At 38.6% G+C, this 144,179-nt stretch overlaps 5 protein-coding genes and 1 long non-coding RNA gene across 8 annotated transcripts; 3 read left to right on the top strand and 3 right to left on the bottom strand.

Moving 5' to 3' along the window:
* Positions 1-3,285: 3,285 nt before the first annotated feature.
* Positions 3,286-21,770, bottom strand: LOC110676249 (proton-coupled amino acid transporter 1-like). 3 transcript variants are annotated; one of them, XM_021843400.1, is made up of 6 exons: positions 21,641-21,770; positions 21,559-21,603; positions 5,024-5,409; positions 4,342-4,554; positions 3,655-4,282; positions 3,286-3,592 (listed from the first exon to the last, which is right to left on the bottom strand). In XM_021843400.1, the coding sequence occupies exons 3-6, from the start codon at positions 5,399-5,401 to the stop codon at positions 3,318-3,320; spliced, it is 1,494 nt and encodes a 497-aa protein (XP_021699092.1). In that variant the 5' UTR covers positions 5,402-5,409; positions 21,559-21,603; positions 21,641-21,770; the 3' UTR covers positions 3,286-3,317. The 3 variants fall into 3 exon arrangements, with proteins under 3 accessions (XP_021699092.1, XP_021699084.1, XP_021699087.1); XM_021843392.1 differs by having other exon boundaries at positions 21,378-21,770; XM_021843395.1 differs by having other exon boundaries at positions 21,559-21,770.
* Positions 21,771-37,290: 15,520 nt separating this feature from the next.
* Positions 37,291-37,978, top strand: LOC110674457. The gene is made up of 3 exons (XR_002498883.1): positions 37,291-37,628; positions 37,696-37,762; positions 37,830-37,978. It is a non-coding gene; the product is annotated as an uncharacterized LOC110674457 (long non-coding RNA).
* A 7,121-nt stretch (positions 37,979-45,099) lies between these two features.
* Positions 45,100-48,913, top strand: LOC23687535. Its single transcript, XM_011494664.2, has 3 exons — positions 45,100-47,953; positions 48,014-48,167; positions 48,233-48,913. The coding sequence occupies exons 1-3, from the start codon at positions 45,133-45,135 to the stop codon at positions 48,795-48,797; spliced, it is 3,540 nt and encodes a 1,179-aa protein (XP_011492966.2). The 5' UTR covers positions 45,100-45,132; the 3' UTR covers positions 48,798-48,913.
* Positions 48,837-61,023, bottom strand: LOC110676248. Its single transcript, XM_021843382.1, has 3 exons — positions 59,655-61,023; positions 49,174-49,403; positions 48,837-49,119 (listed from the first exon to the last, which is right to left on the bottom strand). The coding sequence occupies exons 1-3, from the start codon at positions 60,716-60,718 to the stop codon at positions 48,857-48,859; spliced, it is 1,557 nt and encodes a 518-aa protein (XP_021699074.1). The 5' UTR covers positions 60,719-61,023; the 3' UTR covers positions 48,837-48,856.
* On the bottom strand, positions 60,720-106,118 carry LOC5571994. Its single transcript, XM_001660047.2, has 3 exons — positions 105,857-106,118; positions 105,531-105,795; positions 60,720-61,047 (listed from the first exon to the last, which is right to left on the bottom strand). The coding sequence occupies exons 1-3, from the start codon at positions 106,116-106,118 to the stop codon at positions 60,720-60,722; spliced, it is 855 nt and encodes a 284-aa protein (XP_001660097.2).
* A 310-nt stretch (positions 106,119-106,428) lies between these two features.
* LOC5571992 lies at positions 106,429-140,150 on the top strand. The gene is made up of 7 exons (XM_021843367.1): positions 106,429-106,526; positions 106,585-106,764; positions 106,824-107,072; positions 116,065-116,176; positions 130,903-131,036; positions 131,618-131,986; positions 139,501-140,150. Exons 1-7 carry the CDS (start codon positions 106,503-106,505, stop codon positions 139,888-139,890), a joined length of 1,458 nt encoding a protein of 485 aa, XP_021699059.1. The 5' UTR covers positions 106,429-106,502; the 3' UTR covers positions 139,891-140,150.
* Positions 140,151-144,179: the final 4,029 nt, after the last annotated feature.

The following is a 144,179-nucleotide window of genomic DNA, read 5'->3' as shown; positions in this document are numbered from 1 at the left end:
ATTAAGCGAATGGCTAGAGATGCTAGTATTAGAAAATCAGCGGAAATTAATAACACCAAACAAATTTTTGACTGGGCTGTGTCGCAAAAGGTGAAAGACCAATTTAAAAAAGATTGGGAATTCATCTATGCACTATTCAGAGGCTGAAAAATTACTTCAGGAGAGATTTTCTAACCTTGTTCCAATTCCTGGAACAAAAAATATCATTCATTTATTCCAAAAGACGAACGAAGCATTTTTGCTAGTGAATTCTCAGATGCACATGAAAACCAAGAAAATACAGCATGCTTTGTTATTAATACTACAAAGAAACGAAAATCATCTGGTGGTAGCAACCAAAGGCAATCTTCCCGGTTGAAAAAATAGATAGTTTTAAGATAAAATGTAAGTTATGTACTGAATAATTGAATAAATAAAATTAAAGAAAAATATAAAAAGAATCTTATTTGTTCCATAGAAAAGAAAGAATCCCTTGGAATGGAAAAGAAACAGTTTTTTCAGCTTTGCTTAACGGTGTAATGTTTCATGAAAAATATAATCCAATCCGACTTATACTTCATTAAAACCAATCCCATACCGTTTCTTTCAGATCTTTTAGAAAATTTGCAATTTCTTTGATAAAAAACCTTGTTTTTCTGATGCTGCGATTGAAATATGGGTTTTCAAAGAAAAGGCTAATATGGTCATTTTTCACTAAATTGACCATAACTCAGGAACAAAAAAAAAGTACATCCTAAAAGTTACTAGAATTGAAGTTTATAAAGTTTCCTTCTCAGAAATATTTTAATAAAAATTTTCCGCGAGTTCGGGCATAGATTTTCCAGCTTTTCTTTATGAATTTCCCTAACGGTGGAAAATTTTGTGGAAAACTTTTTCCAGTTCATATTTTTTTTGGATTTCTGAGAAAATTTGCTTAAATTTTCTTATAAAAACTTTGTTTCTACAATGTTTCGTTCTTGAGTTATGATTTTTCAAAGAAAAGTCTTATATGGCACATCTGGACATTTTTCACAAAATTGGCCATAACTCAAAAACGAAAAAAAGTGCATTCCAAAAATTTCAGTGATTCAAGCTTATAAAATTACCTTCTCGAAAATATTTTTTTGAAAATTTTCCACGAGTTCGGGCATAGTTTTTCCGGCTTTTCTTTACGAATTTTCCCAACGGTGAAAAATTTTGTGGATAACTTTTTCCAGTTTATATTTTTTTTGGATTTCTGAGAAAATTTGCTTAAATTTTCATATAAAAACTTTGTTTCTACGATGCTTCGTTCTTGAGTTATGATTTTTCAAAGAAAGTAGTGTCAAGGGAAAACAAAAAAATTCCACCTGAGTTTTCCGGAAAAATAGGCGACCCTGAATTTTTCTCTTTTTTTTTATTCATATATCCATGAGCCCTGCCTGTGGAAAAAGTTTCATGAAAATCTGAGACCCTTCGGCCCAATTTGTACGATAATAAAAAAAAATCCCATGCGACCGGGTGACGATGGTACAGCTTCTTTGCACGCCCGCTCTCCTAATAACTCCTTCGAGAGCAATGTTGAACAAAAGGTTCGAAAGCGCATAATTCAATTCATCTAAGGTTACGAAGGAGGTCGGAAACTTATCCGCAACCTGCACACTTGATTTCGATCCACCCGCCGTTGCACGAATCAGTCTAATCAATTTAGTCGGAAAACCGTGTTCTATATATGCCATAACTCATTGTCTCTTAACTGAATCGTACGTCGCTTTGAAATCAGTGAACAGATGGTGAGTCTGCAAGTCGTATTCCCGGAACTTATCAAGGATATGTCGCAAGGTAAGCACTTTAAGGTGTTTAACTCATGAAGTTTGAATTCTGTGGAAATTTATTAACTTAAATTGTCATGCAAGCTGGTGAACTTGCATGCAAGTTGGCTGAAATCGTAAAATTTTGCATTTCCAACAGGCATTATCTCATAAACTAGACGTGCTATGATATTTATGAAAACGGTAATATGTAGATTCAGCAATCCTAAATTGAGTGAATAGCGGTATTTTTATGCGTGAGACAAAACGTGTTTCACTGTGTTATCCAAGATTTCTTGGAATCATTCATGTAGACATATTTTGGAGGAATTCTTCAAATTATGCTGTTAGGAATGACTATTTTGAAATAATTTTACCATTTTGGTAGAGTTTCTGAAGAAATACGTGGAGGCATTTATATGAATCTTGGATTTTTGTGATCTGAAAGAAATCCTTAGATTCTTGAAGTAGTTGTTTGTGTTAGTTTTGAAATAATCCTAGAATGTATGCCAGGATTTTTTTTTTCGGAGGAAATATTAGAGATAAATTTCACAGGAAAGATATTGATATCTGCGTCGCAGAAAAATAACAAGGAGTGATGTCTAAGGATATTTCAAGAAATATGTTCAATACAATTTGGAAGAAGGTTTCTTCTTTCTTCAAAATCTAATAACAGAATTCATGAAACAGTCCATAGAGGATTTCCAAGTGTAATTCCAGAAGGAAATATTCGAATTTCTTTACATAAATCTCGGATATTACATGTCCATTAGTTGAGCTCTTTAACACAAATTCAGAAAAATACTTGGGAAAACATTGGAGTAGTTTACGGAGGAATCTTTGCAACAAAATTAAGTACAAAACAAATTAATTAAAGCCCTGTGTTTAAAGAGCAATTCATTCGATAGAATACATCAATAAGTTTCTGGAAAAATGTAGACTCTGAAGAAAAACTAAAAAAACCAGGAGAAATCTCTCCAGAAATTCTCAAGCAAATGGATCATTAAAATAACCAAAACGGCCGCTATGGAAAGCATAGATAGCGCCACCGTAGCCTTGTGTGTTTGACAGAACAGCGATGCTGTCACAACGTTAAATCCCATATACAGTGGCGCCTTTGTTTTGATGCGGTGAGCACTGACAAAATCTACCTTCAATGATCCACTCCCAGAGAATTTTCACCAGTTTCCTTACCGGATTATTTCAAAAAGCTATTAGAATGATGCCTGAATCAATTAGAGTTTTTTTCCTTGAAGAATTACTGATGGTTTTTATCCTAAAAAATCTTGTAATCCCAACCAAGAGAACTTACAAACTTTTTCCAATCCAATTCAGGATTCTTCAAACCGCATGGATTCGCTACTTAGCAAACAAATTGAACAATTTTGCTAATTTTTAAAGAAAAAAGAAAGGTGGGTGTCCTCTTAGATAATGAATAAATATAAAAAGAAACATAAAGTTTTGAGATTGAAAGGTGTCCCTGTAGGAGTTTCTTTCCCGAAAGAACACATTTGAACATTCTTAAAAAAGTATATATGTATCACAAACCTACTGAAGGTGTCTTATCGCACCCAAACTTTCGATGGTTCCGGTAACGAAAATGAACGACGCTAGCAACAATATTAAAATATTCTTAGTCCACACAAAAACGCTTATACTGCTGCTCGGTCCTGCTCCCGGCGCTTCCACAGGACACTCCTTTTCGGCAAGCCCCAAAATCAGCTCCAGTATCGGTGGAAACACCAAGGCCAATGATGTCGAGCATAATGCCCCGATCAGTGAGATTAACGCTCCAACGTTGAGAATACTTTCTGCGATGGCAACTGGAACGAGAAGAGGGAAGTTGATGAACAGTGTTGCCAGTAGTAACATAACGGACACTCACAGGTTACCAAAACCATAAACGTCCTGAAAGCCAAATCAACCAACACTGGATGATTTTTACCGAAGTTGATTTTTTTCACCACCGAGGGCAGCATGATCTGGATGGCGATGAAGAACTGTAGAGCGTACCCAAGCAGGATCCCGAATGAGACCATAACTTTTACACTCTGTGCCAGGATTTCATCGTGCGGGATGTTCAGTGTCAGACTGCTTTTGACGTCATCACCCCATTTGAGATACCCCACAAAGCCCAACCCGGTGAAAATGAATGTGACAATGGCCATTCCTACGTTGAGCACTCCGAGCGGCCGTCCAAAGTCTTCCGGGGTTTTCATGGCATTCTGAAGCGGCAGGACTAGAGCGATGCCTTCGAAGGCGAAAATGGCCGTTCCGAAGTAGAGCGGTAGCTGATGCCAACTAGAGAAGTAGTTGCGTTCACTGATCGCGGGGAGATCCTGCACGGCGTAATAGGCTGTTATGCAAATACCGAGGATCATGCACGCGTTGGCCAGAGTCATACACCAGGCCAAGTATTTGAAGTTTCGGATTAGAGAGGGAAGTAGGATCGGCACCAGAATGATGAGCATGTGCAACCGAATGTCCAGGTGAATCCCGTAGAAGTCGTAGATCTGAAATGATCTAGATCAATTAGTTCTAAGGGTAAATTTCATCGCTTTGGAAGTCCCACTTGTTTCAAGTTGTTACTTATGAATCCGAAGTACACAGTACAAAACCCTAGCTGGGTGACGCAGATGAAAATGTTCACGGCCAATCGCATCGCGCGGCTCCACCGTTGAAATCGTACCGGCCCATACTCGAAGCAGAGCTCAACCGTTTCCGCAAAATCTGGATACTTGTTCGATGCGGGTAATTTCGATTTGATTTTCTTCGACGCGATCAACTGAAATAGAAGAACAATGTTGCTGTTTAACTGGTGATCGATTTCGATCTAATGATGTGAACGATTCCGGTCTTGCATGAATGGAATGCCGGGAATACCATAGCCACAGACAAGCAGACGTAACAATTTTAACTGATTGCGAAAAAACTCATAAACATATCATGCAGTTTGAATGCGCGCATGATTTTAAGTTACTCAAGCTTTCGAAAGCATTCTCAATCAAGCGAATGTTTTTGAAAATTCCTGAGGGACTGATTTGGAAGAAGTGAGAACCCGCTATTAAACAAAATAAAAAAAATATGAAAGCCCCTGGCGATGATGGAATTTTTTTACATCCTCATCAAGAAACTTCCAGAGAGTACCTTATTTGTCTTTGTTATCACTCTTAGTTTATATATTTAACAAATGTTTTCAGTTGTTAATAGTTACGTCTGTTTGTCTGCTTCTCAACCTTACTTTGTTCACCTACCAACAGATGCTGACTGTGAATACACGTGACCCCGAGCAGGACGGTCAATATGGGGGACACGAGTATGCCGCCGTTGTAGAACGCTTGGCCCATGGCGTACAAACCCGGGCCGACGTTGCCTTTGAAGATGTGCATGATGGTTTCCAAATAGTTTGTCGGGTGGTCGGAATCGATGCCATGTCCACCACCTCCTCCTCCTCCTCCACTGTCTGAGGGAATGCCATTTTGTGTTTTGCCACCCTCCGATGGTGAACCATTTTTGGCGCCTTCGACGTCGTTTAGTTCGAACGCTTGATTCACTTGCCCCGCGTTGACTTGGCTCTTTTGAATCGCTGCCAATCTGTCGATGGCCTGTTGTGGTTCGGAAGTGGCGGTCATTCTTAATGCTGTCAAAGAATTATCACATTAGTTATGAGTACACAAAGGGAAATGTCATCAGTTTTTGTTCATCATTGGCGTAATCTACGCTCAATAGATTAAACAGTTCACAAATATTTTTTCTCAATTTCCTCAACACTTATCAAATAAAAGCTTTAAACTTTGCTCTTCCATTTGGTGTATATCCGTAAGAGTTACATCTGGGGCGTTAGAATTTAAGATTGATTCATAATTCAAAATCTATAGGAACAGAATTGGAATTGGAAGAAGACGAAGAAGAAGAAGAAGATGATGCTCAGTCAGGTCCAAAGAAATGATAAAGTTTGTGCATTGAATACAACAATAGTTTTAAATCATGCGAGAATTTCAGAAAATATGCATCTTTAGATCTAACAGTATAACCTTTTTGAAAGCAGTACATGACACATGAATTTAAGATGTAAAGATACATGAGTTCGAAGGGCATTGTAGTGGAAGACCGCTTTGAAGAACTCTATGAAGTTATCTCTGGAAATTTCTTTTGAGAGCTATGTGCAGGATTCCACGTCTCGGTTTTAAATCATCACCACCTAGAAAGCTGAAAATTTTACAGAACACTTCTTTTATGACATGCAGTGTTGATAGACTCACACTCAAATCTCAATCAATACACTCTCCCGTGAGAGCAAAAACATTAGAGATCTGCTTCGCAAATCTCACGCTTGAGAATTTGAGGTAAAATCTCTCAATCAACTCAAACCGTAAAAAGTGATTCAGTCGCAAAACCCGAATGTTGTTGTTTACGTTAGAAAGGATTACTATAATTTTACCAGACTAACAAGAAATTATTGCCGTGTGTGAGTAAAGGCTCCCCCAGATCTGAGCGACTTTTTACGGCGACAGCGACAAACAATCGCCACGATTTCGCTTATTTTTCGCTGCATGCACTGTTTGATGAGCGCGTCTAAGCCTTAGCGACGCGATTTTGCAGCGATTCGCGTCGTGTCAGTCAAGATGGTTCCATAGAATAGTGCTTGCAGCGACACAACAACGAAATCGCGACGATTTTTTGTCGCTGTCGCCGTAAAAAGTCGCGTAGATTTGGGGGAGCCTTAAATTGTGGAAATACGAGACAATGAGTCAAACAGGTGAGCCAACTCATCCATGATGTTTTGACTGCTGAGTTGCGTGATTCACAACTCATGCAACTCATGTGGGCTTCGTGGCCGTGCGGTTAGTGTTACCAAGCATTTAGCCGCATCGCGTCAAGGAGTGTGGGTTCGATTCCCGCTTCAGTCCGGAAAACTTTTCGTCAGGAATGTATTTGGACTGTGCCACTGGGCGTTGCATGCTAGTCCGTTGTCTAGTGTGATGCTTTCTTCAAAGGACAAATCGTCCACTGGAAGCACTAACGTGTCGGTGTCTTTTTAAAAATCTTAAGCGTGAGTTATGAGAAATTGAGTTTTTCACAACACTGATGGTAAGGATAGTAAGGAAGATATAGGAGATTAGATCTTCAACCCCTTCTAAATTTTGCCCCCTGTTCATTGTATTCTATTCCACAACCGAAACTTAACTAAGTGAACACATTTTCATCGAATATTTTTTAGTTGTGAACAAAAAAAACTACTTCTGACGATGATTACAATGACGGATTCTTGAACATTAGGAGGAAAATAACCATAATCGTTTTGCAAATGTTCAAAACTACAGTGACTCAATCTCATTTTCGTACGGGGCACTGTTTTCATATCAAGTTGGTATAAATCTTTTAAATGGTGCATGGACTTCGATATACTTTATCAATAATGAAGGTTATAGGTGTCATCTATTGTTTGACAATGACAAACTGTGTTCATTTGCTTAACCCATAAACGCCCGAATTATTTCACATTTGTAGTAATCACTTGATACTTTCTGGAGTATCGCAATATGATAAGAGAATGCTAAAACCGTCATTTAAATGGAAATCTACGGTCACATTTTGTTACAGTACACAGTGGGTCTTATGTACGCAAAATATAAAAAAAAAATCTTTGATTATTTTCGCAAATGTTTGAAGGTGGTATGGTGCATTCAAAAGTGACAAGATATTATGACAAACATAATGTAAACGGTAATAACATGTTACCATAAATACAAATAACAAAAATAGATTTAGTTGAAAACTACACCACAAAATGATGCTGAATGTGACATGTGTACAAAGCACACACAAGAACATACACATTCATGCACAACACATACTCGTTTTGCACATACAAACATACATACATTCATCCACATATAACCGCAGTATTCGCATTCTCCACCTTTATTTCACGCCAGCCTCGTTAGTATCAAATGGTTACGGGGTACATACTTATAAAACTTTCCACGAATATGATAATTTTTGTCGTAATAAAAACCACTAAGGATTTAGTAGTATTCCAAGATATTGACATATTGTTTCTACAAGGTTCTTGAAGGTTTCTCAAAGGATTCCCTCAGTATTCTCAAAGAATATCACAGAATCCTAATTGGAATTTTTCCAGGATGCTCATGAAAAAAAATACACACGGAATTCCCATAAGGTTCACAATTCCCGCAGTATTTCTACACAATTGCCAAAGAATTCTTACAGGTTTCACACAAAATTCACATAGAATTCTCACATGAGTCTTTCTAATAAGACCAATCCAAATTCCCCAACTATTTCTACGAGATTCTCTCAGGTATACTAACAGTTTGCGATATAACTATAAGATAAGATTTCCACAGGACCTTCACAAGAATCCCAGCATTCGCGTAAGATTCCCAATGTATTTTAAAACTTTTTGCTCACTATTTCCGTAGAATTTTTAAAACATTAGCACTGTCTTTCAGCATAACTCCAACAGGATTCCCACAATATATCATTGGGTTGCCATCTAACAATTCCCACTGGAATGCCAGAATCCTTACTGGAATACAAGCATCTACACTAGAATCTCAAAATCGGCACTGAAAATCCATGATCTATGCTTGAATCCAGGATCCACACTGGAATTGAAGGATCCACACTGGAAACTCAAACACTCCACTGGTATCCCCATATCGCACTGAATATTCCAGGATCCTCAGTGAATTCCCAGAATCCTCACGGGATTCCCAGAATCCTCACGGGATTCTGCACTGGAAATCCTCGATCCTCATTGGCATCCCAAAACATATTCTTAAATCTCAGAATTCACTCTGAAATTCCAGGAATCCACACTGACTTCCGGCACAGGATCCATTCTATAATTGTTCAGGAATCTCTAATTTGCAAACCACGCTTCTTACAGTATACGACGAGCGCGGTGATGCCGATAAGAGCTCTTAACAAAACAGATATGTTTTATGCTGACAGCGCAACCTAGTAGAAAAAATCTGAATTAGAAAACTTGTCATTGGACTGCCCTTAAGGTCTTTCACAACTTTGCCAAAGATACCAACCATCCATTTTGTCTAAAAAATTTACTGTATTCAAAAATGTTACTGATCTCAAAATAGATCACTGGGCGTTCGAGGCATCTGATCTCAAAATAGATCACTGGGCGTTAAAGGGTTAAATCTTTGGAATAATGGAAAAGTATTGAGATTGTGTCTATAATTGACCCAATTCCATATTCGTACACCTAACAAAAAAGAAATATACAGCATTCAAAACTAATTTTTAATGGACTAGATGATTACCTAAGCTCTTCGTTGTGTTGTTCAGATGCAGTAGAATACATTTGGAAAATTTAAAAGCGGACATATTTGAAACTAAAATAAATTTAAGAAAAATACCAGTTTTCCAATGTTTTTTGCTAAAATATTCGGTAAGTCGAACAATAAATTGCATTTTTTTCAACATCACTTCCTTAAGAATGATAACTGCGAATATTGCACAAGTTTCAAAAAATTATAATCAGTTTTAGAGTAGCTAGGAGTGGATATCGACAACTTATACTTTTGAATCTTAGGTAGTATAACATTTATAACAAATCCAAAACCAAAAATTTTAGTCAATTTCTTTATGTTTGGCTCCTAAATGTATATACATAATCCATAGTTAATGTTCCTATCAAAACATTGCGTAATTATCATTTTTAATTTACATTTTACTACCAAACATGATTATAGAGATTTAAAGAATAAATATTATTGCCATAACCGCAACACAAACGTTTTTTAAAATGATGAAAACAACAGGATATATTCTATTAAATAGTATATCAATGCTCTCTGCTCATTCAAGTTATTTTGTATTTTTCTTATAAAATCAATAAATTGGGTGCTATTTTGAATATTATTTCAAAGAATATTACGATATTACGATGACATCAATTATGTGGAGGTATGTACAGCGTAGTTTAGGGTACTTTATTGTAAAACGAAGTTCGTAGTTCAAATTATTTTTAAAGACAAATTCAAAATTAACATTTACCTTTTGTTTAGAATGAAAATTTGATATACATTGATTAAACATATCATTTTATAAGAGTTTTGAACTTATGGCATTACAGTTTTCTGAACTCAAAAGAGATAAAAACTGTTTATGATTTCTGTAAACTATATATATTTCAACTAAATTTCTATCAGAGCTTACGAGTATAATCTATAGATTGGATCAAATGACAAAAATAAACGTTATTGTTCGAATTATAGGATTTAATAGCAAAAATCATTGGAAAACTGGCATTTCTCATAACTTTACCTAAATTTCATATATGTCCACTAATAAATTGTCCAAATGTATTTCACTACATCTGAACATCATAATAAAGCATTTCAGCAACCAAATAGAGCTTCTTAATTTAGTTTTGAACGTTGTGCGTATGAATTTTGGTAGGTGTATGAATATGGAATTGGGTGAATTTTAGACATCAATTCAATACTTTTCTATTAATCCGAAGATGAATGTGAATGGAAACATTTTGTGATTGGCAAACAATAGATAACACCTGTTACCTTCAATGTGGATAAAGTATTTGTAGCTCAATACTTCATTTAATGGTTTTTTACTAACTTGATGTGGAAACAGTATCCTGTACGAATATGAAATTGGGCCACTGTAGTTGTTTCGCTCAATACCGAAGCAATAATCATGGAAATTTATCATTGCACTTGCTAAATGGAATGCAGTGAAATAATTTTCATTATACCAGATAGCATTTTCCAAAATTGGAACAAAACAACGGGTTTTTAATTTTTGATTATGGTTGATGATTCCTAATCTAGTAGATCCGAAATAGTAGTTTACAAAACAAACTGCAAAAAAGATGATTTGTACAGCACCAGTAGTACAATTATCTAACGAGGCTTGTCGAGTTGGATAGTTACGACGAGTGTTGTAAAAACCGAGTTCTGCAACAAGTTGCGTGCAATATTTTTTTTTTTGCAATTTCGTAGAAGACCACTTGAGGGTATCAAAAATCATATCAGGATGCATTCACCATTATTTTTCAACTACTAAAAATATTTGTGTAATGATTCATTACATAACTCAAAATAGTTGCGTAATGAAAAAGCGTTACGTAATATTCATTACTCAACTGCTTTCAGCGCAATTTACTATATACTATCTAAACATCTGTGCGAAGCTTGTGGTAACGCTTTTTTTGTGAACTATTTTATTTGATCTCTATATTCAAGAATTGAAACCGTTTAGTATCCATCAAAACTGTAGCCGGTTCTTCAGGAAATTACGTGGTCATATCCGGTAATTTCTTAACGGTCCTCTTCATATATAAGGTTGAATATCAGATCTTAATAATTTATGCAGATTAATATGATTGTCATTGCAAATAAATAAAAATAACTTAGCATGTCCCAAAATACAACCCTTTTTTACGCGACCTGACCCAGTGACCTACTGGAACTACTCAACTGCTAGCTTCAATAAACTAGATATGTGTACGAGTATACTGACAAAAAAAAAATGAATCCGTTGAGTATTCGCCGAGCGATGAGGGTTTAAGTTTTTTTTACTTTCACTCAGGCCTATTAGTACGAGTTAAAACATATATTGTTCTCTCGTATATCGATGAAACAATAGTAACATTCGAGTTCTTCATTTTTGGGCTAGAGGTAAAGGGGCTCGTGGCATTCGGGTTAGTGTCATTTGGGATAATGTTATAATCCAAAAAAGATTGACCCTGATTCTTGATTCAATCAAGCGTTCTCGACGAAAAACTTCACGACGAGCTTCAAAGTTTGTCAAAAAGTTCGAGATTTGCAAAAGTGCAAATCGTGAATTTTGAAATATCTCCGGCTGCAGATGACCAATGATCAAATTCGACACAGATTCTAAAAGTGGAAGAGTTTTTTAGGACTTGTGAAAAAATGATGCTGCTAGTAGAGAGTAAACAGAGTGTAATCCTTTTGCTTAAATTCCTAACGATGTTTAACGTGACTTTTCCAACTGTTGAGAAAACTTTCTCAACAAAGTTTAAGACTAGAATCGAATGCAGTTTATAGATCAGCAGATTATGTAATATAATTTAGGACAGATTTCTTCACCTTCGCTTAAGCTATCAACCAGGTTTACCCATATGGTTAAACTAGGTTTAAGGCCTAAGAGGTGGTGAAGAATCCGCTTATTAATTATTTAATATTAAATTTTAAAATGACTAACGATCACACTGCAAGGCTAGTAATGTTTAAGTGTCTTGAATATAGGAACTTTTGATACATTTAGCTTGGAGAAAGAGATCAGACAGGAAACAGAAAGAGGCCGAAAATAGACCAAACAGGAAACAAAAACGTAATGTAATAAGAACCAGAAGATCTTTTTTGTAATTCATCATGTCTTTCCGACAGTATATTTGTTTGTATTTTTTGATTCTTTTTTGTAGGAATTTCGTCAGAACTCAGGTATTTTCCAAAACATTCAGAGCTTATTCCGAAGATAAGCTTATTTCGAAGAAGTTCATTAAGTGATTATTTTTCGAGGAGAATTTTCATAAGGAAATCCTCCAAGTATTTTGTTTCTGTATCTCAAAAATATAACCTGTAGTTTTACAAGTATAACCATAACAATTACCGTAGAGATTCAATTTCTTTAAAGATTCGTTTAGATATTTTAAGGAAGTTTGAAGTCCCCAAGGAGTTTATGGTGATTTCTCCATCGATTTCCTTAGTATGTCCTCCAGGATTTACGTTAAGAACATCTTCAAAACATATTTGTAAGATCTCCTAGAATACAACTGGAGAATTCGGTTGAAGGATTAGTGGAAAAATATTTAGGGGAACTGGAGAAAATCATCAAATCATCTTCTAAAAAATCGCTAGAGGAATTTATGGGAGAATTGGAAGAGAAATCTCTATGAGGATTTCTAGAGGGATCCCTGTTTAAGTCCCTTAAAGTGTTCCAGACAAATCACTAGAAGATTTCTCGATGTTTTCCCTCGAGACATGTTAGATGAAAGACTTGAAGAACCCATTGAATAGCCGCGTTCAAGTCATTGATTTTTTCTTTGGAATCTGTAGAATTGCATCAGAATTCACTGCAATGCAAATAAGACTAAAAGAGACTTTAGATACACATTTTGATTGAACTAGAGACCTTAGAGACCTTCCTTGAAAAATAAAGGCCAAGTTTCTAGATAAAAACATGCTACCAGCCATACACTAATATCTTCAACTCAAATATGTTAAATGAATATGTATGTTTAACAACTTGTACATAAAAACAGAAAAAGAATAACAATAGAATGCTGAAGAAACAAATGTAGCATCATCCTTCATTGAGCGTTGAAGAATGAGTTTTTACTATGGGATTGTATTTCAAATAATCCATCTGACATAATGTAGTCCTTATGAATAAAATAACATGAACTAATTATAAATAACACAAACATGAACAGTCAGTTTCTACCAAAGTACTGCACGAAACGATTCCGAAGTGTTGTAATCGAAACGTTGAAATCAAACAGATGGAAGACTTCGTTGAACTTAGCAGTCATGAATCTTACAGGATCATGCTGTCCATAAAGAGTACTCCGACTTCCTAGACTAATGAAGTGACGCCTACGCAATGTTCGTACTGGTGCATATACATTTACATCAGCCAATAGGGAAGGAGAGTCGATTTCACCTTTCAACAGTTTGGAAACAAATGAGGTTTGAGCAACATGTCGCCTGTTCTCCAAGGTCTCGATTCCAATTAGGCGGCAACGGTCGTGGTACGGTGGCAAGTTTCTTGGATCGCGCCATGGTAGGTTTCTGAGAGCTCGGCGTACAAATTTCCTTTGGACAGATTCGATTCGCGTGATCCAGCTAGTGTGAAAAGGACACCACACAACTGCAGCAAATTCCAAAATAGGACGTACTAGAGCACAGTACAACGACTTTAGGCAGAGCGGGTCCTTGAACCCATCAGACACCTTCAACACAAAACCAAGTTGTCTATTTGCTCTGGAGATGACATAATAAGTTTGTACTTACATTACAGTACTAGCGTGCTTGGGACATATCTCAGAATTTCTCCTTAGTAATTTCCATATAAACCTACATTGTCTTTGGGCCACATCTTAATCACTACCAAGAAAGATGAAAATTTCACAGAACACTATTTTTATGGTAAGGATGGTAAGGAGCATATGGGAGATTGGATTTTCAAACATTTTTAAATTTTGAACCACCCTATTACTATAGCTATAAGTGTTCCTATTGTGACACAAGCGATATTAAATACATAGTTGTGTTTTTCATAGTTTCCATATTTAAAAACCAAGATAAAAAGTTCCAGATGCTCTGGCTTTATTTTTCGATTTCATACGAATATTTGTTCTTAGCTGTGCGGCCGTTGGTACTCCTACCCTATCTCCATTCGGATATTCCGACGGTTTTAGAATCAGAAGCTAGTTGACTAGATCATCAAATTATGTGTCTCTAGTAGATTTGGGATTGCTGAATCTTATGCCGATTTCAGAAATATTCCAGCACGTCACATTTTCGAGCTACAGATCGACAAAGTTGTATAAAACACTAGTTTTATCAGTGTTTACATGAAACTTAAAGTATGATTTATCAAACATTTAAAAACCTGATTCATCAAGCATGCAAAATAGGACGTCAACCTTCATGTATGATGTATTTTGGTTTAAGTTTCAAGATTGAATTTAGAATCAATCGATTTTTTCAATATGCTTGAAGTCTCCCTACAAATTTCTTCATTTCTCTTATATGGCAACAAAACATACTTTTCGAAACAGTCAAAAAACAACTTTTGAGCATTGAAAATATTATGAACTTTATTGATAAGTATTGTTTGACATTCTTCTTGGAATTACGTCCTCACTGGGACAGAGCCTGCTTCTCAGCTTGCACAGTAGGCCGTCCCTTATTTTTCGAAAATGTGAAATGTTATGAGTTCGTCATTGTAGAGTGCTCGTTTTGGTAAGAAAAAAATCAGGTAAAAATTTGAAGTCTGTTCGTGGTCCCCTAACGGCTCTGAAGGTAGATTACATCGCTAAATTGAGCTCGTGGCTCTAGTTCTCGCAACATGAGTATGAAAATTCATTAGTGACAAATTCTCCTGCACGCGTTGATAGTCAGCACAGAAGTTTATTTTCTTCACTAGAGCAGCGAGCTCGATTTTTCGATGTCATCTACCTTCAGGGCCGTTTGGGGACCACTTAGCGTCCACTCACGGACTTCAAATTTTTACCTGATTTTTTCTTAACAAATCGAAAACTTTACAATGACGAACTTAGAACATTTCACATTTTTGAAAAAATAAGGCACGGTCTATCCCACAGATATTAACTGAGAGCTTTCATTAGGGGCCGTCCATAAATGACGTAGCATTTTTTCACTGATTTTTTACACCCCCTCCCCCCTCGTAGCATTTCGTCACAAACGCTGGTACCCCCCTTTGGAAAATACGTAGCATATCAAGAACCCCCCCCCCTCTATATTTTTTTCTACTCGATTTCCTTAGTGACTGGGTTGAAACAAAAAATTGGAATGCAGAAGTTCAATACAATGTTTGATATTTTTTACTATCTGAAATGTAATGATAATCTAATCTTACAGTTCGATAAACAGAAGCGCTCAAAAGTAATTTGGAAATCAGTTTTGAATAAACATTTTCCTGTTTAAGTTACATCATTTTGGTTTCCAGTTTCATATAAGCTACTAAATTATGTTACTTTTTCTGTTGACAAGTTTACTATAGAAAATGTGAAAAAAAAGTTTGATTAGATTGATATAGCTGGATACTGTCGAGTTACGGTGCAATATATTGAACATAAATTTCGTTATATTAGATGATTGTTTTTAATTATTCTTTGTTATGAAAATGATTTCAATGAAAATGATCAACAAAATATATTAATTTAAAATGAATCATCGTCATATCCAAGTTCAAATCCATTTGCTAGATAAATAAAAGATTACACTTGAAATTTTTAAAATGTTTAGAAAATTTTAGAAATTATTATACAAATTATTCATCTCTATTAATATTTCAGTCAACTTCTTTATCGTTTCCATACTGAAGTAATCTTACACAACCTAAATTAAAACAGTTAAATAATAAAAATTCATCAAATTACCGAGTTATTAGGAAAATTGAATGATAGGGCAATTTCGATAACACTCGAATCTGTTGTCCTCGTTAATGCTCTGGCTATTTCATCAAGAGCATTGATAAATCAAAACAAATCGATGAGAGATCTCCTGCAACATTAAATGCATAAATTCACGGAATAAATATCTTGTTTTAATGTAATATTTTCCTAAAAGAGCATATTTTATTTCCTTGAAGCTTTATTTCTTTCCAACAGAAAATATGAATAAAAATAAAACGGCTGGCTCTATGTCTTGTTAACAAATAGGAAAACAATGTACTCCAAGTAGTTAAAGCATTGATTTTTAATTAATTTATTGAACTTTTATTTTGTTTATTTATAAATTTATTGATTCAGACATGAATATAATATAATATCCACATAATCATTTAAAGCTTCAAAACATCTGTTTGATTGCATTTATCAAGAAAATCTAAAATTTCATAGATATTTTTTCAATCTTGTCATATGAATGTTTGTAGCTGAATCATCATTTTATAACCCAAGTTTAGAAGTCAAAAAAAAAGTTTAATAAAATATAATTGTATGTCATTTTTTTCAGCCCCTCTCTTTTTACCGACATGAATTAAAATGCTACGTCCACTAGCTAGGACCCCTCCCTCCCTCTCGTCACACTTCGTCACAAATTCATGAAGACCCCCCTCCCCCCTAAAAAGCTACGTCATTTATGGACGACCCCTTACCAAAGTTGCCATTTTCGCATTCGTATATCGTGTGGCATATACGATTATACTCTATGCCCAGGGAAGTCAAGGAAATTTCCATTACGATAAGATCCTGGACTGACCGGGAATCGAACCCAGACACCTTCAGCATGGCTTTGCTTTGTAGCCGCGGACTCTAACCACTCAGCTATGGAAGGCCCCTTACGCACCAAATGTACCATGTACAAAACGCTCATAAGACCGGTAATCCTCTACGGGCATGAAACGTGGACGATGCTCGAGGAGGACCTGTAAGCACTTGGAGTCTTCAAACGCCGGGTGCTTAGGACGATCTTTGGACGGTATGCAGGAAAACGTTGTGTGGAGGCGAAGTACTAAACAACGAGCTCGCCCAACTGTATGCGGAAGGAAGCCAAAGATGGAAGGATACATTAGGCATGGCATGTTGCAAGATTGCTGGACAACAACCCTGCAAAGATGGTGCTCGCTTCAAATCTGGTTGGTAGAAAAAGGTGTGGAATGCAGCGAGCTAGGTGGGCGGATCAAGTGCATAATGATTTGACGAGCGTAAGGCAGAACCGAGGAGGGAGAAATGCGGCCACGAACCAAGCATTGCAGCGTGAAGTTTGTGATTAACTTGATGATACTAGAAACAGAGTTCATGTAAAATACATGAATATGAATGTTATATCCTTGATAAATTTTTAGCTCCAGTGTTAGGCGACAAGGCAGCGATCCATGAAGTCTTCAATGATTAAACATTAAACACATCGTCCATTATCCCATTCGCATTCACGAAAGAGTTCAGTTATTGATCTTACATTGAAAAGCTCCAAATAAGTATAGATACAATTATTCGAGCTCCTGCCTTGCATTGCCTGAAAAAAAAACGCTTCGAAGAGAGCCTTTCTTCGAATTCGTGCACGATGTGTTAGAAACAGTTTTGGGGCCTTCCTTAACCGAGTGGTTAGAGTCCGCGTCTACAAAGCAAATCCATGCTGAAAGTGTCTGGGTTCGAATCCCAGTCGGTCCAAGATCTTTCCGTAATGTAAATTTCCTTGACTTCCCTGGGCATAGAGTATCATCGTACCTGCCACACGATATACAAATGCGAAAATGGCAACTTTGGCAAAGAAAGCTCTCAGTTGATAACTGTGGAAGTTGCCATAAGAACACTACGCTGAGGAGCAGGCTCTGTCCCAGTGAGGACGTAATGTCAAGAAGAAGAAGAAGAAAAAGAAGTGTTAAAAAAGTAATCAGAAAATTACTTCAGAAAATCTTATCATAAGAGCAATTCTCGCTGAAACTAGGCCGTCATCGGCACCCATCGTGAGAATTCCAATTTTATGTCACTGATCGCTAGTTTTCGATAAAACTTAAGGGTGGTCCTTTCTGTTTTCTCAAATTGGTGGACCCCTCGTACGCCAGCTAGCTGAACAGTTTGCGAAAAAGCCCATTTTTGATAAATCTTGGGTATTTCGTCACGTGATATGTCTCACATTTCGCTTGGAACACATAGCAAACTGAGTGGCATCGTATAGAGAAAGGATATAGCTTTCATTTGAAATCGAAAAAAATTTTGGCGGCCATTTTGAATTTGGCCGCCATCTTGAATTTTGATAGAAAAATCGTTTTTTCACCATTAGCGCACCGCTAGTTTTGAATTCTGAGATCACCATCAGAAAGCTGAGGAAAAATTGCGTAAGATAGGCTACAAAAACTAGGTGAGCAATGGTATTTACCCTATCAAATGAACGATTTTCTAAATCATGTTCTACGATTTTGACGCATATGGCGAATGCAATCAATACAAAAATCTTTTTTTTGTACTACAAAGAAACAAGTTTTCAATCTTTGGTGTTTTATCGAGTCGAGTAAAGAATATGAATATTATTTTAAGTTAAAAAATCGGGCGGCCATCTTGGATTTTGACGCCATCTTGGTTTTAAGTAGTAGAATGATTTTTCACCTTGTTAGCACTCAACAACTTTCTTTGTAGTACAAAAAAGGTTTTTGTATTGATTGCACTCGTCATATGCGTCAAATTCGTAGAACATGATTTAGAAAATCGTTCATTTGATAGGGTAAATACCATTGCTCACCTAGTTTCTGTAGCCTATCTTACGCAATTTTTCCTCAGCTTTCTGATGGTGATCTCAGAATTCAAAACTAGCGGTGCGCTAATGGTAAAAAAACGATTTTTCTATCAAAATTCAAGATGGCGGCCAAATTTAAAATGGCCGCCAAAATTTTTTCGATTTCAAATGAAAGTTATATCCTTTCTCTATACGATGCCACTCAGTTTGCTATGTGTTCCAAGCGAAATATGAGACATATCACGTGACGAAATACCCAAGATTTATCAAAAAAATGGGCTTTTTCGCAAACTGTTCAGCTAGCTGGCGTACGAGGAGTCCACCAATTTGAGAAAACAGAAAGGACCACCCTTAAGTTTTATCGAAAACTAGCGATCAGTGACATAAAACTGGAATTCTAACGATGGGTGCCGATGGCGGCCTGGTTTCAGCGAGAATTGCTCATAAAGTAAACAATTTGATCATGTGATAATTTTCGTGTAATTTTGCTTGAAAATCAGAATAACATACGTCTCCCATAAACGGCTACCAAATTTCATTGACCCGTCTGAATGTGCCGAAAACTAACTGAATTATTGACTTAAATTGTTTCAATAAGAATGATCTTCCTGCACTCAAGTGCAACCGTAAATTGTCAATTCACTGCCGGAACGGAGCTCTGCACAAACGACGACATTCTACATATAAATAGAAAGGTTGAAGAAAGTCGGCTGTGAGGATTCTGCTAACCGACCCGGAGCCCACTAATTCTAATGTGCCGGTAATGCCAATTTAAAACTTTGTTGTACGACGCGAATGAATCAAACAAAACAAACGTCTCGATACCTAAATGGGTTTTGCTGAGCGAGAGCGTTGAGTTTGACGATTACGCAAACGTGCTCGCCGCCACTCGATCCGGTTGGTTTGTCTGCGTCAGCACTTCCCAAACTGTGCATAAGTATCATGTATCAGGATTGAATTTTGACAAAATAATGCACCAAGACAAAACTTAATGTAGTAGAAAAACTGAATTTCAAATCATCTTGAAGTCTTCAGCGAGTTTGTTCATTGAGTAAAAAGGCTGAAGACCCCAACATTTTGCATGGTACATCAAACTGAGTGGTAAACACATACTTTTACAGGATGACTTAAATATCTATTTTAATGATTTTGTAAAGTTTTGAGATATTTTTCCGTCAACATTTTGCTAGTGCTTTTCAATGATTATTAGATTACGATTGATGCCATTTCAAAATGTAGTAAACAAAATCCAAAAAAATGTTTTTATTTTTTTTTATAAAAAATGCTACAAGATAAAATTAACTCATTGCCTTTCAAATAAGAATTTCAATTAGATTTGAAATCCCAGAGAAATGGTATAAACCTGGGAGGGAGGCACTAATACTACACACGAAATTTGACAATTTTTTTTTTCCAAACTGCAAGATAACTCCAGTTTGCCAACGACAATCAAAACAGGCTTGGTAAAAATGGCTAGTTTTCATTTGTTGTGTACCTTCGATCTTTCTGGACAAACATTGAAAAAGGCCCACAGTTTTCTATGCGTCTATTATCAGTTTTTATTGAAAACAGTAAAAAGATCCTCATTTCAATACGTTATATTCAATTAGAATAAACGGTGTTCTCGTGACGTTACTTTTGAATGAGCATGAATTGATTCTAACTCGATTTTTGCTACTTTTGATTAAATGTAAAAATATGCTTTGGCTAATTACGCGCTTTTATCATAATTGTCCATTGTTTAGGATCCGGGCTCACAGTGACAGTTCGTGACAGCAAAATCTCGGCTCACTGTGACATAGAGAAATTTTGCATTGGTTTCTCCCCAAAGGTATGAACAAAACACTTTTGTATGTTTCTAGGGGGAAAACCCAAACTTTTCACGGAAGTGTAGGTTCACACACTCGCACACAATTGGTAAGGACCAGAGTTGGGAAAAGTTCTGAGATTCACACTACAGTAGGCAAGCGTAGCGAATCACAGCCACCGGAGCCAGTGAAACTCATGCGTATCGCTGCTGTAGGCAAAATGCCTTGAAAATAGCAAAACACCCGTTGCTAAGGGCAACCCAAACTACTGTAGAAAAATGTTCTATTTCCCGTTGCATTTCCCGTATTTGCAGCCTTCAATTGGGCTCCGCGCAAAAATCTTCCTGCCTCTTTCACTCTACCTTGAAATTTGTAAACAACAAGGCCAGTAAATGTCAAAATCCCATACGAAATCAAAACAGTTCAGAGGCCTATGACACTCCTGATTTAGAAAATTCATGTACCCAACATAGGCTACTTGATGAGTTTCACAATTTTGAACTACTGTATTAGGAGAGCCACGTGATTTTCGCAAAAACTCAAGCCTACTACTATTACCATTCCCAGCACTGGTAAGGACACCACGATCTCAAAAAGTTTGCGAACCTCTGTTCTGCGTCAGATAAAATCTGCATTGAAGAATAACCGGTTTATTGGAAGCAGTCAGTGCCCAGTCAATTTTCAAGTGGACAACGTGTGGCACGTGTTTGGGGCTAAGATTAAAAACTTATCGATTTCAATCGACTGTTGGGTGCTCGTTGAAAACAGTAGGCGTGTGTTTGAGATTGAAAGCTATCACGATTGTCAGCCGAACGTGTCTTCTTCTATTTTCACACCTCGTTTACCTTTATCTTTACCGCCTATTATCGGTGTCAAGAACTTATCTTCCTGAGACGTTTGATTGTGGCTTACAGATTTATCTCCAGTTGACTTGAGACAAACACATCTTGAACCTTGTAGACACGAATTAGAGCTAGATTGAACGCTAAACCGTTGGGCAAATATTGACAGCGGCAAACCTCTCACCGTGAACAGCTTGCTGCACTTCGCGCAGCCTCTACAAGTAGAAATTATGCACTTTACCGAGCAACTTTACGACTTTTCGCGTGGAAAATTTCTACAAACGACGCTTTCGACGGCCGCCCTCACAAACAAAAACCCGACCCAATCGAAACCACGATTGCTACGCGACTGAGATATGGGGACGAAATTGAGTCGAAGCAACTCGCTCATCTGTCTGTTGAACAGGTTGAACAAGACACGCTGCTGCCACCGGTTGTTCATTGCAAGCAAAGCGCGCGCGGAATGCAGCGTTAGTGGGTGGGTTCATTCATAGCCGGCACCTCTTTCGATGCCGTCGCCGCCGCCGCCTGCTCTAATGGTAGTTCATTCATCAAGTAAATGGACCGTTCAGGCAGCAGCCGCGGCCGACAACAGTTCACAGTGCTTTTATTTGCTCTACGAAGCGGTCATGAATTGTATTTTACATGAAAATTATCATCAGAAATAACTGAAAGTCAATATTTATACATACCTATTTTATGCAATTTGATTGAATTCCATGTTGCTACGATAATGGGGGTTCCAAAAAAATTGATCAGATAAAGTTAAGTACCTAGCGCTCATGCTAAATAAAAAGTTATCTTTCAAAAATTACATTGAGGGCATTCAAACCAAATGTAACATATATGTAAAATGTCTTTATACACTTTTTAACAAAAAATCAAAACTTGGTTCTAAGAACAAGCTTTTGATCTTCAAACAAATTGTTGTAATACCAGAAAGATAGCTCTGAATCCTCTCAAAATAAAATTTTGGAAATGTTTCTGAAGCTTCTTTCCTGGTATAGTACTAATGAGTTACATAGAATATTCAATGTTGAACAAATGTCGAATAAAATTTTAATTATTTTAGACAAAAACGTTGCAATCTTCTATTGCTACGATTAACGCGTTATATATCAAGGTTGAGTAAATTGAAAGCTTTTTTTTCTCTTACAAGCAGGTGAATTTAATTCACCAGTAAAAATTATATAGCAGTTCATACACACTCAAACAGAGTGTGAGCGTTCGGTAAATAAATTTACCGAAACAGATCTGCAAATCACAGAAATACCGAGTTTTCGGTAATCGATTGTTTTTTGACAGCTCACCAGAGATGAAATAACCTATCTCCGGTGAGCTGGCGCTGAACTGTCAAAAAAAATTACAGAATCGTCTGTGAAGCGACAGTATTACCGAGAACGGTAAAATGTTTAACTGAAGTTTCGGTAATCCATGCGTTAGATTACCGAAATCAGTAATTCGGCTGAATGACAGCGTCAAGTTGTGTTTTTTTGTCGTTGCAATCAAATTGCTGGTGAACTGTATGTTGTCTCGATCTGTGCCGCAAGTTATCTCGATAGGAAATATGTTCTGGAGATTTTCTTAACTTGGGAATATATTAGAGGTGAGTAAAAATAGTATACAAACAATTTATTTACGAACTGACATAATTAATTACGACATGTCGCTGCTGACCGCTGCTCTACCGCATTTCTCCGCCTGCCCTGCACGAGTTCCAGCTGCATTGAATAGCTAATGTATTATGGATTGATTTCTACTGCTAGATCCTTCATGCCTGATTCTTGTGTTCCGATGCTACACGGAGAAATCAGACTACCCAAAAAATAAGTTCTTTTTACTCAAATTTGGGTAAACTGCATTTAGTTTTTACCCACGGTTGGGTTGTTTTGCCTCTCTCGCAACAGCAATGTTGTCAAAAACAGAGAGAGATGCACCGACCCATCGTCGAAGTTCAATGGAATAAGCCAAATTTGGGTGCTTTCGAGTCTACCCAACGTTAAGTTGTTTTTGCCCCTCACGGAGACTTCGAAACCTAACGCTGGGTAGTTTTTTTTGCACTGAGTTGTTTGTTTTGCCGTTGTCAAATGAAAACAACCTAATGATAGGTATATGTCAGTTTACCCAAATTTGGGTTATCCCACGGAAGTGCCGAATTGCGTCAAAAGAAGTCAAAGTTGGGTTGATTTGTGGCTCCGTGTACTTTTTTCATTAGTATAGTATTATAAGATGAAATAAAAGTGAACATTGATGAAAAACGTTGTCTTTTTTTCAAACAAGAAAGTGGTATTTCGTGGGGTTGAAAACTAGCACCCTAACTACAGATCTTCGGTGAAGGTTTACCGAAGAGTCGGTAGTTTTGACAGATGAGTTTTATATGCAAATTACCGAAAGGTCGGTAATCGGCTCGTTTACCGAAACGATTACCGATCGTTCAGCTGTTGAGATTTCGGTAATTAGATTACCGAGTTCGGTGATTTAATATAAGTGTGTAATTTCCAAAAAAAAAACCTTAAAAAATTGATTTTTTTATATTTTTTATGTAATTTTTTTTCAGTGTTTTATATTTTTTTGAAAAGGTGAAATCTAAAGCTTTCATTCCATAAAAAAGATTGAAAATCGGTTAAGCTGTTCAAAAGTTATGATTTTTTTTTAAATCTAATGCGCTGAGACCTACACTGCCCATAACTGCAAAACAGTCACAATCAACTTTTTAGACAAAATGGAGTTAATACCATGTAGAGTCATCAAATGATAAATACTTTCGATCAACTTACTGAAATCTGTGAGATTGTTGTAGAAAATTAGAAAAAATGCCAAGTTGTTTTGTCACATTGGTAATTATAACCGCATAACAGTCACATTGAGATTATAAATGAGCCTCGTAATGTGAAAACAATGAAATTTCTATCAGCATTATTTTCTGGCAATGCACCTAGTATGCGATATGAGTTGTACAAAATATCAGCCCTAAATAAGCACATTTGAGTTAATGGTAATTTTTAGAAATTTTAGTTTCCTTCCATACTGCCATAAAATGCACGCTCGGTACTCCATTTACTCAATGCCTATCTTTGTCGAATGTTACAAATATGCAGTTATGGGCAGTACAGTGTGTGCCGATAAAAAATGACTGATTTTTTATTTTCAAAAAATATATCTCGAAAACAAATAAAAACATACATCGCTGAAAATTTGACAGTAAACATAAAATTTTCTGAACCTTCAAGAAAAATGAGAACAGCAATAGTCTCGTTTGTCCCGAAGCCTTCAAAATATGAAAAAGGAAATTTTTGATTTTTTTTAATGTAGAAAAACATTTTCTATATTTTTGAAAAATCAAAATCTTTAGCTTTCATTGAGTCCAAGAAAATTGAAAATCGGTCAAGCGGTTTAAAAGTTATAATTTTTTGAAAATTAAAAATTTTGCAAAATCGCGATTTTTCTGGTCATTATATTTTTTAAATGGTCACCCCAATCAAAAAATCCAAAAAACGCGTGCATCTTTATTTCGAATAAGGAACAAAATAGCAAATTTTCACGGAATTTGGTGACCTACTAGATCGGTTTTTCATGAAATGGCTGTATTAGAAACGAATGTAATGTTTAGAATGATAGTACCTTATAAAAATTAATAAGGTAACACGGGAGACCGTGTTATTTTCTCTACCTTTTGTCTCACTCTAAGAATGATCACCACAACTTTGAAGAAGGAAATCTCGAGAAGCTGAAAATTAAATGGATTGTGCACTACATATATAAAGTCATATGATAAATTTTTCACATCAATATATGGATTGGTACTTGAGATTTGCTTCCTCAAATAAATAAGGTGATTATAATGACGTCCCGTGCGGCCTTAAATGACCAAAATGAAAAAAGTGAAATTTTTCAAAAAATTACACGTCTTCTCGGCGAGAATCGACCTTGCGACTGCCATTAAAGCAACAATTCGATTTCTTCTTAATCACTTGTGTTTTTTTTCTCAAAACTCACTTTTTTCGGGTAGATGTCAATCCAAGTAGAACGCTTTCTTTATAACATTATAAAGATATCAAACCGATTTCCGATAACGCTGCGGAACACATTTTTGTCTAAAGCACCAAACTATCGCTATTTACTAAATTTAGAGTTGCTGAAACCATTGTCGTCTTCAAAAATATAATAGCACGTATAGTTTTTGAGAAAACGTTGTACCGTTGAAAATACAGATTTTGGATAATCTCAAACAACTTGCATGCAAGTTTACCAGCTTGTATGGCGATTTATTTGCATGATTTGTCACATAATTCAAATTTCATGGGTTCAATGCTTATGAACAAAGTTCATAATACTTATAATATTCAAAAATTATATTTTGATGATTTGCAAAGACCATCATATTTACATACAACATTGATCAAGTAAGCGTTAAAGGGCAGTTTTTTACTAACTCAATTTATATTCTAATTCTAATAATCTAAAGCTTATATGTTACGAGACAGATATGCCTAAACGGCAGTGAAGTTGTATCAAATTTTGCCTCATAATTGGACAACATAATAAATTACATTATTTTTAATGATGTGAGTCATTTTCCGATATTCTTGATTAATAAAAATAAACTGAATAGACAAAATTTACTCAGCAATTAGGCTTCAATGAATTTTGAGATGATTGTGGTTTATTCTTGTATAATTTTGATTGATATTTTATTTAAACTATGAACCATATTTGTAGAGTCTCTAAACTAAACTAAGTTTTGTTTGAAAATGATTGAAATTTAATTTAGGACAAGAAACTTTTTTGTTAGAAAACTTTTTTTACCTTCAGATATTTTGTTAGTATTTTTATTCAAACATTTAGACATTTATCTACAATCTATACAACACTCTTTTGTAGGAGTGGCCATTTTTCTATTTTATTTTCTGAAAAAAAAGAATGAAGGGGTTTGGCCCCTTTCAAATGGTAGTCCAGATAAATTTCGGAAAAACTAAATATGCAAAGTGGCTTATTTTGTCATGAGCATGGCTTTTGTTTATGTTAATTACTAGTTTGAAGCCTACCGAAACAAACAAAATAAACAGTTTTTAGGGACTGTTTATTTCATAAAGTGGACACCTTGTGCATGCTGTATCTTTTTATTTTTTCAATGAAATTGCAATCGGTTTTCTGTACATCGTTCGACTAGTGTTGTACAATGTTGTAATCCCCCAAAATAATTAAATTTCACACGGATAAGGAACAACGCTTAGAACGGTCCATTTTTTGAGGTTATCAAAATAAATGATATTTTGATATTGGCTGAAAAATTTGACAATCTATATTTTTTATCAAAAAAAAGGCTTGCTCTTCGAATGAATCAATCAGAAGCCTGCTGAAAAATATAAAGTTATTTTTGGAGCACCAATTTTACAGATATTCTTCTTCTTTCTGGCGTTACGTCACCACTGGGACAGAGCCTGCTTCTCAGCTTAGTGTTCTTATAAGCACTTCCACAGTTATTAACTGAAGGCTTACTATGCCAATTACCATTTTGGCATGCGTATATCGTGTGGCAGGTACGATGCTACTTTATGCCCTGGGAAGTCTAGAAAATTTCCAACCCGAAAAGATCCTCGACCGGTGGAATTCAAACCCACGACCCTCAGCTTAGTCTTGCTGAATAGCTGCGCGTTTACCGCTACGGCTATCAGATATCATCAAATCATTTTTCACCGAATTTTTAGAGAGAAAAATATTTAAAATTTAAATGGTACTGATATGAGTAAAATTTTTCGGTTTTAAATCCGTCCTGACGGAACTGCTAATATAATATTAATATGGAAAATAACTTACGCCTTCATAGAGTTGCTTATTTAGTCTCCACGTCACATTTAAAGCACAAAAAGAAAAACAAATGATCTATTTTTAGAAGACCTCTCAAAGCGCAATGACAATAATTAAAATTGGCAACACTGTTGTAATTAAATCGATTCTATTTTCCACATATTATTTCCATAATATATTATTCTGAGATTACCAATTGAAATATTTGAAGAAAAACATTTACAATTTGCTGTAGATCGATAAATAAGCGTACATGATTTTAAAAGTATGAGACTTTATAGTAAACGACCATAAAGAGTAAAATCTATACTCAGGATTGCAGTTAAATCTCACGGTTTAGCTCTCGTTTATACTAATGTAGTTTTTCTAGTAATCTAAACTAGTTTTGAACACGCTTGATACCTTTCTTTTTTGCTGGGAGTGAAAGGATGGTGTATCAGCAAATTAAGCCATAAATGAATAAATCGCTAAAGTTAATTATTGACAGAGAATGGTGGAGTATTCCTAATTTTTTTTAAAGCTATACCACAGACAAACAGACGTAACACTTAGAACAAATCTCGATCAAAATCATAGTCACGAGGACATGTATGCCCAATGCTAAAATCAGCGTGTTTGGCCGACGGGCCAACAGATGGCGGTAGTGTGTAAACGTCAAACACGAACAAAAACGGAGCGAGCGCTGCGGGTGGCGGATTGGCCACCTAACATATTTTTGAATCGACCGTTAAAAAGGTGATCGATGGACAATGATGAGAGTGTGACGTCTGTTTGTCTGTGGCTATACCTTACGAGTTTTTGTAAAAACTATTTAGTTCTCCATTCAATAGCATTTTTCAACATCTTTTATTTTTTCAACATTGTAGAATACTAATTGAATGATGCACAGAAAACCGATTACGATTTCACCAATAAATAAAAATATATAGCATAAACAAAGTGTCCACTTTATAAAATGGACAGTCCTTAGTATTAAATTGACTCGAAGCCTCTACACATTGAAAACTAATTAAAAAACGTTGTCTTTGTACCAGTTTTGGCAATAGTGTGATCAAGGTCTACATATCCTGAAAATTTGATTGAAATCTAGGGGGGTGCTGCCAGTTCGGAAAACGATTTGGCGCGAAATGGGCTATTGATGTTAAAATATTAATTACACAGTGGAGCAAAAATAACCTTTTCGTATTCTGGTGCTGTAAATCACAATAATTAAGAATGATAAAAACCTTTTCACGTGTTTCAAAAATCAAATTATGTGTCTCCTTCAAATTCGGGATTCTGAATCTGATGTCGTTCGTAGAAATATTCCAGCACGGCACAATTTTGACCTACACAGGTCGCCAAAGTTGTATCAAACACTGGTTTTATGTTTATAGAAATTTAAACTATGATTTATGACATTTTGTTAAATCAATCCATGCTGCCTCTATACAAAACTTAACTTTTCTCTTATATGGCCAACTACAAAACTTTTCCAAGTGATCAAAAAGTGCCGTTTTAGTAACGAAAATATTTACTTCGTTGATTCATATTCCTAAATACTGATTTCTGTAGTAGATGATGCACAAAAATCAGCATACAAGTTGTTGAACTTGCATGCAAATTGATAAATAATGCACTTTCAACCAAAAAACCAGACGTGCTATGACATTTTCGACAACGGCAATAGATTCATCAACCCCAAAGTAAATAGCCGTATTTTGGAGCTTGAGTAAAAACTTATTTCACAGTGTTCTGCTTCTTCTTTCTTCTTTCTGGCATTACGTCCTCACTGGGACAGAGCCTGCTTCTCAGCTTAGTGTTCTTATGAGCACTTCCACAGTTATTAACTGAGAGCTTACTATGCCAATGACCATTTTTGCATGTGTCTATCGTGTGGCAGGTACGAAGATACTCTATGCCCTGGGAAGTCGAGAAAATTTCCATCCCGAAAAGATCCTCGACCGGTGGGATTCGATCCCACGACCCCAAGCTGAGGGTCTTGCTGAATAGCTGCGCGTTTACCGCTACGGCTATCTGGGCCCCTTTCACAGTGTTAATGATTGTTATAAAAATAATATCAAACTGTGCAAATTGAGCATGAAATAAATCGAAGGCTTTTGTAATTTCAAAATATATGTGTATGCATCAAGTTTAGTAGTATAATTCAATTATTGAACAAAACGATGAAACGCCTTTTTTTCTTGTTGAGGAATTAACAAATCTTGCAACACTGTCATCTCATTTATGGTTACTGGTATATTTCGATAATTTTGAAGATGGTGTGTATATTTGGAAGTTTTCATGTATTTTTGTAAGATAGTTCGAATTTTGTTCTGATATAAAAAACGGTTTCCAAGTATTTATGCAAAATCAATGCACCTGAAAGATTTATACAACAGGCCAAGCTACTTCCTTACACAAAAATGCAACAAGCTTTTATTTTTATTGTGCTCAAGGAGATAGAAGTTGAATAAAAAATTACAATTTTCACGAACAAAACTCTTATTTTTCAAAATATTATATATTTTTTGAATTGACAATCTCTTACTTGAAAAACATTTGAACCACCATTGCATTTATAAAATTTGCTAGAAATCTTGAAATGAAACTTTTGCCCACTCGATATTTTGCCCACCTTACTCTAGTTAAAGTGAAGATGCATCGAAGCCAAATCTCGAATTTTAAATTGTGCTCTTCAAAATTCGAGGTTTGGCTTCGATGCTTCTTAACTTTAAGAGAAAAAAACAGAATATATACCATTATTCACTGAACTACTATAAAAGTATCCGACAGTGACGTGTTAACAAATTATGTTTCTACAATCTTGAAATCATAATTGTCCCACGAAGAAGCAAGGGAGTGGAAAACAAGGTAACTTATTTTTTGATTTTTGACCAATGATCGCTACCATTGTGCAGTCTCGAGAATGTTGAAAACGGGAGACACCAACGGCATCGACGACGACGGTTGACCTTCAGCGGGAAAGCACAAGCGGTAGGCAATTGGTAATGCAAGTGCAATATAGGCGACAATAGTCCATTTTTAGGTACTTGTAGATGCAATGTTAGTCGTATCAATCAAACGGGATTTGGGATTATCTCTTGGCGTTAGTCTCAAAAAGCAGTTGACTAGGGGAAGTGGGTGCAAAACGACTAATCCTTAATTTCACTCCATAAGAATAGTTGAGATGTTCTTGCTGAAATCAGGCCGCCATCGGCACATACCGATAGAATTCAATTTTTTGTTGTTGTTCGCTAGAATATGTTGAAACTAGAGGAAAAGCGTTTTGGTTAACTCTTGAAAGCTCAAGACGAACCTTGCATTTTTAAATGGCTACAATTCGGAGACCAGTAGATCAATTAGTTTGAAATCAATTTTGAACTAAATGCGGTCACCTGGTCTTGTGTGAGACACCCCCCTGACCCCTCCCCCTTTCATAGGTAACGGAAAAAGCGTGGACACGAGGGGTCAAAAATTGGTCTCAAACGGATATCTCAACATCCAAATGAGCTAGACGATTGGTGTCTTCGGAAAAGTTATTCAGCAGCGCTAAGTGGCGCTAGTGACAAATTTTCCAGCTAGAAGGTTGGTGTCTTCGGCAAAGCTGCTCAGCAGATTGAGGGCTATCTGGATTAAGAGTCTGATTGAAAATTCATCCGCTAGGTGACGCTAGTGAATATAAATCTTCAATCTTCTCTACCTCAAGATCTTGTCAGCTAGATGGTTGTTGTCTTCGGCAAAGATATTGAGCAGATTGAGAAAAGGGAGCTATAAAATCATATTGAGAACTTATCTGCCATGTGGCGCCAGTAACATTTTTAAAAAATTGTCTGTATCTCAAGTTACTTTTTATTAAGAAACTTGGTGTCTTTGGCACAGCTGTTCAGCAGAATAAAGGCTATTTGACGGTGAAGGGTCTGAATGAAAATTTATGCGCTAGGTGGCGCTAGTAAGTAATAAATTGTCTGCTTCGGAGGATCCTTATTGAATGGTACCTTCGGCAAAGCTGTTCAACACCTTTATATTCTATGATGGGGTGAACAGTATGATGGGGCATTCATCCGCTGGGTGGCCCTAGTAAAAATAAATCTTTTATCTTTTCTTACTCAAGATCTTTATTAGCTAGAAGGTGTGGTTCTTCGGCAAAGATCTAGGCCTATCTGAAAATGAAAAATATTGACAAATGTATGGCCGACCAAACCAAAAATTATTACCAATGTGTTACTCAAACAGTTAGGAGTGTGCAAAATCAATGCGACTGCCCTTCAAAAACCTAGTTTAGTGTTTAAATCAATATGAAGATTATGAATATGAAGTTATGGGAAGATGACTGTAGCGCCATTTATCGGATTATTCTTTAATTATGTTCCACCGTTAAACACTTACTTTTTTTCCAGTGTATCGAGATACAGGAGATTGAAAAAAAAATTGTTACTAGCGGATGAATTCTCAATGGGACTTTTCATGGCCAGTAAGCCTATTATCAGCTGATGAACAAGGATCTTGATTTACAAGAGATTGAAGAAAATTTGTGACTAAACAGATTTTCCACCACAAGATAGCCCTTAATCTGTTGAACGGCTTGGCTGAAAACACCAACCTCCTAGCTGATAAGGATCTTGAGAGTGAAGATTTCTGTTAACCAGCGCCACCTAGATGATGAATTCCTTATCAGACTCTTCACCGCCAGAAAACTGAATATATTTACCGAAGACTCCGACCTTCTTGCTGATAAGGATCTTGAGCTGCTGATTTGCGACGTTCATGTGTCCAATCAAGTGTTGGACACTACACTTTTTATATTAAACTAGTGGTCCCGGCAAACTTCGTCTTGCCATCAAGTAGGCTGTTGAAAAACGCTATGCAAGTCCCGTGTAGAAAATGTTAGATTAGTTTTCTCCCGTTTTCCCCACTATTTCTAAGACTTTCTTAAATTTTTTCTCCGCACAAACACGTCGGAGCTCTGGACGAATTCAACAGTGAAAGAATCATGTAAGTCCAATCACCCGTTCTCCAGCTATTTCGTGACATATAAACATCATTCCATTTTTATTTATATAGATTTAGGGGAGGGATTATTAGAGTACGTTTAAAACTACAAATTGAACTTTAACACTTCACTTTTGCAAAAAAAAATAAAATACTAAAATCACTAAGTCGAGCACTCAACACTGAAGAAGTCTGAAGTTTAAAAAAAAAAGTCGCAGACAAAATAGGCCTATCTGTCAAGATAAGCAACACATATTAGAGTTTGAAGGTATTTGCTCGCTTTACTAGTGATTTTAGTATTTTATTTTTTTTGCAAAAGTGAAGTGTTAAAGTTCAATTTGTAGTTTTTAGTGTTGGACAGCCATTTCAAATTTTATCAGCGTTTCTAGGTGATCAGCTTTAGACTATGGCACACTTCATTAATGGTTGAATAACGCATCGGCAATAATTTCTGATCGGCCATACATTAACGACATTATTTTTCACCTGCAGATAGTCCTCAATGAGGTGAATATTTTCGCCGAAGACACCTTAAGTTTGAGAAGATTTAAAATTTGTTTTTACAAATGCGACCTTGCGAATAAATTCCCAATCAGACTCTTCACTACCTGGTAGCCCTTCGTCTGCTGAACAGCTTAGCCGAAGACACCAACCTACTAGCTGATAAGGGTCTTGAGATATAGACAATTGAAGAAAATTTTTGATCAGTGCCACCTAGCGAATAAATTCTCAATTAGATTTTCACCTTCAGATAGCCCTCAATCTGCTGAATATCTTTGCCGAAAATACCAAACTCCTAGTTGATTAGGATCTTGAGATAGAGAAATTTGAAGATTTCTTTTTACTAGTGCCACCTAGCGGATGAATTACCAATCAGACTCTTTACCGCCAGATAGCCCTTGATTTGATGAACAGTTTGTCCGAAGGCATAAACTTTCTAGCTTGAGATACAGATGATTGAAGAAAATTTGACACTATTTAGCCCAACTAAGCGGATGGATTCTTAACTAGATTTGTCAACGCTAGACAAGTAGTTTTTGATCTGCTAAATAACTTTGCCGAAGACATTATTCTTCTTGTTCAACTAGATGTTGAAATATCCGTTTGAGGCCAACTTTCGACCCCTCGTGTCCACGCCTTTTCCGTCACCTAGAAAAGGGGACGGTTCAGGGGAGATGTCTCACACAAGGATTGTAAGACCAACTAATCGTTTGTTTTATTTGTTGTGGCCATTTCAAATTTCAAGGTTCGTCTCTGGTCTTTTGAGGGTCAATGCAAATAAGGCCTTATGAAGAATCAATATCGTTTTCAAGGCATTGGTACAAATTTTCAAAACTGCCGAGGCTTCGAGGAGCATCAATTGCTCCGCGAAGAATGATATGAAAATCGCTGTCATGGAAGATGTTGTCTTCATCCATGTCGATGGCTTGGTTATTAATCAAGCTAATGAGTGTCCAAAAGAAAGGTCAAAAGTTCAACTAACACACCTTGGGTTAACCTCGAAGAAAATGGCGGTTGTAGTGTTCAGATCCACAGCGTAAAAAAAATAACTTGTTTGCATGTTTCAAGTAAATTTTTGGTTGCTGAATCTGATGCCGTCCTTAGGAATGTTCTCTCACATCACAATTTTCAGCTTCAAGTCGTCAAAATATGTATAAAACACTGTTTTAATGTCTACATGGAGTTTGACGTATGATTTATTAAACTTTTTTAATGATTCAATCCATCAATCATGGAGAATATTAATTCAACTAACATGTAAGATAAAATTTGGTTTAAATTGCAAGATTAAATCAATTTTATCAACATGTTTGCCGTCTCCAAATAAAATTCTTCGTTTCTCTTATAGGGCATAAAATACTTTTCTGAATCAACAAAAGCAATATTTGAGCATCGAAAGCATTATGAAATTTGTTGTTAGGTATTGTTCAACACATGAAGTTTTAGTTATGTAACAAATTGAACAAACAATTGGTAAACTTGCATGAAATCGTCAAATGCTGCTTTTTTAACAACCAATATTAAAATAAAATGAAAACTGTGAAGAGGCACTGTTGCACTGATTAAGACGCCTTTTCACGTTTCAAATCTGCTGATTTTGGAGCATTTTGTCAGTTCTACAATAGAGATGACAGTCACGTGTTTACACCGGTCCTTCATCGATATAAACATAGACGGACCTGTTGCATAAAAAGGCCTAGCTCAATAGGAGTTCAAGGTAACCTACTACCATGATAAGACATCTTAACTAAGTAATGCGGTGAAAGGAGCCCTTGGACGAAATTATGATCGTTGACCGTGAAAGTCATCTGAAACAAAACAAAACTAGTCCATCGTAGTAAATGCAGGCAGACTGCAATGCGATTGTAGAAATTGTCAGATTATGCTAATGCTGGTATATACTTCCTAATCGTTTACAGCGTGGGATAATTTCACTTCACTGGTGACCATGTCACTTTCTTCTAAAGAGCAATTACTAGAATTCAATTAAGTTTTTTTCACTGTGATATGTTGCTATCGATTAAAGCAATTCAAAAGTAATTCGCAGATCTGGTAGTGGAATTTGTAAGAATGTAATCTTATTTCATAGCTAGATTCACTATGCAAAAGAGATAGAGAAGCATCCTTCAATGATGTTGCATTTTGGTGTAAAGAGAAAAGTCTCTGATTCTGTAAGCAACAAAGTTTTAGATGTGTGTAATGAAGTTGTAATGCGAGCCAGGGATGGTGAAATTTATTGAAAACTACTACATGATTTATGGTTGCTCCCTGCGCGTGTCGTCGATTGCTTGACATTGCCCTCGTGTTGGCTCTGAGTAGCTAGCTAGGTAGTAGCATACTATAGGACTACGAGTCGCACGGGATACGGACAATTAATTTTTGATTATGTTTATCGTTTCTTATGCAAATTAAATTCAAGCTGACGGAACGGGAATTATAATTTTTCTTAGTCTATTTATAAATCTTATCATATATCTAGGGGATTTTACGTATTCTCAGTAGGTAGTCTTATGTCGTTTTTAGAAACTAGGTCGGTGATCAACACATAAACAAACCAACGTCTAGCAAACTGTAGTTCAGTCGAACCTGAATCGGGTTGGGTTTCAAAATTGTGATTCAGAATGGGTTTCGCCAGTTCCAACCTAGGTTTAAAAACGAATTCGACACAAGGGATGGTACACAAATTATGTCACACTAAATTTCAGCTCCCCCTCCCCTTTGCACGTTTTTTTTATGAGTCCTTCGATAATTTTGTAAGGCTTGTCACGCTTGGTTTGACCCCCTCCCCCACTAGGAACGTGACGTAATTTCTGCATGACTTCTTAGTAAATGCTTGGGTTCTCTTGAAACACGAAGCCAAATTTTGTGTTCGCTTGTTTGTTTATATTTGTGCGCTAGGATTAGCCTCTTTCTATTCACATCGACAAAATTCAAGCGTGTGCTAGAATAAGGGCGTAAGTCGCATGATCGATTTCTCTTCATCGATCCTCTCTTCTGTTAATAAAGGTGACAAGATGCGGGTTTGTTAGCATTTTTTCACATCAGGACGAAAGATTGGGTCGTTGGCTGGCGTCCTGATGTGAAAAAATGCTAACAAACCCGCATCTTGTCACTTTTATTAACCCGTATAGGCCTGAGCGAAAGAAAAATTACTAAAACTCTCACCGCTCAACGAATACTTAACGGATTTCAATTATTTTTTGTCAGTATACTCGTACACATATCTAGTTTCTAAAAGTGGTCAAAGAAACTCGGGAATGTTCCTGTGGTCGGAGTTATTGCGGTGGATCACTGGGTCAGGTCGGGTGACAAGGGTTTTGTGCTTCTGTGCCCCTGGAGGAAGGCAAATTTCAAGTCACAGATAATTTCGAGAATAGGATATAATGTGGCCACTATATCAAGGAGTTTTAAGAAAAACGCATCAGCGTAAGCCTTCTGAAAATCGATTAAATTGAATAATTATGTCAACTGCATTTGATTGATCCTACAAATGTCCATTTTCGGGTCCTCGGGATGCCTCAAATTTATGATAAAGTGCACAATTTGTATCTTAACATCTGTGTCAAGATTATGTGAACGCATTTTAGTGAACTATTATGTTCGATCTATACTTTTAGAGATTTGAAACGGTTCTATACTTAACAAATTTAGAACCGGTTCTTCAGGACATTAATCCCGAATGGCCTCATCTGGTACACTCTAAACGGTGCAAAACTATTCATTTGTAATGTTGAATATCAGATCTTAATGAATAATGCAAAAATAAAATGAATGCCATTCGAAATAAATAAAGATAACTTGGCATGTCCCAAAAATCGCGTTTTTCTACCCGACTTGACCCAGTGACCCACCGCAATAACTCCGGCTACAAATGTACTCCCGAGTTTCTCCGGCCATTTCTAGAAACTAGATATGTGGGCCAGTATACTGACAAAAAAATATTTTAATCCGTTAAGTATTCGCTGAGTGATAAATGTTTTAGTATTTTTGCCTTCAAAAAATTATTTGAATCCGTTAAGTATTCGCTGAGTGGTAAGGGTTTTAGTATTTTTGCTTTCACTCAGGCCTATACGGGTTAACAGAAGAGAGGATCGATGAAGAGAAATCGATCATGCGACTTACGCCCTTATTCTAGCACACGCTTGAATTGTGGGAACTAAGTTTGAAATTGTATTGTCGACAGTCTTCTTCGGTAACATTCTCATACGAACTGCGGATTAATCTATTGTTCTATTATAGGTAACTCGAATTCAGTCGCATTTTGAGCCGTATTTGTTTCAAGTAATCAAGTAATTTCGCTAGCGTTAGCAAAATTCCTTGTTTAGCCTTCCGTCGGGTAACCGTTTTAATGAAAATCACCAAGGACATTCCTATGCCAATATTGTCGCAGGTAATTTCAGCCCCTCCTCTCCAAAAGTTCTACCTACGAATTGTTTCAAATCAAATGGAAATACACATGCTTATGCCGCTACAGGTAACTTCTATCTCGTCTCTTCATCAACTCACGGAGAAAAAGCGCCCTAGTTTGAAACAACCAAAATGTTTGTTGAATTTCAAACTGCAAATTTTGTTATTTTCAATCCAAAATTTGTTGTTCCAAATTCATTGTTTTGTTTAAAACTAATTTGTTTATTAGGTTGTTTCAATATGAAATCTTATGTTGTTATAATGTGAATAATTGTTATTTCAAACTAAGCTTTTAGGTTGTTTCTACAAACGGCTGGTTTGATTTTACTAAAAATTAGGTTATTTGTTTCTCTAGATGTCAAAATAGAATAATGGGTTGGTTCGACCTAAATTGTACGTTGAATCAAACTAAGATTTTATTTGGATTAGAAACAACCAAAATTTCAGTTTGAAACTAACCAACTTCATGTGTTGTTTCTGCGAAAGGAAAACTGGTCAACTCAAATATTTTAAGTAACTGCAATTTGTTCCCAGTGATAAGCATTTCAACTGGAGTTGCTTGTGAAGGTAATTTGAGTGATTATTCTATTATTCTATACTTTGTTCATTCAATACCTTTGTTGTTTTTTTCCAGATCCTATAACGAACGAGAAATGCTGCGGCTAACCCTTCATTTTTCTGTTGAATTCCGAAGCAGAATGGTAAGACAGATTTTGCTGATAAAAACATTATGTGCAGATAAAAACATTTTGTTAAATATCATTTCAGATTGGAGAAAGTATGCGTCATGGTAGAAAATTTCCAGAAGATAAGGGCGTGCAGTTTTCGAAAGCAAGAGCCTGGTGTTTCAGGAATTATGATATGTAATAATTATCTTTGAAGACATCTATTTTACGAAACCTAAATAAATAATATAATATACCTCATAAAATAGGGGTCATGCACAAATTACGTCACGCTCCAAGGGGGGGGGGTCGAGCCAAGCGTGACAAGCCTTACAACATTTTCGGAGGACCAATACAAAAAGTGTGACAAAGGGGGGGGGGGGGGGTGGTCGAACAAGTTGAAATTTAGCGTGACATAATTTGTGTACCATCCCATATGTTTGTTTTCATCAATATTAATAATGACAACATAAAACACAGATCAGCACCTCATCAAAACCAAAAAATAGGTTAAATCAACCAGCATATTTGTTTATTTTAAATTGATTCTTGTTTAAATCAAACCACTATTCTTAGTTTGAAACAACCTACAATATTGGTTGTTTCAAGAGCTGTCAACATTTTTTGGTTGTTGCAAACTAAGATTTTGTTAAAATTATCTAGAATGTATTGGTACGAACAATATAAAACCTTAGTTTGTTTCAAACGGTGCATTTAGTTGATTCAATCATAATTTTGTTTGTGCATATTTTAAACTAAAGTTTTGTTTGAAATAAACTGATAATTGGTTGTAATTATTAATATTTTTTCTCCGTGCTGGAAATTCTAATCGAAATACAACCAAAGAATGGACCTACTTCTAATTACATGTCTCCCTCTGATTTTAATTTCTAATCGAACAGTTGAATCACATGGTTGGTGCAATGCATGAGCGTAGCCAGGAGGGGGCAAGCGATCATAAAAGTTCGCTCATGAATTTTACGCAAATTGATCATTATACACAATATCTGCACAGTTTTTGTATGAAACGTTGAACCAGTATTGACAGAATCACCTCAAATGCTCTCTCAATGAGCTCTTCTGCGAGAGCAAACTCGTTAGAGATCTGCTCCGAAAATTACAAGCTTGAGTTTTTCGTGCAAAATCACACTCAAGCCTTCAAAAATGATTAAGTCATTAAGCTTGCCAAAAGGTCGTAGAAAACCTAATGTTATTGTTTACGTTATATAGGATTACTATAAATCTACCAGACTAACACGAAAGTATTACTTTGTAAGAGGAAACTGTTGAAATACGAGACAATGAGTCAAACAGATGAGCCAATTCATACATGGTTTTTTGACTACTTTGTTGGGTGATTGACAACTCACACATGAACAATTACAATCATGAGTCATGAGAATTTGAGTTTCTAACAACACTGCGTTAAACTATGAAGGATATCAATCCTTCCTTTTAATTCACAGTAAGCAAAGTGAAGTTCAAAAACCTTCTCGCTTCATTTCTGAGTGATTGACATAGGATATAACACGTTCTGAGATAACTTTCAAGCATTCTTAACTAAAATTTCTTCCAGAATTAACTCACACATTTTCGCAGGCATCCATAAAACAGTTATTCAAAGTATTCCTTTTTTTCCAAGAAAATGTCTCGGGACTCCTGTAGATTTTTTCAGGATTTGATTTTGATAATCCGCCGATTATTTATTCTATAAAATGCAAATATACGGAACACAAGGCACAAATTTATGAATTTTATCGTAAAATTTATTGCATTTTTATTGCCCGTAAACTACTACTACTACAAAGATTTCCCTAGTTTTTTTTCTGGATTACTCCAAGTACTTTTCCTCCAATTAAACATTCAATTTCTCAACAGATTATTTAGATTACTTCCTCTTTAATTCCTTTAGGAACTACGCACTTCTTCTTCTTCTTTCTGGCGTTGCGTTCCCACTGGGACAGAGCCTGCCTCTCAGCCTGCCTCCACAGTTATTAACTGAGAGCTTACTTTGCCAATGACCATTTTTGCATGCGTATATCGTGTGGCAGGTACGAAGACACTCTATGCCCTGGGAAGTCGAGAAAATTTCCAACCCGAAAAGATCCTCGACCGGTGGCATTCGATCCCACGACCCTCAGCTTGGTCTTGCTGAATAGCTGCGCGTTTACCGCTACGGCTATCTGGGCCCCATCGGAACTACACACATTTCAGGAATACTGCCAATGTTTATTTCAGGGATCAATTTAAAATTATTTCAAGATATTCTTCGAAATTACATTTACATTTGATTTTCGCGATATTTCTTTAGATGTTCATCCTAGTATTTTTTTCCGGAAATCTGCCGTAAATGTTTCAGAATTCTACCAAGGATTCTTTTATCGATATCTTTGGAAGAATTTGATTAAAAAAAATCATGAAACTCGTCTAATGATTTCTCCACAATTTATTTCAAAGACGTCTTTGAGAAAAAAAAAATAGTAGATATTTTTTAATATACTTTCAGAAATTTCTCCAAGCGTTTCTGTCATTTCAGAATTAATTTTAACAACTATTTCAAGAATCAAGAATCACACTTGGCTCACAAAAACTCTTACAGAGATTCGCATAAGAGCTTCTCTGCAGATTTTGCTAGAAATTCCTAACAGTTCCTTTCTCGGAAGCACCTCTTAGCATTTATTTGAACAAGCTGAAGAAAATTCACCCAAAGTTTTATGCATACATTTTTCTAAGAATTTTTGAAAAATCCATCCATAAATTACTTCTAAAATTCTCAAGGAATTCTTTCAGGATACCCTCCAAGGGTTTATCCAGGAAGTTATCCAAGAATATCACTTACAGAAATTCATAGCATCCAAAAAGTGATATCTTGAGAAATTTCCTTTGGATTTTGCAGATTTTGGCAGAGTTTTTAAAGATATTCATAGATAAATTATAACACTTTATTATAATACCTGGAGAAAATCAAAACATAAAATTATAGGAACCTCTGGTTAAATTCTTGGAACCTGAAACTTTTATGAATTTCTATATTTCGGAAATCTCTGTATGAATTTTTAATGAACTGTCTTGAAAAATACCTAGAATAACTAAGGAATATAATTAGATTAAATTTTTGGGAAAATGCCTTATGGAATCCTAGAGAAATTTTTTCTGGAACAATTATATCTTTTTTTATTTAACGATACCTGGGGTAATTCCTAGAATAATCCGAGCAGGAATGCTTGGGGAAATATATAGCAAAAACCTTAAAGATTTTGCAACACTTGAAAAAGCCCGTTCAGCATTTTTGTAGAAATTGCTAGGATAATATTTTGAAACTCTCCAAGGCAAGTTAGAGGAAAAATCCTTGGCGAAAGTTTTTGGGCAATATCTGTCTAATACAATTGCTTGGAGATGTTTTCAAAAAAAAACCCTGGTTCGGTGTAAATTCTGTATTATTTTCAGAAGCGAGATGGCATTTCTGGAAGAAATTCAAAAGGAATGCTTCGAGGAGTTCTCATAGAAAGATTTTTAGAACAAACACAAAAAAAAATCTTACAAGATTTTTACAATTTATTTCCAAAGCGTTTCATTTGAGTTTCACATCAGGTTTTTAATAAATTTCTTGCAAGATCCACAGCGGAATGTTGATAAAACTTACCATTATTTACCTTTATGAAAATCAGTAATTATTGATTTTTTTTTTCGTCGGTTAGGGGGGCAATGACTCTCCCTGCCCCCCTCTGTCTACGCCAATGGTGCAATGTTCAAAACCACCACTATGGCTGAAGCAGTTCAAGTTGATGAAAAATTGACTAATAAAAATGTTATTGGATTGCGTTTCTCTAATGGATCGGAATATTTTCAAACATTTTGAATTGGAATGCCCATTCTTTGAATGGTAAAGAGAACGAGCAGTTTAATTTTCCAACAGCTAATAACATACATATAGCCGAGTGTAGAGTAAGACTATTCATCTTAGTGAAAAAATCTGGCGGCCATCTTGAATTTTTCTGCCATGAGTTTTTCGCCTGTTGTTTAACCTTCCAGTCGTCGCGCGATTTGCCACTGTCAGAACCACCGCGCTGCTGTTGTGAACGAAAAGCGAGGGTTCTTCAACGGTGTTGTACAAAATACAACAGCGCGACGACTGAAGTGTTAAGGTTACCATAACGCTTGTTGAATTTTAAGGCTGTCGTAATGGTTATCCTCATAAAAGAAAATTCCTTTTTAATAAACTGCTTTTTAACTAATTAAACTGAAAAGTAGGCTCGTTTCCAGTAGGGGCGTAACGCCAGGAACAAAGAAGAACGAGAAGAAGAAGGATAAGCGTTACGATAGCCTTAATACTCAACATAAAAAACACATTCTTTTATTAAAAATCAAGATGGCGTCAAATCCCAAGATGGCTGCCAGATTTTCTTCACTTAAATTAATACTTTTGATCTTCACTCGACTTCATGAAAACACCAACGATTGAAAACTTTTTTTTATTGTACAAAACATGATGTTTGCATTATTTGCACACGCCATATATGTTAAAATCATGAAACATGATTTAGAAAATCGTTCATTTGAAAGGGTAAATACCATTGCTCACCTAGTTTCTGTAGCCTATCTTACTCAGTTTTTCCTCAGCCTTCTGATGGTGATTTTGGAATTCAAAACTAGCGGTGCGGCAATGGTGAAAAAAAAACGGGTTTTCTGATGAAATTCAAGATGGCGGCCAAATTAAAAATGATCACCAAAAATTGTTTAGCTTCGAACGAAAGCTATAACCTTCCTCTACACGATACCACTATGTTTTCAATGTGTTTCTAGGGAAATATGAGTCAACCAAAACTCAAAAGGGATCCAACCATTTATCGTAATGATCGACTTGATGGGGCATATGCTATTATCATTCATCAACTTTTTTTTGTCATTTTAAACCAAAGTTTTTGAAACTTTAGATGTTTCTGTTGAAACACAGCTTGGTAAATATATTTTCATATCTGCCAATTTGCCTTTTCAGCGCTCTGGGCAGCGAAATAATTTGCTCCAAATTGACTTGTGAAAATTGACTCGCAATGAGTCATTTTTTTGTCATTGGTGACTTTAATGCCAAACATCGCTTATGGAATAATTCGTAAAGTGATTCCAACGGCAGAATTTTATTTGATGAGTGCTCTTCGGGATATTTCTCAATTCAATTCCCATGTTTTTCCTCTTCTAGAAACCCATCTACGATTGATTTGGTCTTAATCAACTCTAGTCACCTTTGTAGCCAGCTGGTTACTCATGCTGATTTTGATTCTAATCATGTCCCTGTTACGTACGTTTCAACTATCCCATGAAGCGATTCTCAATCCTATCAGCTCCACTTCCAATTATTTACGAGCCGACTGGAATATATATGAAACATATATTGACTCTAATCTTAATGTTAACATTTCTTTACAAACAAAACTTGATATTGACAATGCTCTTGAAACTTTAACAAATTCCATTGTTGAAGCCAGGAGCATTGCAATTCCAAAATGTGAAGTAAAATTTGAATCCGTGATTATAGACGATGATCCTTAACTCTTGATCCGCCTTAAAATCGTGGGGAGAAGGCAATTTCAAAGCACCCGCGATCCTGCTATGAAAATTATATGGCAGGATTTGCAGAAAGAAATCAAGAAACGTTTTGCACAATTAGGAAACAAAAATATTGAAAATAAAATTTCTCAATTGGACCCTGGCTCTAAGCCCTTTTGGAAATTATCTAAAATTTTGAAAAAAAAAAACTCAGAAGCCAATACCAGCATTGAAAGAAGAAAACAAATTATTACTAACTAGTTGCGGAAAAGCACAAAAACTTGCTATGCAGTTTGAAAGCGCGCACAATTTTAATTTAGGACTTACTAGTCCAATTGAAAATCAAGTTACTCAGGACTTCGAAAATATTCTCAATCAAGAGAACGTTTTCGATAATTCCAGGGAGACTGATTTGGAAGAAGTGAGAACTATTATTAAAAAAAAATAAAAAATATGAAAGCTCTTGGCGATGATGGAATTTTCTACATCCCCATCAAGAAACTTCCAGAAAGTAGCTTATCATGCTTAGTTGATATATTTAACAAATGTTTTCAGTTGGCATATTTTCCAGATAAATGGAAAAATACTAAGGTTGTTCCAATTTTAAAACCAGACGAAAATCCTGCAGAAGCTTCTAGCTATCGTCCAATCAGTAAACATTTTAAAAAGGTAATTTTGAACAGAATGATGGCCCACATCAACGAAAATTCAATTTTTGCCAATGAACAGTTCGGATTCCGCACTACACTTTTTTTTTACTCTTCTGAGCAAAGAAAAATCATTCGACAGTGTTTGGCATGAAAGCTTGATTGTAATATTGAAAAACTTTATCTGTCCAACTTTCATTATTAGAATAATCCAAAGTTATCTGTCAAATCGTAAACTTCAGGTTAATTATCAGAACTTCAAGTCTGAAAGACTTCCTGTAAGAGCTGGTGTTCTATAAGGCAGCATTTTTTGACCACCTCAGGGATGGTTGCGGATGATACAGGCGTCTCCGCCGAAATCTGCGTGTCATTGCAAAAAAGTTATTATTTTTGGATATTTTTGCTTCATACTTTTAAAAATGGAGATAATGCTTCTTATGTAATTAATTAAACATTTAGCTAGAAACAAGCCTCGAATATTGCATGTAAATCACATACGCTTGGATAAATATGATAAGTTTAAACAATTCCAAATCTAAACAGAGATAACACACCTAATAAATGACAAATCGTACCAGTTGTTAGCGTACATGTTTTGCATACTCTCACTCAATCTTCATAAGTATCGACTTTCACTATCAAAAGATTCATCAAAGCAAAACAATGTTTTCCCCGAACACACCGACGGGCGCCATTACTGATTGCACCTACCCATAGCAAGTATCACATTCTAAAACAAACTGTTACTCTCACCCTGGTTGAACTAATGGCCAACTTTAAGTGGCATCATCATGCATCTACCTACGTACTGCCACCACAAGCATGCCCACAAATAGCAGGAGAAAGATACTTTATTTGACAACGAGCATTGTCTATGATGATCCCAAAGCATGATCGGGTATTATGCGCAGCTCAAGAACTGGAGCGCATCCAAGTTCACATATGTTGCTTATCTCCGGCACAGCCTACCCCGATCGGATCCCAGAAAGTTTGTCAACCGTTTCGACGACGCAAGTGATTGCGGAAAAATCGCGTGGATCCAAGTGTGCTGGGTTTCCGGTTCTTCGATTACGACCGACTCTTTGAGATTTAGATGGCGCTTCGGTTCCGCTCGGGGTGAGCGTTGGTTCATGGGTGGAAAATCAAGGTTGAGTTAGTCTTTGCGCGCGGTTCAAGGCGAACGGTTTGGTTTTCTCGGATTGGGATTTTGCGAAGATGTTCGGGCCGATTTGTGTTGTACTGTTGGGACTTGGGGCAAGTCTGGGTCTCAATGCAGTGTATGTGAACAACCATAAGATCGATAAGTACGACGTGGACAAAATCAAGTTGTTGACTCCCGCTCCGACCAGTGATCAAGTGACAAAGATCAATATGATTACGAAGGATAATTTTACGAATCCGTTGCACTACTATCAGTATTTGGTGGGAAGTGATCCCGGTGGTCACGTGGAGTTATTGTGGGGAAACAACAAAACGTATCTTCCGACGATTTTTCGGAGTTCGACAACTACCGAACCTTCGATCGCCGGTTCAATCAATTATGCAGATGATTTGTCGTCGATGGAGAACACCTTGAACAACACTACCCCGATCTATAAAGGGGACTATCACGTGGAACAAATTCAAGCTCCATCAACGACAACAGCCCGACCTGTACGGCGATTGAAGAAACCTACCAGAAAACCACCTATCATCAGGAACCAAACTCAAATATCGGAGAAAACGTTGGAGTTGCTACGGAAGTACTTCACCGTCAACTGTACTCTTACGCCAATACAAGAACCCTCCACAACTCCAATGCCAAAAATCGCCACTAGTACGAAGAAGCCCAAAGCGAAAATCAAGAAAATAAAGAACTCGAAGACCACGGCATTGGGGTCGACGACCGCTACAACCACCGCGCGTCCTTTCACGAAGAAAGTGAAGGCCACGAAACACAAGAAACCTTTCGAGCAGGTTGTCTACGTGGATCCTCCGGTCATTTCGACTATCAGTGGAGTGTTGGAGAAAATTTACAACTACATGGAGGATGCTTTTGTCAGCACCGAGTACATATCGATCGAGGACGACGAAGTGCAGGAACAAAGAAAACATCTAGCCTTACAGGCGAAGAAAATCAAAAACGGAAAGAAGATCAAGCGAAATTCAGTTGGTGAACTGAAACCGGAATTGACCACTGCGCCATCTGCGTTCACTTCGAAGCAGTATCAAGAGGATAACTCGAAACGCGTCACAATGGCGGAAATTCCTCTGATAGATGCAGTACAGGCAAACAAGAATAAGCTCACGACGAATATTCATGTAACCAGTGAGTACTCTCCAGCAACTCCGGCGACGGTATCGTTTCTACCACCAGCAGTGGTGGATGACAAAGATGGAAGCAGTGAAGAATCGGACGAAGGCGACTACTATGAAGGTTTTTCGAATACCAGCTATGAAGAGGATGAAGATGACGAAGAGGACGACGACGGAAGCCAGGAGGATGAAGAGAACAGTGAAGAGTATGATGAAAGTGTGGAGGCGGCTGGGAACCAAGCTGGGGTAGTAGTGAACGATAAGGACTATGATTACGAAGATAACAGTGGTAGTAGTTATGATAAAACAAAAGTGAAGGTTACACATCAACCGACTGGTGGCGAAGACTACAGTGATGAAGAATCGGAAGAATATGATAGTGGAGAAGACACGAGTACTGGGCCAGGAAGCTTCTTCAGTGGGTTATTTTCATCCATTGGGCGGTTTGTTCGATCGTTGGGTTTCGGTCCTCGAACGACGGTTGAGTATGACGATTACGATGAAACCCGTAGTACAACTCCAAGGATTGTGGACCTCAAGAAACGTCCTACTCGAAGCACATCGAACCTGGAAACACAGACGCAAATCGAGCGAGTTCATGATGCCACGGAGAAGCAACAAGCGTGGTATCACTATCCACCGTATTTGTACAACGAAATCGAAGAACCGGAGATTCAGCTTCCTGCTATAGACGCTAATACTGTACCAGAGCAAAGCATCGAGCACGATTGGTTTAATTTCATGACACCTTGGGACTTCTTCAACCCATGGATTCCGTGGGATAACTCTCCTACAACTGAAAGCTCAGCCGATCCTATCGAAATAACTTTGGCGCCAACGGTCACGACAACAACTGAACCAAGCGCTGGGTGGCTTCCAAATCTCTTCGGAGGAGACTCTTCAGTCGGAGCACATCTAGCTAAACCTACGACTCCGAAACCGTTAATCCCATTCCTTCCAGCGTCAGATCCGATGCAAAAACCGGAAAACTGGTTCGGAGTTATCGCACAACACGTTTTCACTACAACCAGAAAGCCTAGATCTACCACGCCGCCACCTTCGACAACTCATCTAACAAAACCCACAAAGGTACACTACAGCGGGTATCAGCTGTGGCGCGTCTATCCAAGAACCGCCGAGCACATGCGCTCCCTTGAAGACTACCGACTGTCACCAGAAGGAGTGAAGCTTCAGTGGTGGAAGGGGCCATCACTCCGGGGAGCTAACGACATTCTCGTACCGCCCCACATGGTGGAGACGTTCGGAGAATACCTCCAAGATGAAGACATGTCGAAGGAGATCGTCATCAGGAACTTGGGACAAGCGATACAGTACGAAAATCCGAAGATGACTCGACGGGAGCAGATCGAGATTGAAGTTCTGAACGGGCACCCGTTGACGTGGTATCGGTACCATCGCTATGCGGATTTGACGAAGTTCATGAACTACCTGGGACGGCGCTTTGCGAAGAATGTGGAGTTGATACACATCGGGCGAAGCTTTGAGGGACGGCCGTTGACTGTGGTGAAGGTTAGGTTTGACGGGAAGCGATCGCTTGCGGGCAAAATGAGCAATTCTAAATTTTTGAAGGGTAAGAAGAGTAAGAGGAAGAATGTGGTTAAGCGAAGGGAACAGCGACCTGCGGTCTTCATTGAAGCTGGTGCTCACGGGCGGGAATGGTTAGGTCCAAGTGTTGCTACTTGGATTTTGGATTCATTGACGAAGGCAATATCCAATAACGGTTAGATGCTTTCTATACTATGGGGAGGATTTCGGTTAACTTGTGCAACTCATTTCACAGATACGGATCTCGAGAGCATTAAATCCATGGATTGGTACGTTCTTCCAGTGTTCAACCCTGACGGTTACGAATACAGCCACGAATACGATCGAATGTGGCGTAAGTCACGTTCCAAACACCAGGAGACGCAAAGCTCCGGTATTCTGTCAACTGCGTACGTCTACCGCAACCTCGACCAATTCAAGCCCACAACTCATTATCTATTTTCTCTTTTTCCAGACTCAACTGGCTACAATCGCAAAGCTCCCTCTCCGTAGACTCCGACCAAGGCTGCATTGGAACGGATCTCAACCGCAACTGGGATCACCGTTGGAATGAGGAGGGCGCTTCGAAATCCGCGTGCAGTGAGTACTACTCCGGATACAAGGCCTTTTCCGAGCTGGAGACCAGAGCACTGAGCAAGTTCCTGATGCAGGCTCGTCGCAACATCCAGATATACCTCTCGTTGCACTCGTACGGTCAGACCATCACCTATCCGGATAGAAAGCGATCTACCGGTTCGGAGCGTTTCGGGGATGTCCACGAGATGGCAGCAGTTGCCGTTGAAGCACTTCGCGGCTCCGGAAGTCATGTTTCCTATCAGGTGGATAGCGAGGGGGAGATGAGTTACCCGAGTTCGGGAACTTCAGTGGAGTTTGCACGATACGAAGCTGGAATCAAGTATACGTACTCAGTGGATCTGCCCGACACGGGAACCCATGGGTTCCTATTTCCTCCGTCAGGCATTGAAAACACGGCTAAGGATACGTTCGAGCTGATCAAAGGAATGGTTGATTATATTTAGGTTACTTAGGCTAAGCTTTTGTACAATTTCCTACGATTATTAGTAATAGATAACCGTTTTTAAACACGATTGATATTTCGGAGAAAGTCCTTCAACCATCGGTCGAAGCGATAGAGGTGTTGCTCTAGGTCATCAATGGTATCGAAACTGTTGGCAAGTGGTGCAGCATTACCTGGATTGGAGAACACGTTGTGAACGAACCGTTCGCAGATCATGATAGCTACGACGGCGTCCATACGGGTCGCTTCGGTTCGGAAACAAAGCCGAGCATGGGCCTCGGTTAGCTTATGTAGAGCCGAAAAGGACGTTTGAGTTAGAGATTCTGGAATGTATAGATTCAGAATAAAGTGAGGCGCATACGAAGTTCAGTACCTACCCGGGACATTCAATCTGGTTGCTACGAAGTAGTCACTCAAGATCTTAGATGCTGCTTCCGTTATCTGCACTTCTTGGTAGTACAGCATTGTCAGAAACTGATGAATGTCTTCTGGCGGAACGAGATCGTCCTGATCAGCAGGTACATAGCTTGTTAGCGACCTTTCCAGTATGAAATCCATAACAGCTTCCGGAGGATGCTCTGGTTGAACAATTGGTATCCCAAATGCACTGTGAAAGAAACTTATCATTTGCAGATACTAACCTATTTGAACATAATACAGTCAGGTATCCTATTAGACACATGGTTGGAGGGCGTCATAAAAAGCCGCGTTCTAGGCGACCCAGGGCTTATGAGATTTTTCATCAATTTGAGGATGTTGTTAAATATCTCGTATGCCTCGTTAGCTTCAGTGCTCAGTACGATCTACCTTTAGGAATTGATGATCATCCTTTTAGCTGAGATCTTGGCCGGTAGGGTCGTTTTTTTTCTAATTTGCACTATATAAACCTTGAGGGGTAATAATGTAACCTTTATAACATATGATATCTCTAGATCCTGAGGATTTGGATGGTTGGTGTCTTCGACAGAGTTGTGGCGCTAGTGAGCATGAAACTTTTGTTTTGTGGATATCTTAGGATCCTGTCTACTAAGAAAGATGGCGTTTGCGGCGGAGTTGTTCAGTAGCTCAAGGGTCATCATTATTCTAGCCAAGAGCTAGTTTTGGTGTTTTCGTATTGGGCTCTTCGACAAATTTATTCAGTAAATCAAGGGCTATTATTGTCCAAGCCAGTTGATTCAAAATTTTGCCATCAGGCGTCAGTAGTGAGCATGCAGCATTTGGTTTGCAGCCAGGCTTCCTTTAAATGTAGCGTTTTCGTCAAGTTTGTTCTGTTGGTCATGGGGTAAAATTTTTCAAGAAAGTCAAATTTTAATTTTGCCACAAGCTCTCAGTATTCGATTCTTTATATTCAAAATTTTACCACCAGCTGGCGCTGGTAATCATGAAACTTTTTTTTTGTGGATATCTCAGGATCCTGACTACTTAGAATGATGACGTACAACAATTTTTGCTTTAAGAAAAGTTTCTCATACCTGTTTTATTAAGCTGTTAGTTGCCTAATGATTGACTTAGTCAATATTAAACTATTATTCAAGCCTTATTCGCCCAGAAATATTCAACAACAACAATTTTATTAACGTATTTTAGTACATGTTTATTCAATGACCTTACCTCGGCTGTCAATCAGTAGTAACATTATAAGTAGACTTTATAATGTTTATTCACCATTTTATCCACCAGGTGTACAGCGAACATCCAGAGATGCTTATTAGGCGTTTGTTTGACAGGATTTCGTAACGTGTTATTTCTAAATTGTCGAAGAAAAGTTGTAGATGCCATTATTACTCATGGTAACAAGTGTACAAAATAGTAGACTTTGTTCAGCATTAGTTCAACAACAACACATGCTGAACACAATCTGTTTAAGCGTTTTGTTTAACTGAATTGGACATCATATTTATTTATAGAATTAATTGTATAAACATACAAAAAAAGGTTTATTCAATGTTTCTTCAACATTTATTTTAAATTGGAAACAGCAAAAACATTGGTAGTTATTTGCGCACTTCATCAAATACTCATATCTGGATGCCTAGGAATTTGGCACTTCATTATTAAATCAAACATTGTTGGGATGTCGAGACTCGAACTCAGGACCTTCCGATTTACAGGCGCATGCTTCTCCACTGCTCTAACCAAGGTTACATAGAACAGCAGATAAAGAGCAGTATTTAAAGATATAATAAGATAATCGAACAAATTATCGTACATATGTTGTTTAAACATTGTCTAAGTATTTTGCTTGCCTACGGTGTATGTAAACATCTTTGTTGAACATTGCTTGTGAATGGACTCAAACGTAAGACTTATTCAAGCTATCAGTTTTATTATAGTTTAATAACAGATGAATAATCACCTTTTCAAAACATACTGTTGAATTAACACTGTACAAAGGCTATTTTTGGGATGACAGCGATCATAAGTAATAAGGATTTCTTCAACTATTCTTCCACGATTTAGTTATTACTCGTTATAAATCCCTGTTAAACAAACGCTGAACAAGCATTTCTGAATGATCGATGGATAACTGGTGGTTTGTAGAGTCTATTTATAATGTTATTAATGTTTAATGGCCAAGGTAAAGTCATTGAATAAGCAAGTACAATATTGCGTTAATCAAATGGTTTATTATTGAATAGATTCTCCACTTAGGGGCGAATAAAGCTTGAATAATAGTTTTAATTTCATCAAGAAAATTATTAAACATTCAGTAAAACAGCTCTTAGAAACTTTTCTCAAGGAAGTAATTGTTTCTTGGGAAGTTGAACAATACTTGTGATTGAGAATTTCAATCTTAGTCTGGAATAATGGTTACTACCACACTTCTACAAGGTTTGAACAAGGATGTACCTACAACTATGTTTAAGAGCTTTTATATTACTGGTCAAAGCTTTTCAAAGCAAACATATTTTCACTGCCGTTTTGTACCATTTAAGTATTGTTGAAAAGTGACGAAACAAGTGTTGCTAAAAATTGTAAAAGCTTGTTATTAAATTGTTTGTCGCATATGAAACAACAGAGTCTGGATCTTGAGAAACAGCACATCTTCAATTATTAAAGAGAGGCTCTTATACAACCATACTAAATTATCATCCAACGTTGCTTCAACTTTAATTCTACTTGCTATTAAAATATCAAAAGTGCTGCTAACAATATATGCAACATTTGATCATCACTTTTTACAACTTATACTTTTGTTCAACTACCACGGCTGCTGTAAAGCTTTAGTTAAGCAGGCAAGTTTATTAATCGCCTACAATTGTTTCTTGGGGTATTCGACAAAATTGTTCAGTAGCTTAAGATTTTTTTTTCTACAAAAAAAAAATCCGGGAGTACAACTTGCAAACTCATCATATGTTCATTGATTTCAATGCGGCGTACGATTCAGGGAAAAGACACGAGATGTGAGAAATAATGATGGAACATGGTTTTCCGGCGAAGCTTGTGCAACTTTGGAAGGATCAAAATCAAGTATACAGGTTCTTCTTCTTTCTGGCGTTACGTCCCAACTGGGACAAAGCATGCTTCTCAGATTAGTGTTCTTATGAGCACTTCCACAGTTATTAACTGAGAGCTTTCTTAGCCGATTGACCATTTTTGCGTGTGTATATCGTGTGGCAGGTACGAAGATACTCTATTATTTATTTATTTATTTAGTTGGTGTTACATCAATTAATTTGATAAAACCTCGTTTACGATGTTACGCCAATTTACTCGGTCCATGGCTGTGGCTCTCCAACTTCGATTTTGGCCCACGTTCTCCAGATCTTGTTGCACCTGATCAAGCCACCTCGCTCGCTGTGCTCCTCGCCTTCTTGTGCCAACCGGATTCGACGCGAACACCATCTTTGCAGGATTGTTGTCCGGTAGTCTTGCAACATGCCCTGCCCAGCGCACCCTTCCGGCTTTCGCAACCTTCTGGGTACTGGGTTCGCCGTAGAGCCTAGCGAGCTCGTGGTTCATTCTCCGCCGCGGCGTGCCGCCACACACCGTTTACTCTACTCCGCCAAAGATCGTCCTAAGCGCCCTTCGTTCGAACACTCCAAGTGCTTGCAGGTCCTCTTCCAGCATGGTCCATGCTTCATGTCCATAGAGGACCACAGGTCTGGTGCGAGGGTGAATCTTTCTCGACCGCAGCTTTTTCTGGAGCCCATAGTAGGCGCGACTTCCACTGATGATGCGTCTCCGTATTTCACGACTAACGTTGTTATCAGCCTTTAACAAGGATCCGAGGTAGACGAACTCATCAACCACCTCAAAAGTATCCCCGTCTATCGTAACACTGCTTCCCAGACGGGCTCTGCCGCGCTCGGTTCCGCCTATCAGCATGTACTTTGTTTTTGACGCATTCACCACCAGGCCGACTTTTGCTTCCTGTTTCAGGCGGGTGTACAGGTCTGCCACCGTTCCAAATGTTCTGCAGACAACATCCATATCATCCGCGAAGCAAACAAATTGGCTGGATCTTGTGAAAATCGTACCTCGGTTATTGAACCCGGCTCTCCACATGACACCTTCTAGCGCGATGTTGAACAGCAGGCACGAAAGTCCATCACCCTGTCGAAGTCCCCGGCGGTATTCGAACGAACTGGAATGTTCACCCGAAATCTTCACGCTATTCTACACACCGTCCATTGTTGCTCTTATTAGTCTTGTTAGCTTCCCGGGAAAGCTGTACTCGTCCATGATTTTCCATAGCTCTTCGCGATCGATGCTATCATAAGCCGCTTTGAAATCGATGAACAAGTGATGCGTTGGGACTTGGTATTCACGGCATTTCTGGAGGATTTGCCGTACAGTGAAGATTTGGTCCGTTGTCGAGCGGCCGTTGATGAAACCAGCTTGACAGCTTCCCACAAACTCATTTGTTATAGGTGATAGACGACGGAAGATAATCTGGGATAGCACTTTGTTGGCGGCATTCAGGATAGTGATCGCACGATAATTTTCACTTCCAGTTTGTCGCCCTTCTTGTAGATGGGGCATATGACCCCTTGCTTCCACTACTCCGGCAGCTGTTCCGTTTCCCAGATTCTGGCAATCAGCCGGTGCAGACGGGCCCTTTTTGATAAGCTCAGCTCCAATACCATCCTTACCAGCGGCCTTGTTATTCTTGAGCTGGTTGATGGCATCCTTAACTTCCCTCAATGTGGGGGCAGGTTGGTTTCCTTCATCCGCCGTGCTGACGTATCCACTTCCTCCGCTGCCGTGACCCTCGGCGCCTGTGTTCTCCGTGCCATTCAGGTGTTCATCGTAGTGCTGCTTCCACCTTTCAATCACCTTACGTCCGTCCGTCAAGATGCTTCTGTCTTTATCCCACACATTTCGGCTCGCGGCACGAAGCCTTTTTGGGATGCGTTTAGCTTCTCGTAGAACTTTCGCGTTTCTTGTGAACGATGCAGCTGTTCCATTTCTTCGCATTCCGCTTCTTCTAGGCGGCGCTTTTTGTCCCGGAATAGGCGGGTTTGCTGCTTTCGTTTTCTTTTATATCGCTCCACGTTTTGTCGCGTTCCTTGCTGCAGCATTGCAGCCCGCGCTGCATCCTTCTCCTCCAAAATCTGCCTGCATTCTTCGTCGAACCAATCGTCACATATCCTCCTTTCCACGTACCCGACGATGCTCTCGGCTGCGTTGTTGATGGCTGCTTTTATGTTGCTCCAGCAGTCCTCAAGAGGGGCTTCGTCAAGCTCGCCCTCTTCCGGCAACGCTACCTCGAGATGCTGCGCGTATGCGGCAGCGACGTTTGGTTGGGCCAGTCGCGCTAGGTTATACCGAGGCGGGCGTCGATACCGTACATAGTTGATGACGGATAGTTTTTGGCGCAGTTTCATTCACCAGGTAGTGGTCGGAGTCAATGTTAGCGCCACGATAGGTTCTGACGTCGGTAATATCGGAGAACGAAGATACTCTATGCCCTGGGAATCGACAAAATTTCCTTTACGAAAAGATCATCGACCAGTGGGATTCGAACCAACGAACCCTCAGCATGGTCATGCTGAATAGCTGCGTGTTTACCGCTACGGCTATCTGGGCCCCAAGTATACAGGTTGCGGATGAGATTTCAACATCCTTCGTAACCTTAGACGGATTGAAGCAGGGCGATGCACTTCCAAACCTATTGTTCAACATAGTGTTAGAAGGAGCAGTAAGGAGAGCTTGCGTGCATAGGAATGGCACTATTATCACACGTTCGTATATGCTCCAGTTGGCAGCTTCCTCCTCCAATCATAGACTGCCCATACTAGCATAACAGTCCCATGTATATGAAATCCTATATAATATGGGACTGTTATGCGAGTATAGACAGTAGACGAGCAGATAAAAAAGACCTTCCGAAGTGGCGATGACTCTACGGTGCTTAGAACGTCCGTACTGGAACTTCTGCGGACTAAATACCCGGAACACATACACCGTTACACAGACGGCTCTCTTTCGAGATCGGCATCTCTGGCGCTGATCTGACACTCTGTCAAAGCCTTCCAACTGAGTGTTCGGTTTTCTCTGCCAAAGCAGCGGCCATCTTTTATGCAGCCATCTCACCAGGAAGGCCGCGCACCAGATGGCTTTTTGCAGTTGAGGAGGATTTAAGGTCGCTTAACGTTCAGGGCGACTGGAAGCGCTTGGCCCAGAACCGTGTCCAATGGAGAAGGCTTCTTCATTCGGCGTAGATTCAACGCAATAGCAAGTATCGAGTCAAGTAAGTAAACGGTTTGCTCCATAACCTCCATAACATATACCAGTCTGTAGCAATCAGCGTGTCTAAGAACATTACGGCTGAAAATATTGATCTCGATACCGATCTCTCAATTGTAGCTGTCAGGCTCCCCTGGCCCTTTTCCGTTTCGGTTATTCCCGTCTAACTCCCGAATGGAAAGCTTCCGGATCTATGGAATCAACTGGAAGCAATCCTACTCAAGATCCCCATCCCCATTTTGGTGACATCAATGGGCATCACCGAGCATTGGGCAGTCGAACTGATAATACCAGAGGAAAATGTGTCGTCAACATCGCAAGCGACAACAATTTAGTGATTCTGAGTGATGGGAGCCCTTCCTTCATCCGCGGGTAGACTAAGGCCATAGACGTGTCTCTTCCCTCTTCCTCCATCACTAGTCACCTCCTCTCGACCGTGCAAACGAATACCCGGGGAAACGATCACCTCCCGATAACGCTTAGACTCGACAAATCAATCAGCCCGCAAACTTCTCACAGCTAAAAATATGTTGAAAATTTAAGTTTATATTCATGCACATATTTGGAGCATCAAAATAAACCTAAATTTAAACGACCATTCCATTTTTTTTCAATACATTTCACTTTTCACGATCGTGTAATATCTAAGCATTTGTAGTTGAAAATTGAATGTATATTCATTTAAGTTTACATGATGCTGTAACAGTACACGAATTTGATTTATTCTTACAGTAGAGACATCAGTTTACATTACATTGACATTTAAATATTTTTTTTCTGTGCTCGGCGACTCCTGGGCCCAATTCCAATAATATGACATTGACTCTGGTACTTAACAACACCCACTCCCCCCCAACTTCAGTCACGGACCTTACTACCCTAGTTACCGGATCGGCAGAAATCCCGAATACTAGCCCAAACTCGGGTAAAAGGGCCCACTACTGGTGGTCTTCCGAAACAAAGAAGGCTACGAAAACTCGTATAAAGTCCCTGCGTGCCTTCAAAAGGTCTAAGAAGAACCTGCCCGTCGAGCTCCCCGACCTTCAGACGGCCTAAAAATGCTATCAAGCCGTCTGGAACGAATGCCGGCAAATAATTAGGAAGCCAAGGAAAAAAACCTGGACCGACTTCCTCGACACAAGAAATGAGTACCAGTCATCTTCGGAGTTGTGGAGGAAAACCAACAGCATTCAGGGTAAACGCCGAGCTAAAGGTTTTTCCTTCAAGATCGTCGGTATAACCACCCGGGACCCTCAGACGACCACGGAAGCCCTCGTTAAATACTTTCATGGGACATTCGCCATGGATAAGTACCCGCCAACCTTTTAAAAGCACCATCCCAACCCACAGTTATGTGTATAGTTAATTTTCTGAGTCCCCCTGACCAAGGGCAATTTTTCAACGAACCCTTCTTCATGGCAGAGCTTAATTACGCCATAAGCAGGGTCAAGGGCAAGTAAGCAGGATCAGACGAACTAGGGTACCCAATACTAAAACACAAAACACCTTAGTTCCAGCGAAAAAAGCAAGCTGCTAGAGTTATTAAATCAAGAATGGACTGCCGGCACGCTACCATAAGAGTGGAAGCACAGCCTGTAGTCTCCATACTCAAGAGCTCCGGACCGGCTAACAATACCTCCAGCTACCGCCCGATAGCACTCACCAGCTGCCCATGCAAAATTGCCGAACAGATGGTAAAACGCATTCCGGCCAGGGTATGGTACCGGGACTTACCTAACGAACCTCGGAAGTATCCTCGACGACGCAATAAAGGCGTAGGAACACTTAGAAATCGTATCCCTCGACCTTGTGGAGGCATCTTCAACTCAAATCACCGCCCACCAGAAACACCGATCACGGCCAATGGAAAGACAGTCGTCTTGTGGAACACCCTTAAAGTGTTGGGAGTGACGCTTGATCGTAAACTTTCTATCCACAACCACTCTTTTGCGGTTAAGGAGAGTTGTACAAACCGTGTCAATTTGATCTGCAGCATATCCTCCAAACGGACGCGACATCGGGTGGCCGACACCACCAATTTGTACCAGCCGTGCGCAAGATAACCTAACATGATCTTGCGCCTAACTGACGCTGACCTACCACAACACCAGAGGTACAGAGAGGTACTAAACCGAAAGTTCAATTGGAACGAGGTCACACACCGACGGCTTCTAGCTGGCGGAGCGGGTCAACCTCGCACTGCAGAAATCTACCACAGGCAGTGCGCCATTTTTTAGGCTGAGGCTGCGGCCATACTTGTAGCCATCACGACGACCCGGTGCTGGTCAAACGCGAGCTGATATTTTTAAAAAGAGACTGGGCTCTACGAATACGAAATTACCACATCCCGTACTATTACGACCCCCGCTACGACCTTGAACTCGATACGGAACTTGCACATCATGTTTTTGACAATACCAGCGAAACGACGAACACCGCGACACTGTTATTTAACTGTACAATGTTATTCCTCCCCCTTCCTCCTTCCCTTCAAATCATCACCCCCTTTAAATACGGGGATGAACCAGCTTCGGGCTAAATTATCCCATATTTTAAATTACGCTGACTTTTGCCACCTGTTGACAAAATCTCGCGCATCGTGACTTAAATTAAGAAGCGAGGACTACGTTTCATTCATAATAAAAATAACGACAAACTTTTAGCTATTGAACAATTTTGTTGAAGACGGATCCTGAGATATCCGCAGATCAAGAGTTCCATGCTCACTAGCGCCGCCTGGTGGCAAAATCTGGAATCACTTAGATAAAATAATATTTACCAATGAGGTACTGAATAACTTTGCCGAAGATGCCATCTTTCTAAGTAGTTAGGACTCTGATATATTCGCAAAACAAAAGTTGCATGTACCTTGTGGCGAAATCTCGAAACTCTTGACTAGAATAATGATGGCCCTTGAGCAACTGAACAACTTTGTTGAAGACGCCATCTTTCTAAGTGGTCAGGATCCTAAAATAGTCACAACACACAAGTTTAATGCTCACTTGCGACACCTGGTGGCAAAATTTCGAGTATCTTGAATATAATAATGATTGCTTTTGAGTGGCCGAAAACTTCATATGGCTGAATGGTCATAATCTTGAGATATCCGTGAAACAAAAGCTTCATGTAACTAGCGCCGCCTGGTGGCAAAATCTTGAAATTCTTAACTGGAATAATGATAGCCCTCGAGCTGCTGAACAACTTTGTCGAAGAAGCCATCTTTCGAAGTAGTCAGGATCCTGAGATATCCGCAAAATAAGAGCTTCATGCTCATTAGCGCTGCCTGGTGGCAAAATCTAGAATCTCTTGGTTGGAATAATGCTTGCCCTTGAAGTACAGAACAACTTTCTCGAAAACGCCATCTTTGTAATTCACAAAACAAAATTTTCATACTCACTAGCGCAACCCTACTAGGTGGCAAAATCTCGAATATCTTGACTAGAGTAAAGATAGCGCTCGAGTTACTGAACATCTTTGTCGAAGACGCCATCATTCTAAGTTATCAGGATCCTAAATATCCGAAAAACAAGAGTTTCATTGTCAACTAGTGGCCCCGGCAAACTTCGTCTTGCCATCAAGTAGGCTGTTGAAAAATGTCATGGAACCTCCCATACTAAATGACATATTAGTACCCTTCCGTTTTAGCATTTTTTCCGAAAACTTCACGAAACTTTTTCGTCGCACGAACACGTCGGAACCCTTCAAGAAGACAACAGTGAAAGAGTTATGCAAATAGGTAGTCCCGTTCTCAAGCCATTTCGTGACATACAAACATCACTCCATTTTTATTTATATAGAAGATAGAAGATAGATAGCGCTGCTTGGTGGTAAAATCTTGAACTACTTGACTAGAATGGTCATAACCCTCGAGCTACTGAACAACTTTACCGAAAACGCCGTCTTTCTAAGTGATCGGAAGCCTGAGATATCCGAAAACAAAAGTTTCATGATCATTAGCGCCGCCTGGTAACAAAGTCTCGGGTAGAATAACCTATAACCCTGAGATAACCTAAAAAAATGTCATGCTCACTGGCAAAATCTCGAATCCATTGACTAGAATAATGATAGCCTTTGACCCCCAAATTGATGAAGCACTGGTGTGCCTTATAGGAGTGCGCGCTAAAGGAATGCGTTTAATAGGAGACCCGGCCGTAACATCACTTACTTCAAAAACATGATAATCGTGCTCAGATCCTGCTTGGCCTTCCTCGTGTAGTTCCAGTGACTCCAGATGGCGCACTCCAGCGGGTAAGCTATCGGGTGATTCTCGATGATCACCTGTCCGGACTCGATCTCCCGCAAGATACGAGCCGAATTGCTCGGCTTCAGCATGGCCCAATTTCCGATGTAGCAGATTCCGGTCCGCGACAATGTCGTAGCGCCACATTCGACGAAGTTGTCTTCCAGAACTCGACCACCGGCCAACGGATCGAACATACCGGCCATGAAGCGACGAGCCAACTGCCCGACCGAGGTCATTGCCAAATGAGATATCGAAGTGTCGGAACCGAGCACGATTACGTGAAATGGGTGTAACTGACTGGTATGCCGGATAGAAGCTATGCTCAGGAGAAGACTTAGTTTGAACTCGTTGTAAGCGCACATCGGGATTTCTTCCTGGCACAGCTGAGCTGCTAACATGTAGGAAAAGCAATAGTCACTGTATTTCTCAGTTACCGAGCTGTACATTTTCCGGATTGAAGATGGAATCTCTGAGAGTTCTCGATACAGTGGGGTAGACGTTGTAGTGTCCTCTTGTTTGATTTGAACTGAGGAATCCTGAGACAAGTCAACCATTTGAGATGGTTGCTCTGTTTGCGATGGAGCTTCAGCTTGAGAAAACTTCCAAGCTTGTGTTTGTTCAACAGGCTCGACCATGAATGTAGACTGAAATGGCCTTTCATTACTCTCCGCATTATCCGTACTACTCAATGTTAAAGTGAAGGCTTGTGAAAGTTGATCATTCAATTTAACCTCGAGAAGTGACAACATCTCTTCGTCACTATCCTCGTTATCGAAAGCAACTTGTGATCTTGTAGACTTGAGAACAACACTTTCCGTGACAATTCCGGTGCTTATTTCCCGTTCCGTATGCTTTGAAACGTGTACTCGCAAGCTCTCTCCGCATCGTTCATCGCCAGTTGTTCGATCACCTCGATACCTACTGCTCTCCGCTGCTCCGAACTCATCCGGATCGGACACCAACCCTAGCGTAGACTCCATCATCATCCTACAATTCCTCGAAAGCCCACGCGTCGAAGAACTGATTCAACGGGTTGAACACTCCAGTAATCACGTACTCGTATCCCAGCTTCAGCGGTTCGCACAAATCGTCGGCTAGCCGTACCAGAACACTCTGGTAGATGCGCCCGACGGTTGTCCGGGTTCTAAGGCTATCAGTGACGAACACTCGAACGGTGCAAAAGTCGGACACAGCACGGATCCGTTGGTGCTCCTGCAAGAGATTACCGCAGTCTTCGCACTTGGGAGCGCGCTTGATTTCTCCGGCGATGGCGATGCGGAGGGGATCGGCCGTGCACAACCAAACGGATTGGAGACTGTCAGGAATAGGATTTTCGAGGATGACGATTATTCCTTGATTTAATGATTGTTTTTTATGTGATCAGGTGTACTTATAGAAGGAAGTATCATCAATAGACATTTAAACAATGACGAATCGCTTTGGTTGGGCGGTTTATGGCACAGATTTGCTTTGGTTAGCAGGTGGCTTATGTATTAGGCGTAAGGAAATGCGACCATAATGATAAAAGATTCAACGTAACAGAAACAGCTCCTTATACATAGCAGGCTTGAGAGCGTATGTGTGAGAAAGGATAGATTGAGGGATAAAAGCAAGTGTTAGAAGCATCTATAGAATGGGGATTAAATTAATGACCTGCTTATAAAATACAAAATAGAGTTCTCCAAAAATTTGCGCTTATTTTGAGGGTCAACTGAGACTTTACAAGCTTTTCAAAGTTTGTATGAAAAAACAGTATGTCCCACAACAAAATACGAGAATGGTCGAACTGAAATTTAGCACACAAATGCGTTATTTTCAATGTTTTTGTATATGTAGGTGCTGAGCCACTTGGGCACTTCGATGATTCACTTTGGCATGGGGGGTTTATATTGACTGAATTGTCTGATAATTTGCAATCAAAAGCACTTCAATACGACGCATAATGTGGCCAAATATGAGCTCAGTAGCTTTCAAAAAACCCTACTGCCGAAGTGAACCAAAAGTGCCAAGAATAGGATCTGGCTCCCTATGTAATTTCTTATTACTGTAGTAAATTATACACAGCAAAAAAATCTCAAATTTACATTGCGCGTACATTTTGACGTAGAAGTACGTCTCTCTTCTCTATACAGGAGTGAAATTGGAATTTCAAAACCAAGAGCGTTACGTTGGCATGAAATATTTTAAACGTTTATAACTTTTCGCTGGCTTAACGAAATTTCTTGATTAGCATCTCAATCGAAAGCCAAGACATCAAAGCTTCATGGCGTTTACTTACTGAATAACACATACCTGTCCAAATAGTTTAATAACTGTTTTAAAAGAAAACGTTGATTTCAAGCAAATCTATAAATAGGGGTGGCTAGAGAAAATTTGACGTCATTTACTTTTCACTCTCCGATTGGCTCGCATCTCAGCAGGCGACAGATCGGCTTGTTCTGACCGGGCGTGTTTCTCAGGCACAGACATCGATAGCGAAGGACGCCCCCGTTTGTCTTGCTTCGCTCAAATCAAACTGTTGAGCGAGCGAGAGAAGATGCCGTCCGAAGCTAAAGCCATCACCGCTGCCGCCGCCTAGAAGAAGAAGAGGAAGCAGTCCACAGGAGAAATTGCGGTCGAACTGTGAACACGGTCGGGCAAGTCATTCTCGCTTTGTGGTTCACCGCTTGTTTGCGTTCACCCAGCCATCGTCATCGCCGCCGCAAATTTCATCGGCCGAGGAGCTGTTGACCCGCGCTTCAAAATTTCGACTCGTGATGAAATCATCATTGGTGGTCAAGAAGCAATGCCGTTAGGAGCAAATACCAGAAGCCCCCTGAGTTTTGCTGGTCCGAGCAGTGTTATTTATCCGTAACAACATCGAAGCTAACAAAGCCATCGGTTCTTTTCAGAGCCATCAAATTTGTGGAAAAGAGTTAAAAGAGAAATATTTCCGACTTTATTTATAACTTCTAGTATTCCTAAATCAATTTCACGGCCTCATACAAAATTTCATTTGTCGTGAATAATGTATGACTCAACCATTTGAGATTGTACTCGCGGACGCTGCTGCAGTGCTCAACATTTCACAACGATTGCAAAGTAGAGTGGCATTTCCAACAGCGCCTTTTATGTTCCATATTTTGTGGGAACACTTTGATTAGGAAAATTATCCCATGTGACAAAATTGCGACATATTAAGAATTCTTTTGAAAAGACATTCTCATTGAACAATTGTAATAATTTTGGCACCCATGGATCAGAAATTTACCGGCATAATAAAGAAAACTATTAATTATCAATAGCTCGTATTGAATATTTAGGGAATGCCAATCATTCCTACAATTCATGTTTGACCAATTTCTCACGTATTAGTATTCTCCGCAATTTTCAAGTAATTCCAAGCCCAACACATTATTGGCACATACCCATTTCCCAGATTGGTCGATCAGAAAGCGAAGAGCACAAAAGGGAGGAGCATCATCTGCTATTCCAAGGTTATAAAACATGCTGCCTTCGTTGGATTCAGTTTCATTTCATTTCCGCTTTCGAGCTGGTAAGAGCTCCTCCGAACTTGCTTAGCAAGAAGTACCTCGCTGCTAGAAGCCTGCTGAGCTGTTAATCCAGAATCTGGTTTGTGAAATCGCTCAAGATTTCAAGATTGAGCTACGTTTCCAGATTTCAACTAAATCCCTGTGTACGCTACTCTGTTGCTGTTGTGTACCCATGAAATATTAAGCTTGTTTGTCGAATAAACAGAGAACTTATTCACATCTTCTTATTCTTCTTCTTCTTGGCATTAACGTCCTCACTGGGACAGAGCCTGCTTCTCAGCTTAGTTTTCTTATGACACTTCCACAGTTATTAACTGAGAGCTTTCTTTGCCAAAGTTTCCATTTTTGCATTCGTATATCGTGTGGCAGGTACGATTATACTCTATGCCCAGGGAAGTCAAGAAAATTTCCATTACGAAAAGATCCTGGACCGACCGGGAATCGAACCCAGACACCTTCAGCATGGCTTTGCTTTGTAGCCGCGGACTCTAACCACTCGGCTAAGGAAGGCCCCAACTTATTCGCATGCATTTGCAACTTTTTCGATTTTCCATACAAAATGACCAACTTTGGTAAGTTAGATCTTAGATCCATATTCATGGAAATATTTTCGAATGAAACTTTCACAGAACATCAGATTTAACTTGAATTTTAACATATATTTTTGATAATTTTTCCAATCACAAGTTTATAAGTAATGACTAAACTGTAATTTTCGACGAAAAATTCCAAACTTTTTATCTTAAATTCTGATAGCCTTACACAAAAACTGTCTTCAGCAAACTTATTCATCTCGTCAAAATCTACAACTTTTCTGAAGATACCATGAAGCTATTCCTTCAATATGTTTAGTTATGTCAATCATAAAAAATCGTCAAAAAATTCACTTTAGTCAAACCGTTACTGCTTTTCAACGTGTGATTGGAAAAATCACTCAAAAACATATGTTAAAATTTAAGTTGTGTCTGATATTCTGTTAAAATTTCATTGAAATCAGTCCATAAATAACTGAGATATAGTTTATCAAAGTTTGTCATTTTGCATGAAAAATCAAAAGAGTTGCAGTTTTTATTTCTCAGCGAAGAATCACACCATCAACGAAAATAGCGCGAAAGCAATAACCAATCGCGTGCGAGTAGCGAACGGAGTGACGAAACAACCAAGCGAGAGCCCCACCACTCGCCATCGGTGATCGGAGCTCGAGCAAATAAAACCACTGGTTGTTCTGCTCCCAGCTCATTCACAAATCTAACGGCATAACGAACGGATCAAGCAGCGGAGCAGCAAAGAAGAGCGCGTGAAAGCCACAGCAGTGTGCGAGTAGCGAACGGAACCAGAGAGCGAAAGCAACAACTGAAAATCATTCAGTGAACGGATTAGTAGTCAGCGCCAACCGGCGACCTGTTGGAAAGTAACGCCAGCAAAATATACACCATCTGCCTCTCCTTACCATTCATATTCTTGTACTTGATGAATTCAATGAAATGGTTTGGTTTGGCGATGGAGCAAAGAGTTATTAAGGATGATTTTACTTAACAAAGAGTTGTTGATAAATATTCCAATCAAAAAGAGTTGTTTTGAAAAAGTTCACTTTTATCAGAAATTTCTGCTTTACCAAAGAGTTGTTAATGAAATTCCTGCAGCAAAGGGTCGAGTTTCTCCCCACGAATATTTCCAGCCAGGACCAGTCATGGAGGACAATCCATCCCGAGCATCACGGCCCCCGCTTCCAAAATTCTCGAGTACGGAAATTGGAAAATTAATACATAATGCTCATCTTGTATATCCCTTGCCAAGACATCAATTTCATATAGCCTATTTCTCAGATTAACGCAATAGACTAACATGTAGAAAAATTTCAGATCAATAGTTGCTTATTACAATTCATCCCCTTGATGCTACAACTAGATAACTTGAAATTTGAAATTTTTGACTTCAATATGTCAAAACATTTTTCTTAATTAGATCTGCAAAATATCCACAGGTCTTAAGCGTGTGATTCAAAATACACAAGTTAAAGAATATTTTTAAATCATAATCACTGCGATTAACCATCACCTTGTTAAACGGTCATACTTTCAAAGTTGCACATCTCAAAATTTTGATTTTCGAGTTATCTAGTTGTAGCATTAAGGGGACGAATTGGTCAGGAAACAGTTTATTGAACAGTATTTAAAATCTGTCGCAATTTTAATACATTTTCCAATTTAATACTCGAGAATTTAGGAAGTGTTCCCCCATTATATGATAAATCAACGATGCTGTTAGAAATACCATACAATGCTGAGTAGCATGATGTTATTACGGTCCGACGGCGCTGCAGTGGTAAATTCTCAAATTCATGTAATTATGTGGGGTAAATTATGTGAACCAAATTGTAGTATACTGCGATATTTAGATCATTATAGATAAATCAGTAAATATCATCCAATTAACCCTTTTATGAACGTATGTTGGCCCTGAAAAGGGCCGATTGAGCTTGGATGCTGTGACCACGAGTTTACCACGAGGCGAAATCTAGAAGCGCGGATCGGTCAACCTAGAAATCTTGAGCGATTTCACAGACCAGATGCTGGATTGGCAGCTTGAAGAATAACAGCTCAGCAGATTTCTAGCAGCGAGGTACTTCTCGCTGAGCAAGTTCGGAGGAGCTCTTACCAGCTCGAAAGCGGAATTAGAATGAAACTGAATCCGACGAAGGAAGCATGTTTTATAACCTCAGAATAGCAGATGATGCTCCTCCCTTTTGTGCTCTTCGCTTTCTGATCGACCAATCTGGGAAATGGGTATGTGCCAATAATGTGTTGGGCTTAGAATTACTTGAAAATTGCGGAGAATGCTAATGCGTGAGAAATTGGTCGAACATGAATTGCTGGAAGGGTTGAGATTAACTAAATATTCAATACGAGATATTGATAATCAATAGTTTTCTTTATTATGCCGGTAAATTTCTGATCCATGGGTGCCAAAATTATTACAATTGTTCAATGAGAATGTCTTTTCAAAAGCATTGTTAATATGTCGCAATTTTGTTACATGTGATAATTTTGCTAATCAAAGTGTTCCCACAATATATGAAACATCAAAGACGCTGTTGGAAATGCCACTCTATTTTACAATTGTTGTGGAATGTTGAGCACTCACCCCGATGGCACTGCGATTACAGTCTCAAAATGTTGAGTCATAAATTATTCATGACAAATGAAATTTTGTATGAAACTGTGAAATTGATTTAGGAATATAAGAAGTCATATATAAAGTCGGAAATATTTCTCTTTTAACTCTTTTCCACAAATTTGATGGCTCTGAAAAGAACCGATGGCTTTGTTAGCTTCGATGTTGTTACGGATAAATAACACTGCTCGGACCAGCAAAACTCAGGGGGCTTCTGGTATTTGCTCCTAACGGGATTGCTTCTTGACCACCAATGATGATTTCATCACGAGTCGAAATTTTGAAGCGCGGGTCAAATTTGCGGCGGCGATGACGATGGCTAGGTGAACGCAAACAAGCGGTGAACCACAAAGCGAGAATGACTTGCCCTACCGTGTTCACAGTTCGACCGCAATTTTTCCTGTGGACTGCTTCCTCTTCTTCTTGGCGGCGGCAGCGGTGATGACTTTGGCTTCGGACGGCATCTTCTCTCGCTCGCTCGACAGTCTGATTTGAGCGAAGCAAGACAGGTAGCAAGGAGGTCCTTCGCTATCGATGTCTGTGCCTGAGAAGCACGCCCGGTCAGAGCAAGACGATCTGTTGCCTGCTGAGATGCGATCCAAGCGGAGAATGGAAAGCAAATGATGTCAAATTTTCGCTAGCCACCCCTATTTATAAATTTGCTTGAAATCAACGTTCTCTTTTAAAACAGTTATTAAACTATTTGGACAGGAATGTGGGATTCAGTAAGTAAACGACATGTACGACGTGTACGACTATGACAAAAGCCAGGATCAGCAATTGGTATATGTCGGTTTGTCGCGGGTTACTTCACTGCAAGGACTATTTTTGACAAACTCTACCAATTCTTCCCAGTTCCATCACGCCAAAGGCAGCAATTCCAAGGGTTGACTTGAGGAATGAGCTGCAGCGCTTAGGCAATCATCGATTAGTGACGCTTTGAGACGTGAAATACTGGATCATAGTGCCCTAGCCTGCATATGGATGAGTATCAATGTACAGAGCCTAAATGCTCATGCAATGGATATTGCTACAGACCAAACCACTGGACCTATTCAATCGATTATCACGATCGAAGCACCCGAGCTATCAAACATCTAATCTACTGGAGGAGTTTGGCGAACTACAGCTGGAGCCAGAAACCGATCACCCAACCAAGCAACACAAAGAAGCAACGACCAAACAAACAAATTCAATCATCTGGCATTATTCCTGGAACACCAAACACTGGTTCTCGGAACCACCGAACAACAAATGGTTCTTTTCAGGACTACCAAAATGAGTCCAAAAAGAGTTAACTTCTGAAAACTTTATCCGATCAATAACAACACAAAACTAGTACACTTACAAATTCATACACATGACAAATCAAATTATTAATCATCGTAGTTCTACGTCAACCCCGCGGTAATGTAATAGACATTACCCACCCCAATTTTTATGATAATCATGTAAAACGAATTATAACTGACTATTCAACGATAAATAATGTAAACTGTCTCATTGCATTCGAAAATGCTTGCAATCATGAGTGAAACTGAAACATTTCCTTGCGTCTTGAAAGTGAAATTGCAAACAAGAATTCTCGGTTTACATGATTCTACGCTGAATATTCTGTCAAAAATAATGCACATGGGTGGATCGACGGCTTACTCTTAAAAATAATGAATATTACTGCGGACGTAATTTACTGAATGACTGAATGGCAATGATGTAAGTGACGAAATGAAGTAAAAATGTGTTCTGAAAGATGTATTGAACGAAAAATGTAATTTTACATGATGAGCGACATGAAAACGATATCACTATGATTGACGTTTCCCGAATCAGACAACATCGTATTTCAAATGTGACACAAATTCACGTTATTTGGCTCGCTTCTTCTATGTGCCTACAAAAGACGTAAAATTACATGATTTTTTCGAAGTGTGCTTGTCATGTCATGTGCATTATTTATGGTTGAATTTTCAGCGTGAAAATCATGTAAACCGAGCCGTTTTGCATGCAACATTCTTAGAGAGAAGACGTTTCGTGTTCAATATTAAGGATTTTGGTAACAATATTGGATATAATAGATTTGTTTATAGGTTTTATCATTGAATAATATATGAGAAGAGTTCTGTTTGATCTTTCGACCTTGACGCTTGCTTCTGCGGGAGCGAGTGACGAGGGCAGGATCAAACATGTCGTGCGTCGGTCGAGTGAAGTGAAAAAGTTCCGCGATCGGTTAGTTCTGTTTGATCTTCGAGTTTGACGATTGCTCCTTTGCAGTGCGTCAAGAAAGCCCGAGCAGTCGTCAGTTGTTTTCCCTCTCGGGACGTGCGCCTTTTTTCTCTGAGTGCTTTTATATAGCCGAGCAAACGAGTTAAGCTGAATGTGGATCAATTGGTGAGCTCGTTTCATGCTACTATTTCTAATCTATAAAATATGTATGACTGCACATTTAATCGATACAACGGTAGGACGTGAATATGATTTTTCAACAAACTATGAATGGTTCGTCACTGTGAGTGTCGACATAAACTCTAATTCATGAATTATTTATGTTTAACATTTTTTTTTGTTTTCAAAACACCCCTTTCTTTTTATCTTTATTTTTGCAATTATAAAAAAAAACTTTGAATGGTTCGACACTACAAGTGTAGACTTGCGAAAGGTTCACTTTATTCAACAAACTTTGGATGGTTCGCCACCGTAAGTGTCGGCATAAGAATAAGAGTGTTCTATGATGTTCCAGCCAATCGAGTTTTTGTTTCTTTTCAAATAAGTAAAATATAATAACATATTTAGATATTTGTTCAACAAACTTTGAATGGTTCGTCACTTCAAGTGTCGGCATAATTTTCCTTTACATAGAAATTGTTCATATCAAATGAAAATATTATATTTTCATAAAAGCATATTTATATTTGACAAAAAACTATTTATCATGGTCTAATCACTTATCAAAGTGAATCCTTTGACCCAACGATCCTCCCCATTAAAAAACATCCTTCTCAGTAACCTTTGTGGAGATGCAGAGGCAAACACGGTCTCCAAATAGCAAAGGTTACACACTAACATTCCTTCCCCCAATCCCACCTGACTGCAAGGACGTGGCCGGCGCCGTTATTGACCCTGTATAAATAGAGGCACTGAATTATGCACACTGAAGAAGATTATGGCCAATCCCAGCCAAACTTCTAGTTGATTCTTTGTGCATTTTCACTGACTTCGGTCAATCACGGAATAGCAACCATTGATATGTGTAGTCAGTCTAAGCTAAGCTAAGCTTTATCATTGAATAATATATGAGAAATGGCTTTGCATGATTGAGGCTAAAATTACGTTACGTGTAAATCTAAGATTTTTTTGGTGTGTATGTATGGGAATTACTATAGGAAAAGCAAGAAATTCATTCAATCGACCATATTGCTTGCCCGTGTGCTTTTGAGGGTTTGTTTGAGGCTGACACTGTTAGATACATTCATTAGATACAACTTTGCCGAAGAGCGTATGCAAATTGGACGTTTCAGTAGTTATTAATTTATTTTTTTTTTCCTTTTTTTATTTAGGGATTTTCAGCCGTATGCAGGTTTATCTCCAGTCCGATAGACAGAGCGAGCCAGAAGGGCTCGTCTGGAAAACAGCTACAAAGTTTTTTTTTAATTTAAATCTTTCACAGAGTTTATCGCACAGTCGTTAATAGATAATAACCACGACATAAATCAACCACACATTGACTAAAACTCGGAACAAACATGTACCAAAAGAGCTCAAAAAGCACAGACTAACCTATAGCGGGGTAACTAAAGCAAAACATTAAATTCGGCTGCCTAAAGTTTAAATTTCAAAGTATAATCCGGCGTCTTTGACGAAGGATATTATCGATGTCACAGAAGATGGGTCGTCTTAAAGGGCGTCTCGAATGCTGCCTGGAATTCCGTACAATTGTCTAGAATGTTCGTACAGCGGGCATACGCAAATGACGTGCTCGACTGAATTATTTGTGCTGCAGACCTCGCAGACCCGGGGGAAAGGTGCCCCTCCTAGGTTTTGGGAAACCCTCGTATGACCCGTTTTTAACCTGGAGATTAGTTTTTGATCCTTCAATGATTTTACGTCCGTCCAAACTGTAGCTATTTCCAAGGTTTTCTCCACTTCAATCAACCTTTAGTTCTAATAATTTTAGTTTTACTTCATTTATTATTAAATTCAAAAGTACAATTCACTTTCTTTATATTTAATTTAGTTTTATCTTCAATTTCACTAATCTATTTCACGCTTCTCTTCTCAAACTTTCCACCTCCCTCTCTTTCTAGCCCTAACTCTCCAGGGGTTCTCTCCACTCTCTAGGGGTTCTCCCCCCACAGATCCATCACAACGGCCCCCCTCAGCAAACACAGCGACGATCGTAATCTGGTTGTGTTTGCTTTTATTCCTTCTGGCCATGGAATGGTTTTAACAAACTGATATGGAAGAAACCTCGTTCATTCCCATTCATTGGATTCTCCAGCACGAACACATCCGGCCGTAGAACTTTGGAGACAACAAACGGTCCCTCGTAGACGAAGAAAAACTTTCAGGTTACTGCATCTATTGCCGAGGATGATGGGTTTGCCTTGACCAACACATAATCACCAGGTTTGAAGAAGATTTTCTGTTGCCTTGCATCCTTGTTACGCTTCTCGGCTGCCAGTGTCAAATAGGTCCGTACTTGTTCCAAATCCAAATCGATTGCTTCTCTGATGGGCGTGCGTAAGAACTCCTGTACTGCATCTGTCGGTATTTTTCCTAGTTGAATCTCTGTTGGGGCAAACCCAGTTGACTCATGCACAGCGCTGTTGATCCAGTCTGCGAATTTTGTCAGCATTGTAGACCAAGCTTTATGGTTATGCTGACAATATGTCCGACAAAGCCTAGCGAGCTCTCTCATAGTCCTTTCTATTGGATTAGCTTGGGGATGTCTTACAGATGTGTGTATGAGTCGTATTCCCCATTTCTCCATCAATTGCAACCACAAGCTCGACGTAAATTGGCTGCCTTGGTCGCACAATATCGCTGACGGTGTTCCGTAAATATCGAAATGGGTTTCCATTCGATGACACAAAACTTTGGCGGTTCGAGTTTTGATCGCATTCAAACTGACAAATTTCGAGAATACATCGATGATCACGAAAACATGGGAACACCAGCTACTCCAGGTTGTAGGTTTTGTTGACTCCAAAATGTCCTAGATGATCGTGAAAGTACTTTATGTCTGCTTCTGTAGATGATGCAGGTTTTAGAAGTCTCCAACCGTTTGTGTGTTTTACCAATAGTAATCCCTTTTCACGACGATACGTATACATCCTTCCATCTCGAAGATCTCCTTCCTCCATATCTTTGAACTGTTGAAGTATCGGATCCGTTTCTTGAGCGCTGGCTAACTGCTTCAATACCGACTTGAATTGTTGTTCTTCGAATGTAAGTCTCGCTAGCGTCAAAATACTGCTTCTGTCCCCGCACTCCAATTGACCTTCCGGATGCCGAGAGAGCACATCTGCCCAAATATTATCGCTGCCCTTGCAATGCACAATTTCAAAATCAAACTGTTTCGGGAACAAAATCCACCTTGCATTTAGCAAACGACACTTCTTCAAGAAGATCAAAGCTCGATGATAAGTGATGATTACGAATCGGTTTCCCAATAAATATTGGCGCCACTTTGAAACAGCCCATACTATAGCCAATGCTTCGATTTCGGTGGCTGTATAGTTGTTTTCCGTCGGTTTTTTAGTCGGTTTTCGGTCGGTGGCATAGCAGACTACACGAATTTGATCATTCTCACCATGTTGGAACAGGACTGCTCCTAGGCCGGCATAGGAACTATCAGTTTGCAAATTAAACTCTTTTCCGGAAAGTGGATACTTCAGCTTGGTGTACTCCAGAAAAAGACTTTTCAACGTTTCGAAAGCAACAGTTTGCTCATCTTTCCAGGTCCAGGTCGCGGCTTTCTTTAAAAGATTGTATAGGAGCTTCGCAGTAGCAGCAAAGTGGGGAACAAAGCGAGATATGTAGCTGACCGAACGAAGGAAGCTTTTCAAGTCTTTTTCGTCTTTAGGTTTTGGAAAGTTCGTTATTGTTGATATTTTGTTGGGATCTACAACTACACCATCGTGTCCTACGATATGTCCAAGGAACGCAACTTCCGATTGTGCAAACATTGATTTGGCAGCACTGATGGTCATGTTGGCTTCTCTTAGCTTAGTCAAGACCTTTCTCAAATGGTGCAAGTGCTCTGGGAATGTAGTTGAGCTAATCATAACATCGTCTAAGTATTTTTCAATAAATCCTAGCACTTCAGGTCCAAGTACGACATCCATGGCTTGGTTGAAGCTAGCAGCTGATGTACAAAGTCCAAAGGGTAGGACGTTATAGACGTAAGTCCGAGAATCGAACATGAACCCAGTATACTTTCGGTGATCTTTTTTAATGGGAATTTGCCAATATGAAGCAGTAAGGTCGATGGTTGAAAAGAACTTGGCTTTTCGAATTTCTGCAGAATTCTTTGAACCTCCGGAGGCTTTTCATTGTCCTTGAGCAAGACTTTATTGAGTCGGCGGGCGTCCAGGCAGGTTCGCACTTCTCCGTTCTCTTTTGGAGTGATAACCAGGGGATTTACGTACTGCGTAGCGGCTCTAGAGATTATTCCCCAATGTTCCATCTGTCGTATCTGTGCCGCAACTTGTTCCATGTAACAGTATTGAATAGGGTACTGCTTCATGTTGAATGGGGATTCATCCATTAAGAAGATTTCATGTTCGTATAATGAAGTCCGTCCAGGAATATCAGAAAAGACATCTTGGAATTCAGCAAGTAATGCCATTCGTTACCGGAAACTTTTCCATTTCTACACTTGTCGTGACCAGTTGATCGAAGAGGTTCTGCGATATACAGTTGATTTCACTGCCTGCATCAATTAGGCCCAAAATTGCCATGTCTCCAATACGTACTTCAATCTTTGGCGATGGTCTGTATGGATTTTCTTTCACTTCTCCCTCTCGCTCGTCATCTGCCAGTAGCTCGTCAGACCCAACAAAAACACTAGCTGCTGTACGGAAGTTCACCGACTCCTCGCGACCTGCTTCTTCTTCCCCGAAGTCCACTACTGCCGTCCGAATTTCTCGGGTATTCGGTCGTCCGGTATTACTGTTAATAGCGGTGTTACTGTGGTTCCGGGTCATTTGGCCGAATGCCATTTGGCCGAATGCCGTTTGGCCGAACGCCATTTGGCCGAAAGGGTCATTTGGCCGAACGCCATTTGGCCGAATGCCGTTTGACCGAAATTGAAAACAAAAGTGAACTACAGTTAGCATGGATTTATGATGAATTCCAATGAACTTATTTATAAAAAAGATAAATCATCATAGATATACATAAGCTTTCTTGTTTTAGTTGAAGAAACAGTCAGTGCTGAAGGATCCTGAATGTAAGCAGTTGTTCACTTCGATGCCAGCGGTAATAGCCACCAGCAGATGTTTTGGCATCGCGTTTGTAGTTAGCTTTTGACAGTAATTAAACGGTTTAGACAGTAATTTAAAACGAATAAGTTGTTCTTCTGCTGGATCGGCTTGCTTCGATCTCTCGAACCGTACTAAGTAATATGAGGGATTCCACGGAGGCATGCAAGTCGATTCTGATCGATCATTTCAAAAATATCTGAAACTTTGCACAGTTTTTCAGTTTCATCTAAATCGTCATTTTCCGATATCAAATCTTCAAGTTGAGTCACGACTAACTTTTCAAAAGGGTGTATGTGAAAATGGTTCAAAAATATTCAAAAAGCTGCACAGCAAAAACGGTTCGTTCGATTGTTAGACAACTAAAGAAACAAAGTTAGACAACTAAATAAAGATTCCAAAAAAAATACACACAGTAAAAAAATTTTTTTTTTTGCATTAAAAAACATAATTTTTGACACAAAAACTCAAATATCTCAAAACCCTATCGGAATACCAATGTAATTTTTTGAGGGAAAACGGTTCATTATATTAGCTATCTACCATAAACATTTGGTGATGGTAAGCCAATAAACAAAAAAGTTATGACATTTCAAATATTTCACAAATTTGACACTTAGTGAAATTTTTTTTTTTTTCATTGTTAATTTTTTTAGGACCGCAGTTTGTTGCTGATTTTTTTTGTTAAGGGTACCACATGAGGTTAACAAGTTGTTTTCATGATATTTTATTTAATTATTCATAACTATTATAGCATCTATTAGAAAGTTAGACGCGATCCAGTGTTGTGAGCTAAAGTCTTGATAGTGTCATATTTTTTATTGTACGTAACTGAAGAAAAATTCTCTCAATAGTGTTGAAACCTTTTGATAAAAGAAACCTATAAGAAATCTAATATTGAAGACAAAAGCTACAAAAAAAAGTTTTCTATACAGGTATACGACTAGTTTACCTGCAAAAAGTTTACCTCGTAGAGAACAAGGCGGGTCTATACCCAGGTGATCTAGTATACATAAAGCAGGTCGGTTTTCTAGGCGCTGGTTTTCTCCACAAAGTTAAAATCTGATTACACCTGGGTATAGACCCGCCTTGGTAGAGAATAGACTTTGTTAATCATATTTGGGAGAAAGCGAGTAACTTCAACAACATCAAAAACATGATAGGTACATACCATGAACATACTGACGAAAAAGCTAAAAATATACTACCACTATGGTTATAAAAGATTTAATTGTAAAATTTTTCTTCAGTCAAGCAAACGACACCAAACTAGTAGCATAGCATAGCATAGCATAGACTGACTGTACATGTCAATGGTTGCTACTCCGTGATTGATCGGAACTGGTAATAATTGCACTGCGATCCAAATGAATAAGGGATGGGAGTTTCCGCTTACTCTCGGAGTGCAATTTTAGCAGCTCTAATATTGTTGATCAATAACGGCGCCGGCCAAGTCCTTACAGTCAGTTGGGATGGGGAAGGAATGTTAGGGTGTAATGATTGTTGCTTCTAGAGACCGAGAATACCTCTGCATCTCCACAATCACCACGGGAAGGGTGTTTATTAGTGGAGAAGGAAAAGATCTGGGAGTCACCTTTGGTCGGTGATGCAATCCATGGATAAGGAGAAAAAATATGGTTTATACTTAAAGCTAGTTTTTAGTTTTGTCTCAAAAAGTTTTTGGTAGAAGATATGAAATAAACGTCAACATCTGTAATGTCGAACCATTCAAAAGAAGTTTTTATTAATGGCGAAAAAAAAAATATATATGCGTATGTTTTAAATTATATGAAACAGGAATAATGCCGACACTTGTAGTGAAGAACCATACATAGTTTGTTTGAAAATTACATAAAAGTATTACTGAACATTTATGCCTCAAGAAGAAAAGTTTTTGGTAGAAGTTTCAAAATAAACGTCGACATTCATAATGCCGAACAATTCAAAAAATATTTAAAGTAATGTCAAAAAGTTTCTATGTTTATTAGAATTGTATAAAACAAGCATAATGCCGACACTTGTAGTGACGAACCATACAAAGTTTGATTGAATATTACAAAACAATAACGTTTACATGAAAAAATGTGTTATCATAAGCATGAAACGAGCTCACCAGTTGGTAATCCATCCTCGACTGAACACTCGCACTCACACAGCGTGCCGCACTCACACGCGAACCGAAACCCAAACTTCCGGCGTCCCGAAAACGAAGCGTATTGTTTGGGCTTTCCAAAACACTGCCCAGCAAAACCCGCGAACCGAAAACCAAACTCCCGGGCGTCCCGAAAACGAAGCGTCATGCTTGGGCTTTCCAAAACACTGCCCAGCAAAACCCGCGTAACGAAAACCAAACTCCCGGCGTCCCGAAAACGAAGCGTCTTGCTTGGGCTTTCCAAAACACTGCCCAGCAAAACCCGCGTAACGAAAACCAAACTCCCGGCGTCCCGAAAACGAAGCGTCTTGCTTGGGCTTTCCAAAACACTGCCCAGCAAAACCCGCGTAACGAAAACCAAACTCCCGGCGTCCCGAAAACGAAGCGTCTTGCTTGGGCTTTCCAAAACACTGCCCAGCAAAACCCGCGTAACGAAAACCAAACTCCCGGCGTCCCGAAAACGAAGCGTCTTGCTTGGGCTTTCCAAAACACTGCCCACCAAAACCCGCGTAACGAAAACCAAACTCCCGGCGTCCCAAAAACGAAGCGTCTTGTTTTGGGCTTTCCAAAACACTGCCCAGCAAAACCCACAAACCGAAAACCAAACTCCCGGCATCCCGAAAACGAATCGTCTTGTTTGGGCTTTCCAAAACACTGCCCAGCAAAACCCGCAAACTGAAAACCAAACTCCCGGCGTCCCGAAAACGAAGCGTCTTGTTTGGGCTTTCCAAAACACTGCCCAGCAAAACCCGCGTAACGAAAACCAAACTCCCGGCGTCCCGAAAACGAAGCGTCTTGCTTGGGCTTTCCAAAACACTGCCCACCAAAACCCGCGTAACGAAAACCAAACTCCCGGCGTCCCAAAAACGAAGCGTCTTGTTTTGGGCTTTCCAAAACACTGCCCAGCAAAACCCACAAACCGAAAACCAAACTCCCGGCATCCCGAAAACGAATTGTCTTGTTTGGGCTTTCCAAAACACTGCCCAGCAAAACCCGCAAACTGAAAACCAAACTCCCGGCGTCCCGAAAACGAAGCGTCTTGTTTGGGCTTTCCAAAACACTGCCCAGCAAAACCCGCGTAACGAAAACCAAACTCCCGGCGTCCCGAAAACGAAGCGTCTTGTTTGGGCTTTCCAAAACACTCTCAAGCAAACGACACCAAACTAGTCAGTAAAAACTTAAAAGTGATTTTGTTTATTAAAATCTAACGAGTAACATGAGTAGTCGCTGTAGGGTCTTGGTTTACCTTTACTATCAAACACACTCAACAGGCGCACCTATAATCGATGACTTTGGGTGGGTGATGACAGCGGAGGAGAAAAAGGAGGATTGCGCGTGAACAGAGAGGGTGAAGAGGACCACGTAAGCAGGCGGATGGATTTGGGATCCGGAATTCTTGGTTGCCGCTGTGACCCTGCCGTGATCGAGATTCAGGAAGTTTGGTTCGGGAACCGATACTACATCTGGCGACGAGGTGAAAGCAAGACGCGTTGTGATTGTGTCGTTTTTTGGTGGTGTTTGGAGGTGTTTCCGAAACCTGGAAACCGAAAACATTGTGAAATAGTGAAGTGATTTCGTTTTGTTTTGGGAAGGTAGGTAAGCGTTGTGAAGGAAAACCAACAGTTGTGTTTTGTTATTTGTGTGGAAGATGAGGAGTAACGATGTAGAAGCTGAAGAAGTACGACTAAAGAATTTCTTCGCATTGAGCTCTCGCCGAGCGGTGTCACGAACACGTGCGCAAATTTGCTGGTTGAAAATACTGCCGTTTGATTTTGCTGGGAACAGCTGATCTTTGTTTATATTTTCCACCAGCACTCTTTAAGTAGTGTTGGTGACATGTAACGTGTATGTACACTAGCGCAGAAACCACTATTCAATCTTCACGTTGGTGGTAAGCCGTACTCTAGTGCAATGTGGGGTATTATAAGGTGTGGCTGAAGTATCAAGATGGTATTTATGATTACTTCAGTTATGAGGTGATAGGGTGTAGAATCACTTGGGAACTTCCATGATTCAAAGCAGAAGCAGTTCAATAGAACGCATATTGTGGCCAAATATGAGCTAGATTAGAAAAAAAAAACCAAGTGAATAAAAAGTGCCAAGAATAGGATCCAGCTCCCTAGTTGTGCGATGCAAACTTTGGCCAGCCAAAAGTAAATGAATCTGCCGAAGTTTGTTTTTAACAAACGTGATTCTCTGAGTCATCTGATTTGTTTCAGACTATCAACATAGATGAAGACATCATCTTCTACGGTGACAGAGGGCCCGATTGGCTAGTCAGGTGGATCGGGCACGAGACATCCTGTCTACTGGGCATGTCTAAGGTGTGATTTGTTTAATAATAACCTGACCTTCATTGGGCTTGGTGTAGTGGTTAGATCACATTCCTCTCACGCAGATTTGGGATCAAATCTTATTCCCGAGATAGTCACTTATGATCTAAAGGTCATAGTGATGATTTAATAAACCCGCTGGTCTAGAGAAAAACTAGCTTAGGATTAAAAACCTCATTAATCTATCTATCAATCTATATAAATAAAATGGTTCGGTTGAGTATATTTATAGTGGAAGAAATAATGTCGATGTACTTGGCCGATTAATACGATTTGTAAATCGGTGTTTTGCAGGTATAAGTATTGATTTGATAAAGCGGTATCGATTTGAGAATTGATGGATTAATATCGATTTGAGAATCGATGGAATGATATCGATTGAGAATTATCAATTTGAGTATTGATGAAGTAATATCGATTTGAGAATCAATGGAGTACTATCGATTTGAAGATCGATGAAGTACTATCGATTTGAGGATCGTTGGAATGCTATCGATTTGAGAATCGATTGAGAAATATCGATTTGAGGATCGATTGAGCAATATCAATTGATTGATGGAGTGATATCGATTTGAGAATCAATGGAGTAATATCGATTTGAGGATCGATGAAATGGTAACGATTTGAGAATCGATTGAGAAATATCGATTTGAGGGTCGATGGAGTAATATCAATTTGAGGATTGATGGAGTGATATCGATTTGAGAATCGATTGATATATATCGATTTGAGGATCGATGGAGTAATATCGAATTGAGAATCGATTGAATAATATCGATTTGAGAATCGAAAGCTTGATGTCGATAGATGGAGTCTATCAATGAGAAACTCAATGGAGTGATGTCGATTTTAGAGTCGATAGAGTGATTCCGATTTGTGAACGAATGGAGTGATGTCGATTTGAGAATCGATGGATTATCTCGATATGAGAATCGATAGAGTATTATCGATTTGAGAATCGATAAGTTTTATAGATTTGAGAATCGTTGGAGGAATATTGATTTGAGAATCGACAGAGTGATGTCTATTTGGGAATAGATGCTGTCATATCAGTTTGAAAACCAATGAAGTTTTTAGATTCAAATGTATCGATTTGGGAATTGATATACAGATCGATTTTAGAGTTAACACAAAGATAACAATTCGAAAATCTTAATAGTGGTGTCGATTTGAGGATCGACACAGCCATATCGGTTTGAAAATCGATATTGTGCTATTGATTTGAAAATCAATGGAGTGTTTTAGTTTCGGGAATCAACGCAGCGTTATCAATCAATCGATGGTATACCGACTTGCTATATAATACAGTTGTATTGTCGTATCTAGTGTCGACTTGAGTATCGAAAGAGTAATTTTGAAAAGAGAATCGATAGAATGATCCCGATTTGAAAATCGAAAAGATTCGTTATTATAAAAACGAAGGAGTTTGGTAAAGTTCTAAACCATTGGATCAATTTAAACGAGTTATAATCGAATTTAAGAAGAGAATTATTGATTCTTGAAATTGATCGATTGTTGGACTCGAGATCATAGTAGTTATATGTATAAAAAAAGAGTTTTTACTTGCCATTTTTCACTTAATACACATGGCAGCTTAGAAATTGAGTTTTCTGTGATTGATGACGGGTTTGGTAACCGTTCGAATTTATTCGACATATTCAAAATATTTTGAATTGATTCGGAGAATCACCGTGAAGGATATTGTAGCCAGCCCGGGCGATCCGTCTTAAAGCACGTAGCTTAAGCGCCACTCCACAAGGGAGACCACATGCCCAATTTTAATTTGCCCGGTTGAGACTCTCCTAAGGGCGAGTCCATTGAATTTTCCCGAAAGGAATTTTACAGATCGCTTCAGCTGACTTACGAACCAAACGACCGAACGGGGTTCACCCTATTATCGCTACGCAACCACACAATCAAGAAGGCACTCAGAGACTCCGGTAAGAGAATCACTCATTCTCAATACGAGCCAACATATGCTGCCGCTCGCTCTTTCTCATCACGGGCAGACTCGTCGTTCGACACGCTACGCATCAACAAATAGGAAGCGGACTGAGAACCCAACAGTCAAACTCCATGAAGAGGACGGGCAACGAAAACTAAACACGCATAGTGACGGGCAACACATGAAAACTAATCAAACACTAGGGATTACGGTTACAAACAAATTAACGTTTATTGGTTTTGATGACCACATGGTTGACGAACGAATAATTTATTTACTAAATTTCCTTAATGCTAGCATTTCACTTCAATGTTTGTGTGTGTTCGTTCTCTCTATCTCCCTATCATGTGTGCGATTTCTCTCCCTATCTATACTTCTGTGCTCATGTGCTCTATGTTCTACGTCACCGACCAAAGCAGTGCATCTGCGGGCAAGTCTGCACTCCTGGTGACAATCGGATCTGGCGGCGGCAATTCGTCACGCACGCATCGTGATCCTCACTTCTCCCACTAGTAAGGCTTTAGTAGCGCATACTCTTCAGTCTAAGACTGGACAAAAAACACTCCGAGGCGCCCTCACCGGACGCCCCACTTCACTCCGAAAAAAGGTTCAAATGGGCTTGACTCACCGAGTTCGTTGGCTTGCCTTACGCTGTCGTTGACCTGTGACCCAGGTCAGTGTCCTCGTCTAGACGAGCGGCGATCTCCAATGGCGATGCTACTCAATGACGCGTGCATTCACCGGAGCCGGGTTCTAGCAATGGCGGAGACGAGCTTCGCAGTCAATCGGGTGAATTGTCCGACCTGCGAGTTCTTGAAGGTCCCCTGACCTCCCTCGGCCGATTTGTTGACGGATCGGGCGACTTCCAGCTGGTTGGCGGTTGCTGGGAACGATTTCGTCCGTTGGGGGAATGTCCACGCGCTTGGGTGCGGGGGTATTTGCTGCGAATGGAACAGCCTCACGGCTAAAACGAACACTGAGCACGACACAACATGGCACATATCGAGCACAATTACCTTTAATTCTTGGCTTTCTAGCTGATTCGCACACAAATTCCTACACAACGCACACTTTATACCAACTAGAGAACGAACAAGATATTTAATTAATTTAACATGCACTTAACGTCACTAAAACAATCTTACTTTTCAAAGAAAATCAAACGAATTACAAACGCGCACACTTCTAATTTGCTGGGTAGTCACGAACGAAATGAACGAATCTGTGACTCCTCAGATTAAGGAAAGTGAATCTCGGACAAACCGGAAATTCGTCATTTCCCGAAACTTCCTCGTACACATTCGTGACCATATAGTCACGAAGGATAACTCGGCACGATGGTAGTGCAGCTGTCCCTTTCCAACCTTTCGAAAAAACCGATAAGCCCGCCCTAGGAGAGATTCAGCAAAATGTTCGCAACTTGTAATTGCCTACGCTAAGGGATTTCTTAAAATTTGAATTTACTTATTCTACTGTACATTTACTATATTTACAACTTAATTTATATCCGCATTTGGACAATATTTACAAATATTATAACGGAATCTATTTACAAAATATATACAAAACTCCTGACCGCTACATTGCACCAGGGCTGTTTTACGAAAATTTGGTTTAAGGATTTAAACCAAATTTTCGTAGTGGTAAATTTTACTTTTTATGTACAGAATTCATTCAATTCCCACTAGCTTTTAAATATTTCAAATTTCAACCGGGTTCCTAACCTATTTTCCATATACATAATTCAAAAATAACTAATTCAAAAAAAAACCAATAATCCATCTATATATTACACTCTATCTTTATTTACAAACATATTTACAAAACTTAGGTTCACCCCAAAGGAAGATTGAGCTGTTTGACGTTATCAATGTAGGGGAAATACCTAAACCAACAAAATCTCAAACCACAAAGAAAACTCAAAACTGCATTACTGCTGGCAACTTTCATTCTCAGCAGAAGCATCATCCCAACAACACGTCATTGATTAACAAACAACTGTCCATCAATGAACTTAACCCAACACATAACAGGAGCACATCGAGAAATCAAACACCAAACCTAAACGTTGGTCTATTACATTCCTCCGATGTGACCGCATATGCATACACATCCAGAACTGGATCATTCAGATTCGCAACTACACCAATCCTCATCGTTGGTAAAACGTTCTCCTCTGAAATCACCGCAACGATTCTGTCTCACAGAGAGCCACCGAGCCTGCTACCCGGCTTACACGTCTCTGTGTAGGACAAAACGTAAACATAAACCACACAACAAAAATTCGCGCCACAACACATGTTAACCCGCCACAGTTTTCTGTGGCCTACGTTAAAACGTGAGTGCGCACTCTAAAATTCACTTAAACAACATTTCAACAACATTTCAAACGCCAGAACTCCTCTCCGGCTCTCTTGAAGCATTATCAAATGAGAAATACACAAACCAACTCACTACTACGTCACTCAGAGAGAATTTTCTCTGGACACTCACGACACCCATACTCTGATACACCCACCCACATTGATAAACGTCAAACTAAAAGTAAACATTGAAAAGTGCAGTGAAACTGAAAATTGTGAAAGTTTTAAGGTAAATTTAACACTAAATACGGACGGAAAATGGCTTCAAATATCGAAAAACTAAAGAAAAAGATACTATTGAACTGTAAGTAATGAAATTTTCTTTTAATTTGTGGTTTAGATTGGCTAACGAAGGAAAAAGGGACTGGCTGACGGAGGCTCGAGGACACCGACGAAGGATATTCTCTTGCTGGCTGGAGTTATTTAAGATATCGGACGACCTATTTTTGAAGACCACCCCACCGGCCGGATGAGGCATCTTCCAAAGGATCGCATGACAGGGAAGTGTAATTCCAATCACCTCACAACATTTTTACCGTATTTTAATCTGATTTGTCTATTTTTAGGTACTACCGGACGAAAGAAGAAAACTTGCGACGAAATATGCATGAAGACGATACAGAGAGGGGTGGCCTAGTTCGAGCAGAGGCCGAAAATTCAATTCATGTATATATTTTGTATTATGAAATTAAAGATATATAATTTAAGTACTAAACTAGATGTAAGAATTACTTTTGTGAACTACTTTACTAACATTATTTATACATTGCGGAAATTCTCCTTGATCGTCTTAATTAAGCGAAAATTTTTGAATTCATGAGGTGTAACCTCGCCCCTCCCACTTTCGGGCAGTACTTTCTTGGTACTTCCAAACTAGGACAATTTTTCGAAGTTGTTGTAGCTATCGCTCGATTGACTCGGGTTGCTCAACATCGTTTTTCCTTCCAGAAAACTTCTGAGTCTTTCTTTTCGATCAGCATCTGATACTCCCCAACATCAGACTCACGAATTCCACTTCCTTGGACAGTACTGCTCGTCATAACCCTTCGGCTCTGAGCTTTTGGCTTTGAGATCATCGCTCGGGAAGACTCCCAGAGCTCTCTCTGACTTCCGGTCGAGGGGATCACGAATAGCCACAACTACTTCTTCTTAATTGGTTCTATTTGAAAGAACCACCAAAATTCCTTTTTCCAGCACATTGCAAAGCTTCTTCTTGGACCGATTAACAGTCCAAGGATGCCCCTAGTAAGTAAAAAGGTTTTGTAGGGGCGGCAACTGATCCGAAGATCAGTGCTAAGCTTTGCAAAGGCGAAAATGTGTTTTATTTACCCGGAGCACAGCTTCAACGGAGTAATCGTAACTCTTGGGTTTAACTCCAAGAGTGTCATAGCTGGAAAAAGGTTCACTTCAAGTATTTTTATGAGACCAGGCCTAGCACTGGTTCATCGTCGCTGTCTAAGACAGGTACATAGCTGAAGGTCATTCAGGTCAAATTATGGAGAGCCAGGCTTGGCAAGTTTTTTCAAGAACTTGCAATGGAAAATGCCAAGTCTTTTTCCATCCAAACCCTCCAAATCGTAACAATGACTGCCCACTACTCTCTTAACGACTGCCTCAATGTATTTCGGTGCCAGCTTGGCTGAAACACCTTTCCCCTTGTCCGATAGTATGGTGTTCTTCTTGAGGACAGACTCACCGACGGAATAAGTTGGGCAGTTCGCATTCGACCTCAGATTATAGTAGGACGAATGTTTTTGGTAGGCGTCCTTCAAATTCCTACGCACCTCTTCCTGCAACTCCTCTTTTTCTTTGGGTGTGAGACCCACCTCATCTGCTGACCTTGTATCCCGCATCCGCCTATATTCCCTGCCATCGGATACTTGGTTTCTTCCAAATACAAGGAAATATGGCGTATATTTGGTCGTATTGTGCACCGAATTCCGGATAGCATTCGCGATACGCTGTAGATTGTTCGCCCATTCCTTGTGATTGCTTCTGATGGTAGCACGGATAGCGGTCGTCACTACTCGATTGACTCTTTCCGAGTCATTCACCTGAGGGTGGTAGTTCGGCGTCTTCCAGTGCGTCACGTGATATTTTTCTAGCAGATCTCCAAACGTCCTAGAAGCAAACTGTGTCCCGTTGTCGGTCAACACCACTTCAGGTACACCAAACAACAGAAAGATTGAGTTCTCGACAAAGTGAGTCAACGTTTCTGCTGTTGCTTCCCTGAATGGTTGGATCATAACGAACTTGCTGAAGAGATCTGTTACTACCAGCAAACAGGTACTCCTACCCTTTCCCGAGGCTGGTAAAGGTCCAACATAGTCCATGGCTAAGAATTGCCATGGATACTCTATCAGCTTTTTTTGGTCTGTCATCGGTGGTGTCGTGTTCTGGTTTGTAGCCTTACTCATTTGGCACCTCATACAGGCCTGACACTGCCGTTTAACCTCCGTGCTCATCTTTGGCCACCAGAACCGTTCTTTAACTGCAGCTAGTGTCTTCTCCGGACCAAGATGTGCTACATCGTGTATCTTGTTCACGATTCCCTCACGCTCTCCTTTTGGGGGATACCTTTTCCAAAGAAAACGAGCATCCTCCGCTTTCTTTTCCACCTTGCAGTATCGTAAAATTTCCCCATCCACTACCCGGAAATTACGGTACTCGGCTGGACTCTGGTCGATCTTTGTGGCCAGTTCCTGATACTGCGTATCGGCGCTCACTGCGGAGATAGTTTCTACCGATCTCGATAGACAATCGGCTAGGACATTATTTTTGCCTTTCCTGTATTCTAGCTCGATGTCGTAGGATTGTATTTTCAATGCCCACCTCAACAACTTCGCGTTGCCCGATTCCACGCCAATGGTGAACAACCATAAGAGGCTGCGCGCATCGGTAACCACTCGAAACCGAGTGCCCTCAATGAAATGGCGAAAATGTTGAATTGCCAACAACACTCCGAGGCACTCTTTTTCCACGCTGGAGTACTTCCTCTGGGTGCTGCTCAGCTTTTTGCTGAAGTAAGCAATAACCCGGGACTGCCCATCTTGCTGCTGGATCAATGCTGCTCCTACAGCGAGATCGGAGGCATCAGATTCTATGGTGAACGGCATAGAGAAATCTGGATTGCCTAGAATAGGCGCAGCAATCAACGCTGCCTTCAATTCTCCGAATGCTACTTCCGCTGAGTCCGTCCAGACGAACTTTTGTCTCGTTTTCTTGAGAAGGTCGGAAATCGGTGCTACTATCCTGCTATAGTTTCCTATGAAGCGTTGATAGAAGCCCGCTAGACCTAACAACCGCCTTACATCCTTCACGTTCTTCGGTCGAGCGTAGTCCAAGATCGGTGCAATCCGAGAGTTGTCTATGGACACTCCTTCTTCGGTCAATAAGTAACCCAGATAGGACACTTTCTTCCGGCAAAATCTGCTTTTGTCCAACGAAATCGTCAGATTGGCCTTCGCGAGTCTTTCCCCTACAATACGCAACAGTCGAACATGTTCGCTGAACGTATTTGTCGCAATCACAATGTCGTCCAGGTATACAAATACATAGGGTTCAAGATCGAACCCTATAACTTTGTCCATAAGACGACACATTGTAAAGGGCGCATTCGTCAACCCGAAAGGACAGACCTTAAAACGATACAAACCCTTCGGTGTTCGAAATGCCGTGAAATCTCTACACTCTTCTTTCAGGGGGATCTGAAAGTATGCATCTTTCAGATCTACCACCGAGTAGTATTTCGCTTTCCCCAATCGATGAAATATTTCTCCCATATTCCTCATTGGGTACGAATCCTTTTTCGTAAGAGCGTTGATCCTTCGCGAATCGAGGCACACACGTAGCTTCCCATTCGCCTTACGAACTGGAACTAGTGCGCTCGCCCATTCACTGGCACATTCCTCAATGGCATCCATCTGCTTGTATCGCTCCAACTCGGCATCCATTTCGGCTTGTATCGCTGGGGAGCACCGATACAGTGGTTGGCGCCTCGGTTTTACTTCCTCGTTGAGCACGATTTCATGTTGAATCACCGATGTCCTTCCTAGACGATGCTCCGTCGTACACGGAAATGCCTTTATTGCCTCTGACAACTCCTTTCGCTGCTCCGGAGTCAACAGATGCTCAGTCTCAACGGTTTCTGGCGTAGCCTTCGAAGGTTCTGGCAGTTCTAAAGCTGGAATATCCAACGACTCGTCTGGATCAGCTCCCTTGAACGCCGGCAGTGATTCAATCGGTAATACAGCCAACTCAACTGTTTGACTCAAATCTGCTCGCTGCATGATATCCACCGTGGCCACTTGCTCGAAACCATCTGTACCCTGGATCATCGGTTGAATTCCGAAGGTTTTCCAAAAGTTGTACCCCAGAATCAAGGTTCTCGCTACTTGTGGAACGATTAAGGTTGGGATCACTTTCGTTATTCCCCGAAATTCCATGGGCAAGTTGACGTACCCTAAACTTTTGTGCACCGTTTTGTCTGCAGTCACAATTTTGACCGGACTTTGATGTACCTGAAGACCATTTTCTTCTGCCAAATGCTTCAAGCTCGTTACGCTCACGCTTGCCCCTGAATCCAAAAGAGCGTCAAATTCCTTGTCGAAAATCTTAACAATTACGTGTGGACACATGTCCGTGTGAATTTTCACTTCGTATACGTTTTGATACGGATCTACGAAGGGAATCAAATCTGCGTTGTCGGGAACTGTAGAGATTGGAATGCTGTCGTTCCCCAACTGGCATTCCAGATCTAGTTTCCCGAGTTCTCTACCTGGTTTGTTCTCCCGTCCCCCGAATGTTTTTCGCAAGTAGTTACTGTTTTGCCTTGCGCACCACACAGGTAGCAGAACAACCTCTTTTCTTCCGGACAGTTTCTCCACAAGTGACCGCACTTCCTGCAGTTCCAACACAACGGAGTCTGTGTGGAACTCGAAGTCTCTCGCGTATTCCCTGTACCTCTTCCGTTAGTCCCTCCTGACCTTTGGTCTCTGAACCTCTTCTCCTTGTCGAATTTACTTCCTATCGCGTTTACGTTCTCCGACTCTGACTCTGAGCTATACGATTCCTCATCCTTTTGCCCCACTTCGATGTTGTGAATCGCTTTACTCGGTCCTTCTCGAGTATTCCTGAAAATCGGATCGTTAGCATCGATTCTGTACGCATAGTACTCCAGCTTACGCAAACTATCTACCGTCTTGCACGCCAGTTTTGAACGGTAATGAGGGCGCATGTTGTCCCAAATTACCTCGAAGATTCGATGAGGATCCAACGGAGTACTCAATAGTTTATTCAGACGCTCTATTTCCATCTTGAAACTCAGAAATGATTCATTCCTGTTCTGTTTCCTTTCGTAAATTTTCTGACGATTCCCTTGGTCCTTATTGGGGTTGCCGTACATGTATCGGATTCTCTCTTCGAACTGCTTCCAATCATGAAACTCATCCGCATAACAGAGGTACCAGTCGTAGGCTTCCCCTCGCAGAATCGTGTGAATCCTCTGCATAAGAACATCGTCAGCGATTCGATCCATCGCCGCAAGACGACGCACCTTCAGCAAGAAATCTTCCAGCGATCTGCTCCGCGCGTCTCCGCTGAAACTCAAGTGCCATTTCTCCATTCTACGGTCAGCGTCTCTTATCTCCGCCTCGGTGATTCTTCTGAAGTTGCGCCTCGGTCTGAACTGCCTTCTAGTCCATCCATCTTCATCGTCCGAAAACTCATCTGAACTGAAGTCCAATTGCGCTCTCGCGTTGACTCCAGAAGATCGTCTAACTCGTTCGCCTCGATCCCAAACTCGCGCTCCATTTCCTTCGAACCGACGCTGTGCAAAGTCTGCCTGCAAACTCGGTCGATGCCTCCATGTTCGGTCTAGTCGATTTCCCTCGTACGGATTCCTAAACTGTTCGTTACGGAACGCTGAACTGTCTCGTTGTTCTTCGTAGCTGTCCCTGCTATCGTAATTCTCTGCTCTACGTGGCACACCACCTGGTGCTCGAACTACGTATTCCGGAAGGCGCTGCTGTTCTACGCCTCGTTGACGCTGTATATGTCCACTTCGACGTTGCCTTTCGTCCATTCCACCGTCGCGGTCCTCATCAAGTCTGTCGCAGTTCCACTGATCACGCCGCCTATCCCAGTCCTCGTACCCCTCATCTCCGCGGTATCTACTCCCTCTGTGCGTGTTTGGGTTGGCAGCTGCCCTATAGTTTCTGCTCTCGCGCTGGTAGTAACCATCTCTCTCATAGCTTTCTCGATCTCTACTGTACGCTCCGCTTTCCCGTTCAACATTCCTATTGACCACGATCTCCTTTGCGCTTTGACCGCTTAGTGAAGCTCTACAGTCCCTATCTACCTTCCCTCGCCGATCCCGACTCTCATTATGGCTCACCAAACCCGCGTATCCTTTGCTACCATCATTTACATCCGCCAATTTCTCACTCTCCATACCGCTATTCTCGTTTCCACCTGTGGCTCCCTTAGATGCATTCAACAAAATTTCTAACTTCCGCTGCAATTCCTCTACTTGCGCTTCCAAAGCCTTCTCTCTATCACTTACTACGCGCTCTGCCTCTTCCTGATTCCCATTCTTATTGACCTGCTCCTTCTGCTTTGTGCCCGTCTGTATTGATTTATCCGCACCTTCAAAGTCAAACGGATCTGGCCGTTTCTCATACTCCTTTCGTCCTTCAAATCTACTCAACTCTGCCCTTATGTCTTTCAACAGTTCTCTCCGCATCCGTTCCGACTCCCCATCTTTCGTCATTATCCGGTAAACCCTACCCCAATAGTGCTTCAACCGGGATAACAATCTATCATCCAAACCATTCGCCAATTTATTACGCAACTCCGAAATTCTAGAGCAAATTAAATCATACTCTTGATCGATCGTGAACGGAGATTCATACACTCTGCCTTCTTTTTCGTCCTCTTTAAACAAGTATCTCAACAGCCGATATTTTGCCTCAACGTCATTTTTAGTCTCTTCAAATTTCCCTCGTATAGTAAGCTCATAGTCTACTTCATCGTTTATCAAATGGTCCGCATATGGAAGTTTGACAGCCATTTTAATAGAAAAATGTAATCTTAAATCAAAGGAAAAATATAAGAAGAAAACAAACAAACCAAAAAACTAATTCTATATATAACCAATATATTTCACTGTACTAATTCAATATTTCCCAAATCTCAAAACCTTCCAAAATCTTATAATTTACCAAATTCACTATATCACTCAAAGAATCTACACAAAACCCAAAATTACGGAAGAAACATTACTCCGAAACTATCAATATGTGAACCTAAAACTATCCATAAATATAACGCAAATATCCTTCGAAAAATAATTCCACATCAGAAATTTCTTAAATTTTCAAGATATTCCGAAGACCTTAGTTGGGCGCCAATTTGTAGCCAGCCCGGGCGATCCGTCTTAAAGCACGTAGCTTAAGCGCCACTCCACAAGGGAGACCACATGCCCAATTTTAATTTGCCCGGTTGAGACTCTCCTAAGGGCGAGTCCATTGAATTTTCCCGAAAGGAATTTTACAGATCGCTTCAGCTGACTTACGAACCAAACGACCGAACGGGGTTCACCCTATTATCGCTACGCAACCACACAATCAAGAAGGCACTCAGAGACTCCGGTAAGAGAATCACTCATTCTCAATACGAGCCAACATATGCTGCCGCTCGCTCTTTCTCATCACGGGCAGACTCGTCGTTCGACACGCTACGCATCAACAAATAGGAAGCGGACTGAGAACCCAACAGTCAAACTCCATGAAGAGGACGGGCAACGAAAACTAAACACGCATAGTGACGGGCAACACATGAAAACTAATCAAACACTAGGGATTACGGTTACAAACAAATTAACGTTTATTGGTTTTGATGACCACATGGTTGACGAACGAATAATTTATTTACTAAATTTCCTTAATGCTAGCATTTCACTTCAATGTTTGTGTGTGTTCGTTCTCTCTATCTCCCTATCATGTGTGCGATTTCTCTCCCTATCTATACTTCTGTGCTCATGTGCTCTATGTTCTACGTCACCGACCAAAGCAGTGCATCTGCGGGCAAGTCTGCACTCCTGGTGACAATCGGATCTGGCGGCGGCAATTCGTCACGCACGCATCGTGATCCTCACTTCTCCCACTAGTAAGGCTTTAGTAGCGCATACTCTTCAGTCTAAGACTGGACAAAAAACACTCCGAGGCGCCCTCACCGGACGCCCCACTTCACTCCGAAAAAAGGTTCAAATGGGCTTGACTCACCGAGTTCGTTGGCTTGCCTTACGCTGTCGTTGACCTGTGACCCAGGTCAGTGTCCTCGTCTAGACGAGCGGCGATCTCCAATGGCGATGCTACTCAATGACGCGTGCATTCACCGGAGCCGGGTTCTAGCAATGGCGGAGACGAGCTTCGCAGTCAATCGGGTGAATTGTCCGACCTGCGAGTTCTTGAAGGTCCCCTGACCTCCCTCGGCCGATTTGTTGACGGATCGGGCGACTTCCAGCTGGTTGGCGGTTGCTGGGAACGATTTCGTCCGTTGGGGGAATGTCCACGCGCTTGGGTGCGGGGGTATTTGCTGCGAATGGAACAGCCTCACGGCTAAAACGAACACTGAGCACGACACAACATGGCACATATCGAGCACAATTACCTTTAATTCTTGGCTTTCTAGCTGATTCGCACACAAATTCCTACACAACGCACACTTTATACCAACTAGAGAACGAACAAGATATTTAATTAATTTAACATGCACTTAACGTCACTAAAACAATCTTACTTTTCAAAGAAAATCAAACGAATTACAAACGCGCACACTTCTAATTTGCTGGGTAGTCACGAACGAAATGAACGAATCTGTGACTCCTCAGATTAAGGAAAGTGAATCTCGGACAAACCGGAAATTCGTCATTTCCCGAAACTTCCTCGTACACATTCGTGACCATATAGTCACGAAGGATAACTCGGCACGATGGTAGTGCAGCTGTCCCTTTCCAACCTTTCGAAAAAACCGATAAGCCCGCCCTAGGAGAGATTCAGCAAAATGTTCGCAACTTGTAATTGCCTACGCTAAGGGATTTCTTAAAATTTGAATTTACTTATTCTACTGTACATTTACTATATTTACAACTTAATTTATATCCGCATTTGGACAATATTTACAAATATTATAACGGAATCTATTTACAAAATATATACAAAACTCCTGACCGCTACAATATTTACAAAAGATAGTTGTATTAATATAACATATGAATAAAAAAAAAAAGAAACCAAGCAACTAATTTCTACAACTATTAATGTTTGGGATTATTGTATTTGTTCTTTCTGCAAAGTGTTATATCATAATGCAGTTCACCCAGTATTTATTCATGTTTGGATTATGCGGTATAATTCGATCAAATGATACTTGGAAATGGTTTGATCATCGGTTTTTAGCTTTGTTATGCTCTGTTGAAACTCGGGTCATAATGGCAGTTATTTAATTTTCAACAGCATCCAAATTGGCTAATGACAATTGATATACACAATTTAATTGGAGTTGTAGTGTATGTATGTTTAATGAGAAATTTTGAAGCATTTTGCTGGAACTCTAGAATGCGTTAGCTTTTGTGTATAGTTGTACTACAATTGTTTTAAGTTTGCAGCTATTGACACGATATTTTCCTAAATTGTTTCAACCGATAATTTCATAGATTTCTTTACTTTCCTTATTCTTAAATAAAAAATATATCCTTTCGCGTGCTGATTCATGCCATGTTTCATGACAAAGTTCAGAAGTCTATGTTAAGCCACTGCGTCCAATGGGTTGAACTTTTGTGGTCAACGTTGTTAAACAGAGCTTTCAAAAAAAAAAAAGATTTCTTTAAATTGTATTTTCCTCGTATGAATTAGCTCCTATGTGTTAGTTGGTCTACCAGATCGGTAGACGATTTGAAAGTTCGTTAGGTAGATTTGATTTCAGTATTTGTGCTATTTTCCATTCATGAACGAACCACACAGATTAGACCCACATTATTGAAGTTTAATGGATTTACTTATTTTAACATATTGTGCATATTATGTCAAGATACCCTTAAAAAATCACGTATGTCTGAAACTGCCAACAAACACCAAATGTTGCAGATTTAGCAAATACAGAATATTTGCGTCCTTAAAGAAGAAGAAAAAAGTCCAAGCCTACTTAAATTTCGACCTTGCGTTTGAATTGCGCGTATATAGTCTGCGCGCTACCGCAACTGCGGGATGGGGATTCAAAATTATCGCCACAATATACTTAGCTTGCCTTTACATATATCAAACGGTGTTTACCCCGAGATTGTTAAAAACTGTTGGTAGCTGGATGTTTAATATCCAATGTCAAATATAGATTCCGTCAGGTGTCTATCCATTACAGTGTAAGTTTTGATTCACCATTTTTGCTTGTATAGCGATTTATATTATGTTTTGCTAGTCTTTCCTTCAATGTACACTATACATACACTAAATATGTCACTTAACATAGAAAAAAAGAAAAAATACGAAGGACTGGACGTGTATTGAAATTGTGCTGTTATTTATAGTAAAACTAAATTGTATATTACGAATGAATATGAGGACAATATTGTATCGTTCTATGACTGATTTAGAATAGCATTCAGAGAAGCATGAAATACGGATTGATTCGATATCATTTACGAGATCATATGTTTACATATAATATGTAAATGTTGTGAATACATGTCACATGAACTTATTTACTACATTCAGCTTCTTCTTTTAAAGTAAAGGAGGGATGTAGGGTCTTGGTTTACCTTTACTATCAAACACACTCAACAGGCGCACCTATAATCGATGACTTTGGGTGGGTGATGACAGCGGAGGAGAAAAAGGAGGATTGCGCGTGAACAGAGAGGGTGAAGAGGACCACGTAAGCAGGCGGATGGATTTGGGATCCGGAATTCTTGGTTGCCGCTGTGACCCTGCCGTGATCGAGATTCAGGAAGTTTGGTTCGGGAACCGATACTACAGTCGCTTTCTCAACTGTTGCAGGCCGTTTGCAGAAAAAAAGTGTTCGAAAGAGCTACGAAATCTCACCGAAAGCGATTAAATGGACGAAGATGGGTTACGTCAATTATCCCGAGAAAAAATACCGTGAAATCAACGAAGCTGTACGAAGAAACCTCTTCAAATTAGGACCTGAGGATGTGGAAAATACAGACTACGATGAGGTAATTATGAATATGAAGGAAAGGTTCTCGAATCTAGCCACGACAAGGAAAGAAAAATTATTGATTTTGTCGATGCTGCCAAGCTCGTGGTCTATTCAAGACGCCATTGATGAGTTCAAAACCAATAGAAATACAGCAAAAGAGGCAAAACAATTCAAAAATAACTGTCTTGCAACCAAAACTGCTAGGTCGAGTACTTCATTAACAGATGAGACAAAAGAAAAAATAATTCAATATTTTGAAGACGATGAAGTAAGTAGAGCTATGCCTGGCCAAAAAGATTATGTATCTGTAAAAAAAGATGGAAAGCGTCAAGCAATCCAAAAACGATTAATGATGACTACTTTGAAAGAAGCGTATACACGCTTCAAGGAAATTAACGAAAATATTAAGGTAGGTTTTTCCTCATTTGCAAGCCTTCGTCCAAGGCAATGCAAGCTTCTATCCAATTCAGGAACACATAATGTTTGTGTATGCACAACACACGAAAATATTAACCTAATCTTACATAGTTTGAAAAGAATCAATTTATCAAAGGATATTGAAATGTTAACTGGTAGTCTTTTGTGTGAAAATACAACATCAAATTGCTATCTACGATCTTGTTCGGATTGTCCAGATTCTTCATCATTGGAAAATACTTTATTCGCTGAGTTTGAAGAAAATTATATTGATCAGTTATCATTTGAGCAATGGGTGACCACGGATAGGTGTGACCTAGAAACTATTGTAAAACCTGTAGATGAGTTTGTGTCATTTTTTTGCTTGAAATTAGAAAGTTTAATTCCTCACGACTTTATTAAAACATTTGTGATTTTTCTGAAAACTATAGCTTTGTATTGCAAGATGAAGTGCAGTCCCATCACTGGAACGTACAACAAGCTACAATTCATCCATTCGTTATTTATTTCAATGGAAGTACGCAAATTGAACATTTTAGTTTTATTGTAATTTCCGAAGATTTAAGACACGACTCAGTATCTGTAAACTTGTTCATTGCCAAAATGATTAACTTTTTACGCGTTGATAAGGATAAAGAAATCAGAAAGATATATTTCATGTCTGATGGAGCAGCATCGCAGTACAAAAACCGTAAGAATTTTTCGAGCCTATGTCAATTTGAATCAAAGTACGGAATTGATGCAGAATGGTATTTCTTTGCTACGTCACATGGCAAAGGTCCTTGTGATGCTATTGGAGGAACCATAAAGCGCATGGCCACAAAAGCAAGTTTAGCCAAAGAACGTGAGCATCCAATTAAAACTGCAAAAGAACTATTTGATTGGGCGAATCGCAGAAAAGAAGAAGATTTAACAAAATTATCATTTTGTTTTACTACTACTGAAGAGTTCGAATTAACGGCATCAGAGCTCAGCGAGCAATATAATAACGCGAAAACGATCCAAGGAACCCAAAAATTTCACTGTTTCATTCCATTGTCAGAAAATAAAATTAAAGCAAAACTATACTCGAACTGTACTGATAATGATGCAAAAGTGTTCGATATTGTAAAAAAATTGAATAACAATAAATAAATAAATAAGTATTAATAAAATGTTTTCATGATCTCATAACGCATACCCAAATCCAAAACTTTTAAAGTTTATATATAACATTTAGAAACTCATCGATCATACTCTAAAAAAAAAACCTGGTAAAAAAAATTTTATTTTCGTGTAATCTGTTAATTCATTTTAATTTATACATATATACATATACATATAATATTTATACATATACATAATATTTATACATATAATATACATAATACTAATGAATACATGAAAACGACTTGTTTAATTCACGCAAGGCACTTAACAATAAAATCAGCAACAAACTGCGGTTCCCGTAATAATTTACACCGAAAAAAAAATTTTTTTTTCTACTAAATGTGAAAATTGTGACATGTTTGAAATGTCATAACTTTTTTGTTTATTGGTTTACCATCACCAAATTTTTATGGTAGATAGCTAATATAATGGACCGTTTTCCCTCAAAAAATGACGTTGGTATTCCGATAGGGTTTTGAGATATTTGAGTTTTTGTGTCAAAAATTATGTTTTTTAATGCAAAAAAAATTTTTTTTTTACTGTGTGTATTTTTTTTGGAATCTTTATTTAGTTGTCTAACTTTGTTTCTTTAGTTGTCTAACAATCGAACGAACCGTTTTTGCTGTGCAGCTTTTTGAATATTTTTGAACCATTTCCACATACACCCTTTTGAAAAGTTAGTCGTGACTCAACTTGAAGATTTGATATCGGAAAAGGACGATTAAGATGGAACTGGAAAACTGTGCAAAGTTTCAGCTCAATAGAAAAAAATGAATTAAAAAATTTACCAAATTTTGGTGCTGTTGCTTGGAATCACTCATATATGTCATAATTCTGGCATCAACAAGTCCTGGCTTCTTCTTTTCAAAACGGAAAAACAGTGTGCTTTATTGACGTAAGTGTTCGTCGAGTCGTTAATTGCAATACTCAAGCAACGGTGCAGTGTTCAGTTCTCATGTTGTAATCTTAATCTTGGAGGAGAATAACATCTCACCTAAGTTAACCCTTGAGCTTAAAAAATATGTTTTGAATTAAACTTATTATAAGCTTTAATTCCAATAACTTTGAAAAATATTTCTCTCTTGAAAGAAAAGCCTATGATCAAAAGAAGGAAAAATCTCTTATGAAAATTTAAGCAAGTGTAATGCATATAATCATTTCATCAGCTAAAAAAATATGTTTTTAATTAAACTTATTATAAGCTTTAATTCCAATAACTATGAAAAATATTTCTCTCTTGAAAGAAAAGCCAAAATCAAAAGAAGGAAAAATCATTTATGAAAATTAAAACAAGTGTAATGCATATAATCATTTCAACTACAAAGATTTACCGATTATTGAAAGAAGAAAAAAAATCCCAATTAAAATATAAGCTAAACTATGGAACCAGTATAACTCGAAAGAATAGCCTTTGTTTAAAAGAAGGAAAAATATCTGATGAAATTATTAAAAACACTTGAAACCTTATTACACCGTTGGTAATCCAGTGGCATTTCAATCATCACCTCAAAGTCTTGACGCGAAGTGTGTTGTCCACAGCTTCGTCCTGAATTAAAGGTTCGATGTTATCATTCTCTTGGAGCTCATATAGTGGCAAACATGACGTCCTGTCACATAATAAAAATCGACATATTTATTAGCTTATCAGTTATTGGGTCACACTTATGGATCCTATACATCAGCGTTGTAGCAAATTTTTTTGTTCATGATTCGGCCAAACGGCATTCGGCCAAATGACCCTTTCGGCCAAATGGCATTCGGCCAAATGGCGTTCGGCCAAACGGCATTCGGCCAAACGGCGTTCGGCCAAATGGCCGGACACCGTTACTGTAACGTGCTGATTTTGCTTTATCCTCCGGTCGGTATCGCCAAGAATTTTGGGATGAACGATTAGGTATCATATTCCTTCCACCACTGTATTGATCCTCAGTTTGCAATAACGAATAGGCACTGGCAATGTCTACACATGTATGAAGCAGGTATGCTATATTGCGTGGAAAGTGTTTACTTAACTGTATAACCAAATCACGCTCCGGAGGAGCATGGTCCAGATACCGTGCCTTGGTAACTAGCGTTAAGAAGTAATCTGTCATTTTCAGTCCATGTCGAAAATCATACGTTCCATGCATTAATTCATCTCGAACGAGTCGTTGAGCGCGTTGACCCCAGTACTGCTCTCGGAAGTGTTGTTGAAATTTTCCATAATCTGCCAACAGGTATCCAAATCCTCGAGCCCACGTCCTTGCTTCTCCTTCCAAGCATGATAATGCCATTTGCAGCCGCTCTGCCGGTTGTAGTCCACGATTATCACAATAGACGTGTAATTCCTGCAAGAACTCGACCGGGTGGCAGTCCTTGAAGTTCCCGTTGAACTTGGGTTTCAGTAGAGTGTTGGACACCAAACTTCTGCTCAAAGCCGGCACTGATGCTCCAATGGCTCCGTAGCCTACCCCGCTGTACCAACCGGGCAATCCCGACCCTGTGGGAATACCGGTATTACCAGGCCAAGCTGAGGCATTACATCCTACTGGTACTCTTCCCGAAGCCGTATTCCCCGTTATCAATCCGGGTGCCGCAATTCCAGGCATTCTTCCTGATATAACCATCCCGTTGAATTGAAAATTTTGGATGTCTGACAATCGCCGGCCCAGTGATTTTACTGCCGTTGTTAATTTTCGGATCGACTGTAATACAGCTGGATCTGTCTGTAACGGCGTTCGTTCGTCGTCCCCATCAACGCCTCCACCGGTATTGTCACCATTTCTATCATCGTCAGTTGTTCGTCGCTGTGGGCCCTTTTTTTTCTCCAGATTCGTTTCGTTGCGTGTTAACTTGGCCCGATATTTCCGGTTGTTCCGCTTGCTGTGCTGCACTAATGTTGAATTGTCCACTCATAGTGTTGTACACACCGCTTGCCTGATCTTCAATCGCCTGTGGAGTGCTCCCAGCCAATAGGTTCCGGTAGTTATCGCGGGGAGGCATTGGTGGTCTTAAGAAACCAGGTTCGACATCTTGAGACCGGAACGGAGGAGGCATTATTGGTTCCCGTAATGTTGAATTCCGATCGGTCATCGGCAAATTCCCTTGAAAGTTACCATATACCCAGGGTGGGATGCCGCTGATGTAGAAGTTTGAGTTTGGAAACATTTTGAAGATCCAAAGGTCCCTTCTTTGGCTTTCACGTAAGCCTTGAATCAATATATTTTGCTCCGTCAAATCGGTTTCTATCGGGATCTCTGTTGTGTTCTTTACGTAAATACCAATAGGCCTATTCAAATGACGTCTCAGATCAGCTGATCGGGAAGCACTTTGACATTTCTTCTATGAAAATGACAAGCCCGTGTTAGCACCGGTCCTCCACCGATGTAAACAAATGCATAGACGGATCTGTCACATGAAAAGGCCTATTTATCTGTTTTTCTCTTTCTCTTCGTCTTTTGCTACGCCACGTTGACAGTTCTCGTTATCACTGTTTTTCGCATGTCGTCTCACATCTCTTATAAAGCTTGGATAGCTTTCAGGTTATGTCTATGATCGCATATGTAGTCCATTCGCTCTTAGTATCGATTTAATCACTTAGTTATGTTTGATGTTTCAATGTCGTCTTTATGTTACTGCTACGGTTACTGCCAATTGTTACTTAGTCACTTTATAATTACTAGTTTGCATCTCTCATCACTCAACTATTTCCAAGGTTTTTTTCCACTTTAATCAACCTTTAGTTCTAATACTTATTATTTATTAATAAATTCAATAGTACAATTCACTTTCTTTATATTTCATTTAGTTTTATCTTCAATTTCACTAATCTATTTCACGCTTCTCTTCTCAAACTGTTCACCTCTCTCTCTTTCTACTCCCAACTCTCCCGGGGTTCCCTCCACTCTCTAGGGGTTCTCCTCACTCTGGCCACAGATCCATCAGTCCAAGCATCAACGCTTTGTTTCGTTTTTCGTAGGTAGGCACCTCGTGAGTTAGTCCATTCTGTCTGCCATATTCGGCACCCTGTTGATTCAACCCAACGTCGGATGTCGGCCAGGGGCACCGTTGTTGTATAACGCCGGCCAGTGAAACCGGACCCTGTCAGGTGATCGGCTGTGTTATTACACGGATCGCCACAGTGCCCTGAAACCCACATGATAGTGACCCCGGGAGATGCATGTCTGATTATTCCCTGAATCCACGGATGACGGGGAGCTTCCGATTGAAGGGCGAAGTAGCAACTTGCTGAGTCGGTAATTATGACGATCAGGCGAGTTGGTTTAGTTACGGCAGAGAAAATAGCCGCGGCTTCGGCGAAAAAAATCGAATTTTGTCCGGGCAGACTGAGGCTTACCGCGAGTTCGTCGTTCACGATGCCTACTCCAACCCCTTGCGCAGAGAGAGAGAGCCATCTGTATAGCGTCACTGATGTGCTGCATAATCTTTCCGTAGGACTTCGGCGATGGATTGTCGCAACCGCGTCGAGGAGTCTCCTGCCCTGAAATTGTTCTTTATTCTTCCATCGAATTTGACTGTAGCTTTCAAACCTTAAGATGAATTCTGTATGAAATTCAATAAATTTTGATGTACTGCACAGCCAAATTTCTGAATTGGTCATTTATCCGGAAATTCTGGAACCTGTTACGGAACCACTGTGTTGACCAATATTGACTTAGATAACTAAGTGAGTATCTCATGAATTCTGTATAAAATTCTGAAAATTTTGATGTGTCGCATGATATGATTGCATTAAATACAAGAATTGATCACTTCTCCGGGAATTTCGGAATCTGTTACGGAACCAATAGGTGGCCAACATTGCCTTAGATAACTGAAGGCGTCTCTAATGAATTCTGTATGAAAATCTGAAAATTTTGACAGATCGCATGATGTGGTTCTATCAAATGAATAAATTGGCCACTTCCCAGGACCCGCAGGGAACTCAAGAATCTGCCATAGGAATCCATATGGTCAATGTTGCCATACTCAAATAGCAACGTCTTGGATCAATTTGTTATTTTTTTTGCAAATTATGATGTGCCGCTTGGTTTCACCGAAAACATAAATTAACCACTACTCCGGATGTCCTGGAAACCGTCAAATGGCCTCCGGAAATGTTCCTTGGTCATTTGGTAACCAGTAGTGCCTTGAACAACTAACCAGTTGATTAGATACCATTTTCAATGCATTTTAGACAAAATACTATGTTTCACAATTCACAACAAATGTATTTTGCTCTTACAAATGCTCTTGAAAAAATTCCCAAACCTAGGTCCCTTTGGCACCTGTTCTGAGCGGCCAAGTCCAACAAAACCAAGATTTACAAAATATAAACCTTGACGTTAATTTTGAGAACAAAAACATTTATATTTGGTGAAAAAACGGCTGCGAAATACGTATGTCAAATCCGGGTCGATATGACACGAACACCTTAAACGTAACTTTTTTTTTCCAGCCCTTCAGAATTGTCCTACAAACATTTTTTCAAACGTGAAACTCTTATTTTCCACAAAAGATTTAAAGTCACCAAATTTCATAACAATAGGAAGTAACAAATAAAAGTTATGGCGTTTTGAAAGTGCGTTTCGGGTCCTATTGACCCCAAACACCGTAGGAAGGTAAAGACAATCAATTTTAAAACTGTTCTAATTAATAATAAATTAAAATTTTGACACAAAATTGTTCAGCATAACTGTAGCCATTACGTTGAACGTCCACTGTGTGGTATTTATTTCCTTTCATCGGCTAAAGTTTTTCTGGAAATATTTATTATTTCATTAAGGTCGAACTTTTGCCCTACCTTATTCTAATTACATTTTATAATTAGAGTTTGTCACGACGCCATGTTGATCAGTAGCGTCATTTTGCTGATGAATGTGTTTTGTTTCATGTCAAAGAACTAGTTTTAATCCTGTTTAAATACATATTTCCTGATATCGAGCTATGGCGACTGGTTTACAAAATTTTAAGAACAAATTTTCAATATCAGTTTGAAGAATGAGATCAAAATTATTTCGATTCGGGATATGTTTTTTACATTCCTTCACTCAAAATAATCCAAACGTCATTGTTACGTGAAAACAGTCGTAGTTTTTTCCATCGCACTTTTCACGTAGCTCTTACGCGAATCATAGGTAGCCCAGAACTTATGAACATCGTCCATTCCACCGGCGCTACATGTAAGAGTTACGTGGATTTTCCAATAGCCTTTACGATAGCATTTCAATAGGACATAGATGGTTTTGCATTAAATAACATTTACAGTTAAATAAAGACCAACCTTATTTCTAACAGGCTTTGGAAGAAAAGTAATGCGCAATTGGAAAATGTAAACAAAATTAAAAGATTGTGATGTTTTAATATTCAACTCGAACATTTTGAATCATGTTTCCCAAATTTTGTGAGTTTGGTCTGTCTTGTTGTAGCCTTCGCGTGCTATAATTGATAGAGGTTATAAATCAGTTATAAAACATGAAGTACCGTAAAATGGGGTGTTAAGGGATGAAAAAAAATCCACTTAAAATTCGAGCAACTTCTAGTATGCCAATAATTGAACAAAATACAGTCCTACCATTCTCCCGACATGTATATCAAAAGCCAATTACAATAAAGACGATCATATGGCAGATTTCTGAGATAATCATAAAAATGTGTGATTTTTGACGAAAATGCAAAATGGGGTGTTAAGGAATTTGAGCTTTGTATATACAGGTCGGACTCGATTATCCGGAGACTCGATTATCCGGGGACTCAATTATCCGGGATTCGATTATCCGGAATTTTAGACTCGATTATCCGGAATTTGTTTTTTGATGTTCTTGTTTTTCAATTTTTATGCATAAATCTGGGATAAATTGGTATTGCAATATACAATATGAATGGTTTTGCAGTTTTGAACGTATTTGAGAAAAGGAGGGTTTGAAAAAGTGTTTTTTTTGTGTATGCTGATAAAAATTTGTTTTTTTCTTGTAAAGACCTCTACTGTTCCTAGAAAAAAATTTTGGCTACGCCACCGCATCGTATAGATAAAACAACGAAAAAAGATTATATTTATGTTCTTTTATCGAAGATTTCAATTTTTTTTCTTAGTGATTCGATTATCCGGAGAATTCGATTATCCGGAGTGAAAAAAAAAATCGATACTCCGGATAATCGAGTCCGACCTGTACAGTCATCTCTCCCTTACTCGATATTGAAGGGACCATCGAGTTATGGAGGTATCGAGTTACAGAACACAAAATCATTGTATCTGCGATCCAAGGGATCATCGAGGTAGCCATGAATACCAACTTTTACTATGGTTCTCTAACTCGATATCGAGATACGGAATATCGAGTAAGGGAGAGTTAACTGTAAAACTATATTTTGCCAACAGCAAAAAAATATTATTTTGGTCAACATCGTTGATGTGTCCCTTCAACTCTAAAGGTCTTGTTAAATCTAAAGATGATATTACTTCAATATAATTCAAGTTGGAACTCCTGAAAACGCTAATCATTTTATTTTAACTGCTAAATCTCTCATACATATTGATTCTATTTTCAAACAAGCTATCAGTGCATCGCACAATTGTCTTGAAAAGATTTTTATACTTATATGCAGTATTCGTATTCTAGAACAGTGCAGAGCAATCTTGTCATGACTTGTCAAAAGATGGATAATTTCAACAAGCTTTAAGTGTGAATAGGGTAAGTGTCCAATTTGCCTTCTAAATAAAGCACCACACCAAATAACGGATTTGCATGTAACACCCAGTGGCATGATCGGGAACAATCCTAACGAAAAGTTTCCAATACAGAGAGAAATCGCTCACATTATACCGCACACTATATATTTTCCAAAAAAAGCTCGGAAATAACCTTATACTATGATTGTTTATCTAGGACCTAGGTAATACTTAAAGAATTTGATGGAATATCGACCGTCTAGACTGATTTTGAGATTTATTTGCGTAATTTAGGTCAAACCTGTTTAGATGTGCTCGGGTGAAAGCTGTGTAAGTTTGTGCTCCGTTCAAATTAAAATTATGTGAGTTAAGTTATTATGTCCGAAATTTATTTGTAATTGCAGTGTTCAATTCAAATTCAATCAATGTTTGTCCAAACCTACTTGACTTAAAAACAAATCAATGATGTAAGTAGTATTAATTAATGTTTCGAACTTGACCAGACAAATAGTATATATTTTTGTAAATTGTAGTTTGCCCTGAAGATGAGCAAATAAATGCTCGAAACGTCGGCTTCAATCAAAACGATTGTTTATTATGTAACCCGTGGACCGAAATTACGCCAAAAAATCTCAAAACTTAAAAGAATTAATAGCTCCAAAACCATTTCAAATAAGATAATCATTCCTATATGCAAACTTTTCTCCAATGTGATGGAACAACTTATGAAAATATTATCATAAAAAACCATGTTCACATTAATCAGTTTTTATTTAGGTTTTCCTACCAATTTTACCAAATTTTGAAATAAGTCATTTTTGGAGATATTTAGTGACATACTAAATAGATCCCTTAACTTTACATTGTAGTTCAACTTGACGGAACAACTCAAACCGATATTGAAATATATTACGGCATAAATTTAATGAGTTTGATTACTTAGAAAAGTTAGAATAGATAATTCCTTAACACCCCACTTATTTTCAAAACGAGACTTTTTTCATAAAAGTTTCTAAAAATTGAAACCCAGACATAATTTTATGAAGTTTTTGTCTGTACTATGGTCTCAATTAAATTTCCTTATCTTCTACCTTACTCGCGAATTTTTCTCAAATATATTTCATGGTTTTATAGATAAATGTATTTAGCCCATAAAATTCGAACAAAAATGTTTTGAAAGGTTTTTTCTAGAAACCACAATATTTCATATTAATAGACAGCTCCTATAACATAATGCAGTTCACAATCTTCTGAACAAATCGAGCATTTCAGATGACTTATATATCGATTTTCGAGGTTTCTGTGATTTGTTGAACTTGATTGAGAAGTTCAATCCCTTCAATGCAGGGATTCTTCGGTATTCAAAGCATATTTACCTTGAAATCAATCTTACATAGAGTTTAAAGTTCAGCAGCTTCTGAAGGTCTTCAAAAACTCAAGCGGGCGCCATCCTAGGATTTGAGCTCAACACTGAATGTACGTACAATATGCAGATGTCAAAACGAACTTAGGCACCTACGTGAATTTCACGTAAATGCGATAGGTAGTCTCAGTAACAATTACCGATTCACTATTTGGTGGTTATGAATGGCTTAGTGATCTTCATCTTAGTCAGGTGTGAGTCAAAAGTAGACGCAGAATGAATTTGGAATGATCTACATGATTTTTCACGTAGCAATGACGTTCGGATTATTTTGAATTTTTCAGGGAATGTGCGCCGGTAATTGGTTCCTTATTACAGAAAAAAATAATGCCAAAATATCCATCACCCGAACAGTACCTATGTGAATTACATATACAGAACTGCGATGGAAACTTACTTTTCGGATGTTCCGGGCTTCCGGAACCGTGTATGAATAACTAAGTGATTTGAGAATCTCTATTCACAGTCCACGTGAATTCCTATTCAACAGGGCGGTTCAGATTACTTGTTTAGTTACGAAACTACAGGTCGTCGAAGAGGGACTTTTTTCAGATGTAGCAGGTTTCCGGTGGCCACCGGGACCAAATCCGGATCTCCGAGTGGGTTTCCGAAACTAGGCATGTGTGACAGCCTAACAAAACTAAATTAGATCAACACACTGATTTTTGCGAGCTGTTTGAATTTTCGGGTCGAAAACGACCCTAAGTCACAATTTGTAGCTTTTGTTATGGAAGCTAGTGGTCATTCAAAACTTTTGTTTCCGCCAAAACAAAATTTCTCACAAAAAAAAAAAAAAATGTCAGAAAGTTTCAAATTGCTAGGTTATTTCAATCATAAGTTGAATTTTGAAATTTGTCGAAAAAGACCCAAGGTCCTTACTAAGGTTAACAATCACCCGTTTTTCGTTAATAGGAAGTAATGAAACTCAAGATACGTAAATGATAAATCGAATTAAAATCTACTCACATGTACTTCTGTATCGAGCTGTAGCCCTGCACAACGCACCGAAACGCAGTCAGTCCAATCGATACGTTATTCGGTTGCGTTCGGAAGAGGTATGGTTCCTCCAGCGGCAGCTTGGTTCTCAGTCGGCAATGAATCTGCTCCAATCGAATTCTGAACGAACGCTCCAACTGTTCAAAAAATGAATTCGCAATGCTGAGAATCACCTCCCGGAAGGCTTTCTCGTAGTAGATCGGTTCCCGTACGAAATCGTCCAATAGGCCGGTGTCTGAGAAAGAGTAAATATGTATATAATTCAAATTATGAAAGTAGAACATTTTACCACTTACCAAACTTCTTCAGTGCCTCGTAACCGATGTTCAGCGTAACAATAAGTGGCCCCAGCAGTAAATCCGGATTGCACCCACTTTCCACGAAACGCTCGTGAAATTCTAAACAGTACTGTTTGATTCGGTTCCACAGTTCCGTACGCTGCACGAAGATCACAATCCGTTCGCGCAAGTAAAGTTCCTGCTTGAGGCCCTCCAAGTGGCACTCGGTCAGTAGCGTCGAGTAGATATTCTTGGTGGTTTCTCCAAACGTAGAGGACATACCTCCGCTCAAAAACGTGACTCACTTTACGCAAAACAAACGACGCGCAAACACGTGGCTGACAGTTTAAAAAAATCGATCTCCTTCCAGTGGCGGTCCGCGGCGGTCGGCGTCGGAAACTCGAAATAGTCGATTAAAAAGCTCCGTCGAAGAAGCTCTTCGCTTTTGCTCGCTTGTTCGCTTTCATCGCACTATGGGGCAGATGTTTAAATTTCGTAACGAAATTTAAAAGATCAACCTCATAATATTTAAATAATACAATCTCGAGTATTTTTTTTTTGAGTGGAACATGTTTGCTTCAATCGTGGTAGGCGCAGCGTTATGGTTGTTGAGAAGCTAATGTGAAAGCTTTGAGAGGAAGCATAACATTTGAAAATTTGAAAAATGGCTTCCAAGAAAAAAGCGGAAGTAGGTTATCTATCTTGATATAAGTCATATGTCTTACAAATGACACCAATCTCCACAGGAGGACAAGAAGCGAAGGCGTGCATTCGTGCGGTTCCAATTTCGCAGTCTGGTTCGCACGGTAATAGTTAACAACTACTGGCTGTCCGAGCTCGAGGACCAGGAGCTGGGGGATAATGCCCGGCGTAATATTGCCATCATTGTGCGCCGAAAGGGACGGAAAGGATTGCTCACTATTTTTGTATGATTCAAAATCGTCCTTTTATATCGATTTATATTAACTTTTACAAAAACCCATAGGACAAAATGATCCTGAATCAAGCTCCGGCAAGTCGAACCGCGGAACAGAGAGCAAAATTAGCCGACATCTTTCGCCGTCTGGAATGTTTGTCCCGATTCCCGATGGAGGCGCGGGAGCAGTTGGCAACTTGTGCCGGCTATCGGTACTATAATGCCGGTCGAACAGTGCTTCGCGAGGGAAACCATCCCGTTTCGGTTTATTTCGTCCTGAACGGAGAAATTACCGTTAGCCGCTTGCAATGGGATCCGGTAAGTGTGGGATTGCTGATACACAGATGAACCGATGTAACACTGACGAAATTTTCAACGATCAATCTTTAAAAGATCATTTCAAAATTCTTCTATGTTACATATCTCACAACTAGAGGTGCGCATATCGTTTTCCTTTATGTTAGACGTTTCACACAAGCGTATTCTGCAGGCCTTGTAGCAGATGATCGTGTTTCATGCAATTCGTAATCAAACGTCATCATCCCTCCGCAAAATCGTTAGTGTTTGGAGGTGATTTTAACCTCCTAATTGCGAAATCATTACGTCCAAGTTAGTTCTAATTTCCTCCGTTATATAAATTATGGTGGCGCGTTGATCGTCGCAAGTTTCTCGTTAAACAGTCAATAGAGCCAACAGTCAATAGGGGCCCAGATAGCCGTAGCGATAAACGCGCAGCTATTCAGCAAGACCAAGCTGAGGGTCGTGGGTTCGAATCCTACCGGTCGAGGATCTTTTCGGGTTGGAAATTCTCTCGACTTCCCAGGACATAAAGTAGCATCGTACCTGCCACACGATATACGCATGCCAAAATGGTAATTGGCACAGTAAGCTCTCAGTTAATAACTGTGGAAGTGCTCATAAGAACACTAAGCTGAGAAGCAGGCTCTGTACCAGTGGGGACGTAATGCCAGAAAGAAGAAGAAGAGCCACCAGACGATGAATCTTTGAAATGAAGGATGTGTTTTTAAGCAAAAGTTCGGAGTGTTACGTTTGTTTGTCTGTGGCTGGTACAGTTACTCAAATTTATATTCATACAGGACACTGTTTTCACATCAAGTTGGCAAAAATCATATACATTGAAAAAAGCTTAATCATAGGTCATTACCTTCATCTTTGGTATAACGGAAAAGTTTTGAATTTGATCATTGGGGTAGCTTGGATTTTTTTCTGGAGGGGACCTAGGGGGGGGGGGTGCTGTGCTAGTAAATTCTTGGTTTACCGAAGTAATGTAGCTCGCAATAATCACGATTATCACAAATTTGCATAAATTTGCGTTGATTTTATTTGTTTGTGATTTTGTCTCATAGCTCTGCATATCAGGGATGCTGGTGAATTACTTACGTATTTTTGCACGAACTTTTCTTGTACCGTTGATCTCTTCAAGACTGGATTCCCCACAATTACACCAAAAAGCAGAATTTATATTTTTTTTTTTTGCAGAATTTATAAAATTATTTGTAGAGTACTGTTTTAAGGAAGATCTTTACACATTTATTTATAAAATTCTAAAAAAATCCTTGCTAAGCTATTTCTCCACAGATTCCTTTACCGCTATGCTTATTTTGGAAACACAAGTATGCCTGGGATTTTTCAATAAATTTCCTTTGCTTATCTAAATTATTATTATTTTTAGTATTTTTATATATTATCATTTAAAATTCTGGAGGGAGCCTGGATGACTCTGGGGAAAGGACATGACCCCTCTGCCTCCCTGTTCCTACGCGTTCTATGAAGGCCTTGATAAGGCCTATGGAGAGTGCCCACAACACGACGTGAAAATCGTCATCGGAGATGCGAATGCGCAGGTCAAAGGAGAGGACTTTTTCCGTCCGATCATCGATAAGGAGAGTCTTCACTCCGTTACCAATGACAACGGACTACGACTAGCGACTTTCGCTTCTGCCAGGGGGATGGCCATCAGCAGCACCTACTTTGCACGCAAGGATATTCGGAAGCACAAAGGCATCCAAATGGAGATATTTGCAACCTGAGACGAGACTCGCGGAGACAGTCTTCCTTTTCTGCGATGGCTGAGTTTTTTTCTTATTTCACTCAGTGTATACATCAATCTTGCGCAAGCCGTTCAAGCTCTCACATGATCATCTCAGCAAAAAAAAACTATTACGTTTGCATCACACCGAAGTATAAACAGTATTTTGAGTGAAATTTCATATCAGAAAACTTAGCAGACATTATAAATAACTTCACAGTCATTAAAACGATTGCGTTGATTTCTTTGTTATCTTCGCCTACGTTTCGGTCCGGGAGTGGACTTTCTTCAGGGCCTAAAATTAATTATTTTATTAAATTTTCTCATAAGGACATATTTTCAGACAAACTTAAAACTTAAAAAAAAACTTACTCGATATTAAATCAACAAATCAGCATAATTTTGAAAAAAAGTGAAAAAGTCGGTATTGAAAGGGTTGCTTCTTCTCCACAACGGGCATCGCTATATAGGAGTTGAAAATAGTTACATCACTTAACATTTTGTGTGCTACATAGCTTTCTGGACTTACATCTAATTGTGTTTGGCTTTTCCAACGGTCTGGAGGATTTGGATTAGGGTTATTCAAAATACTAATCTAGAGGTTTCGCACTAGTTACACCGGGTTTGAGTACGGCTCACTATCTGAATTATAGGTTAGTATGGGTGTATATGTAGCTTATGGGTGTATAATCTATTCAATTTATAAATAACTAGTCTTGTGTTTAGATTTATCAGCATTTTTGGAAAAACTGCTCCGCTGACTTAGGGTTTTAATAATAGTTTATTTTGAATACAATACTTTTCACTTTTTCAACCATAAAAACGATGGGCTGCATTTGACGTTTCGTGACAGCGGAATCTGGGCTGCATATGACGTTGATATTTTTCCTCTTCGCGAGTTTCTCTCAGTTTGCAATTAGATAGACCATATTCTGGTGGATGGCCGACATTTCTTAGATGTCATCGATGTTAGGAGTTTCAGGGGTCCTAACATTGACTCGGATCACTACCTCGTTTTCGGTAAAATTCGAGCGCGGTTATCAACTGTAGCGAATTCAAGACCACAGCGAACAATGCGATTCAATATTCAGCACTTTTCAGCAGACGGTGTTACAGCTGAATACCACCAAAAGCTGGACGAGCGGATAAGTGAGGTTAATGTGAGCGAAAACCTCAACAATCTATGGGATGCAATCCATGGAGTGGTGAGTGAAACAGCGCGAGAAGTGATAGGTACTGCTCGAAAACGCCCCAGAAGCGGATGGTTCGACGAGGAGTGCCAGAGGGTGACGAATGAGAAGAACGTGGCCAGAACGTGGCCAGGGAAGCAAGATCAGCTGAAAAGCGAATCCATCGCAGGAAGAAAAAAAGAGTATGATGAGAATGTGATAGCCGAGGCGCAAAACTCTATGGAACAAAACGATATGCGACGATTCTATGAAACTGTCAATGGCGTGCGGCATCGCCGTCTCCCCTCATGTGCAACGACCGTGAAGGTAATTTGCTGACAGATAACACGATGGTAGCTGCCAGGTGGAAAGAGCACTTCGAAACGTTCGAAACATCGACAACGATGGTCAGGCTGTGGAGCCTTCATCACTAGATGAGGTTAAGAAGGTGATTAAAGAGCTGAAGAATACCAAGGCTGCTGGGAAGGATGAGCTCCCGGCCGAACTTCTCAAGCACGGTAGTGAGCAGCTGCATAGAATAATTCACTATATACTACTAAGGATATGGGAGGAAGAAGAACTGCCTGCTAGCTGGATGGATGGCGTCATTTGCCCTCTCTTCACAAAAGGGCATAGATTGGAGTGCGCCAATTACGCTCCTCAATTCGGCGTACAAAATAATGTCAGAATGCGTGACAACAGATATAGAGCCCTTCGTTGGCGAATACCAAGCTGGTTTTCGTGAGGGCCGATCGACGTCGGATCAAATGTTTACCCTGCGAAGATCCTCGATAAATTCCGGGAGTACAACTTGCAGACTCATCATCTGTTCATTGATTTCAAGGCGACGTACGATTTAGTTAAAAGAAACGAGTTGTGGGAAATAATGATGGAACATGGTTTTCCGACGAAGCAGATTAGACTGATTCGTGCAACGTTGGAAGGATCGAAATCAAGTGTTCTTTCAAAATAATCAGCAGTAATCAGCAACTGAACTTGCAAAAAATTTAAAAAAATCATCGATAGTTTCGTCAAAATTCACCTTATTACAGATTATAAAGTTAAGCGTATCAAAGTAGGTGGAAGAATTTACCTACAAAACAAAATAAAAATATTACTCAAGGAAATATTTTGAGAGAAAAAAGAGTGATGGATTCGTTAGTGTACGATCAATTCCTAAATAATTGTTAAACAAAGTCATTGTCAGTCAGCGTTAAATGCTGTTTCGAAGAAATTTTATAACAATATTGTTATAAAATAATCAGAGATTCTTTCTTATGATTCTTTCAGAACTCTGTGAAATTTATGTCCAGGATTATCTCAGAATCTCCATTCCACTGGAAATCCTTCTCGTAATCTGTCTGATACACCAAGTATTATGTGAAGACCCATTCTAGGATTTCTTGCGTCCTGGTTTCTGTGAGAATACTGTCTGTAAGGGGTCTCTTTTGTAAATCGAGCAGATTCATGTGATTCGTCTGTGGTCACTGTCGATCAAAGTAAGCATGCATATTTCAGATGTCACCCGTCGACTCTCATAGTAATCCAGTCACATAGAGTGACAACTGTCGATCAACTCGAGTGACAGAGCCGAGTCGAGCAAAATTGTTGGTCGACTGTGACTCCAGTCGAGTCGTTTTTGATCGATTCGACTTATAAAATAGGGCGCTAAATCTGTGTAATCCTGCTAAACATTTTGATAATTATGCCCAGAATTCAGCATGAATCATTTCCAGAAACACCTTGAGCTTTTAGATTTATCAAAGCTATACAGAATAACGTAGTGTCTATGATTCATCAACTTTCTATCAGGAATCTACTAAGTTTAATTTACTAATCCAGCAAACTTTTCGGCATAGGAGCCGGATCCTATTCTTGGCACTTTTGATTCACTTCGGCAGTGGGGTTTTTTTTAAAGCTACATATTTGGCCACAACTTACGTCGTTCTGCTTCTTATGGCAAAGTTTCAGACAATTCGGCAAAAAAAACCCCATGCTAAAGTGAATCATGGAAGTGCCCAAGTGGTTCTGCACCCTACATTGTTGAAAGCGATTCAGAAACAGTTCAATTTTTTTTAATGCACCGACGAATATATTTTGAATTGGGTCCTAAATTTTTTAATGAAGTCTTGTTTTTATTTAATAATACGAAAGAGCATGTAAATGCAACTACTTTAGCAATTTTTCCCGTTCAAATAACGGCTATATAATGTTAAAACTTTAATTTAAAAATTGGGTCCATAAATGAACCTTGACACTTTTGATCATTTTTGACATTCGCTTAGTCGACAAAAACACCACAGGGGTTTTAGTTTTCACACTGGGGTTGTTCCTATCTGACATTTCGGAAGGGACACGGAAAACAAAATCCACCCAAAATTTGAGTTTACTGTTAGCCCATTTACTACACCATGGGGTGTGACAAAATCTAAAAAAAAACATAAAAAAATGTTTTTTGGACTTAAACCAATGGAAGACATTAGAAAATTGAGTAAACATGTGTTTTTGATCTAAACTTCAGCGTTTGGTACTAAAATTGGGACAGGGCTTTAGGACTCTATTGTGACGTATAAGGCCCTTCATTATACAGTCGCCTCTCCACATCTCGATATTGAAGGGACCATCGAGATAGGGAGAGATCGAGACATAGAACAAATTTTTAACGAATACTAGATTGACAATCACTCCGTTACCAGGAAAATTAAAATCAAACAGATGTCATTTCGTCTTCGCAAATTGTTTCGAATCTCTAAAATCTAGTCTAGTAACCTTTGATAATGGGCATATCGACATACGGAGAGAAAATTGGGAACGAAAATCACATCGAGATAGGGAGAAATATCGAGATGTGGAGAGTCGACTGTATCTTCTAAAATTTTTGCTTTAGCTTTAATTCATTTTGGCGCCCCTTGGAGACTGGAGCTCTTAGCGGTGGTTAACCGCATGCTACGACACTGTGCATTGGAATACTGTGGTGAATCAATACCCGGACGGATTCTATTTTGAACAAGTATTTTATTATTTAAATGAATGTGTGATATTGACACATACAGTAATATACCAGATCTTGGTATACACAATGATTTTTAAGTTAGAAGTTATGAGAACATCATGAAACACTTTCAAATAGTTAAGGATATCTGATCTTTAAATCCGGACAGTCGACGTATACTTTGGTTTCAAATCCGGACACTTATGAATCTAATTCCGGACACCTGTATAAAATACCGGTATAAAATCGACAAAAGGTGTCTTTGAATTAATTCTTATGCACATTTACGATCATTTATTAAAAAATTTGATGCAGACGTTGGATTTACGAAGCAAATTAAAAAAAAAATCAATAATTATGTGATTCAATGACCTCTACTGGCTCAGGATTCATGCGGACACAATAAGATTGGGTATTGAAGGATAGAATTTTCTGCACTTTCATTCAATTTATTTACCAATTATTAATCAAACAAAACATCGTGATTCAGAACAATGTCCGGAATTAAAGTCACTTGTCTGCAATCCCGGAAAATCTCTTCTTACACTATTCAAAGTATATTTTCACGTTATATTACAAGTGTAGTGCTTCAGAACACCTAAATACACGATTAATTCACTGTTTTATCCAAAACACTCTAGAATAATGCTATTTTAGCATATCATAGTAAACTAAACGTTGTGGTGCGTTCGTAGAAACCTTTTCTAAAATGACCCACACCGCAAAAAAAGTCATGTCAAACTGGAGCAACATATTTGTTTTTATTTTTACTTATTGTTAGGCAATGCTAACTAGATTATGAATTAATTTGAAATGACCAATAAGGTTGAAGGAGGAATTTATGTACAAAATTTACAAATGATAATTTAAGTTTAACATTTAATTAATGATAATTATCAGAGTGTCCGGATATTGGTACCGTGTGAATTTTGATTCTCCACGGTATAGGGTAACAATCGTATTTTGGACCCCCTAAGGAAGTGATTTAAGTTTTTTGTTCCAATTAATAAATTGCACAGCGTAACCAAGTAAAAAAACATGCCAAAATGTAGCGAACAGCTTGTTCTATGAGATAAAAATGCCCATATAGTCATGTAGAATCCGAAAAACGTCGAAAATAATTGAATTGTGAAGCACTGTCTGTCATTATTTTGAACACACTAATACATTTTGGACCCTCAAAGTATATATTTTGGACCCCTGGCATTTTTTATCGTTTGGCGACAAAGTCCACGACACTGGTTGTATAATATGCTTGCCCATAGTCTAATCAATCGATTGACAATGGAAAACCGAAGAAATTCTACGCTTTTAGTTCATTTCAAATTTGAAAAATGTTTTTGTTTACATTTGAAAAATTTCTGACGGCTTCGATTTCTGCCAGTAACGTGTTGTAACGGTTGCATGGATGAACCGATTAAATTTAATTAATTTCAGATAGAATAAACACATTTTCTATGTACAAACGCTTGATGCAAGTGCGGAAAAGTCTTATCTTTCCAAATGGCATGCGAATTGAGTTGGTCTTTCGATTTAAACTGGGAAATTTGCAGAAAAATGTCCCAGGGGGTCCAAAATGTATAGGGGTGCAAAATATATTGGTTACCCTATTCTGTTGTTTAAAATTATTTTAAATATTGCTGTTTGCATTTGAGAAGCAAATCTTGACTAAACGTTCTCCAAACACGATAACACAAAACAATCAAAAGACACCTAGCAACGACCTATGGATGGCACAAAATTCTTGTTAGTCGTAAATTAATGCTTTTCCCCTACTGCTACAGCTCTGATTAGATCGTGGGGATAGCAGTGCATGATTTTCTCATCGCTCTCTCTCTTCTGGGCTCTCGTTAGTTACTCTTTTTTAGCAAGCTTGTTACAACTTGCGATCATGGACCGATACAGATGGGATGTTCTTTTTTTCGCTTGCTTCGATCATGTTTCTAAGTCAAATGAAAACAAAATCTGCAATGCCTAATATTGAACTTTGTTAATAAATTTTAAATCTGTGGTAAATTGAGCAATAAAACATGTATTTAAATAATTTATTTAGAACAGTCCATAGCACAATAACTAGACGTACTATGATCTTTTTGAAAATGGCAATGGATTTAGCAGCTTTAAATTAAGTTTATGGCGGTATTTCGGTGTTTGAGAAAAAAGTGTTGCTCAGTATTATTGATAAAGTATTTTGAATCCAAAATATCACACTGTTTTGTCCCAAGCATCAAAATACTACAATTTGTTTAAATTGAGTTCGCTGAATTTATAGTCGTTTTCGAAAATGTCATTGCACGTCTGATTTCTAAATATTGACTGTAAGGATGCTACCTCGCATAACTTATGATTTCGCCCCAAAAGCCATTGCTAATCGAGTGTGTAGCATGTAGAATATAAGCAAACGAATGGAAACGGATAAAACTATCACCACTGGGTGATAGAGAAGAATCTTTTCTTTATCGTAACGTTGTTAAAAACGTGGTAATCCATTCGCTTGCTCAGCAACAACAAGCTACATACTTGGCTGAGATCTCAAACTAAGCGAGATGTATCGATTTCATCCAACTTGCATGTAAGTTTATCAAGTTGAATGCAGAGTTACCATGGAAATTGTAATATGTTTAAGTTTGTAATATGTTTGTTACTTAAAAGATTTTTTTTACGATTTAGACAAGTATTGTGTCTGGTCATATAAAACACGACGCATTTTGTACGGAGCTTGCCAGCATGTTCAGAAATTCCATTGAATCGATTTCAAATCGGGAAATTTTATTCATACAATGTCTCATACTCAGCTCATGCTCAGTTGATTGAATTATCAAAACATTCGAATTGAATTAAAGTTTTATTTTATTCTGAATATCAATAAAATCTGTATATTATAAGATTCTTGTAGCACAAAATTGTGACGTGCTGGAACGTTTCTGAGAGCGTCAACGAATTCAGCAATCCCAAGTTTACTGGAGACTCTTAATTTCATTTTTGGGCCACGTGAAAGGGTCATACCAACTTGATATGAAAACAATACGAAACTGTACGAATATGAATTTGAATCACTGTATTCAGAATCATATGCTCAACTTTTTCTTTCCTGCTCAGATTTACAAGCAATTCGTCGATGTGCCGTGTGGTGTCCGTGTGCCGGGAGAAATGTTTGGCGATATTGCGTTCCTGTACGACTGCCCGCGGACTGCGACCTGCACTACGGCAAGTAAGTTAATCCCTGTCAGGTTAGGTCCTTAACTACAGTGAAACCTCCATGACTCGATATTCCACGACTCTATATCGTCTCATGAAAGCATGTTAAAAACAAAATTTCATGGTTAAATTTGATGGTCCCCTCAAACTGCTTTCCGAAGCATTTCTGTTCCATGATTCGATATTTACATGAGTCGATGTTCCCTTCAGAAACCGACTCATGGAGGTTTGACTGTATGCAAATATTCAAGCTACATGAGATATTTTCACACACATATCATCATTTTCCCAGACTATCATCTGACGAAAAATCGTTACATAGATGAATGGGTGTTCGACATGCAATCCGATCATAATGTGACTGTCGAATGAAGTTTACTTTTGGAGGCGGGCTCTCCGAAACTGCATGGTAATCGAATGTAATGCTATTATTCAGCTGTGCAACAATGCATCAAATTCAACAATGAAGAGCATACAAATTTTAAATTTTTGTATGGGCAAAAGACCGGGGCCTTTCTTAGCCGAGTGGTTAGAGTCCACCTCCACAAAGCAAACCCATGCTGAAGGTGTCTGGCTGCGATTCCCGGTCGATCCAGGATCTTTTCGTAATTGAAATTTCCCCCTGGGCACACGTTATACCAATGCAAAAATTGCAACTGTGGTAGCGCTTATTGAACACTAAGCTGAGAAACAGGCTCCTCTGTTCCAGTGAGGACGTTATGCCAAGAAGAAGAAGGGTAGGGGGATACAGTCAACACTCCATAACTCGAAATTTAAGGGACCTTCAAGTTATGGACGTATCGAGTTACAGAACGCAGAAGCAGTGAAAATGCGATCCAAGGGACTATCGAGGTAGCCATGAACACTAACTTTTACTATCGTTCTCTTACTCCATAAAGAGATACGAAATATTGAGTAAGAGGGAGCAGCCCCTTAACTCTTTCGTTCACTCATCTCTCCTTTTCCTCAAAAGCACGTTGCTGCATTTACATTTGGTCGGGGTTCTGCTAAACCGCACCAAGTGCCAAAATCTTTATTCCGAGACATTTTACGTTAAATTCTTTTCCTGTACCTGTTTATCGCGGACGATAATTTTAATTTTTTTTATCGCTCACATGCGATTAACAGTGTTCAATAAGTACACCGAGATTAAATATTCTAGTAAATCATCGAAAATTAACGATGTAATTGGATTTCATTAAACAATATGAAGCACTCAGTTCACTCTGGCTGAACAAAAATTGAAAAATATGGTTCTTGGTTCGGTATGGTTGGATGTGTTTCACAGTTTTCAACAACACAAGTAAAATTGGAGACAAATGATGCTTATCATCACCGTGCATGTTGGAATCCACACAGTGTTTATGGGAAGGATTCGTATGTATTGAATCCAGTGTCATGTCTACCTATCTCAAATGATATTAATTATTCTGCCTTTTGGCTTGGTACCTTTTATCTGTTCGTACCTACGATATTTCTGAGCTATAAGTACTGGCTGCAGTTGGCGCAGAGGGGAGACTTCCCGAACTGGGGACTGATTAACATATTATTTTATTCTTTATTTGCAGGATATAAAAGTGGCGACGAGGATCATGGAAACGTGTGTTGAAGATAATCGATTTTCTTTGGGGTGGTGAATTGCCAATTGTATCTGTTTTTGAAAGTGTGGTGAAATTTCCAATTTGTGTTGAACCAAATTGTTCTTCAGTGCTGACGAAATTGTCGTTTATTGTGAACGTAGTTGTTCTTTTGTGAAAGCGATTGCTGTATGGAGATGAACGAAATTGTTCTTTAGTGTTGACGAATTTGTCAAATGTAATGTTGAGCAGTAAAATCCAATGATTTGAATGTTTTGTTGTAGTCTTGGAATTAGCAAATTTGCGTATTTAAAATAAGATCGTGGAATTCTTTGGATATATTTTCGATTGTTCGTTGTATGAGTTGTTGCAACTTGTAGCTGGCTTTTAAAGAGTAAAGTTTCTAAAGGGGAAAGGACTGTCATGTCTACCTATCTCAAATGATATAAATTATTCTGCCTTTTGGCTTGGTACCTTTTATCTGTTCGTACCTACGATATTTCTGAGCTATAAGTACTGGCTGCAGTTGGCGCAGAGGGGAGACTTCCCGAACTGGGGACTGATTAACATATTGTTTTATTATTTATTTGCAGGATATAAAATCCAGGTTCTCACGTGTTCATACATAAATCCTAAAGATCGAAGAAAACCATGAATTCGCTCTGCCAAAGCGCACCAAGTTGCTCCCATTTGGTGCATCTTTGCTGATCAAGTTCACAGTTCAATGCGTAGTGTTAGCCAGGAATGACCATCATTTCAGATGTACATTGACCTGCTGATGTTTTACTGCAATATAAAAATAACCACAGAATCTAAAAGTTGTTTGATTTCCATCACCATCGGATAGAACTTCAGAAAAAAAAGTGCTACCACTAGGTCGTCTTCACTTCTTGAAGGAAAGGTGATAAACTTGAATCATGTAATGTGCACTTTGTCTGACGGGGTTTGATGGCGAAAATGCCATTTTCTGAACAACTAAAGCGCACCAAGTCCACCTGAGTTATTAACACAGTAACAGATTAAATGAATTCGTTTTTTTCATTACGGCTTCTGTGTGGATTGATAAACATGTTATATAACAAGCAAATGCAAGTATTTATGGCATGTAAATGCCTTTACTTCATGTCTAAATGTGATTTTCAGATAAACAGTACTTAGTGCGGTGTGGCTGGATAAAATTTCAAAGAAAATAGATCAACGCCACCGAAACAATATTTAATTTTAATTAATCAATTGCTGCCCAATTTCACTGGCCTCTGTTTGCTTCTGAGTTGCTTGGAATGGATAAATTGTAAGAATATAGAAGGAAATTGGAAAAATATAGCTTTATCTGAAAAATGAATTCTTTCTGATGACGTGCGTTGGTTTATGGTTCACTCTGGCTGAACAAAATTACAGTTTTACGTGTTCTTCCAAACAAAATTTATGATCTAAGATTACAAGGGATTGTTCAAATCACTCGATATTTTTATGGTAGAGAGGTTATGATTATTTAAGTCCTTTGGTGTGAAAAACTCAATTTGGGAAAAAATGGCACTTGGTGCGGTTTAGCAGAACCCCGACCATTTAGGGATGGTACACAAATTATGTCACGCTAAATTTCGACTTTTTCGACCCCCTCCCCCCCCTTTGTCACGTTTTTTGTATGAGTCCTTCGAAAATTTTGTAAGGTTTGTCACGCTTGGCTTGACCACCTCCCCCCCCCTTGGAGCGTGACGTAATTTGTGCATGACCCCTTAGGGGAACTGGGTGTAAAATGCGCCATTGGGGTAAAACGTGCCACCCTTGTTTTGAACGAACGACGTGCTTTGGGACGCTGTTTTTCACACGAGATAATGGAAAATGTATTAAAATGCTTCTCTACATATATTTTTAAGTGTTTTCCTGGCAAAAATCGTGAAAAACTCGAAAAAACGTTTTTCGCTGTTTTCGTTGTAATTTTGTGTTATTTTCTAGGCCATTTTTCAGGCCGATAAACAACAAAACTTTTGAAACTTTCACCGAGAATCGACTTGTGCACTCGCATAGTTTGTATTACACGCGAAAAAAGTGTTGAATTTATCCTTAAAAAGCGCATTGAAGGACTTAAACTTTAATCAACTCGTGGGGCAAAACGGCCACTCCTATTTCATAACACTAAAACAGCCGATTGAATTCAAATTTCAGCAAACGTAATGCCAAGTTGTAGTTACGTGCCAATTTGAACCTTACAAATGCACATTTTTCGAATCAACATGTATCAACCCGGTGCTAGGCAGCCATGTTTTCGTGGTCAGCATCAAATTCAAGAGCAACAACGTACATTGGCATAATCATATTAGGGAATTTTTCCTCCAATACTAAAATGTGTTTAAGCTAATCACATCAACCCAAATTGACTTGCTGTACTGCAATCCAATAGTTTGCAACCGTTTGTTTGTTCAAATAACAGTTGTTATGCGAGAAAATATTTTTTTCGGAGAAAAAGATTTCGCCATCATCGATTGTTATTCCGCAAACGGTTATTTGTTTACAAACATTGAGCTGTCAGTGGGAACCACTTCCCAGTGGGAACCAGAGATGTTTGCTCGTTATTTTTCAATGGGGTTGTATAGGCGGTGTCAGGAGGTTGACATCGCCTATACAACCCCATTAACTATAATCGAACAATAACATCTGATTAAACGCCCTTATGTATTATGCAACGTATTTGCAAGCATGATTGCGCATGCGTGCGCGCGAATGACTAACGCCGAAATCAGGTGGCGCGTTTTACACCGCAAAAAATATAAATGCAGATAAGCAAGCATTTTATAAAAAATTGATTTATTAACTCCAGAAATAATAAAATAAATGGATATTTCTACTATTTGATAGAAAACATGTTTTTCTATGAGATAATGAATAAAAAAATGGCTTATGATAATGTTCTTCATAGCTAAAAACGCTTCCTTCCTTAGAGGGCGCGTTTTACCCCCAGTTAGCCTACTCGACTTCACACTTGTGGCTCTCTTTTGCCACATAACACTTGAGCCTTCCTGAAAAGCCTCCACCTTGTCTTGAGCATGCACATTTTCCACCTACGATTTGACCTGCCCATCCCATGTGAATATGCAATTCTGCAAACATCCATAACGCCGTATTTATATATGTACGTAACAGTACCGACTCTATGACACTACCCCGAACGCCATTACCCCGAACGCCACTACCCCGAACGCCATTACCCCGAAAGCCATTACCCCGAATGGGTCATTACCCCGAACGCCACTACCCCGAATGGGTCACTACCCCGAACGCCATTACCCCGAATGCATAACATATTGAGACTAATTATAATCAGAAAATGGGGAGATAATTTTACGATTATTTATGAGTATTAAACAAGTTCTCAGCAAATAATTTTTACATACTAAGTTTCGTTTGGCTTTGTTCACTAAAATTCATGAGATCTCCATAGCTACATTGCAATGCTTTGAAAAACAGTCTATTTCGAAAAGAAGGGTGAATTTAATATGAAAAGGATAACTATAAAATGCACAAAATTAGGGTGTAGTAATATCTGGTTTTGGATGCTGCCCCTCACTTCCCATGCTAGTAAGATCTTGTTAAAGATTTTGTTTCGTAAACGATGGGAATACATAGATGACTCGATTTTGCCAGCCCCTTTTTGAAAACGTTTTTTCAGCTCTCTTTAAAAATGTAAGTTATGTTTCAATATTATTTCTTCTTTACTTGAAGCATATTCATGATAACTTCAACATGACTAAAAAAAGATGTTGGATTCTTTCATGAAATGATAGGAATTCTTTCATGTAATGATAGGAACAACAAGTTTTCCTTCAAATGGGGCTGACAAAATCGGGTCAGTACTGTAGAAGATCACTCTGATATTATCGCTGCAAGTGATGTTCTATGCAACCCGCTTAAACACCAACCTAATAGAAAAACGACACCATTTGATCGCCTCTAAAGTAAATACTTTCGTTGGTTTGTAGGATCATTGAGCTGAATTTCTTTAAGGTAACCACAAAAAATAGTTGTGGTTGATTTAAGATGAAAGATGATGGTAGAAAAGTGTAATCGACCTGACTGTGTTAATACAAAAAGATAAAAGAAGGGATATTTTTTATTATAATTATAGCAGGATTATCTTCAATGAATGCCTTGAGGATACCTCCTTAAATATATATATATATATATATATATATATATATATCTATATATATATATATATATATATATATATATATATATATATATATATATATATATATATATATATATATATATATATATATATATATATATATATATATATATATATATATATATATATATATATATATATATATATATATATATATATATATATATATATATATATATATATATATATATATATATATATATATATATATATATATATATATATATATATATATATATATATATATATATATATTATATATATATATATATATATATATAATATATATATATATATATACATATATATATATATATACACATATATATATATATATATATATATATATATATATATATATATATATATATATATATATATATATATATATATATATCTATATAAATAAAAATGGAGTGGTGTTTGTATGTCACGAAATAACTTGAGAACGGATGAACGAATTGGCGTCAGTTTTTCACAGTTGCACACGGCAAGGAATGCGACGTGTTCGTGTGAGAAAAAAGTTTGGGAAAGTCTTCGGAATAATCGGGAAAACCGGGGAAGACTAATGTGTCATTTTGTATGGGGGATTACATGACGTTTTACAACAGCCTACTTGATGGCAAGACAAAGTTTGCCGGGACCACTAGTATATATATATATATATATATATATATATATATATATATATATATATATATATATATATATATATATATATATATATATATATATATATATATATATATATATATATATATATATATATATATATATATATATATATATATATATATATATATATATATATATATATATATATATATATATATATATATATATATATATATATATATATATATATATATATATTCCATATGAAAATACTAGCGTGACTTGTTCCCAAAGTAACCAAATAGCACTTGTATTCGTTCTGCGTGCTAATATACTGCTATTAAACAACTGACATACCCTATTTTAGCCGTATAATAGCCCTATAAGACCAAAAAGGTGGATTAGCGGGTAGTGGTTACATGGGTCATCCAACGAAGAACAGCCTATTAAAGAAAGAAGGGTAAATTTCTGGTGAAATGCTTGCAGCTATGATGTGAATAATCACTGTGACAATGTGATGTATCACACAACCTATATACATAAGAAAGAAAAATATTTGTTGAAAACAAAATTGAAATATAATCATCACCAAGAAGCCTAACTACCGGTGAGCACGCAGCTGTTCAGCAAGACCATATTGAGGGTATAGGTTCGAAATCCTCCTGTGGTAATTCTTAACCCTCTAATACCCAACCCCGCCTTTAGACGGGGTACACTTTGGAATTTTGTGTATTTTTTCGTAGCTCGGAAATCAAAATGATTTTATTTTTGGCTTATACCTTGACTCATAACACGCATATAAGAAAAGTTTTTTATGACTTTTGAAACTTTTTGGTATTTTTAGAAATTGTTTGAAAAATTGCATTCTTATATAACCTACAAATGCCTGGGCTTCATTTAACGTTTAATATAAATAATCGTACCTTTTATATTTTTCTACGATTAACCTATCACAAAAGAAGAGCCTGGTAGTATTAAAATCATTTCAAACCTGTTTTTCCGTTAGTTACACGGAAAATAAAATACGCTTCGAAAAAAAATTAAAAATTTAATATTTTTAAAAATATTGTAACAATTTAAATTTTTATTATTGCCAAAAATCAACAACTAGAAAAGGCTTCAAGAAAAAATGAAAAAAGCTAGGGATGTTCAAAAATAAAAATTATAAAAATCAAAAACCAAAATTTAAAAATATGCGAATAAAAATAAATAAATGCCCAAAACGTGTTTAGAACGATTTTAGATAACGAAAAATAATACTTAAATCGAAAATAAAAATTTGGGTATTAGAGGGTTAATGCATCAAAAATTTCCTTGACATTCCTGGGCATAGAAGCACATGTACAAGAATTGTAAATTGATTAGGAAAGCTCTCAGTCAATAAAAGGCTTGTTCTATTAAAAGCCCATTCACAAATTTCATAACGGTGAAGGTGACAAAAAAAATATGGTAGGTAGGTTGTTCTCGAAATGTTACACCTCATACAAAATTTGTGAAATTTCCATAGAAAAAGTGTTATGACGGGGGTGGGTGGGTGTCAAAAATGGCAATTTTCGGTGTTATGAAATTTTTGAATGACCCCTTGGACTGCGAAAGTGCCCACTGAGCTGAGAAACATGTACTGCCTCAGTAAAAAAGAAGAATATATTAAAAAAAAAAAAAAAATAGCAGACATATGAAAGAAGGGAAAATATATGATGATCATTTGCCGACGAATTTTACTCACCACAAATTACCATTAGATACGCATACATCCAAAGTCAAATGATTTTTTTAACAGTATGGTTAACATTTTTGCCCGCAAAGCAAGATACTGGCCTACATCTCATACTATTCGGGGTAATGGCTCATTCGGGGTAGTGGCGTTCGGGGTAATGACCCATTCGGGGTAGTGGCTTTCGGGGTAGTGACCCATTCGGGGTAGTGGCGTTCGGGGTAGTGGCGTTCGGGGTAATGGCGTTCGGGGTAATGGGATGGAGCCAACAGTACCACTAATAATTTTATAATGAAATTTACATTTTGCTGCAAAAAATAATCCTTGATACTGAAATGCACCCAATTCGTAAAAAAGAAATGTCCTAAAGGAAGAAATTGAATTTGCCACTTTGTTTGCCAATACAGAGCAAAAATGTGTTAAAGTTTTCAATTTTTTTTCTCGATTGCATAATTTTGAACGTGGGACAGAAATCTGAAATGGATCTAGATCGCATTGAACTGACCTAGTCTATTCCTATTTCCGAATGAAGTGTTAGCAAAAACTTCTCAGCAAGGTTTTTATTACCTGTTTTGATAATTCTTCCTCTGAACATCTCCGACAAATCCGGTTTACAATGCATGAATAAACATATATGCATATAGACGGATGACTTTTGCTCAGCATGTTGAGCTGATTCGATTGATATAATAAATACGATGTATTATGAGAAATGATGCTCAACCTTTAAATAATTTATTTTGGCCTTTCAGTACTATGTTGTACGGAAGTAAAAGTAATCCGAATAGGACATTTTGTTCTGCGACCGCTTTTTAAAATTTATTCTTCTTCTTTCTGCTGTTGCTTCTCTACTGGAGTCATAATCCGCTTCAAAGCTTAGTGATCTAAGAGCATTTTCACAGTAATAGAATCCTTATTCATCTATGGCGCATGTCTTGTGAATAAGGGGTCGTCCATAAATTACGTTTAAGGTGAAGACAAATCGAAGCCAAAGTTCAAATTTTTAAGAGCACGGATCTGGAGAACCAATTATCCATTTAAGCTGAAAACCTAATCGATTGGTCACCACCAACTAGTGATCAATCGATTAAGTTTTCAGCTTAAACGGATGTTTGGTTCTCCAGATCCGTGCTCTTGAAAATTTGAACTTTGGCTTCGATTTATCTTCACCTTAAACAACGCTAGCAGGGCAGCTAGTGAGGATCACTAGCTCAATATAGAGAGATAAGCGGAAGTAAAATGGAATGATATAGCAACAGACCAGCAGTGCTGTGTTTGCTCTGCGTTGAGAATAACATTGTAACACGGACATGACTTCATCATTGCTAAAAAGTGTATTTTGTTTCGTTATAGATCTTTGAGCTACATTTCCAAAAAAATGAACAGCAGAAATAATTAACAACTAAAAATATTTTAATTTTTTTTTTCTCTATGCAAAACAACTTTCAACGAAACATATTCAAGCGGATTACATTATTTTTATTTATTTTATTAATGAAAATACTTGTAGCGTAAGGGTATTTCCCTTATAAAATTACTACAATCGGTAATATCTTTGTTCTTCAAATTTACCACTTCCATTCTTTACAAATTCAATAAATTCAAACAATACAATACAAACATTAACTTTTCTCTTTTTCGTTGACTTGCTGCATCGTTCACTCTAATTTCCCCCATTAAGCCAGCTTAAACATTTACGACGGAAACTTGTTGCTGAACGCGTAACTTTAATTTCATTAGGAAGTTGATTCCATAGTATAATTGCACGTACAAAGAAAGTATTACTGTAGTGCGACGAGTTATGCTGCAATAACACAAAGTGTCGTACTCGGATGCTTCTGAAAGGTTGCAGCTTATCAGCAAGATATTTTGGCCCATGATTTATTATCTTAAACAATGTTGTGTAGCAACGTAATTTGAAGAAATTGTAAAAGGAACACCCCAGAAGTTGTCGTTGTAAGTGCGTTACTCTAGAATATCTGTTAAGATTAAATATCCAGCGTACACAGTGGTTCAAAGCAACTCTTAAACGGTCATAATCTGAAGCCGATGAATTTAAAATCAATTCTAAACCATACGAAAAATGAGGCAACAAAAGCGATTTGAACAATCGTAGTTTAGTTGAAACGGCAACCATAGAAGCTGTAAGTTTTAAGTGACGAAGACCTGCGTAAATTTTCCCGCATTGTGAGTTCACTTGGACATTCCATTCAAGATTAATTTGGGATATCACTCCTAGGTTAGAAGCTTTTTCGGCATATTGTATGATTTCATCGTTGATCAACAAATTAGGTAAAGGTGAACGAGCCTGTTGCCTAGAAATAAATATGACTTTCGTCTTTGATGGATTTATCGGAAGAAGATTTTTCTCAGACCATTCTTGAACCCGCTTAAGATCAGAATTTATTAGTACTGCTACGCTTTCTAAATTGGTATTAGCCGTGCAGAAATAAAGTTGCACATCATCTGCAAACATGTGTATTAGACAGAACTTCAGAACGGATGGCAGATCGTTAATAAATAAAGAGAAAAGCAAGGGACCCAAGACGGACCCCTGAGGTACACCTGAAAGAATAGTGATTGGATTAGAGAGTTCACCGTTAGCATCTACCACTTGCGTACGTAGATTCAAATATGATTTGATTAATGTTACAGCATTACGATGAAAGTAAAATTGAGTCGACAGCTTATTCAAAAGCTTAACATGTGGTACTCGATCAAAAGCTTTTGAAAAATCAATAAGAAGTAAAAAAGCTACACCTTTCTTATCAATGGTTTGATGAATATCATCATGAACCTTGAGTAGTGCGGTAGTTGTGCTTCGCCCTGCTCTAAATCCGGATTGGTGCGGACTAAGAAGTTCAAATCGTTGAACAAAACCTTGTATTTGAATTTTTAAAATCTTTTCAAAAGCCTTAGAAAGCGAGCTCAGAATGCTTATTGGACGAAGATTGTCCAACCTGTTACTCTTTGGTTTTTTACGAATTGGCAAGACCTTTGCAGCTTTCCATGCTCGAGGAAACTTTGATGTAGAAATAAACAAGTTGAAAAGATACGTGATAGGGGTAACAACATAAGGTAAAACCATTTTAATGAATCTCAAAGACACACCATCCAATCCAACTGCATTCGATGAAATAGAAAAGATTGCCGACGTAACTTCTACATTACTCCTAAAGAAAAGTTCAAAACAAACATAACGCATGTTCGTTTGGCTCACGCGTTGACAGTTCTCGCTGCTCGATTGTGTGAGCCCATTGACAGAAACGTCAACATATAGTGTGGCTTAGCGAAGAGTGGGTTTGGAAATGGTCATATTTTGCGTTATGTATTTATGGATGATCCCTTACTTATTTTATTGACTTACACATTTCAACCATAATAGGGTTTTGTTCTTCGTCGTAAGCGCTACTATTCGTCGTATCAAATTTTAAATGTTCCACTTCGGCGAATATTCAAACTTACCTGCAACATAGATTCATTATCCAAGTGTAATTTTATGAAAGCTGTTATGGTTTGTACACTTGTACACCAAAAATGCAATAAAACTACTGTATTTTGGCAAATAACTTCAGTTCAATTATCCACTTTGCACTTTTTCACCGAAATCGCATGGACGAACACGATTTGAGAGAAATGCTTAGCGATCGACTGAGCCACACCACTTTCCAACACAAGTTTCTTCCCGCCCCCGTGGGTGACTTACTTCGCCGGGTACTTATTTTCACTATGGAAAACCTTCGTACTTCTTCACTGAAGGATTTCATTCCAATCACACGCCGTAAAACTTCAATAAATCACCAAATTTTACGAAATTTCCTCAACTGCCGCGTATAATTGAGAATGTAAACAAAGTTCAATCCGTCGTACTGAGAAAAAAAAGCTTGTGCGCATCAATGTGTGCGCGACGCTCGATGTAAAAATACGGTTTCTTTGATTGTGTTGTTTTCGCTGTACTGTGAGCAAATGCCATAATTGTACGGTCAAAAGGAATTGTGTTCATATGTTTGGGCTGAATTTTGATAACGAACAATGAATTTTAAAGGAAATTAGTATATTCCATCATGCTGAAAGAATGGAGGGAGATGCCAGTAGATCTATATATTCTAGTAAAACATTTTATTATAGCGTTGATATGTTGTGTTTTAACCATTCAATACACACAGTGAGCCGTAAGTTGTGAGACGAATCTGGAAACTGATTGCGACAGAGTTGAAAACGATACGACGGACTGAGAATACGGTAAGATGCATTTTCTTTGCATTATTTCCAAAAAGAGATCAAGATTTATCTAAATGTTATTGTACAATGCTAAAGCCGTTTTGAGAAAGAATTGTTTGGCATCGGTTTGTGTTAGCATCATTCACTGCAATACTGGGAAAATTGCAGTTCTCACTGATCAATGCCTAATACGATGGATACTAGCACATCACCCTAATGCAATACGGAACAATACGGAAGTTTCAACGTCAAATATCAGTTGGGTGAAAACTTAACACATGTCATAAAACTTTACCAAGCGGTCACACACGTCTGAGCTTTTGTTTGAAACTATTCAAGCTTATGACCTATCTTTCCTTTATTCAAGTAGCTGCCTAATAGGTTGAATTAAAACTTTTCCTTTTTTTTACCTTTTTGTTGATTCCCAAGTTTTCCCGATGTAGTTTTTCGGAACGGAATGTAGGAAGGCACGCCGAAAGGAAAAAAGTTGCAAATCACGTGCTAATATTCAGTTTTCTGCAACCTGAAAGCGTGGGAACAATTTGTAACGGTTGTGGTAGACTCGTGTAACGATCGGGGACATTTCCATCGCAAACAGTTTTAGTGTATTGATTGACAAAATGTTGCCACACCCAACCCTTGCCTTTAGTATGATTAATAGATTAGGGAATTTTATTGCTTATTTTTGGGGAAATTACTTTCGGGAGGCAGGTTACATTCATCATCGTCATTGTGAGATTGCGATCGCAAACTTGCGGCAAGCCACAAACTATGCAAAGTGGCGGGGGTGGATGCATAGGCGTAAATAGGTATCAGATCTAGGAGGGACACATCTCTCTGAATTGTAGGTTAAGGATTTAACATCACTATGGATTCACATAACTTTCCAATGCTTATTTCGCTAATATTTATAAACCGATTTTTTTTTCTTCTTCTTGGCATTACGTTCTCACTGGGAGGGAGCCTGCTTCTCAGCTTATTAACAGTTATTAACTGAGAACTTTCTTTGCCAAAGTTGCCTTTTCGCATTCGTATATCGTGTGGAAGATACGATGATACTCTATGCCCAGTGAAGTCAAGGAAATTTCCATTGGTTTTGCTTTGTAGCCGCGGACTCTAACTACTCGGCTAAAGAATCGATAACTATCTCGTCATTTCTTGTCCAAAAATGTCAAGGAGAAGGTAAGCTCAAGTTTGACGGGGACAGAGCAACCCCTAGCCACCCTCTTATTTACGCCAATGGGTAGATGGCGCCCCAAATAAGTTTTCCCATAAAAAATGAAGTTGCGGGAGTGAGGCGAGCGATGGATGCGGACAATGAGCTAGAATTAGGAAGTGATATGGAAGTTGAACAGGAAACAAACGAATTTTGCTGGTAATGGGAAGCCTTGTTTTACATTGAGGTATGAAACATTTACGATGCTTTCATTGGAATACAACCTTGGGATAGGGCAGCAATACTTGTGGCAGGTATTGTTTGATTGCGAAGTGAGAACAGCGAAACGAAATTCTCAACTTGAGGAACGAAAAGTTTGAGTGATTTCCAAATTACAGAAAAGCTCGATTTTATGACAGAAGCTTTCTACTATTACGTTGTATAGGAACTATGGTGAAGATACAGACTTGTCTAAGGTTCAACAACCATTAGATATAAATAAGTCAACATAAGATTGTTGGTTTACTAGAACCAATATTTGTCCATCTGTGATCCCGAGCAAAGTTGGGTAACAAAAAGGTAACACGTTGTGTTATCCGATAACAAGCATTTGATAACATAGCTTGTTATCATTTTGGTTGAATAAACAGGCAACATAACAAACGTGATAACAAAAGTTTGTACTAAAGATATCATATAAATATCTCATTGTGTTATCATTTGAAACACATTGATAACAAGTTTTGTTATCCAGCCAATTTCCCTCATTGATAACTTATTATGTTATCAATTAGTTATAAAGATCGAATTATGATAACAAACATTTGACGTCATTCATTCGTCGGTGGCATCCTCGATCTGACAGCTCAAAATTTGTTGATAACAAGAGTCCTCGTATTGATAACAAAAAATAACAAAATGAAATCATGCTGTACATCTTGTTATCACTATGTTATGCGGTTGTTATTCTACTTTGCTCGGGATACCTGACAGCTGACATGCTTCCTATAAATGTCTTAGACGCGATGAGCTCATCATTTCATTGTCAAAATCATCATTGGAACTTTATAGATTGTTGCTTTCCTTAGTTCCCTAATTAGAGTTCCCCAATCCGCATTTGCTGGATAAACACTGTACATGGACTGCAAACTCATGCAGCAGGAGTAACGTAAAATTTTCTACTCATTTACTTCCACGCTGGTGCTGTGTGTAAACGGATCTATATTCGTCGTCAACCGCCGAAATTGGTTGTACTCTACACGAAAAGCTGACTGCGAATTGTTGTGTGTTTCCGGCGAGGATTTCAAACGGCTACTAGAACCAACCCTGCGGCTGCAATGGAACCAAATGCAGGAAGCGATCCGTCGCTTCCAATACTTTGACCATTGGACAGAGGAGCAGGTAAGTGATGTCCGCCGTGCCAGGATGGTTTTAGTCTAAAACTTTTAGACCTCAACTCATTGTACTGGTAGGAATAAAGTACACGAAAGGCCGATTTTCATACAAAATGATAGTGTTTGAAGCCATGTGTCAAAGCTTTTGGCAACACCATTTATCTGAAATTGGAAATGGATATCAAAATTATTTTAGTTTAACGTTAATGGCATTTGATCCAAAAATTTCGGATTTATTACAAATTTCTACATTTGAGCAAAAATACATTTGAAATATTCTTGAAATAAAAATAATCTATGTTTCTACAAATTTGTTAAATCCAAAATATTTTATACTTTGTGGTAGGTATACATTATTGATCATAACATTTGTTTTGTTTTTCAATGTTTAGGAAACAAATTTTTATTTGTTGTAGAAAAGGTTGGTTTTAATTAAGTTAAAAAATCTTGCATAGAATTGAATGATTTATTCACAAAACTTATTTGAAGTTGAGATACAAATTTCAAAACTTGATAATTTTGTTTGAAAATCGACCTTTGTGCAGTTTATTTTTGTCAGTACTGCACATAATTATTTCCATCCCACAGATTCGAGAATGCTGCATCCTGGCCAAAGTAGCTCATTACGAGCCCCAACAGCAGATAGCCGTTCCGGGGACGGGCGGTGACCTTGAGTACGCGTACTTTGTCCTCAGTGGCCAGTGTATGGTTTTGCAATGTTTGAAAATGATGAAGAAAATGCGTGGAAAAAGACAGTGCTTCCATTTGTTGCATGCTGAGTCAGATGATCGATTACTCCACATTGCCGAGCGATTGATGAAGCGAAAGAATTCAGACGTTTTGGAATCCGTTCTTCCGCCAACGTTGAGACAGTCTTTATCCGGTTCCCGACTGAGCTTGGTTCGGAATGAAAGCTGTGAAGGAGATGATGACCAGGTTGGACCCACCGTTGTTCAGGTAGGAAGTTGATGCTCATTTTAAAGGACAGATCGTACTCTCTAGCCAAAGACAAAATAACCTAACCTTCTTGAATCACCAAATCTAAGAAACAATATTTCGCGGTGGGAAAAATTTTAAACTTCTTAGAAGTTTTTCGTAAAAATTGTCAGTGAAAAAAGTTTGTTCTGAGGAAATTTGAAAAGAGGTTATTTATTATTGCAGAACATCTTGCTCATGAACCAGTAATAATCCTTTCCAGAATTCAAAGAATATTTGAATAGACAGAAAGTCAATCTATACTACACACTAAGAAAATCCTAATATTAAAGGTGATGTAAGTCAGTAAACTGACGCAATAAACCAGGTCACAAACTAGGAACAGACTTATTTTTGTGTCATAGTTGATGTACGGTCGAATTGAATCAGTTGAAATAGTATGTCTGGTATTTCTACATGATTTAAAGTGATCTCTTCCAAAATTATAGCACATATCATAATTATAAATTTAAAAAGACATAAATTTACACGACGGTAACATATCAGCGACCTACGCGTTGTTGAAACGTCAAGTTTGTTTACGATCAGTGGCGTGCCTTACAACAAATCATAGTCCAATTGAAATCATTAGATTTATTAACATGTTCTGTGTTTCTTGAAAAGTTTCTGTAACTACTTTCTTCCTGCAACATTCAACCGTGTAAAGTTATAAGATGCAGTTACCAACAGGATTGGAGGCGAAGGTGTGAGCTGTGTTCTGGAAAAAACTGACGGAGGAGGAAACTCGAACGACGGAAGAGGAGAATTGCGTATTTTTTAATTTTATTGACAGGTGTTAATGGATTAGTGATAGCAGATAAATAAAGTGAAATATATGTTTAGAAATTGTTTTTTTCTTGTTTTTTTCCCGGAAATTGAAGTTATATGCGGGCAAATTTGTTGCGGATTGATTGAGGTTACGAACATGAGCTATGCGTACATTAAAATTACACGCATCATCTGTGGGGTTGTAAAATTACAAAGTTCCTCCTTCTCATCATTGTGTAAAAATAAGTGGATACGAGTAACTGACACTGAAGAAGACTGCAAGTGGTAGTCGAAATACGCGTATCTGTCAAAGATAAGCATTTAGGAGCGGAATTAAAAGGTACACGGTACTCCATCTACTTTAAAGTTTCTCTAGATTTTATCTAGTTGGTCGAAAGTATTTATGATTTGATAACGTTCCATGGTATTAACTCAAAATTTTCATAAATGTCGAATGTGACAAACATGGAGTTATGGGCAGTACACGCGTAACCAGTTTCTGACACAGATGGAAGCTAGTAATAGGGACATAAGGCGGAAACACGAAAGGCGGAATCACAAAAGGCGGAAACTCAAAAGGCAGACTGCTTTAGACGTGTAACGAAAGGCGGAAAACAACATAAGGTATAATCTGAAAAGGCGGAATCAGTCAAAAACATATTGAAATTATTTACTTAAGCTTCCAAACGATAATTAGACTGTGTTGTTTGCGGTTCCTATTCTTGGCAACATTTTCAAAATCTCCAAGCGGACTGGGATTCCCTTTTGAAAAGCGTTTTTTCAACTTGTGTGTACTGCCGTTCTACTCATATCTTTCCCGCGGTACATTAGGTTTACATAGAACATAGGATAAGAAGGCGTAGAATGGCATTAGCCTATTGATACATAGGAGAAATGATGGTAAATGTCTAAAATTTGGGAAAACTAAAATGCTTGTAGCTCCCTCCCATGCGAAATATCGTATCAGCAAATATTGCCAACCGATTGTAATTCGTAAAAGGTCATCGGGAAAAATATTTTACGATGAATTTTTTCACGGAGTAGGATGTTTAACAACATTCAATTGTCAAAGTCACGTGATATTCATGAAATTTAACAGCCCTCTCAGAAGTCTCTTCCATCATACGAGGTTGATGTTGGGTGAAATAGTGGCACCTGTTTCTTTACACACTTCGAAAAAACCTTGTAATTTTGTGTCATTTAGCACCGACATATTAAAGCGAGCTAAATGACACAACATTATGTTCAATCTTATTTTTACACAATGATGAGAAGGAGGAACTTTGTAATTTTACAACCCCACAGATGATGCGTGTAATTTTAATGTACGCATAGCTCATGTTCGTAACCTCAATCAATCCGCAACAAATTTGCCCGCATATAACTTCAATTTCCGGGAAAAAAACAAGAAAAAAACAATTTCTAAACATATATTTCACTTTATTTATCTGCTATCACTAATCCATTAACACCTGTCAATAAAATTAAAAAATACGCAATTCTCCTCTTCCGTCGTTCGAGTTTCCTCCTCCGTCAGTTTTTTCCAGAACACAGCTCACACCTTCGCCTCCAATCCTGTTGGTAACTGCATCTTATAACTTTACACGGTTGAATGTTGCAGGAAGAAAGTAGTTACAGAAACTTTTCAAGAAACACAGAACATGTTAATAAATCTAATGATTTCAATTGGACTATGATTTGTTGTAAGGCACGCCACTGATCGTAAACAAACTTGACGTTTCAACAACGCGTAGGTCGCTGATATGTTACCGTCGTGTAAATTTATGTCTTTTTAAATTTATAATTATGATATGTGCTATAATTTTGGAAGAGATCACTTTAAATCATGTAGAAATACCAGACATACTATTTCAACTGATTCAATTCGACCGTACATCAACTATGACACAAAAATAAGTCTGTTCCTAGTTTGTGACCTGGTTTATTGCGTCAGTTTACTGACTTACATCACCTTTAATATTAGGATTTTCTTAGTGTGTATATCAGGTGTGCTCTAAATGTTCGACGAATCTAGCCAGTTGTATTGCTTCTTCTTCTTGACGGGGCAGAGTTTACTTCTCAGCTTAGTGCTCAATAAGCACTTCCATGCTTATTTGCCAAAGTTACCATTTTTTCATTCGTATATCGTTTGATCAGAGCTGTTAAGAATCATGATCGGTTTGCGACACTGACGAAACCAGTCTTCTCACTGTCACTAGGCGAAGCTATATTTCATGTGCTCACTCCGTCAGGACGCAATAACGGGGCTCTCATGAGAAAAATTGTAAAGTTGTTTTGCTTTTAAAATTTCTATCTCATTTTGGAAAAATTCGGGAAGCAAATGTGTTTGATATATAAAGATGATTCTAGCAATATAAATAACACTCACATCAGATAATGAAATAAAAATGGTCTAGTTTACAATTCCGTCACAAGCCGTAGTGACGAAAAAATGAAGGAGCATTTGAAGAAAGCTTCTGTCATTATCTCTTCGTCCCATGACAGTGAGAGAAGCATCTATGTAAAAATCGCGCGACGCCCTCTATTTACATTGACGCTTTCCAGCACTGCGTGTGATTCTACGTCACCATCCCGAAAGTAACATTAGCCCGAATGATGGACATAGTAGGGTGATGTGTTAGTATCCATCGTATTAAGCATTGATCAGTGAGAACTGCAATTTTACCAGTATTGCAGTGAATGATGCTGATACAAACCGATGTCAAACAATTCTTTCTCAAAACGGCTTTAGCATTGTACAATAACATTTTGATAAATCTTGATCGCTTTTTGGAAATAATGCAAAGAAAATGCATCTTACCGTATTCTCAGTCCGTCGTATCGTTTTCAACTCTGTCGCAAGGCAGCGTCCATTTATTACGTAACGCTAAAATTGAAATTTTTTGACCCCCTCCCCCCCCACCGTAACGCTTTTTGTATGAAAATTTTCAAATTTTTGTATGAGCCGTAACGCTTGAGCCTACTCCCCCCCTCCCCCTAGAGCGTTACGTAATTTGTGGATGCCGCCCAATCAGTTTCCAGATTCGTCTCACTGTGTGTATTGAATGGTTAAAACACAACATATCAATGCTATAATAAAATGTTTTACTAGAATATATAGATCTACGGGCATCTCCCTCCATTCCTTCAGCATGATGGAATATACTAATTTCCTTTGAAATTAATTGTTCGTCATCAAAATTCAGCCCAAGCATATGAACACAATTCCTTTTGACCGTACAATTATGGCATTTGCTCACAGTACAGCGAAAACAACACAATCAAAGGAATCGTATTTTTACGTCGAGCGTCGCGCACACATTGATGAGCACAAGCTTTTTTTTCTCAGTACGACGGATTGAACTTTGTTTACATTCTCAATTATTCGCGGCGGTTGAGGAAATTTCGTAAAATTTGGTGATTTATTGGAGTTTTACGGCGTGTGATTGGAATTAAATCCTTCAGTGAAGAAGTACGAAGGTTTTCCATAGTGAAAATAATTGCCCGGCGAAGTAAATCACCCACGGGGGCGGGAAGAAACTTGTGTTGGAAAGTGGTCTGTGGCTCAGTCGATCGCTAAGCATTTCTCTCAAATCGTGTTCGTCCATGCGATTTCGGTAAAAAAGTGCGAAGTGAATAATTGAACTGAAGTTATTTACCGAAATACAGTAGTTCTATTGCATTTTTGGTGTACAAGTGTACAAACCATAACAGCTTTCACAAAATTACACTTGGAAAATGAATCTATGTTGCAGGTAAGTTTGAATATCCGCCGTAGTGGAACATTTAAAGTTTAATACGACGAATAGTTACGCTTACGACGAAGTAGAACAATACCCTATATTCTTCGAAAAATAATAATAATAATATATTGTCAGTGATTTTTCCTTCTTTTTATCATCGGCTATTCTTTTTGGACATATTTGGCACCACGAACCACTAAAGAGTCAGCTTAAATTGTTCCTTCTTAGAACCATACGCTGTTTTTTCGAGTTACATTGCAGCTGCGATAGTGGAATTCAAGCTGCCCATATTCGGGCTAATGCTATAGAATCGATAGAGATGACGTCAGGATTGCGATTATTTGAGTGATATGGCAAACAGTACCTAATTCTTTCCTAAAAGGAATCAACAGGATCACATAAGGCTAATTTAAATTAGGCGAACTTTTTGAACCAGCAGAGCAAACGGCCGGCCTTTCGTGTTTCTGTCTAACGTAGGACACCCTTTTTTATTGGCCCATAAGCTTTCTTTCATTTTACTGATCAAACTTTCCTAAGAGACCCCTATGTTTTGAAGCCTCTAAGTATTGGAAAACAGTGAAGAACTGGCGGCACGCCGTTTCACCCCACGGTCTCCAAAAAAATAATTCATGCTGATATCCCTCTCGACCCCCTGTTCCCCCATGATTTTTCAACACGTAATTCTTATCGTTCTCACAAATCAAATGCCATATTTTCGGACTCAAACATAAATCACATAGCTTGTACGATTGCTGACATAATTTAAGATGTTCTAAAAAAAAGCAGAATATGCCATTTCAGTGCAGTTTTTTTTTGTTCTGGGCGAATTATCACTGCGACCATTTAATTAATTTCTCTGTGCAGTTAATATTTATAAAAACTATGGTTAAAATACAAAATAAATTAAATTAGTGAAATCAACGATAACTTAATGAATACTTTTTTTTGTATAATTTCTTAAAAGATTGTTAGCAGATTCTTTGTGATACCTTGCTTCAAAGAATCCAAGCGGCATTTCTATGCATGATTTCTAATAAATCTCCGAATTTTTTTTTAACGGGGTTTCGAAATTTTCTTTTGGATTCTATGAAATATATTTTTGACATTTATTTATTAATTATTTATTCATTCGATTTTACCTAATGTTGTAACAAATTCGCTTTTTTTTTTGCTGATATTTGTGCCAATTACAGTTGCGAGTAATGTCAAAAACTATTTCAGGAGATCGATTATTATTTCCAAAATTCAACTAACAGGGAAAAATTAAAAAAAAACCCTCAAATTCAATTTTATTCTATTCTTACAACTAATAGTATCACAGCTATCATAGCATAATGCTTAAGGAAAAATGGTAACAATTAGTGGATTATTAGACATTTCGCAAGATAATCTGAATCTTTCTGCAGCTTTTTCTACGAATCTGGTAATTGTTTTAATTTCAGCTATTTGATGCACCTCTTCTGGACAATACCAGGGGCTTAAATCAAGCATCATTTTCGGAAGCTTGTTCTGTTTAACTTGAAGCCGTCGTAGGTGGGACAGCGCACATTTTCCCCAAACTGGGCAGCCATATGTGAGGACAGGCCTAAACACACATTTGTAGAGAAGGAATTTGTTGGCTATCTGGAGTGGTGATCGACGATTTATCAGTGAGTAAAGGGAGCGAGATAAAACCCTAGTTCTGAGGTAGTTTCTGGATCACTGCGAAGTTGATTGTTGTGTGAGCTTGCAAAGTACTCGGCTAATGTATTCGCCTTTTCCGTGTCAGACACCATGTGCCGGTTCCCGCTTCGAAGAGGTGCTTGGTATTTGATTTTATTCCGGAGATTTTTGCTGATTTTCCAAAATTTGCTGCTACCATTTGCTAGATTACGAATGGTTGTACCAAAATTTCGAAACTTGTAGGTTGCACTGGGCAGTATTGCCTTCTTCGTACGTTCCTCTAACGAATCAGAAGTTTGATCCGATCTGGAAGGTCGCGCTTCTGAGGATAACAGTTGACAACTGGCACCGAAACTCTTTCAGCCTCAACTAATGTGGTAACAAGCGTTTCAATGGCAGTATCGATTTTGTCTTCAGTATTCAGGTTGTTTATGACGTCAGATGTTAGAACCAGACTTCTTGAGACTGAGTTCACATAAACGGTCAGGTTTGCGCGTTTATAGTTCCTGTACTGACGGAACTCATTTTTGAAGGGAGTATCAGCATTGATAGTGAACATAACTGAAATATTTTTGACATTCTTAGGCTGTTTTTCGATATTCTAAGTAATTCTCAAGCGAGTACTTGATCATAAAATTAGCAGATTTCTCAAAATCATCAGCAATTGCTGGCTAGCTTGTTGCTGGATTTCCTGGACTAACTAGATAAATGGATGTTTTGAGGGTCTCTTAATCTCGGTTGATTATTGAAGGATTTAAGTTTTTTGACAGACTTTAAACAATAACTTTGAGAAAATACTTGTCAGATACCTATCAAAATTAAAAGACAAAAGACCCTAGTATTTTCGGAAAAGTGATAGATTATAGTCTTAGTAAAAGGCTAGTAATATTTAAGCATTTATACTTATGTGCATACCTGCCAAGTTGAAGTTTTTCGAGATCGTTCGTTACGAGTCCTCAAAATTGAATATTTAAAACAAGTTTGTAATCTCTGCTGTTTGGAATATGAGCCATGTTCAGAATTTGAAACAAAATGGAATTTGCACAGGAAAACTTTAAAAATTGCAAAATATCCCGATTTTCAATCTTCAGGAGATGGTCACCCTAGGAAATAGTCATTACGTAACTGAAAACAGTTACGTAATGAATATTACGCAACGACTTTTCATTACGCAACTGTTTTGAGTTATGTAATAAATCATTGCAAAACAATTTTCAGGCGAGCCTCGTCGTATAAATGCATAATAATAATTTTGCAACTTGTTGTTTACTAATACATAATTATATTTTATTGATTCAGAGTGACAATTTCTCTTGGTTTCAGGAACCACCATCAGAGGAACAGTTGGAGCACCGCTTCCTGGACGTTGGAACCTACAGCTGCGGGTCGGTGTTTGGACTCGGGGAACGTATGCAAGATCGATCGATTGTCGCTCGTAATCACGTCCAGTGCATGCTGATCCCTCGCTATTGGCTGTTCATGAAACACCAGAACACCGGCAACGTCTGGCAACGGATCAAGATGTACTTGGATCTGGCCATTCCCAGTCGAGAGCAGTTGTTCAAAAAATTTCTGGACGACATCAACTGGATGGCCTACCGGAAGAAGGGGGTCAACGAGATTATACAACGCCGAGGTCGGCAGAATCATACCCGGCTGGTTGACGTTCCGATTGTCTGCCGAGTCGAGCAGTCTGATGTTGGCCAGCGTTAGAGATTTATCTCTTATAGCGAAAATTATGCAAGTGATCGCTTGAGAAGCGATGGATGGATAGCGAAAATACAAATACCCAAGTGATCTTCGGCTAATTATTGTTTATTTGGGATGTTTGCACCGCCCCTTGAGGGCACTATTGGACACTGTTTGAATCACAAGCAATCATGCGAGTGTGTGCCCAAGAGTGATTGCTGAATGGCTGTTCAAACCTATCGGCATCCATACCCCGGTGAATATATTAAAATTAAATACAATAAGTTTTATTGTAACTAAATCATATTTTTGTGGTGGGTTTACTATAGACTGAAATGCATTTTTATCATATATTTTATTGTTAATTCAAGGGTGCAAGAATTAATCGTAAATGACATGTTTACAGTTAAAACGGGCGACCCCCGTTTGTATCTTGCAATGGAATTAATAAAATGTTCCTATACTTAATTCATACCTAACAAAACAATGTATGGTACTTTTCTTGGATTTAGAAAACGTACATATGTAGACTTCCACTCTTACTTAAATTCAATTTGATGATTTTTACGCGATTATTTCTTAGAGAATTTGAAACTATAGCGCATGAAACAACAAAAAGATCCAAAGTAACGGTGGATATCTGCATTAGTGTTCACGCAACTTTTTCACATTACAGTTAACTCTCCTTTACTCGATATTCCGTAACTCGATATCGAGTTAGATAACCATAGTAAAAGTTGGTTTTCATGGCTAACTCGATGGTCCCTTGGATCGCATTTGCATTGGTTTTGTGTTCTGTAACTCGATACCTCCCTAACTTGATGGTCTTTTCAATATCGAGTTATGGAGAGTTAACTGTATTTTCGTCGCACTTATAAGTAGTTTACGCAACAAGTAGCAAAATGATAAATTTTATAACACGAGTCGTATACGTAAATGTATACTTTGACGACAATTACGATTACGATTACGACGAGTGCTGTAAAAATCGAGTTGCGTACAACATTATTTGGAATTTCGTAGACGACCACTTGAGGAATATCATATTGGGATGCATTCTCCATAAATTTCGCAATTTCTAAAAATTGTTGAAAAATGATTCATTGCGTAGATGAAAAATCGTTGCGTTATAGTCAATACGCAATTGATTTACATTGCGTAATTACTATTACGACACTGCATAATTTATTGCAGGAAAGTAGGCCGTTTCAAGACAGGTTGACGTGATGAAAAACAGCATTTTACGATGAGAAATTACAAAATAATGTATTTATACAAAATAAACAGGTGTAATTTTTTTTTTAAGGCATTTTGTGCTCGTGGCCACTACTGTGCCGGAATCAGTTGATCAGTAGCTTCTTAACCGATACAGATCTATTTTTAACTTATCTATATTTACATCTACTTTCACTCTCTCCTACTCTTTTACTCTCACACCGAGCAGCGAAGAGGGTCAGTTTGTCTCAGTCACCATCTGATACTGACGGAGGATGGATGTGCTCCCCAAAGCACGGTCCTCCGAGAGGCGTCTTCTGGTGGCTGGACGGATTTTTTGTGGAGGGGCTGGGAATCAAACCCACGACCTTCCGCTTATGAAGCGAAAGCGTAACCTCAAGGCTACAGACCCCCCTAGGTGTGAATTCTTATTGAAAACAATAAATTAATCTTACAGAAATATTCAATCATAAACAAATTACGAGCTCTACTGTACACATGATGTTTGAATAAGCAGAACTATTTTTTTTATTCGGGTAGCGCATAAGAAGAGATCCCCATTAAAAAGGAAGGCTTTCGAGGAAAAAAGATAAAGGTTTTCAAAGGTAGCCCCTTGTGAGGTGGCTTGTGATTTATGATGCTGCAGAAGAGACGATTTTATGTTATCGGTTGCATCACTCAGTCACTCGGCCGGCGATGATCGAGTGTAGAAGACGTGCTTCATTTGCTGACCTTCCTTCGGTGGCATGAGGGGTTAGAGCATCATGTCAAATTGAGTTATGACAATATTTGTGGCAGCGGCTAGTCAAAACTGCGATGAGTGTTTGTAAATTTATATGATTGCTGCCAGGCGAAGATATGAAAAATGTCTATAGCATAGCAAAAATGTTGCGTTCACTGTTGGAACCAGATTGGTTTAATTAGATGAACGTTTTAAATCACGAATTCAGATCAAAACGCGCTCGCAAACCTGACTCAACCTAATGAATATTCATCGTTCGTTCGTTGTCCACATGACATTCGCTACCGATTTGAGAACGAAGATATAGGTTCGCGAAGATTTGCACTCGAGATGATGCAGTAGCGTTTGAAAAACAAACAAAAGTGGACTGGATTTTGGAGGCTACCAAATGAAAATGTCATCCCTGGTCAAGTGCAGATGATTTTATTGATCTTCTACTTATAGGTCAGGTTTCAATGCAAACTATGGGGATCGTTTGACTTTAAAGCAATCGACAGAAAAGGCAAATCTATGTCTTTCGCTTAATATAGGGCACGAGCACGATAACTTAGAGATTATATCAACTGGAGGCTCGATTCTCCATGATAATTTGTGTTCTTGAAAATTTAAGGCATGGCTTTTCAAAAGACGAAAAAATATTGAATGAATATTTTTAGTGAAGATTCCTCTACTAAAATTCATCTCAGGATTTTAAACAAGAACGTTCCAAAGTTCCATTCCATTCGAAGTATTGATCTTAAAATTTCACTAATAAGCACTCTAGGAATTTTTCAGGAATAGATACCTGAAGAAAATATTAAATTTCAAAAATAATTGACTCAGGAATTCCTCCGATGATTTCATCCAGAATTCCTCTGGGGATTTCGTACAAGAATCCCTTCGCAGGTTTCAGGCATTTTCTCTCGAAATTCCTACGGGGATTTTTTTCCTGAGAATTCATCCGGAGATTTCCTCCGAGAATGTTTTGAGGGATTTGCAGCAGGAATTTCTCCGGGGATTTCATTGTGGAATTCCTCCAGACATTTTATCCAGAAACGCCTTCGGGGATTTATTCAGATTGTCCTCAAGGAATTCCTTCAGAAATTTGCTCCAGGTGATTTCTCCGGTGATCTTTTCCAGAAATTCCTCCGGGATTTTTTCCAAGAACTCCTCCTTTTTTCGATAATTTCACCATATATTTCCTCCAGGAATTTCTCTGAGCATTTACAATAAGAATTTCTCTAGGAATTCCTCCGGGTATATTCCCCAAGAACTCCTACAAGGATTTCTCTATGAATTCCTTAGGGGATTTCCAATAGCAATTGCTCCGGAGATGATTTCATCTAGGAATTCCTTAGGGAATTTCATTCAGATATTTTTCCGGAGATGTCATTAGGAAATTTCTCCGATGATTTTTTTTTCTAGAAACTCGGGGATTTCCAGGTACCCAGGAATTTCTCTGGGGATTTCTACTGGGATCAAGAAATTCCTCCGATAATTTCCTCCAGAAATTCCTACGGGGATTTTGTTATAGAATTCCTTTAGGCATTTTCTTCAGAAACTCCTTCGAGGATTTTTTCAGCGAATTCATCCGGAGGTCTCCTCCAGGAGTTCCTCTGGAGATTTGTACCAGGATTTTCTTCGGGAATTCCTTGCAGAATTTTTCCAGGAATTAACCCCAGCAATCCCTCTAGGGATTTTCTTTAGAAATTCTTCCGAAGACATTTTCCAAGAATTCCCCGGGATTTCTTATTAGAATTCCAAAGGGGACTTCCTATAGAAACTCCTCCGGGGATTTCATTAAAAGAAATCTCAAAAAAGAAATCCTCCAGGATTTTTCTCCAGTGATTCATTCGAGTTTTTTTTTTCAGAGAATTCATCCGGGGATTTGCACCAAGAATTTCGTCCAGGAATTCATTCAAAAATTTTCTTGATTTTGTCCAAGAACTTCCTCCTGTAATTGCGGGGATTTGCTCCAGGAATTTCTCTGAGGATTTTTTCGGGGTTTTACTCCAGGGAATTTGTATAGGAATTCCACTTAAGGTTATCACGAGGAATTCTTCCGAGGAATTCTCCCAGGAATGCTTCTTCAGATTTGCACCAGAATTTGTGTCAAAAAATCCTTTGGGAAATTCTTCCAGGAATTTCGCATGGATATTCCACCAGAAACTACTCCATGGAAATTTATGCGAAGATTTCTTACAGCAAGTCTTACGGGATTACGTCCAGGAATTTCTCTGGGGATTCACTCCAGAAATTCCTCCGAGGATTTTACCCAGGAATTCTTTTTGAAATTTCCACCAATTTCTCCAGAAATTCCTTCGGGGATTTCTGACTGGATTTTTCCATGGGATTCCCACCAGGAATTCCTGCGAGG

This window comes from Aedes aegypti, chromosome 1 (assembly GCF_002204515.2).
Source record: "Aedes aegypti strain LVP_AGWG chromosome 1, AaegL5.0 Primary Assembly, whole genome shotgun sequence".
NCBI lineage: Eukaryota > Metazoa > Arthropoda > Insecta > Diptera > Culicidae > Aedes > Aedes aegypti.
The sequence above is the reverse complement of the archived record's forward strand: the minus strand, read 5'-3'. Positions and strand labels throughout refer to the sequence as shown.

Bases quoted from the DNA above. Each gene is read 5' to 3' on its own strand.
- LOC110676249 (XM_021843392.1), bottom strand. From the start codon at position 5,401: ATGACCGCCACTTCCGAACCACAACAGGCCATCGACAGATTGGCAGCG. The intron at 4,555-5,023 runs GTAGGTGAACAA...CTTCTATTTCAG, and splicing joins TTCACAGTCAGCATCTGTTG to TTGATCGCGTCGAAGAAAAT. The intron at 4,283-4,341 runs GTGGGACTTCCA...AGATCATTTCAG, and splicing joins TAAGTAACAACTTGAAACAA to ATCTACGACTTCTACGGGAT.
- LOC23687535 (XM_011494664.2), top strand. From the start codon at position 45,133: ATGTTCGGGCCGATTTGTGTTGTACTGTTGGGACTTGGGGCAAGTCTG. The intron at 47,954-48,013 runs GTTAGATGCTTT...CTCATTTCACAG, and splicing joins GAAGGCAATATCCAATAACG to ATACGGATCTCGAGAGCATT. The intron at 48,168-48,232 runs GTACGTCTACCG...CTCTTTTTCCAG, and splicing joins TCCGGTATTCTGTCAACTGC to ACTCAACTGGCTACAATCGC.
- LOC110676248 (XM_021843382.1), bottom strand. From the start codon at position 60,718: ATGATGATGGAGTCTACGCTAGGGTTGGTGTCCGATCCGGATGAGTTC. The intron at 49,404-59,654 runs GTAAGTGATGTT...TTTCTTTCACAG, and splicing joins ACGATTATCATGTTTTTGAA to TGCATTTGGGATACCAATTG. The intron at 49,120-49,173 runs GTAGGTACTGAA...TATACATTCCAG, and splicing joins AACCAGATTGAATGTCCCGG to AATCTCTAACTCAAACGTCC.
- LOC5571994 (XM_001660047.2), bottom strand. From the start codon at position 106,118: ATGTCCTCTACGTTTGGAGAAACCACCAAGAATATCTACTCGACGCTA. The intron at 105,796-105,856 runs GTAAGTGGTAAA...ACTCTTTCTCAG, and splicing joins CGAGGCACTGAAGAAGTTTG to ACACCGGCCTATTGGACGAT. The intron at 61,048-105,530 runs GTGAGTAGATTT...TATTCCTGACAG, and splicing joins AGCTCGATACAGAAGTACAT to TCTCCAATCCGTTTGGTTGT.
- LOC5571992 (XM_021843367.1), top strand. From the start codon at position 106,503: ATGGCTTCCAAGAAAAAAGCGGAA. The intron at 107,073-116,064 runs GTAAGTGTGGGA...TTTCCTGCTCAG, and splicing joins GCCGCTTGCAATGGGATCCG to ATTTACAAGCAATTCGTCGA. The intron at 131,037-131,617 runs GTAAGTGATGTC...TCCATCCCACAG, and splicing joins ACCATTGGACAGAGGAGCAG to ATTCGAGAATGCTGCATCCT.